The sequence below is a fragment of the Cnephaeus nilssonii genome (genome assembly GCF_951640355.1).
Source record: "Cnephaeus nilssonii genome assembly, chromosome: 3".
NCBI classification, from domain to species: Eukaryota; Metazoa; Chordata; class Mammalia; order Chiroptera; family Vespertilionidae; genus Cnephaeus; species Cnephaeus nilssonii.
In genome coordinates, this window is record NC_137074.1 from 23,717,961 (window position 1) to 23,862,139 (window position 144,179).

The following is a 144,179-nucleotide window of genomic DNA, read 5'->3' on the forward strand; positions in this document are numbered from 1 at the left end:
ACCACAGGGCTAGGTAAATAAACATGAACATTTAGAGCCTAACAGAGTGGCCTTGGTAAACACTCCTGCTTTCAAGTGAAACTCATAGGAATAAGGATAAACGATATAGACCCAACCTCAAATCAATGTATTCCATGATTGGTTTAAGGTGTCCTACATTTAATCCTATGGCCTGCCAGAGTTAACATCATCAAGAAGCTCTACAACTCTTCATGTACAATATCTGGCATTTAATCAAAAATTACCAGGCATACACAGAGACAGGGACAAGAGAAAAAAATATACAATAGAAATAGACACACAGATGATCTAGATACTGGAATTATCAGACAGAATATAAAATAACTGTGATTAATATGTTCAAGAAATTAGATGACAACATGGATAATTTTATTAGAGAACTGAAATCCATGAATAAAATAAGCCAATTAGAAATTCTAAAACTGCAAAATACAATAACTGACATTAAAAATTCAATAAATTAATTTAACAATAGTTTTAGACACAGGTGATGAAAGCATTAGTGTCCTGGAAGATTGATTGCCAGAAAATATCCAGTTGAAAGCATGAAGATCAAAACAAAAAAATATAGAAAACACAGAAAATAGCATGAAAAACACATAGGACATTGTGAAAAGGTCTAACATATGTATAATCAGGGTTTCAGAAGAGTTCCAGAGGGAGATTGAGTTGGGAGCAATAGAAACAATATTTTAATGACTGAGAATTTTCCATAATCAATTTAAAGGGATTAAGTTACAGATTCAAGAAGTGCTGCAAACCTCAAGCACAATAAATGCAAAGAAAAACACATCTGGGAAGGTCATGTTCAAATTCCCAGGGGAAAAAGAAAATTTTATAAACAGACAGACTATCATCCCAAACAAATTATCTTCAAAAGAGCAACAATAAAAAAAAACAAAAATACAGCAACTTCTAAATAGAAACAATGGTAGTTGAAAGAAAGTAACATAAGCAAAAACATATGTTTTACTATTTGTACTGATTTCAGAGAGGGACAGAGATAGAAACATCAATAATGAGAGAGAATCATTGATCAGCTGCCTTCTGCACACCCCACACTGGGTATCAAGCCTGCAACCCGGGCATGCGCCCTGACCAGGAATCAAACCCTGACCTGTTGGTTCACAGGTCAATGTTCAACCACTGAGCCATGCCAGCCGGACAAGCAAAAACATCTTTTAAAAATTAATCCAAAATAAAGACATTTAAGGCAAACAAAAGGTAAAAGAATTTGGAGAAATTAAAAACCCTGGAAACTAAACATACATGAATAATGACTACATAAAATAATTAAAATGGCTATTTGGGGACTTAAAAAAGCTAATGCCAGCCAGCTTGCCTTTCGGGTCTCGTTTGAAAAACAATTTTCATTGTTTCTTAGGAAGCAAAAAAAGGATGATCTTGACCAGGAATATTGTTTCCTTCCACATTAGGGGTGACACAGCATCATAATACTAGCCCAACCCTTCTACTCACTAAAGAATAAGACTTGTGGTGGGCCTTTGAGGGGTTATTTAAAACCTTATTAGTGGCCCTGGTTGGGTGGCTCCTTTGGTTGGAATGTCATCCCACACACCAAAAGGTGGCAGGTTTGATTCCCAGTCAGGGCACATACCCAGGCTGTGGGCTCAATCCCCAATCGGGACCCGTGCAGGATAAAACCGCTGGATGTTTCTCTCTCACATTAGTCTCTCTCTCTCTCTCTCTCTCTCTCTCTCTCTCTCTCTCTCTCAAATCAATAAAATAACCTCATCAGTCACTGTTTAGAAATCAAATGCCACAAAAGGAAACTAGCAATCACCAAGGGCAATGCTACTGTGTTACAGGGCTCTGACTTGCCCTGTATACATTATCCCAACAAATCATCCCAACAGGGGAGGTGTTTTTCTCTCGGTCTGACAGGAATTCAGAAAAGTTAAGGAAATTGCCCAAGTTGCACAGTTAGAAATGGATGGAGGCTGGATTTTAACCTCGGACTGAAAAGCCCATGGCCTTTTCACTTCATCAGGGCATAGGCTAGAAAGGTTCCAGCCAGTGAAATAGTAATGTTAGTGCATGTGATAATTAAAAGGATGATCTAAATGTGCATAGCATACATGTAGAATAGTCTTCAAAAATAAAGCGAGGAGATAGGTGGATGAATTGGATGGATAAGTGGATGGATGGATGGATGGATGGATGGATGGATGGATGGATGGATGGAGTCAGACACAAAAGCCCCTGCCTCAACTCACAGATTCAGTGTTTGTACTGTAAACCCAGCAAGAATCCTGCAGTTTACAGGAAATTCTCTATTCAAAAACTGTCAGAATGGGCTCAGGAACTGTCTTAGCAGTTCATTGTCACCTGCCATTAGTCAATCTTTTAAAATGCAAATAAAACAAATCAAAACAAAGACAAATAAAACTCTGATATATTTGCATGTTAAATAATTTAAACAATACCGAGGGGGTATTCAATAAAAGCAGGTTTTCCTCCTATTTCAAAGATCCAATTTCACTCTCCATTGATCATTGATTTTCTAAGCTCTTATGAGTATAGATCTCTATCTATACTATACCTGTATCTACATGTATATATGTGTATGTATGTGTGTATACTTTTTCCTTGCACAAATGAAGTATATTATACACTAATCTGAACCTTCATTTCACATAATGAAGGTTGTTCCTATCACACATATAAATCTAACAAAGTTTTTAAAAAGCTGTCTAGTAATCCATTGAAAAGATCAATAATGTTATATTTAAATAATCCCCTGTTAATGGACATTTAGAGGGTTTCAAGTGTTTTGATGTTAAAAATAATACTTCTAATGAAAACCATCTTTATATATACGTGAAACTAGTTTATAGAATAAATTCCTAGAAGTGGAATTACTGAGAAAGTTTATGTGCATTTTTTATTAGGGCTGCATTTTTTATTTTGACAGCTATTGTAAAAATAGATGCCACTAGATTATATTCCCTCCAAACAGAATATGGCAACCTATTTCCACATACCCTCACACAATCTATAAATCATCAAACTTTTTAGTTTTACAAATTATAAGTTAAAAATCATGTCTAGTAGTAATTTGCATTTCTTTAATTTTGAGTGCAGCTGACTATTTTTCATATAAGTAATTTGTATTTCTCTTTCTTTGAACTGTCTGCTCATATCCTTTGTCCATTTTTGCATTGTATTGTTGGCCTTTTTGCTTGGTGATGTACGTATTTACATACTAAGGATATTAACCCTTGGTCTGCCATGTGCTTTTGCAAGTGTGTTTTTTCTAGGTTAATATTTGTCTTTAAATGTTATCTATGGTATCTTTTCTTTGCAGAAATGTTTAATTTTTATATAGCCAAATTCATCAATCTTGTATTTATATTATCTAGGTATCAGGTGATTTTATCATTCATGAGGCTGAATGTCCAGGAGCTGTATCATATCCGGAGAGTTTGTTAAACTGACTCAAGATGCAGAAAAGTTTGCAAAATTAATAAAATCTTTATACTGGAGCATCAATAAGCAATAATGGCACCTTTCCTGGAATTTTTTTCTTGAAACCCATTGTTAGTATTTTTGAGATTCTTCAGGACAGTATTGATAACATATGGATGTTGCCTATAGAAACTGTGTTGTGACTATTTAGGACTCACCTTCCCCCTCATTGGGAAGTTGCCACTTAACATTGTGAAGAGTGCAAAGAGGCAGTTGTAGAAGAAGCTGGTGTGTGTGTGTGTGTGTGTGTGTGTGTGTGTGTGTGTGTGTGTGTATCTAAAATAGTAACTACTTCTCTCATTGTATAGTGATTATCTCACAGTGATGACATGCCACCAATTTACAAAATTCATTTTTTTATTTTTTAAAAATATTTTTATTGATTTCTGAGAGGAAGGGAGAGGGAGAGGGAGAGAGAGAAACATCAATGATGAGAGAGAATCATGGATCGGCTGCATCCTGCACGCCCCACACTGGGGATCGAGCCCACAACCCGGGCATGTGCCCAGACCAGGAATCAAACCAAGATCTCCTGGATCACAGGTCACCCACTGAACCATGTTGGCCAGGCCACTTTACAAAATTCTTACCTGTTCATTATATAATCTGATTCACAAGACAAAGCTAGACCACCAGGGATTGCCATCGCCATTTTGCAGATATGGAAATTAGGAAACACAGTGGTTTGTTCATGCTCACACAGCTACCAAGTAGCAGAAAGGGGCTAGGACCTAGGTCTTTTGATCATAGATTCAAAGTTACTCTACCATAGTCTTTCTGGTTCAGCTCACTATTTTCCTCCCTGCTGCTGAAACATTTCACCACCAAAGAACCAGCCTCATGGAACCAGCCTCATCAGCATGTCATGCTTGGGGCTGCTATGCAATAAGGAACATAAAGCTCTGCTTCTTACCCTGATTGGTCACCTTTCAGGATTAGAGCTGTACTGGACCCAGACTGTCAGAAAGCATCAAAGCACTGGCTGATTTATGCTCAAATTCAATGACACCTATGGAACAGAACTGCAGGCAAGCTGACAGCAGAGTCCTTGCTATGTTACCTTATAAGGGACTCTAGGGATGACAGTACCTACCTACAGATTCACATTTACAGTTTCAACTGATCATAAGCATCTTTGGGATCACACTCACTTCTTCCAAAGATGGGTTACCACTCTAAACTATGGCACTAAACATACAGCCCAAAGTCTTCTGTTCAGGGCCTATGACTATGATCTGTCTATATATCAAGAATAACAATAAAGGCAGGCATCCTGAGCTACTTATTGGCCTCATATTGGCCAGTATTTCTCAATCCAGCACTATTGATAATTCAGGTGTTGGGCAAGGCTTTCCTATGCACTGTAGGATGTTTAGCAGCCTTTAGCTTCATTCCTCTACCCACTAAATGCTGATAGCAACCTCCCCCATTATGACAGCCAAAAAATGTCTCCATACATTGGGGAGCAAGATTGCCTCCAGTCAAGAACCCCTGATATAGGGCCTTAATATATTGAGCCAAATTCTCAAAAAGACCTTTGATTCCCAGTGTTGAAACTATTATGTGAAATCCCATATTACATTACATAATCTGATTCACAAGATAAAGCTAGACTACCAGGTTGGCCCATTACTCAAAGTTAATGGGAAAGAAATAACTTTCTGAATGTACAAAATTACAACTGAAGTTTGCAAACAACTATGTCAAGTTAACTGCTAACAAAGGGTCTTGTTTCATATCTCTAAAGACTTCAGATAAAGAAAATTAAGTTGATCATATTCTTCAATCAATGGCATCAGCAGTCCCTTCTCTTATACGTGTGTCTGCAGGTATTCATGTATTTCTTTTCTTTATCCCCATTTCTCATTCTTGGCCTCCTCCCTCCTCATTGGGATCTATCCTAATATACTGAACATGTATCTTTCTGTTTGTAAGTGTCCTTGTGTGATGTGTATCATTTTGAATATATTCCTCTTATTTAAATAAATAGAGGTCCACACTCACTTATTCACGTTTCTGAAACCTACAGAGTTCTGGACACCAAACATCTTTTCTTAAACTCAGCAGTAAAATCTAACTCAAGGGACAGGAGATTATTTTGTATTCCTTATCCATCTAGTATAACCATCCCTACATGTTGCTGCAGAAACACTGTGTTTAAACATGAGATGCTGCTTCTTCGCTTTCTAAAATCCAAAAATTTTTAAATTCCAAACCAAATCTGACTCCAAGGGGCTTATTATATACAGATCTTATTCTGTTTTTACCTTATATCTGTATCCAGTATTATGTTTTTAAGATCTATCCATGTTGCTGCATGTACATCCGGTCATTACTATAACTGCTGCAGAATATTCCATGAAGTGGATCCCTCACATTTTACCTACCCACTGCCCCAGTGGTGGGCAACTACATGGCCTCCAGCTCCCCACCACTGCAAACAGGGACTTCATGAGCATCCTCACACATGTCTCTTTAGGAGCCTGGATAAGAATCTCTTTGGGAAACATTCCCAGGGTAGAACACTGGGTCCTCAGGTGTGCACATACTTAATCTGACCAAGCTATATCAGAATGCCTTCCAACACAGCTGCATCAGTCTACTTGCTGCATTATAGAAAGGACCCTGGAATCCTGTATTTCCACTGACACTTGTCAGTATCCATGCACCTGTTTTTGCCAGTCTCATAGTTATAAAGTGATATCTTATTCTTGTTTTCATTTGCATTTTTTCTGATTATAATATATCTGAGCATCTCGTGATGCTGGTTGGCCTTTGGGGTTTCCTCTCTGTAAATCCTGCCCATAGGCTTTGCCCATTTTCACTGGGATTTCTGTCTTTTTCTTTCTTGTTTACAGGCATTTCTGTGTACTTCCCTATTAAGTTTAGGCATTGCAAAATATCTTCTCCTAATATGCCAGCTGACTGCTAACTTTGTCCATGGTTAACAGGAAATCATACTACAGAAATTCTTAATTTTTATGTAATCAAATTTATCAGTATTTTTGCCTTATGGCTTGGGGCTTTGATGTTTTTTTTAAAAATCTTTCCCATCCTTGAGTGACAACATAGTCTCCTACATTTCCTTCTACTACTGTAGTAATTTTATTTTTCATATTTTTTCTTTAATCCACTTCCAAATGGCTTCACCTCTGTATTTTGTTTTAGGCTGGAATCTAGTTTATTTTTCACCACACATGGAGCACTTTCTACTAATAATCCATGCTTCCCTCATTAATCTGTACCTCATACTAAATAAATACCCAGACATACGAGTCCATTCTAGTTTCTCTATTTTTGTTTCAATAGTTCATTTGGCTGAATATTCCATAGTAGAACTAATAGTAGTTCTACTAGTGTTCTTTTGACAAACACTAATTTTATTACTATTGTTTTTAACTATGTTTTCATATTCCACATCTTTATGATTCCTTTACAAATTTAGTTTAGATTTTATCCATAGGCTTTTATTGTTATATATTTTAGAATAGGTTTTTATTTAGTTCCTCAGAAAGTTTATTTGTAATTTGTACTGGGATTCCATTGAGTATATAAGTTGACTAAAGGAGACTATATATTGAGTTCTTTATATATTAAGATCTTTCACCCAAGGACATGGAACGTATTTCCATTTCACTGAAGTCATTCTATGTCCTTGAGTAGACTTTTAGATTTTCCTCCAAAGACTATTCTATACTTACACTAACTCATGGTAATAATACAACCCAAAAATATGGGTATTTTATTATCACCATTTTCCAGATGAGGAAACTGAACCCAGAGTGATAAGTAACTTGCCCAAGAACACACAGTAACACCACAAGTAACAAAACCTGGATTCAAATAGTTTAGAATCCATACTCTTAACCTCTGTATTCCCTCTCTTCCTACACACAGTTACTTTATATACTTTGACTGCAACTGTGAGTAGTATCTTTTTCATTATTTATGTATTATCTGGTATATTATTGTTATTATACTAGAGGCCCGATGCACGAAATTCATGCAAGGGGCTCAGCCCCGCCCACCGCGACGGCCGCCTCTGCCTGGGCCCCCGCCCGCTGTGGCTTCATTCAGAAGGTTGTCCGGAAGGATGCCCAGAAGGACATCTGGTTTAATTAGCATATTACGCTTTTATTATTATAGATTTTCTAATTGGTTGTTGCTGATGTAGAGAACTTAGTTGATTTTTGTAAGTTGATATTTGTATCCAGTAAAGTTCTACTGTTGGCTCTATTGTTTCTGTTGCTTTTCTGTACATCAACTGTAAATAATAAAAATTTGGTTTTTTCCTCTCCAACTTGTAAACCTCTCATGTCTTTTTCTTTTGTTATAGCATTGGCCAAGACTTCCAGTACAATGTCAGACACTATGTAGTAGTGATCATGGCTCCAATAATGCCTCATGTAGAAAGTTTTTCATTTTATCTTGGCTACAGGATGTGCAGAGAACTGTTTCACAAAAGAACAGGTTAGAAACTGTGTCTGGTGGCCAAGACCACATTCTGAGCAGAGAGGCCTGTGCTTACATATGCCACAGAAATTACTTTTCCATCGGAGACGGCCTTCCAGGGGAGAAATAGCTCAATTGTGATAAACTTGACTTCTGACTTAAAGTGTATTTAACTGCATCCTAAACCCTATGGCAACAACACAGCTCTGCACCTGTCATTTGCTTTACACAATCTGCTAAACGTAATTGTTTCTGACAACCCATTGGTCTCTATCCCCATGGGGGAGTTCAGACAGTAGCATTGGGAGGAGGCTTAGTGATCAACTATTGCTCTCCTTTACACACATCTAAAAGTCCCTAAGGTGGAAGCCTCATTATCTTCAAGCAAATGTCTGGGGGGGGGGGGGGGGGCGGGGAGGTGGCAGAGAGAGAGACGGATGCCAACAACTGAGAGAGCTTGGATCAGACCAGGGGCTGATACAGCTTTCTCCTCATTGGCTTCATCAGCCCACCTTCAGAGAGGTTGGCCCAGCCAAGTGTTCATGGTAGCATCTCAGGGCTTACAGTGATCTCATCTACCCCGACGCCAATGGAGACCCAGAGGAGAGGAAGAAGAAACACCCCCTCTTCTCTCCTGTATTCCTACAGGCTTATCCCTATCATCCAAGCCCGGTGAATCTGCACAATGGTGGACACCGCCAGCTCCATAGAGAAGTCCTGGGACCTTGGTGCAGTATGAGCCTTCAGAAGCCTTGAGCGGGTGACCAAGCACACCCTTCCCTTTCATAGACACCCAGGGTGACTAATGCTTGGGTAGAAATGAGTGAACTGAAAAGTCCCACAGGAATCTCAAACCCAGCACATCCAAAATGGAACTTCTCACTGTCGCCTCCAATCTCACTCCCCTCTTCCAGTAACCCCTGTGCAGGACCTGGGACAACCTCCATTCAACTATTCGCAGTGCCTGTCTGGCCCTTACACCTGAGGAGTTACCCGGCCTTGGCCCCTCTCTGTCCACCCTTGTTCTCCATTCTAAATGGGGCCTTGGCCACACCCTCCCAACAGCTCCCTCCGCTCCACTCCTGACTCCTGGGATCCACCCTCCATGCTACTGCTGGAGAAATCTCTGCATCATGCACATCAGACCATACATCCTGCCTAACACTCTAGAACAGCTGTCGCCAACCTTTCGGACCTCAGGGACCACCGGTTGGCGACCGCTGCTCTAGAAGGCTCCCACCACCCTCAGCAGAATGCACACTCCTTTTCATGGCATCTACCAATCTCATGGCACAGCCTCATCATCTTGTCTAGTCTCCCACCCTGGCAGCAGGACCCCTGGACAGCCACTCCCCCTACCCTCCCTGACTGGGCTTCTAATGACTGTTCCCCTACCTAGAACCTGCACCCCATTCCACTGGAAGTGGTCTAAGGCCTATTCATCCTTCAACGCTCAGGTTGGGGGGATGGGGGGACCTCTGCTCTTGGGAGCCTTTGCTGCTGCTTCACCCCCATTGCTCCTGCTGAGGTGGCCTCTCTCTGGGCTTCTCCTCCCAGGAGCTGAGGATCCATCCCCGTGGTCGGCAAACTGCGGCTCTTTGGCCCCTTGAGTGTGGCTCTTCCACAAAATACCACGGCCTGGGCGAGTCTATTTTGAAGAAGTGGCGTTAGAAGAAGTTTAAGTTTAAAAAATTTGGCTCTCCAAAGAAATTTCAATCGTTGTCCTGTTGATATTTGGCTCTGCTGACTAATGAGTTTGCCGACCACTGATCCATCCCACTACATTGTCACGGTTCTCTCCTGGACTCTGTAAGAATCTGGACTCTTGAAGACAGTAGGTTATCACGTAGTCGGGTTTCATCCCTGTTCATGTGTAAGACAATACCCATGGGCAAGACACACTGGGTCAGATTCGGTATGGGAGTGCCCCGAAGGGATCTGTTCGCAGCTAGGTGTTCCGCTCCGGGCACAATGGCCGCTTGGCACACTGTAGACCATAAGAGTGGATAGATGGGTGGATGGACGGACGGAGGTTGGATGGACGAATGAGCCAACGAACGAATAAATAAACTGCCCAACCCCATCCTGAACCCGGCGGGTGGGCGCCATCAGGGCACATCCTCACTGTACCAGCTGGAAAGTGGGTAGCACTACTAGGCGCTCCGACCGGAGGGGGCGCTGCAGGGCGGAGGGGTGAGGGCTGGGTACTGGGATTTGGGGGCCGGGGCGTCGGAGACTAGGAACTGAGGGGGTGGCTGGGGGTCGGGCGTGCCGGGGGGGTGCGGGGGGGGCTCTATGCGGCGGCGATTCTGCGCGAATTTTCGCTTTCGCTTCGGGCCGGGACGGAGGCGGCGGGGCCGTCCCGAACGACTGCGGCCGGGGCCCGGGGGAGTTAATCCGAAAGCGCCGCCAGCCCCGCGGGCCCAGCTCCACGTGTCACCGAGAAGCTGAGGTAGAGACAGAGAGAGAGAGAAAGCAAGTGATCTGAGTTGGGGAAAGTCCTGCGCGCCTCCGGGCAATTATAAAAATGTGACCCCCTGGGTCGGCTTCCAGCCACCGCCCTCACCTGCTGCGCCCCGCGGTCCGCGCCCGCTGCTGTCAGTGCCCGCTCCGCGCCCCTCAGCATGCGCCCCCCGCGCAGTGAGTACCCGCGGCCCCGGAGGCTCGGGCTCGGGTGGGGAGGGGCGGCGCCCGGTAAGAGGAGGCAGAGACTCGGGACGGCTCCCGGGGAGGCTGCAGACGAGCAGCAGTTTCCAGTTAGAGGAGAAAGAAGGGAGGGGGCGGGAGACTTAATTGCTTGCTTTCCACGCGCTGAAAGGGACATGGGCTCTCTTGGTCTTGAAACAGCCCCTGGAGCTAAGTATTGTTATGCCCACTTCACAAGCGAGAAACTGGGACGCCAGGGGGGGGGGGGTCTTTCTTTTTCTTTTAATATATTTTTATTGATTTCAGAGAGGAAGAAAGAGGGAGAGATAGAAACATCAGTGATGAGACAGAATCATTGATTGATTCTGCCTCCTGCATGCCCCCTACTGGGGATCGAGCCTGCAACCCCGGGCATGTGCCCAACCAGGAATGGAACCCTGATCTCCTAGTTCATAGGTCAATGCTCAACCACTGAGCCACACAGGCCGGGCCGGTTTCTTGCTCAGGGTCCCTCAGCTACAGCTCTAAGAGGGCAGATCCCAGCCGACTGAGGCTTTGTCACCCCACTGTTTCCAAAACACTGGGTGGTGAGTCTGGGCCAGTCACTTCACCACCTGGCCTCAGTTTCCCACTAGTGACATGGAGACGTCTTCTGGTTGAGGTCTGAGTCGATACCCTTGTCTGAGCTCATTGCGGTTCCTTGCAGAAAGTTGGTGTCTCAGCTTAGCATAGAGCACTGCCTTCCAGGGAGTTGATGCATCGCTCAGGTGTCTCAGGGAGATTCCAGGGTGGAAGGAGGTTGGCGTCCCGCAGAGGTAGATGGGGGGAGACGACCAGAACAGGTGGAAGGGAGAGGCAGGCCAAATCAGGGAGACAACCTCAGCTGCCGCCCCGTTCCCTTCCAGGCCTCCTCCTGGTAGTCCCTCTGGTCCTCCTACATCACCTCAGCTTGGCCAGGAACCTCCCCACCACAGCCACAGCAGGCCCTGGAATGTTCCCGTGCCTGGGCCACGCCCAGAACCTGCTGAAGGCCGTCAGCAGCACGCTGCACAAGGTGAGCTCGTCCACGTCCTTGCTCCCCCTTGGCAGCCTCTCCGGGGAGGCGGCATCTCCAAACCCCGGGTCACCTGCAGGGAAATGGTGGGAGTTTGTCAGGGGCCTGTCAAGGGAGGAAGAGGGGCCTTTACAAATGGCCCGACTATTAGCTAAAGAGTCTCAGTGAAATTGTGTCTCCAGGGAAAGCAGGAGTGGTAATAAATTATAATGGCATTCCTTTGGGCTGTGTCTACACGGAGGAAAGTGGATATTTACAGTGTTCCCTGTAGCCTGCCAACAGAGATGGAATTAATTGTGCCGGGCCCACACTGTTCCTCTGACACACTTATCAATCCGGCAAACCGTTATTAGGTGCAGCCTCCATGCGCCGGGGGCCGCAGAGATGAATTAGACTTGCCCCTCACGCCGCTCGCCGGCTTCTCAGTCTGATGACTCGGTTGGTTGTCAGAGCAACGCGTCTCGGAGAAGCTGCGACGGGGCGCAGCACCCAGCCTTCGTTTTCTAGGGAGAGAATTATCTAATTTTATTTACAGCTTCATTCATTTTTTTTTTTTTTTTAGGTTTCGTATTTTAATGCAAACAAAAAAAAATTGTTTTTTTTTTCTTTTAAAAGTGCTCCAGGAGCTATTGCTTTTGCTGCGCCGGCCAAAGACGGATGTTTTCCAAGACATCCTTTTGCCTTCCTGCTCTCTAGTAAATCTGTCTTGAATATTTTCAGCCTGTTGTTTTCCGAGTATCTTAAAATAAGCTCAGTGCCACAAGGCCTTCTGAAAGAACTCTTTTCTCCCCTTATCTTTCATGATGCGCTGCCAACCGCTCCGTGCGGCTCAATCAATCTTAATTAAAAAGGCGGCTCACCGGAGGCGCACTGCCGAGATAAGTGCCGTGGTTCCTGGAGAACGGTTCAATATGGGTAAAACGTAGGCGCTCCAATTTAAATAGAAGCTTTATAGGACAAGGCTGGCTCCGTCCCAGGTGCCGCACTAAAGGTCAAGGGGCTGCAGAACTCGCTCTGATGTCTTTTTATATCATTCCTGTGTCAGATTTGCCAAGAACAGGTGGCCAGTGCCTGCCCTTCACAGGCCGTATCCAGCACACAGATTTCTAGAGTTTGGCCCATGTCTTGGATATTTCATTTCGATTTTTTTTTTAGTTTGGTGCTATTGAAAAAAAAAGTGGCCTTTTCGTAAAAGAAACCAAATTTCCAACTCCTCTTGGAAAGATCCCGAGAACTATAACCGTGGGCCCGCATTGCCAATCCTAACGTTTCACAACCGGCTCGGGCTAGTGGCTGCCCAGGTCTGCGTGAGCATCTCCAGGAATAGTGTATCCGTTTTTCTGTGGCTACCGGAACAAATCGCCACGAACGTAGTGGCTTTCACCAACACAAATGTATGATCTGACAGCCCTGGAGGTCAGAAATCCAAAAGGGGTCTCCCTGGGCTAACATCAAAGTGTCAGCCACGCTGTCACCCTTCCTGGAGACAGGGGAGATTATTTTTTCTTGCCTTTTCCAGTTTCTAGAGGCTGCTCACGTCCCTGGGCATGTGTCCCCCTTCTATCTTCAAAGCCAACAATGGCCAGTTGAGTCTTTCTCGTGCTCCATCATTCCGACCTTGACTTTTCTGCCTCCCTCTTCCACTTACCATTGGGCCACCAGATAATCCAAGATAACCTCTCTATCGTAAGGCCAGCTGATTAGCAACCTTAATTTCATCTGCAACCTTAATCCCCCTTTACCATGTAACAACATATTCTCAGGTTCCGGGGGTTGGGAAGTGGATTTATTGGGTGGTGAGTGTCAGCAGGGGTTGCGGGGGGGGGGGGGGGGGGGGGGAAGGGCATTATTCTGCCTAGCACAGATGGGGATTTTACTGTCTGTTCCCAAACATGTTCTGCACTCTCAAGCTTCGATTCATGGCTCATGTAGTTCCCTCTGCCTGAAATTCCCCCTCCTCTGCTGGCCAACATTCTAATCTTCCTATTGCAGATGTGCCATCTCTGTCGAAGTCTTTGCTTCCCTTTCCACCTCCTCCTCCGAGACTTCATATCCTTCTCAGCTCTTCTCTCCTGCTGACCGCTCTCCTAGTCATGTGGGCACCTGCCTGTCCCCTTGGATGAACTTGGAGTCCTGGGGACAGAACATAGGCCTCCTCTTTGCCATGTTCCTTAGTGCCTGGCACAGTGCCTGGCACACACCAGGCTTGTGGAGTGGAAAAATGATCTCGATCTTCAATCAAAAAGTATTCAACAATGCTTTCCAATGACGTGTGTGTGTGTGTGTGTGTATACCTGCACACCACAAATTAAATCTCAATTTGTCTTTAGGGTTGCATGTTCGTTATATCCATCAAGTTGTGACCTTAACAGTTCCCCAAGTTATAATTGGAAAAAAAAAAAAAAGATATTCATAAAACACAGGCGCTTTGGCAGAAGCAAAGAACGCCTTCACCAGGAGCAAGTGTCACAGCATGGCGGAGATTCTGATTAGCACGGCCCGCTGAAATGATTTATAGTGTTTACACAATGGAAAAGCATGTCATCCAGGGAAACACGTCCTAAAAGCAGAGGGAGAGAGAGTGTACATGACCTGTTTCCTTTTGTCTTCTGAAGACCCTGAATTTCTTACAGGTCAAAGGAATAATAGGTGTTTTGCTGTCACCCCAGGGTATGGGGAGCCAGGTACCGTATTCATATAATAAACTGGGTTTCTCCTTATGACTTTTACAGGCCAGACAAACATTAGAATTTTACTCCTGCACTTCTGAAGAGATTGATCATGAAGATATCACAAAAGACAAAACCAGCACCGTAGAAGCCTGCCTACCACTGGAATTAACCACGGTATGGACACCATTCCTTCCAAGCACATCATGCAATTAAAAGCTGTGTATCAAACTTCATCTTCTTACAAAAATGTGCATGTTTCTGGTCTCTACCATCATGAAACTTGAACAGATCCCACTTCAAAGTTAGATTTGAGAAAAATTGATAAAAACAGATATGGTTTTTCACAATGTGAATATATTTAACACCACTGAACTGGACACTTAAAAATAGTTAAGAGGGTACCTTTTGTTAGTTATTAAACACATATGTTTGAGAGGAAAAGTCAGAAAACTTTATATTAAGAATTAATATCTTTGATGTGTAATCTTTTTTCCTCTAGAATGAGAATTGCCTGGTTTCCAGGGAGATCGCTATCATAACTGTAAGTCAGAAAACTAAAGGTTTCAACCCATTTTATGAATTTATACCGTTGATTGATGTCTGATTATTTTTTCTTCTAGAATGGGAGTTGCCTGGCCTCCAGAAAGGCCTCTTTTATGACGGTGAGACACGGAACTTTTTCCTCAAATGCAATGGGGAGGAGGGGGGGGAGGAAAACACTTCTAGCTCATCTCAATGGTTTCTTCTCCAATTTGTCATATCACCCAGACCCTGTGCCTCAGTAGTATCTATGAGGACTTGAAGATGTACCAGGTGGAGTTCAAGGCCATGAACGCAAAGCTTCTGATGGATCCTACGAGGCAGATCATTCTGGATCAAAACATGTTGGCAGCTATTGATGAGCTGATGCAGGTAAGGCCCTCATCCAATCAGTGAGAGCACCTTGTTCATGCCTAGACAGCCAATCAGAGTCCCAGATGAAGAGGTATACAGTCAGCCCTTCCTGGGTTGGGAGAGGCCTGAAATGCCCCCTCCTAAAGCCCCTACAGAGTTATAGCCCTGAGGGTGTCCTTTAGAGCAGCGGTCACCAACTGGTGGCCCGCAGACCACTGGTGGTCCGTGAGGTCCGAAAGGTTGGCGACCGCTGCTCTAGAGAAAGAGCAGGCATGAGCAGGACACATTTAGAAAAGCAGCCACCCATTTGTGGTATGCACCGGGCTCTCTGCAAATGTTTTCACACTTTTTCTTAATGTCGTCCCCACAGCAACCATATGGGTTCTGTACAAAGGAGGAAACCGAAGCTTAGACAGCCACTTGTCAGACAGCTTCCAAATGGCAGAGCCAGGCCTTAAGCCCCCCTCAAAGGGATCGCACTACACTTCTTGCCCACCTCTAAAGGCTCCAGGGCGTGCATGTGAGGGCCCGCCTGCACATCTGCAAATTTAACCAGAGGAAACAAGCAGAGCTAGGGCCTGGGTCTGACCCGTCCTGAACCAAAGTGTGAATGAAATTATTATCTACAATTCTGTAGATGGTAAGATTCTCTGATGGCCTATCACCTGGGGAAAGCCACAGTGTTACTCAGAGACAAGAACTTGGTTTATAGTTTCTAAGTCATCATAGCACACAATTCTAATACAAAACATAGGAATCCTATATAATAAAAGGGTAATATGCAAATCGACCGAACGGCAGAACGACGGGTCGCTATGACACGCACCGACCACCAGGGGCAGCCGCTCAATGCAGGAGCTGTCCCCTGGTGGTCAGTGCACTCCCACAGGGCTCATGGCTGGCAAGCGCAGCAGCAGTGTTGGTAGCCTCTCCAGCCTCCGCAGCAGCGCTAAGGAGGCTTGGGCCCGCTCCCCATGGGGAGCAGGCCTAAGCCATCAGTCGGACATCCCCCAAGGGTACCTGGACTACGACAGGTCACAGGTGGGCTGAGGGATCCCACCCCCACCCCCCACCTCCCAAGTGCACAAATCTCATACATTGGGCCTCTAGTATTCACATAAGAAACAGCAAGCTGAGTGCTTTGGTGACCAAGCATGGGATAAAAATACAATGTCAGAAATCATTGTCTGAAAAGGAATCTTTCTTTCACCAAATTACTTGTTTGATAGGCACTGAACATCATGTAGCATCAAAGAATCTTACCATCTACAGAATTGTAGATAATAATTTCATTTTTAGGACAAAGAGGTGATTTGGGCACTGGAGTCATTTCTACCAGTAATCAGACAACTATGCCAAAGCCATTGGTACCTCTGTGCCTCAGTTTCCCCTTATGTAAAATGGGAGGACTTGACCCACCCTACCTTGCTTTTAGGCTTTTTGTGAGAATAAGTGGGATTACCAATCATTGTGCAAACATAAGGTCTTGCTTTGAGTATCAGATCAAAGGGCTAAACCTGGGAAGTCCATTGCCAGGTTTATTTATCTGACACAAATTAGTTTCTGCAGTAAACACGTTTGTTACTGATAGAGAATATTGATCAATAGCAATCCATCACCTCCCTATTCTAAAAAAGACTTCAGCCCTAGCTGGTTTGGCTCAGTGAATAGAGCGTTGGCCTGTGGGCTGAAGGGTCCCAGATTCGATTCCAGATAAAGGCACGTGCCCAGGTTGTGGGCTCAATCCCCAGTAGGGGGTATGCAGGAAACAGCCAATCAATGATTCTCTCTCATCGTTGCTGTTTCTATCTCTCTCTCCCTCATCCTTCCTCTCTGAAATCAAGAAAAATATATTTTTAAAAATACTGATGGTATTTGAAAGAGCTTTAAGGGTCTCTTCCAAGCTCAATGAAGATACATGTGCTTGGATCATGAGAATTTCTTCTTTCAGGTTCTGCCTGGCCATCTGGCTGGGAGAGTGGATTGGGTTTAGATGTAATGAGGGGATGGGCTGCAGGCTCTGAGACACGTGTTGGCTTCCCCCATGTTTATGGTGAATGCTTCAATTTTGGGATACCCTATATGCCATGCTTATTATCTGTCCTCCTAGGCCCTGGATCTCAATAATGCGGCTGAGCCACAAAACGCCCCCCTCGAAGAACTGGATCTTTACAAGACGAAAGTCAAGCTCTGCATCCTTCTCCACGCGTTCCGAATCCGCGCAGTGACTATCGACAGGATGATGAGCTATCTGAATTCTTCCTAAAAGGTTCAGGTCTCACCCAACCTTAAAGTCATTTGAACCAAAGCGATTTTTATAGCCTGTGTGGGAGGTGGTGGCTTGACCTGGTCCTACTTAAGCTAGTAATTTTCTTGTTGTTTACATTAGTCAACCACCCAAAAGTTGAACATGTAACGACTTTATTTAAATGGGTCCTTTCTTCATGTATATTCCACATTTACTAGGGATAAGTTGTTTTTAAAGTTTTCATGAGCAAATTGCTAAAGAGGGACGTTTTCTTCACTGTGTGTGGGTTGTTGTTTTTTTATAGAAAAGCAAGAATTTATAAGCTATTTCTATATCAAAGTGTTTGTCGAAACACTCAAGCATAATTTATTTTAAAATATTTATTTATATAATGGTGTGTTCATGAAGGCATGTGAGCTAAGTTATATTTATTTATGTCCTATTTATTAAAATATTTATTTTCAAATGGATTTGAGAAATATCTGATGTTCTAAAAATAAAATGATGGAATTAAAGTAATTCTCATATTTCTCTAATGTAATTGGAGTGCTTTCAGTGTTGAAATACACATGGTGGGGAAACTGGAAACACTGATGAAATCTGAACAGAATTACCCTGGAAAGACTGTGGCAATGTTCTTACCCATTTCCTAATGACTTTAATCGCCTACTTTAAGGGAGCCTGGTTAGGCTAGATACATTTTAATGCTGAGTCCTCGAGTGAGTCGCTTTATTTTTGTTCAACATCTGAATCTAAAACACAGGAGAATGTTTTTCCCTGCTAGCCACAGCCCTATAACATACTGTGCACTAGACAAATACATAATAATACCCTCCAACTGGGAAAAGCATCATTAAGAGGCCTTCTAGTTAAATTATTCTAATTTTCATGACCCTTTGGGCCCGCAGGGGGAAGTTGTTTCTAAATTACAATGAGAAAAATTCTCCATTTGCTTTAAATTATATAGAACTTCTGCCTGAACCACATGGATAATTGCCTTGCTTTGGCTTAAGAGAAGTGCTCTTAATGACCCAAATATTAAATTCCATCTTTTTAATTCTCTAAACCATGTGAATTTTAAAAGATGCACCTGATGGAATAACATCATTTTAGTTCTCTGATAATCATATTGTGCCCTTGGGAACAAACTATTTCAGAGTGCCCCCCCCTGCCGCCGCACCCCCTCCCACATCCTCATGTGACCCTCCCACCAGATCCCAGTTCAGATCCCTGTGAACAGTGAGGGAAATGGGTTTGGCCACCCCATGTCCTCATCCGTGTGGCAAATTACTCATTTTTCAGATTCTTACCCCATTTGATAGAAATCTTTGGTAAAGCTAGACCCCATCACCTACCTTCTTTTCTTTAGAGATTCCTCCATAATCTGGAATGACCCATGAGTGACTCACAGACAGGAGTTTCCCAAATTCTTAAGCCTGTTGACTTAATCCACCGTTTGGGATTATGTGGTTACTATCAGAAACCACGTGCCAGCACGCCACCCTGGTGAACTGGAACATGATCGTTTCCCGTGGCAGGTGTGTTAGAAACAAACCCCCAGACGATCATTTATCTCAGCGGCTGGTCCCCACACTGCCGGACAAGAGTGGGTCGGGGTGGGCAGGGCTCCCTAGTAACCCCTCAGTAGCCCCCAGGAGTGCCCCCGGCCAGAGCAGCGCCACTTCTGAATGCTTGGCCAGTGCAGGTTCCAGGTGAGATTTCCCTTCACAATCGGCCTCTACAGCCAAGGAAAAGTCCACACTCACTGAACTCCTCCAAGCTCCTCCCTGCCATTAGGTTTTCTCAGGGAACGAAACCATCCTTTAGCTTTTCCAACTCGCTCGACAATACGACACTGCTGTCACTGCGGAGAGCGTGCCCTGTCTATAGGCGAGGCTCAGGCCAGAGGTCACAGCGAGCAGCAAGGATGGGCTTCCACGGAAGGCCGATGGCTGGCCACCTGCAGGCTGTCCCACTCGGAAAGACAGATGGACACTGTGATGGACACCGTGGTTGGGACAGACTGGATCTCAGTCCCCGGAGGTCTCGGTGGAGAAGCAGGAAGAACGTTGGAACCTGAGCTCAGAATTCAACCCCGGGGCCTCTAGTTTAGTTCCAGCAGCTACAGGGCCGTTATCAGAAATGCTAAAACTGTATGGAAAAGAGCAAGGCCGGCAGCAACATCCAGGCTACCCGGCTGGGACCTGCACTTCGGCCAGCCGTGCCCTGCTTCACCCAAGGCCTTGGGACAGCTGCTGGAACCACCGCCTCGTGACAGGACGTTCAGACAAAGGCAACCACAGTGGCTTCCTTAGAAAACGGAGTGAAAATCTGCCTCCGCATGACAAAGCCGGGGAGGAAACTTTTGCCCTAAAGAAATTCAATGAAATAACATGGGTTCCAAATGTGCAGAACAATCCCATTAGAGAGCCGCACAGGTGAGGAACTAATACAGATCCACCGGGTTTAAAATAAAAGCACACCTTCCCATGGCCAGGGGTGGAGAGGAAGCTCTAAAGCATCCCTGGAGTGAGACCTGTGCAAACTCTGGGTGCACTAGGTCCCGGCACCGGGGGCGGGGGGGGGGGGGCGGCGGGAGAGGGGTATACTCACTCAGCCTCTCCCCAAGACCTGGACCCCTGGGCACAAAACCAGCCAACATCCAGTCACAGCAATAGCAACCGAGGAGCCCAATGCTATCAGACACCACGTGTAAGGAAGTAAGAACACTGGGGAGGCCCATGTGCGCTGTACAAATAAATGCAGGTTTATTTTTCTTCCCTTCATCCATAGTATGAAAATGGCTAGAAAACCAGCTGATATACAAAGCACCTCTGCAATTATGCTTTTCTTGGAAAAACAACTTATAAAAAAATAATACACATTTAAAAAATTCAAGTCCTTTAAGTAGTTTACACTTCTGAATGTTAAAACTCCACGTGTTTCCTAAAATATAGTACAATTTAAAAAAAAACAAAAAACAAAAAAAAACTCATTAAAGTGACACTGACTTGAATTCCACAGGATCCCGGACAGTTAAAAATACGTTATTCCCTATAAAGTAAATTTGTTCTTCACAGGCAAAACAATAGTTAAAGTGTGTCCCTCTGCTTAATTCATTGAGATTCATTTTACTCTCCAGCTAATGACGACAGAAGACTAAGGGCAATTTATAGTGTCTTCCAATAAGTTAACAAAACATATCCAAAATGCTAATCACCACAGGCATGATTCTGGAAGAGTGACAATATCTACACACACAGAACACGGACGAACACGTCACCAATTTTCAAGAGCCAATGTGACCCACTGTCCCCGAGGGCGCGTCTTCTGCAAGAAGAGAGATGCCGGTTTTCCCGTGGTCCTGCGGAGGCCGTTTCTGAGCGGCGCTCCCCACCCCAACCCCCAAAGTAAATGATCCCAGGGTAACAGTCAAGAAGGGTAGTGCTTGGCCCGGCGATTTCAGAAGGCTGATGAAACTTACAGCAACTCTGACAACGGATCCAGCTGAACTTGCCCGGTAAGGCGAGGAGATCACCTGTGAGCGAGCTTATCAACGCTCCGATGGGGGGAGAGGGTGGCATTCCGTTCTAATCGCTCCGGGACCAGGCGGCATGATTGGTTTAACGGGCCACTAACCCGAGAGGTTAGTAATGTGAGACGCAGAAATTAGATCCCACGTGGAAAGATCCATCGTACCCAGGGGCACGCGTGTCTGTGTGGAGGCTGAGAGAACGGGAACCTCTCTTCGTTATTAATGTCAACCCGATGAAAGCTAAACTAAATCGGTGCGAGTTGAAGCGCACCACCATGTAATTGCTAAAAATGTTCCAAACACTTGGTAAGAATGTCAGAGTCCACACTACTCCAAAAAAAGAATATTACCACATTTCTCACCTGCCTGAGTTGAGTTGTTTTAAGCACCCTTTGTCATGATATCTGTTTGGGTTGGGGAGCTGGTGGGATGGTGTGAGCAGGAGGTGTCAAAAAAAGAAAAAAGAAAAAAATCTTGATATTATAAAGGTGTTTTCTTCCTCAAGTTTTCCAAAATTTTACATTCTCTTTGCCCCTGGATAGTGTGAGCTACGGAGTGGCGGGCTGTGGAGAAGTTGCTTCCAGAGACTAGGGTCAAGGTCGCATTAAGCCGATACCCCATGACCAGGTGAAATGGTGCTTTGCAGATAAAAAGTTCCTGAGGCTTCCTTTTTCGGTTCATCTTCCAAATCTCGTGCTGCCTATAAGAAACCTGACAAAACAAAGAATTAAACAAATTTAGAGATTCATTAAGGGGAAAAATGGGGCAAGTGTTGAGATAAAATCACTTGTCTATTAAAAAAAAAAAGAAACCTGTGGGGAAAGAAAAAAAGGAATTCCTGGGAGCTGTTTGTTAGACAGACATGAGCAGAGCAAGGATGATGGTCTAGGAATGGAAATTCACCAGGCCAGGAGGCCCCGGCTGCCTAGCAACGGGCCAAACTGGGAAAACAAGAACCTCGCCCCCAGGGTAACCTGTCCTCCCCTCACATGTCGCTGGTCACACGGTGTGGGCCCTGGGTCTTTCATATCGCTGGTCATGTGATTTATACCCCCTGACCTTTACCTCCCTAGAGATAACATCTAGGCCTCAGTTGTATTTCAGCTCCAGGCCCAGAAAAGCAGCAAAACCAGACAAATGGCACCACGGCTGCACTAACTAAAGACCCCCTGCCCTGCACGGACCCACTGCCTGAAAAGGTGGAGACCGCCACCCTGAAAAGCTGCTGAATATTCTACGAAGACCCTCCCCTGAGGCCTCCCCTAAGATTTCCACCTGCAAGACAGAGATAGCTACGCTCAGGACAAAGGACCCAGTGCATGCTCTCCCTGCAAGGAGCAGGCCCATGCCATTCCTCCCCCTTCTCCTTCCCCCACATGTATGTGTCCCCCATCCTCTAAGGGACCCATGATATTTGCAACCAGGGGAGCAACGGGCAGTGGCAGCTCATCCTGGGCTCACCCCCTGAACCTGTCTCCAAGGCCCCCTCTCCTCTGACCTCCCAGAGAGCCAAGGCGGCCCAGCCCGGGCCCTCCTGCTGCTTCTCCGGGGCCCTTCCTCGTTCCCCTGTCCTAAGTATCTTCATGCTGCCCTCATCGATCCAATACCCCCGGGCTCGGTGCTGTGCAGCTCTTCCCCATCCTCTTTTCCGTACATAAATTCCACTTTCGGTAATCACCGTCCGAGATGGCGATTTAGCCTGCCCACCCATCACTGACTTGAACCTTTCATTGCTGCGTTTCCTGAGCTTAAGAGAATCCACTGCAATGTAAAGGCGATAAGATACTGAAATAGCCTGATAAAAATACAAAATTCAGCCAATTAACCAGGTGTTTTGGCTTCAGGAGGGCATAGAATATTGGTAAATTTGGGGGGGCGGGTGTTTGTTTTTAACGGACAGATTTTTTTCCCCTATTTAATGAGATTGGGCCAGTGTTTACCATCCCTGTACTGCCAAAAAATGTCACAAGCCCTTTTGTATTTCTAATGTATCAGCAAATCAGGTGTCAGTGAGGTCAGGAGCCGATAAAAACAAACAACACAAGATAACAACTTGTTACAAAGGGTTTGAGATGGATGTTATCACAGTCGTGTGGCCGCTGCTGTCCACAGCGCCTACATGCAAATGAGATCTCCGCACGTGGGCCTCAGTAATCCACAGAATTTCAACACAGCCAAGAATAAGAATGAAAACCTCGACAATGAAACTAGCCATTCTATTTGCGTGAGGCTTCTGCACCCCAAGGCTCCTGGGGGAGTTCAGAACCCTTGCCCACCACCCCTGAAAGCATCCTGAGGGGTCAGTGAGTGCTTAGAAACTTTCAGGGCGTGTATACACTTTACATCCTTTTTGGAATAAAAATTCAAATAGCATTTCAAATAAAAACCTCTCTCTGACTTACTGAGGTTTCTGAGAAGTAACCCTGTATTTGTTAACTATGGCAACAATATAGAATAACCAACGTTTTGAATTGGTTTGATCTTGGATATAACGAAATCAAAACCACAAAAAAGAAGAAGAAGAAGAAGAAGTGCTTAAAAACAAAGGAAGGAACCCTGTGGTTTTCTGGATTGAGACCGGGAACAACTCCCTTTGGCCTCGCCCACTCACCTTCCCCTCTTTGCCAACTGAGGTTCAATAGTGCCACCCAGTGGACTCCTGGAGCACTGCTTCAGCGCCCGGGAAGGCCCAGCAGGCTCAGTGCTACCAGTTGTCTCAAGTACCACAATGACATTCTTATCTATTCTTTACAGAGCCTTACTACCTGCCTGAAGCTTTCAATATATTTTTATTGATTTCAGAAAGGGAGGAAAGGAGGGAGGGGGGGGGGAGAGAGAGAGAGAGAGAGAGAGAGGCATCAATGATAAGAATCATTGATCGGCTGCCTCCTGCACGCCCCCCACTGGGGATCGAGCCCACAACCCCCACGTGGCCTGACCAGGAATCGAACTGTGACCTACTGGTTCATAGGTCGACACTCAACCACTGAGCCACACCGGCCAGCTGCCTATAGCCTTACATGCATGACCTTTTTTTGTCCTCACAATAGACCAGGACTTGGAAGTATTTGCATCCATCTGGCAGATGGGGACAAAGGGGCTTAAAGTTAGGTCACGAATTTGTACTCTCCAGTTTGAGGCCAGTATGGCAAAGCGTGCGCTGGAGGAGCTGGTGCGACTTCAGGGAGAGCATGTGCGGAGCTGAAACAGCAGAAGGCCGGCACTGAGCAGACCGAGGAGGAGGTGGCAAAACTGCTGAAAATGAAGGCACAGCCACAGCGGGGGCCTGAGGAAGGGAAACACAGGTTTGTGCTCAAAATCCCCCAAGGAGCAAGGGACTACAATCCCCGGCAGGTGGCAGTTCGGGAGAAGGTGTTGGATAAAATCATCAGGTGCTTCAAGCGCCAAGGTGCACAAATAATTGATACACCTGTGCTTAAACTAAGGCAAGACTGACTGCAAAGTATGGGGAAGACTCTAAAGCTTCTTCATGACCTGAAACACCAGGGTGGGGAGCGGCTGTCCCTTCGCTATGACCTCTCTGTTTCTTTTGCTCAATAACTGGCAATGAATAAACTGACCAACAATACGCGCTACCACATAGCAAAAGTACATCGGCGGGATAACCCAGCCACGACCCGGGCCAATACCGGGAATTCTACCAGTGTGACCTTGGCATTGCTGGGCTATTTGACCCCAGGGTCCCTGATGCAGAGTGCCTGAAGATCATGTGACAGATCCTGAATGCACTTCAGATAGGTGACTTCCTGGTCAAGGTGAACCATCGGGGCATCCTAGATGGGATGTCTGCGATCTGTGTGGTTCCTGGTAGCAAGTTCCGCACCGTCTGCTCGTCAGTGGACAAACTGGACAAGGTGTCCCGGGAGGGAGTAAAGACCGAGACGGTGGGAGAGAAGTGCGTCGCACCCGGGGTGGCTGACCGCACTGGGGACTATGTCATGGTCGAGCAGCACGGTCGGGTATCCCTGGTGGAACAGCTGCGCCAGGATCCTAAACTCTCTCAAAACAAGCAGGCCTTGGAGGGCCTGGGAGACCTGAAGCTGCTGTTTAAGTACTTGACCCTGTTTGGCACTGCTGACAAGATCTCCTTCAACCTGGGCCTTGCCCGAGGGCGGGACTCCTATACCGGGGTGGTCTATGAGGCGGTGCTGCTACAGACCGCAGCCCGGGCAGGGGACGAGCCCCTGGTGTGGGCAGTGTGGCTGCGGGAGGGCGCTCTGATGGGCTGGTGGGCCTGTCTGACCCCAAAGGGTGCAAGGTGCCATGTGTGGGGCTCAGCACTGGTGTGGAGCGGATCTTCTCCATCGTGAAGCAGAGGCCAGAGGTGTGGAAGGAGAAGGTATGGACCACAGAGACACAGGGGCTGTAGCATCCGCACGGAAGTTGCTGCAGGAGAGACTGAAGCTCGTCTCAGAGCTGTGGGGTGCCGGGGTCAAGAAAGCTGAGCTGCTTTACAAGAAAAACCCAAAGTCACGGAGCCAGCTGGGGTACTGTGAGGAGGCAGGCCTCCCATCATCCATGAGCAGGAGCTCGGGATGGGGTCATCAAGCTCCCTTCAGTGGCCAGCAGAGAAGAGGTGGGTGTCCGAAGAGAAGACCTTGTGAAGGAAATCAAAAAGAGAAAGGAGCCAGCCCCTTTGCACCTGCTGAGCGGAGCAAACTATCAGAGGAAAGTGGGCGGGCACTATTTAAGGCTAAGTCACAGTGATGGGCAACCTTTTGAGCTTGGTGTGTCAAACTTCGCCAAAAAACTGAGCATAACTCGGGTAGTGTGTCACTTTGAGGAAAAAACATTATTTCACGATATTTATAGTTTAAATAACATAAATGTATAATTGTTATATATAGTTGTATTTAATAAACCAAAAACTAAATATTTACTGCTGATACGCGTGTCAGAGGTTCGCCATCACTGGGCTAAGACAAAACTGCCTGCGTCCTTCAACCTCTTCGCACACTTCCAGCGGGAAACCTGAAGAGCAGTCAAAACCAAGCCTTTGTGATGATTTTATTGATAATCACGGGGAATTTTACGGTGCCATTGTCCACAGGAAGCCCAGGGGGCTCAGTCCAGCCTGGCTCCTAGGCTACAGGGACCGGCCTGAGATGGCCTCCTCTACAGGGTGCTACACCAGGAGGGACTGCTCCCCACAACCAGTCACCAAAGGTGCAATAAAATATCTCAACCTCTAAAAAAAAAAAGCCCTAGCCAGTTTGGCTCAGTAGACAGAGTGTCGACCTGCAGACTGAAGGGTCCCCAATTCGATTCCGGTCAAAGGCACATGCCCCAATTATGGGCTCGATCCCCAGTAGGGGGTGTGCAGGAGGCAGCCGATCAATGATTCTCTCTCATCACTGATGTTCCTATCTCTCTCTCCCTATCTCCCTTCCTCTCTGAAATCAATAAAAGTATATTTAAAAAAAATAAAAAATTTGCTTAGTCACAAAGCTAGCCAGCACCTGAGCTGGGATTTGAACCCCTTCCTCTGACTCCATGCAAAAATCATCATGACTTAGGCCAGTGGTCGGCAAACTCATTAGTCAACAGAGCCAAATATCAACAGTACAACGATTGAAATTTCTTTTGAGAGCCAAATTTTTTAAACTTAAACTATATAGGTAGGTACATTGTTATTAACTTAATTAGGTTACGTGGTATTTTGTGGAAGAGCCACACTCAAGGGGCCAAAGAGCCGCATGTGGCTCAACAGCCACGGTCTGCCGAGCACTGACTTAGGCTATGGCAGGCCACTAGCTCACTGCTGCATTTGCATAATAATCCGAGCCCAAACTTATAAATAAACAAGCATCACATTTTATGGTAGAAATCTACTATTCACAAAGACACAGCTTGACTCCAAGTCAATGACTTCAGACCATTTCCTGCTCACCTTCCAGCACATCCTGGACTTCAGCTGAGACGTTTTTCAAGCAGTTGTGTAAATTCTGGACTGTGGCGTTGCTCTTCTCCTTCTCCTGCCACTTCTTCAGCATCCAAAACTTACAAATCGTCACATTTTCATTCTTCTCCCGGATATCATCGATATCACTGATGTCCAACTCCAGGTTGACAATGGCAATTTTTATCCACTCCTTCCCCAACTTCCCAGCAAGGGTAATCAACTGATCGTCTGTTAACAGGCTCTTTGCTCCATCTAAAAGCAGATGGGGAATTCAGCAGTTCCTCTCAACACTTAGTCATTGGTAACTACTTACAATGAAAATATATTCTCCTCCTATTAGAAAAGAGACTAGCCCAAGCCGGTTTGGCTCAGTGGATAGAGAGTCAGCCTGTGGACCGAAGGGTCCCAGGTTCGATTCCAGTCAGGGGCACATACCTCTGCTGCAGGTCCCTCCCTGGCCCAGGCCCTGGTCAGAGTGCGTGCAGGAGGCAACCAATCAATGTGTTTCTCTCACATCGATATGTCTCCCTGTCTTTCCCTCTCTCTAAAAATCAATGGAAAAATATCCTCGGGTGAGGATTAAAAAAAGAGAGAGACTATATTTGTAGTAACTGTAACTGCTTTTAAAATATATTTAAATGCCAAAAAATCCTTGCTTTCCCAAGTATCTTAAGAACTAAAGGGAACTCTTGTATATAGTAACATTAAACTGGGGTATAATGTTCATAATAATTACAAATGTGACTTTCACAAAACAGCACAAATAAGGTTTGAATAAAAAAATTCAGATACCAAAAAGAATTTATGTGGCTCAAAAAGAAAAATATACAGCTTTGCCCTTGCCCACCTCTGTGTCTCCATCGAAGTCTCTATTGCGCCATCTCCTGGCACTAGGGGAACAGCACGTCCCGTAGGAAAGGCACGGATGGTATCTGTAATAGCTGTTATCTCCAAGAAGCAGTGTTATAATCTTGGAAGGGCATATATTTGCCAGTGCAAACCACCGACCCCATAAAAATATTAGCACTATCATTAAACTAGATGTTCGACGATCGCTTTGTACTATGATGCAGCCAAGCTCACAGGTTGCGGAGTTCCGGGTAAGGATCCTCATGACAAATACTGGAGGACGTGAGAAGGGAGTGAGGGGTAAGAAGAATAATTCCTGCCCCTCCTCCAGGGCTGCAACACCTCTGCTCCAAAGACAACAACTTATTAATGTGAATCTAACATTTGTGCTTGGACCCTTTCCCACTTCGGCTTCCTCTCTCTAACTTTCTAGACTGAAGAATGGGTTCTTAAGGAAGGCCTTCGCCCTCTGGTGGTTTCCTGATACATGGCCGACTGCTCCTAGCTCTCGAGACTCCTGTCGATGAAAACGACTGCACAGGGAACCTATTTAGATGGAAGTTTTCAAGACCATCCCAAAACTCATTGTATCACACGCTGAGCCTACATTTTAACAAGATCTCAAAGTAATTCTGTTCGGGCTGAGAGATGATCATACTTTTAAAAGCAACACAGTGATATACTGAGTCTGAAACTGCCAGGGTAGTGACTGGACATCTCAAATCATATTGAGGAAATACCTAAACAAACAAACGAGAAATCTTTATTAATTTATTTTAGATCCTACACTGTCAACTCCAAAACAGTTGAAAATCCTTAATCTTTCTGGGTGCATGTGATCGTTTTGATTCTATTTCTAGCTACTTGGTATTGGAGCTCATTTTATTTTATTTATTTACTAGAGGACCAGTGCACGATATTTGTGCACAGAGGGGGCGCGGTCCCCTCAGCCCAGCCTGCATGCTCTCCAATCCAGGACCCCTCGGGGGATGTCCGACTGCCAGTTTAGACCCGAGCCCGGGGATCTCTCAACAACCCGGGACTGCTGGCTCCCAACTGCTCACCTGCCTGCCTGCCTGCCTGATCGCCCCTAACTGCCCCACCTGCCAGCTTGATCACCCCTAACTGCCCCCCCCTGCCAGCCTGGTCACCCCCAACTGCCCCCCCTGCCGGCCTGGTCACCCCTAACTGCCTCCCCCCACCAGCCTGGTTGCCCCTTACTGCTCCCCCTGCTGGCCTGTTCATCCCTAACTGCCCCCTCCCCCCGCTGGCCTGGTTGCCCCAACTGCCCCCCTGCCAGCCTGGTCACCCCCAACTGCCCCCCCTGCCGGCCTGGTCACCCCTAACTGCCTCCCCCCACCAGCCTGGTTGTCCCTAACTGCCCCCCCCCGCCCCACTGGCCTGGTTGCCCCACCTGCCCCCCTCTGCTGGCCTTGTCGCCCCTCACTGCCTCCCCTGCCAGCTTGGTCACCCCAACTGCTCCAGCTGCAGGCCTGATCGCCCCACACAGCCAGCTGTTCAGTTGTTTGGTCCTCCCTCACTAACCCCCCTGCTGGTCTGATCGCCCCACGCAGCCTGAAATTCAGTCGCTTGATCGTTCCTCACTAACTCCCCTGCCGGCCTTGTTGCCCCATGCAGCCTGCTGTTCAGTCGTTATTGTTACTGTGATGGCATCCTGGACAATTTGCACATTCCTCTATTATTAGTATAGATTTATTAATATTTTTAAAATATATGTATTTTTTTATTGATTTCAGAGAAGAAGGGAGAGGGAGGGAGATAGAAACATCAATGATGATAATCACTGATCTGCTGCCTCCTGCACAACCCTTACTGGGAATCGAGCCTACAACCTGGGCAAGTGCCCAGACCAGGAATCGAACCCTGACCTCCTGGTTCATAGGTTGATGCTCAACCACTGAGCCACGCCACCTGGGCTCATTTTAAATAGCCAAATAATTGCATGAAACAGAAAAACTTGCCCAGCCAGCGTGGCTCAGTGGTTGAGTGTCGACCCATGAACCAAGAGGATACCAGTTTGATTCCCAGTCAGGGCACATGCCTGGGTTGCGGGCTCAATTCCCCATAGGGAGCGTGCAGTAGGAAGCCCACTGATGTTTGTCTCTCATCGATGTTTCTCTCTCTCTCTTTCCTTCTCCCTTCCTCTCTCTCTACAATCAATAAAAACATATTTTTTAAAGAAGAAAAACTTGTCCTATAAATCAATCAAATAAAAACTATGCCCCACTCAGTTACAAGATGAATAATTTCTGAGGATCTAATGTACAGCATGGTGACTATAGCTAATAATACCGTACAGTATTATATACTTAAAATTTGCTAAGAGAGTAAGTCTTAAATGTTCTCGCCACTAAGATAAAAAGTAACTATGAGGTGATGAATAGGTTAACTTGATTGATAAATATTTCATAATGTACATATATACCAAATCATCATGTTGTACCCTTTAGTATATACAATTTTATCTGTCAAATATTTCTCAATAGAACTGGAAAAAATTGTATCTCGATGTAGTTAGGTTTTAAAAATAATTCCAGAGCCTCACTTATTTTTGTGTTGACTTGATAAAAATAACAAACATCTCCATAGCAATATACATTAAAATCACACATGTCATCCTCACAGTCTCCTGCTCTAGAAAGTGTAAGATAGATACCTTATTTCATTTTACAGAGAGTTTGCCTGCTTTTATAGATTCATGCCTTCTTACAATAATAGTAAAAGGAAAGGTATTGGGGTAAGGGTTAATTTGGAGACTTATGTGAGGTTCCTAACTGCTTGAGATCTTGTCTCATATAATTTGAGTCTGGGCTTTTAAACTTAGATTTGTGAATTCTCGTTGGACTTGCATTTTGAACTACGAATTCCATCTTCTGGCTCCTTAGAGTATTGTTAAATGTTTTAAATCTCCATTGTGTTTTCACAACCTTTGAGCCTTGGTCTCTGCCATTTAGTTGAAAGACACTAAGTTGAGACCTGCCTCTAATGACTGAACTGGAGGTGCTTTACCCGGAAATAGCTAAAAACTGTGAAGCCAATGAACGCACAGCACACATGGACATTCACAATTCCATTCATTCAAGCAATGCTCACTGTCTCCTACACGAGGCTCCATGCTCAGTGCTACGGGAAATGTAAAGATGGACAGGTATGGCCCTACCCTCAAGGACTGCAAGGAACCCCCTACCTCACAGTTCTCCTGAGTGAAGGGGAGAAGAGGGGACTCAACTGGGAAAATAGGCCAGGGCAGGCCAAGGAGACCCTTATCCAGGCCCGAGGGCAAGGCGCTGGGACACAGGCGCCCACAACTGGGTGTGGCGCTAGGAACACCGATCCAAGAGCATGTGTGATGGATGAACATCGACGGGAGAGCCCAGGGAAATAACTGATGGCCACTGAGGACAGTGTTACAAACCTGAAGTGTCAACCTGCTTCATTCTTTTAGCATTGACCTCCTCTTCAGGTAGAGTGCTACTTATTTTACGTCGCCTTTTACCTTAAAAAAGAAAAAAGAATCAACAAGTTTGCTTTCCATCATGTTTATTACCTTCAATCTGGATTTTTTTTTTTTTTTAAAAAGAGTCATCATTGAGGTAGAAAACAATTGAAAATGGATTCCAAGATTGTTCAGATGATTAATAGAGTTACAGAGCACTTAACAGATCCATAATGCCACCACCTCGGCGCAGCAAAATACAAATCCTAGCGGATGGGAGGGACACAGAGTGGGCACAACTCGCTTACTGTCCAGTTACCAGCACTTACCACTTGTGCTGCTTTTTGAAACGTTCTGACTCTGATCATGTTGAACCCAGTCACCTGTTAAAGTACAGAAAGCATCACTTAGAAAAACTGGTATGAAATCAGAATTCAAGAAATCAACTTGTGAAAGTGTGTGAAGCTCTAGTCTAGGGTCTTGGCAACCTCTCTGAAGTTCACATATGAGTTTGGGGTTTCACTTGGTATGTGCACAAATGCACTGGGCTTGAATTTTTGAGATAAATAATGAGCAGGAGAGGATGTTAAAGGGGAGGGGGGGCGCTGTCAGAGGGCTTCCCAGCCCCAAGAATTTGAACGGGGGGACACAGGGGGAATGGGGCCCCCCAGCAGCGCTGTAATCGCAGAGAGCGGGAACTATCCGTTGAAGACCAAAGAGGCAGAGTCAGCCAATGAGACACGCAGTCAGCCAAAACGCAGAGCTACATCCAGGGCATGTCACAATACCCCTAAAATATCTGAGATCCAAACCTCAGAACGGTAAGAAAACAACACTCCACTGGCCAACTCCCCCCACTGTCTGAAGTCTCCACAGACGCGCTGAGCCACCCACTGACCCCCAGGACCTGGACGTGGGTGCCTGGGAACCAGGGCCGCACTTCTGTCCCAGGAGCGGCGCCTTTCCCTCCACCGGATCTTTAAATGTTATGCTGACGGGACAATTACTCTATTTGCTTTCCCACCCCCACCACCCACACACCAGCTTTCCTTTAAGATACAAAACACTTACATTCTCTCAGTTTCGCTTTCCACACAATCTCGTCGGAATCCATTTCGACCAACAGTAATTTAAACTCCATTGGTTGCTCCAAATAAACTTCAATGTAACTTTTCAGTTTTAAAAGGGAACCATCCACAAATTCAATTTCCTTTAAAAAAAAAAAAAAGTGATTTTTTTTTTTTTCATGGAAAAGTTGTATTCACTCATTGACGACAAAATGTCGCCAATGGGTGTCAAAAATAACAAATGATGATAATTGTTGGATAGGTTAATGCTTACTTGAATGCTCACCGACACCTTGGCCCCGGAAATCCCATTCCTGAATCAAACACCCTCTTATTCTCTGGCTTCTAGGCCCCCCTCACTCCAACTTCCTTTCCTGCTACATTTTCCTAAAGCTTAACTTTTCAGCCCTTTCCTGATTTCATGCTTCCTGTTCCCAAACTGGAACGCGTGCTCACCCACCAGCCGCCCTTTCGTCAGTGCGTCTGAACTTCCTCACCCTCTCTGGCTTAGATCATGCCACGCAATCTGGATGGAACAGATTCAACAACAGGTACAGACTATGCTGCGTGTTTTACCCACACTTCCTCACTGAACACCTTCCCCCACCAAGCCCTCTTTCTGCTATTTTACGGGTAACGAATCTCAGAGAAGCAAATTAACTTGTCCAACTTCACATGTAGGAAGTGGCAGAATTTAATGTGCGCCCACACCTTCTGACGCCAAAGTGTGCGCTCTTAACCGCTACACAGCCGCCTCCTGCCTTACACCTCCGCTGTTCCTCTCCAGGCTGCCTAGCGAGCCTGGAGGGAGAAATGCATTTTTTTTAAAAAGTACAACCCGTGCGTTGTTTTAGTGCATTTCACTGATATTACGCTCTTTACAAGCTGAAGGTTTGTAGCAACCCTACTGGCGCCATTTTCCCAAAGGCATTTATTTGCTCACTTCGTGTCTCTGTGTCACGTTTTGGAAATTCTCACAGTTCAGACTCCTTCATTATTATTATACTAGAGGCCCGATGCACGAAGATTCGTGCAAGAATAGGCCTTCCTTCCCCTGGCTGCCGGCACCGGCTTCCCTCCGGTACCCAGGACCCGGGCTGCTTTGCTCCAGCCGCCACCGCCACCCACCAGACCCGGGCTGAGATGGTCAATGCCACCTCATGGCGACCGGTCGTTTGGTCGTTTTGGTCGTGACGCCTCTTGGCCTTTTATTATTATGATTTGCGATGGTGATCTGTAATCATGATCTTTGATGTTAGTATTATAATTGCTTTGGGGCATCACGAATTTAATCGGTAAGTATGTATGTGTTCTGACTGCTCCAACAACTGGCTGTTTCCCTACTTTTCTCCCTCTCCTCGGGCCTCCCTATTCCCTGAGACACAACCATATTGAAAATAGGCCAATTAATAACCCGACTATGGCCTCTAAATGTTCAAATGAAAGGAAGAGTCATACATCTCTCACTTTAAATAAAAAACTTGAAATCTTAGTGAGGAAGGCATGTTGAAAGCCAACCCAGGCCAAAAACAAGGTCTCTTACACCAAACAGTTAGTCAAGTTGTGACTGCAAAGGAAAAGTTCTTCATGGAAATTAAAAATGCTATTCCAGTGAACACACGAATGGTTAAGAACGTGAAACAGCCTTGTTGCTGATATGGAAAACGTTCTCATGTTCTGGATAGAAGACCAAACCAGCCACAACGTTTTCTTAAGCCAAAGCCTAATCCAGAGCAAGACCCTAACTCTATTCTATTCTATGAAGGCCGAGAGAGGTGAGGAAGCTGCAGAGGTTTAAGGAAAGAAGCCATTTCCATAACATAAAAGTGCAAGGTGAAGCAGCAAGTGCTGATCTAGAAGCTGCAGCAAGTTATCCAGAAAAATCTAGATACGATAATTAATGAAGGTGGCCGCACCAAACAACAGGTTTCAATGTAGACAAAACAGCCTTCCACTGGAAGAAGATGCCATCAGGACTTTCATGGCGAGAGAGGAGAAGTCAATGCCTGACTTCAAATCTTCAAAGGACAGGCTGACTCCTTTGTTGGAGGCTAATGCTGCTGGTGACATGAAAGTGAAGCCTATGCTCATTTACCATTCTGAAGATCCCGGGGCGCTTAAGGATTATGCTAAACCTACCCTGCCTGTGCTCTGGAACAACAAAGCCTGGAAGGCAGCACAGCTGACTACAACATGGCTTACTGAATATTTTAGTCCACTGTTGAGACTTATTGCTCAGAAAAAAAAAGATTCCTTTAAAAATATTGCCACTCAAGTATGGAATCTCAGAGGGAAGGTGGGGGAGGATGGGTGGGTGGGAGGTAATCAACCAGGGACCTTGAATGCATATATGCATACCCATGGACGCAGACAGTGGGGTGCTAAAGGCCTGGGGCGGACAGGGGGGATACAGGGGCGGGCTGGAGTCAATGGGGGAAATAGAGGTCATATGTAATACTTTCAACAACAAAAGTATTGAAACAACAAAAGATGGAAATGCATAATGAGATTAATGTTCCCATGCCTACTAACACAACACCCATTCTGCAGCCCATGGATCAAGAAGTAATTTCTACTTTCAAGTCTTATTATGTAAAAAATGCATTTCCTGCCCTAGCCAGGGTTTGGCTCAGCAGGTAAGAGCTTTGGACTGCAGACCGAAGGGTCCCGGGTTTGATTCTGGTCAAAGGCACATACCTCGGTTGCAGGCTCCTCCCTGGCCAAGCCCTGGTCAGGGCACATTTGGGAGGTAACCAATCGATGTGTCTCTCTCACAATGATGTTTCTCTCTGTCTTTCCCTCTCTCTTCCAATCTCCCTAAAAATCAATGGAAAAATATCCTCAGGTGAGGATTAACAACAACAACAAAAATATATATATGTATATATATGTGTGTGTGTGTGTGTGTGTATGTATATGTATATACTATGTAATAAAAAGGTAATATGCAAATTGACCATCATTCCAACACACAAGATGGCCACCCCCATGTGGACACAAGATGGCCGCCACAAGATGGCCTGCAGGGGAGGGCAGTTGTGGGCAATCAGGCCAGCAGGGGAGGGCAGTTGGGAGGGACCAGGCCTGCAGGGGAGAACAGGGGCAATCGGGCTGGCAGGGGAGCAGTTAGGTGTCGATCAGGCTAGCAGGGGAGTGGTTAGGGGGTGATCAGGCTGGCAGGCAGAAGCGGTTAGGGGCAATTAGGCAGACAGGCAGGCGAGCAGTTGGGAGCCAGTAGTACTGAATTGTGAGATGGATGTCCGACTGCCCATTTAGGGATCACCACCAGGATCGGGGCTAAACAGGCAGTCGAACATACCTCGAGGGGTCCCAGATTGGAGAGGGTGCAGGCTGGGCTGTGGGACACCCCACCCCCATGCACGAATTTCGTGCACTGGGCCTCTAATCCTATATAATAAAAGCCTAATATGCAAATCGACCGAACAGCAGAATGACTGATGGAACGACTGGTCGTTATGACATGCACGGACCACCAGGGGGCAGATGCTCAACACAGGAGCTGCCCCCAGCCCACAGGCCTCAGGCTAACCAAGGTGGGTGCCAGCCGGAGCCCCCCTATCACTCCGCCAGCCACCCCACAGATCGGCCCTAATTACTGGCCAGGCCTAGGACCCTGCCCTTGCATGAATTTCATGCACCGGGCCTCTAGTATGTGTGTGTACACACACACACACACACACACACACATTTCCTAAGGATATAGCTGCCATAGATAGTGATTTCCTCTGATGGATCCGGGGGAAATAAATTGAAAACCTCCCAGAAAGAATTCATCATTCTAGATACCATTTAACAACATTCATGATTCCTGGGAAGAGGTCAAAATATCAGCATTCACGGAGTTTGGAAGAAGTTGATTCCAACCCTCAGGGATGACTTTGAGGGTTCAAGACTTCAGGGGAGGAAGTAACTGTAGGTACGGTGGAAATAGCAATAGAAGTGGAATTAAATGACAAGCCAGAAGATGTGACTGAATTGCTGCAATCTCATGAGAACACTTTAACAAATGACAAGTTGGATGAACAAAGAAAATGGTTCCTTGAGATGGAATCCATTTCTGGTGAAGATGCTGTGCAGAGTGTTGAAATGACAACAAAGGATTTGGAATATTACATAAACTTACATTATAAAGCAGTGCTAGGGTTTGAGAGGATTGACTCCAATTTTGAAAGAAGTTCTACTGTGGGTGAAATGCTATTAAACGGCATTGCATGCTACAGAGAAATCTTTCATGAAAAGAAGAATCAATCTATGTGGCAAACTTCATTATTGTCTTAGTTTAAAAAACTTAGCCCTAGCTGGTTTGGCTCAGTAGATAGAGCGTTGGCCTGCAGACTGAAGGATCCCAGGTTCAATTCCAGTCAAGGGCATATGCCTGGGTTGTGGGCTCAATCCCTAGTAGTGGACGTGCAGGAGGCAGCCGATGGATGATTCTATCATTGATGTTTCTATCTCTCCCTCCCTCTCCCTTCCTCTCTGAAATCAATAAAAATATATATTAAAAAAAAATTAAGACAACAGGCACCCCAACTTTCAGCAACCTCCACCCTGACCATTCAGCAGCCATCAACACTGAGGCAAGACCCTCCACCAGCAAAAACATTTTGACTTGCTGATGGTTAGCATTTTTTAAGCAAGAAAGTATTTTTTAATTAAGTCTGTACATTATTTATTTATTTATTTTTATTGATTTCAGATAGGAAGGGAGAGGAAAAGAGAGATAGAAACATCAATGATGAGAGAATCATTGATCGGCTGCCTCCTGCACGCCCCACACTGAGGAAGAGCCTGCAACCCAGGCATGTGCCCTTGACCGGGAATCAAACCATGACCTCTTGGTTCATAACTCAATGCTCAACCACTGAGCCACGCCAGCCGGACTGTACATTGGTTTTTTTAGACATAATACTATTGCACAGTTAATACTGACTATAATATAGTATAAACATAACTTTCATATGTACTGGGAAACCAAAACACTTGTGACTCACTTTATTGCGAGCTTCACCTTATTGTGGTGAATCTAAAACACAACCCGCAGCATCTCGTTGCCTTTGTATCACCAAATCACCCCGGGCCTTGCCATCATAAACCAACGGCTTTGACCGGCCCCTCTCCCCTTCCATTCCAAATCACTAGCTTTATCCTCACAATCCTCAAAGGGTCTCCAGGGCCCATAAAGCGAAGATAACGCCCTCCCTTGGCCCCACTCTCCCCAAAGCCCTGTGTGTTCCCCTCCCTGCAACGACCCCCATGCCAAGCCCTGCTGCACATCCATCCCCTCACTTAGGCACTGCTGTTCCCTCCCCCAGTGATTCCCTCACCCTCCAAACCCAAACCAAATGTCACCACGTGGGAACCTTCCTGAAAGCCCTCTGCACTTTGCACCCATCTCAATGGTAATACCGCATTATGTGAAAATTACCTCTTTACAGAAATGCAGCATTTCTCCCTCTACGCTGGTGTCTTTGGAGGGAAAAGCTCATGACTGACTGGCTTTTTTCATTCTTAGCTCTTATCCCAGGCCTACTTGGAATAGTCACTCTTCACAAATGTCAGTTAAAGAAATCATGAATGGTATAAAACGCATAAGAACACCTTCAGATTTACCCAGAGTTTTACAAATTTCAGAGTGCCCCCCAAACCACTTATACGACCCTCTGAGCAATCCTGGGAGATTATCCCCGTTTTTAAATGCCGGAAATTTGGTTAAGAGAGCACACGCAGCTCCTGACAGAACTAGACTATTTAAAGTCCCCAGCCCTAGCTGGTTTGGCTCAGTGGATAGAGCATCAGCCTGGAGACTGAAGGGTCCCAGGTTCGATTCTGGTCAAGGGCACATGCCTGGGTTGCGGGCTCAGTCCCCAGTAGGGGGCGTGCAGGAGGCAGCCGATCAATGATTCTCTGTCATCATTGATGTTTCTATCTCTCTCTCCCTCTCCCTTCCTCTCTAAAATCAATCAAAAAAAAAAAAATAATAAGTCCCCAGCCACCATCATCTTTGTAAGAAAAGCCTTGTGGGACCATGGCGGTCTCTTTCTGGGCAGACCCACGCACTCACTATGCGTTATCCCCTCTCTGCGTGGCTCTTAACCTTGGCGGCACATCACAGTCACCGTGGGAGCTTTCACAAGCCCGAAGCCCAGGCCATTCCCAGAGCAGTAAGTCACGACCTCTGGAGGCCACAGACTTCTTTCAAGCTCCTCAGGAATTCCATCATGCAGCGAAGGCCAAGAATCACTGTCCTCAGCAAACCCTCCAGATCGAATTGCACCTTCCGGACAAGGCTGCAGTCTGCGTCTTGTCATTGACTGGAGGTACCGTCTGCTAGGGCTTGATCAGAATCCGTGATATGACCGTGGCATTAGGAGCCAAGGGCAGAGGGGGCTCGGGGCCAGGCTTCCTGCTGCCCAGGTGTGCGATTTGATCACATGCCTGCTCTGCACATTAGTTTCCACAGCTGCACTGTCGTAAGGCTCAAAGGACATGGGTGCAAAGAGAGCCTTGGAAATAAAATAAGATGGTCTGTGTTCCAAAGTTACAGAAAACTGACAACCTGATTGCTCCAAAGAGCACGAGGCCCCTGATAATACAACAGAATAATGCAACATCGATCATTACAATTAGCTCTCTCTTGCTTCCTATTTTAATATAATAAGATCAAAACATGTTTTCGACCTTTCGTATACTATAAAAGAAACAGAGAGAGGTGTTCAAAAGGAATTTCTACACAGACGGCTAGGCTAGATAAGCTATGGCACACATTCAGAGCACATAATGAAAATACGTTTTAAAGAATAACTCAGTCATTTACGAGAAACTGAAATCACTTACAAATGCCATGGTGTGTACAGCGAATAGTTTAAATCAAAATGGCAATATGTTCCCATAACTATTTTTCAAATGCCTTCCAGTAAGAAAAGCCCAAACTCCCTTGTTAGCAATTCCTTTCCATTAACCTTAAATGCTCTGTAACTTAAAATAAAACTTGAGTTTTTCATTCCTTTGATGCTAACACTGAAGAATTTAATGAAACATGCAAGAAAATTTAAAACCCTTTAAAAGGGAAAGTGATCGGCTAATCTATCTTTGCAATGGTTGCAGACTAATCCTTAAATTCAAAGCATCTTTGGGCCCTAGCCGGTTTAGCTCAGTGGGTAGAGCATCGGCCTATGGACCAAAGGGTCCTGGGTTCGACTCCGGTCAAGGGCACATACAGGATCCTCCCCGGCCCGGGCCCTGGTCAGGCCTCATGCAGGAGGCAACCAATCGATGTGTTCCTCTCACATTAATATTTCTCCCTGTCTTACCCTCTCTCTAAAAATTTTTCAATGGAAAAATATCCTCAGGTGAGGATTTAAAAAAAAAAAAAAGCATCTTTGTAATAAGCTACAAGATTAGCAAGACAACTGTTTTCGTGTAAGTAGGAAACAAAAAACGAGAACAAAATGGATTCCTTTTCACCATTTTAATGGATTCAAAATACCATAGCTAAGAAATATCCATCCCTCCCTGTTATTACACTCCAGGTTGGTGTATAAAATATGTACCTCAGGGGTGATGTCGGCTTCCGGTTCGCTGACCAGTCTGTACTTCTTCCCATTCTGCAGTAACTTCAGGCACACAGGAGGCTTGTCGATTTTCATGAATTTCTTAGAGGAGTGCTTGACAGCCTTGGCAATATCCTAAAGATGGAAATAGGTTTTGGTTGTGAAATGCACCAGCAACAACTCTAAGAGCTGTAAGAGACCTAGCCGTGCAGGGCCAGGCTGCAGGTTCTTCATTTCCTCCTCCCAAGTGCCGGCCCGAGTGACTTCCTCGGTGCTCCCAGAAGAAATGCTGAAGCTCAGGCTCCTTCAGTCTGCACCGTGGGCTCCTACGTCTCCAAACATCCTTCTGTAAAAGCCCGACAGCTAAAAGCAGCACAGGTAGCCTGCGGGGCACCAAAGACTTGCTTCTGGAGAACCTGACAAACTTAAGTTAGCACCAGCATATACATCTGTGCTCGTTAGATGCCCACCATGGGGATGGAAAGCAACTGTTTTAGGACTCGGTTCCAGTTTACTCAAAGTTGTTTCTACTCAGCACTTCGTTTCCAGCTGGTTGTCACAACTACCCCCCTGGAGGGGACACTAATTTTGTATGTATTGCTCAAATGGCCCCCAAGAGGTTAAAGCAACCTTTGGCCCAGGTTCCCTTGGTAAAGCAGCTGTGCAGCTGACATGAAATGTGGGTTTCCTGTAGGCAAAGGTCAAGGAAACCTTTTCCTACATAGGAAAAAAAATCCCACGAAGAAGAATGCAAACATAAAACATCTGCCAGAAAGGGCTTCCTGCCTGCGCTGTGCGTGCGCCCTATTGTCCGGTGGCTCCTCCTCTCCATTTGCTGACAGGACTGCTTCTCACCCAGCTTCCCAGCAAGCACGGAAAATGCCCTTTTAGTCAAATGAATTTACTTTTAAAAACACAAAGTTCTTGACTTTGGGTGGTGGGCACAGATCTTGTATCATAGAAATGTACACTTGAAACCTACATGATCCTATTAACCAATGTCACCCCAATAAATTTATTTTTTTTAAAAGCTGCCCAGCTCAGCTGGGTGTGGCTCAGCAATTAAATGTCAACCCAGGAACCAAGAGATCACTGGTTCGGTTCCCAATCAAGGCATATGGCCAGGTTGTGGGCTCAATCATTGATGATTCTCTCTCTTCATTAATGTTCTTCTCTCTCTCTCCCTCTCCCTTCCTCTCTAAAATCAATAAAAACTTCTTTTTAAAGTTGCCCAGAAATCAACCAACCCACCTTGGGTTTGCTGTAAAAACTAAACCTTTATTATTTTGAACAAAAAAATTTTTTTAAAAAATACAAAGCTCATTAAATAATAGTATTTATTCCAAAGCTATGCTAATTATACTTTAGATGGTATTGTTTTTATACCATTTTGAAAACTAGCTTTTCCCAATTGAACATGTTATCATTAATGAGATTACAAAAAGCAGGCTTACCTTCTTAGGAAGAAACTAAAAGCCTATATTACTTACTATAAAGTGTTTAAACTTTCATACATATTGCTAATTATAATCAGTATGATTAATTTTAAAGTCAAGGAAATACTACAACCTAAACCACTGGGAGTATATAGTTTGATATAAATTCTGTAATTCAAACTAGAACTCCTCAATTAGTATAGTACACTTCAGATCTAATGCCTAATTTTTTGTTTTGTTTTTTAATGCTTACATTACTTAGGTCAAACCCTGATCTAAGATCTGAAAGTATAATTTCAAGGCACTGTTTTATCTGTCTACTTCGTTTATTTGTTCTCCACTTACCTCTAAGCCATTACAAGTGCACTGAGAATGGCGAAAAGTATGAAAGGACATTCAATTACCACTATTCTAATCTATTTAGTTCAGAAAATGGGCTCAATATCACAGCCTTATTCTACATCCTGGAAAACTGAACTACGATGAATATACCCAAACTCCCTCCTCTTCCCTCACCGCAACAGGGGATTCATGAATATTTGCTGCCATAAAACACAGAATGTTGAGGCCACGAACCATAGGACAATTTTTTATCCAAAACATTGCTCTGCGTTTAATGAGTTAACCTGGGAGGCCCATCGTATCTGAGGAGCGTTAGGCCAACGAGAAATCTCAAGTCGCCCTATTCTGGACCCAAAGACCCCAGATGTCTCCCGCCTCGGCTGTCCATCAGGCAACCCTCTAAAGGCTAGGCCTGCTTGCCTAGGCCAACCCCGCCCCTGAAGAGCTACCTCCCCATCTGTTGTCTTAGTGATGCCCTTTACGTGTATAGACAACCATACTCCATGGATCCGAGGACTCGGGGCACACCCAGGCACTGACATCATAACCTCTGTAGGTAAGTGCCAAATTAGACCCAAAGGGGGGCACCTAACAGGGACAGGACCCACACCTACACGTGGTGTAATGTTTGAACACAAAGAACCGAACATTCATTATTCATGTTTATTGGCTTTACCTTGATGAAGGACTCGTTATTGGTTGCTATGTACACCCGGAAAGATAAGGATGGATTCTGGTCGATGACTTTGTACAGAATCACAGCCCCATGGTGGTATAATGTTTCTTCGCTTTGAATAACAGGTCCCACAGGAGAAAGAGAGCTCACGTGCCATTTGACGTGGGTCGCAGAATGATCCACAGTGCATTCTAACGAGGCCTCGGAATTTTTAACATGTAAGACTTTGAATGTCATATTGGCATCATGGCCTGTTAAAACATGAAGGTACATGAGTGGTCCAGGTGTTACAGGGGTTGCACACATACACGCCATCATTAACATTTTAGCAAACAAGTACTTACGACCCAAGCAGAGGGAATGTGGAAACTGGATGGAGGTAAGACAGGCTGGGTCACATTTGACATCAAACATGGGTCCCCCGACAGCCCAGGGCTTGACAACCAGGTCTGCGTATTTGCTCCAGGACAAAATGCAATACTTGATGTCAACTTTCCTGTTAACTTCAAAGATCAGGCCAGTTTCCGTGCACTCGTACACTCCCTCCGTGTCCACCTTCAGCCTGTGTTGGACAGACAAGAACACCTGCTGAGTCTCAATGTTCGGTTGGGAGAAGACTTCTTACAATTATTTACATTTTTAATTTCACTCAAAAGCATTAAGGAAACTGTGCATTTTAAAGAAGCATCATTATCAAAGAAAACAATCCAGGTAATTACATAAAATGTATGACATTAGTGATGCTATTTTATGTCTCCCCTAATTGGCGTTATGTTTATGCAGAAAATTGAATTACTGATAATACTACGTCTCCTGTATTCACAATTACTTACAAAAACTGTCCCCCGGAAAGGAGTCTGGGGGTCACTTGTTCATTGTGTTTCTGGAGAAAAATACATATGTAATAAATAAATAACATATAATTAAGTGTTTTCTTAAATAAAACAAAATAGAGAGTCATATTCTATAATTAAAAGATACTTACATTTTCAGCATTACAGTGTTGACAGTGAGGTTCAATTTTAATACATTCTAAATAACAGAGACAAAGTTTTACTTATAGGAATGTGATCGGCATTTTCAAATAATAATTTTTAAATAAATATGTGTAATATGCTCAATTATAAAATTCAAAGGTATATACGCCCCTCAGCAATAATGATATTTAAAATAATGTTTGGAAAACTGAAGTTCATACCTGAATTAAAATGATCTTTGGGTGAATCCTTGTCTCCCCATCCTTCAGCTGTAAAAGATGTCACACATCTATTGGCACAAGTCAATCACGGGGTAAATCTCCTACTAAACACACCCCTTCAGCTTCACAGCCAACAGGAACTTTCAACACATTTTAACTGTCCCTGTGTGTTGATTCAATGACACATGAAATGTTGTCATATTTGAGAATCCCACTGCAGGTCTCAGGCAGGGGTGGGGAACCGTTTTTTCTGCCAAGGGCCCTTTGGATATTTATAACATCATTCCTGGGTCATACAAAATTATCAGCTTAAAAATCAGCCTGCTCTATTGGGTCAAGCATTTGATTAACTCATCCCTAATGCCTTGGCAGGGCCAGACCAAATGATTTTGTGGGCCTTACGTGGCCCGCGGGCCAGACGTTCCCCGACCCTGGTAATGCATGGAAATAAGTTAGAACGTGACAAGTTTCAACGCACCCCATTTGAGCACATAACTCTTTATCTGACGTTTTTATGCAGCAGCCACTGCTCTCGGCATCCCTCAACCTTATCCCCGCATCCTCCTGACAGTTCTGCACGGAGACGGCGGGGTGAATCAGACAGAATAAGAGGGCAGCACGCTGCCTCGCTCTTACCCGGAGCGGAAGCGCCCTCGGCGGAAACCTCTCCCAGTTCCCCATCTGTGGAGACAAGAAGGGCTTAGGGCACAGGTGCTCTCGAACCATCTCCTCCTTCCCGCCCCCTCCCCCCACCAGCTTCTCAACCAGAGCACTCGGCCCCTCCTGAAGGCTGACCGGAGGCAGGAACTGAGCAGGAGGCCTTGTTCCCCAGAGAAGGCTTGGCTGGCACCAGCCCTCTAGGCTGTCAGCGTTAGGGAGGGACGCGCTTGGAAGGGAGAAAGGGGTTAACATCTGATTTCAGGCATAAACTGGAATCTGAGTTGAGGCAGTTTGTAAGGCTCTCTGACTTAGCACACAGACTCCTTCCACGTGGTTCCAGACTCGACAAGACCCAGGTGCCCACCTCTGGGCCCTGACTGCCCTCCAATCACCACCACCACCACCACCACCACCACCACAACCACCAACACCACCACCGCCACCACCACCACACCCCCCACCATTTCTCCACCCCAAAGCACACTCCTGACTCAGGGCCTTTGCACGTCCTATCTCCTCCCACAGATATTCTCGTTGCTCACTCTCTCACACCCTTGAGGTGTGTGCTCAGGGTCACCTTACCTGAGCACTGTCCTACTGGCCCCCCTGAAACAGGGCCTGCCTGATGCACTCACTCTACCCCCTTCATTTCCCTTCAGCATCCTCCCCACCCCCCCCCCCCACCCCCGACCTGGCACCTGCAGTTCAGTGTGTCTGCTGCCTGGCTCTCTCCCCACTAGAATGTAAGCTTCAGAACTGTTATCACTAGGGCCTGGTAAGTATTCAATGCCTATTTCCTGAGTGACCAGAATTCCGTAATACCAGAAATCCTATATAATAAAAGCCTAATATGCTAAGTGTCCAGTCGTCCATTCAACCAATTGAAGTGTAATATGCTGATGATATGCTAAGGCCGCTCAACTGCTCTGACCACCAGGGGGCAGACACTCCGACTGGTAGGTTAGCTTGCTGCTAGGGTCCAGCCAATCGGGACTGAGTGAGATGGGCCAGACATGCCCTGGAGCCCTCCTATGGTCCCTCCCTGGCTGGCCAACCTCCCGCGTCCCTCCCTGACCCCAATCGTGCACTGGTGGGGTTCCTCGGCCTGGCCTGCACCCTCTCGCAATCTGGGCTGAGGGAGCCCACCCCCACCCAAGTGCACAAATTTTGTGCACTGGGCCTCTAGTGTACCATGAAAGGGAACAGCACTGGATTTCCTATTATCTACACTGGCCACTGGTTACATGAGCTTGGGCTGTCTAGTTATGTTACTAAATCTCTCTGTGCCTCACTTTCCTCATCTGTTAAATAGGGATTAAAATAATACCACCCCACAAAGTTGGGAAAATTAATTATAATTAGGGGCTGTGCCTCGCACTCAGCAATTCCTCAATGCGTGTTACCTGATAACTATTATTTTGCTACGGTGAAGGGTAGGATTCATTAAAAAATTCAAGAATTCTGAAGTAGCCTGGCCAGTGTGGCTAAGTGGTTGAGCATCAACCCATGAACCCAGCAACTCAATCCCCAGTGGATGTGTGCAGGAGGCAGCCGGTCAATGTTTCCCTCTCATCGATGTTTCTATCTCTCTATCCTTCTCCCTTCCTCTCTCTCTAAAATCAATAAAAACATTTTTTTTCAAAGAATTCCAAAGTAGACAACAACCTCGTCCCTTGGGGTCAGATGCCTGGCTTTATATTTTAAATGTCTGAACGGCCTTTGGGAGGGTCGCCCTGGGGTGGCACAGCACTCAACACGGTGTAAGGCCCTGTGCCCTCACCAGTGCCCAGCGGTGCGGCCTTCCCGCAGGACAGAGCTCCATCCGGAGCTACACAAGCTGCCTCATCTCTGCGACTTTCAGAGCAGTCAGTGTCCAGGGACCAGGGTTGCAAGAGAGAACCAACTTCAAAAAACAGCACTAAAATGAATGGCAAAGGGAGACCGAGAGGATTCAAATCCTGGACTCAGAACACGATGGATGAAGAGGCTCTGAAATACTGACCCCAGTCCTGCACCACACAACCCGCCCGTCAGATTCCCTCAGCCACTGTCCCTTAAAGGATCATTAAATTCTAAATTATGTAATGGCATACGTCACATTGTATTTCATCCACATCCCATGCTTTTCTGTCTTGCTGTCTGCCTTGGGAGTAGAAAAAGGAAGAGTTTAGAAGATCCTAACCAGCAGGCAAACCCCGTCTGTGACTAGGTCTTCCCAGCCAAAGTGGAGGAATTGGTGCGATCCTCCCCAGCCCATGAGCCACAGCTTCTCTCCGATCTATACCCAAGGACGATCGCAGAGCTCAGGCCTGTGAGTAGGGATACATCCAATCACGAGGAAGATGGATGGGCCACAGTGCCAGCCAGCCCACGCAGGAGCAAGCATCCGGGGGTGGCCCACCTCCTCCTACTTGAGAATGGAAGTAAGTGGGAGGGTGTCTGCCCCCTCTCTCCCCCAGTGTGGAGAATAAGAGGCCTTTTCACAAAAAGAGTAACCCTCAGGGAAGGCAGGGCCCTTTGGATGAACCTGGGCTCTAAGGACAAGCACCCTCTGCCCACAGAAGACATGAGAGCACTTTCACTGCCAAAGACTTCGGTGCCTAATCCAGCAGGGCCAGGGCCAGCCGCCCCTGCCCGCACATGCCCTGCCTGACCGTGACCCCAGCCTGCCGCCCAATTCTGAGCCTGTCGTGAGCTCCGCTGTCTCCCAATGCCTTCCACCGGGGTTGCCGGCCGTGGCCCAGACCTCGCTTCTGGACCGTAAAGGTCCTGCCTCTGGACCCTGGGTCCCCATGGCCATTGACCCAGTTAGCGGCCGGAGACCACGAAGGTGTGATCCCTACACGCAGCTTTCTGCTTCAATTCCTGCCCGAAGCCAATCGGTGGAGGCTGGACTTTTGACTGCATTTTGAAGGATGAAACAATCCATTAATGCATAAAGAAGACTGGGAGGCGGAGGGCTGGATCACATTTTTCCCTTTTGCATATCAGAATGGACATCGACTCCACCAGCGTAACAGGGAGATAATTACAGGTTTTTATCAACACACAACATGACTGCAAAGAGCTTACAACTGCCTTCGGAGATTCCCATTGGGAAACTGCAGAGGGAATTAGATTAAGTGCAGAAGGCCTTCTGAGTGAACAGACTTCATTTATTTTAAGTGCTACTAAGAAGCCCTCCGACTGCCTCGTATAGTGTTTGTGTTCACGGGCAGATCAGATGCTCAGACCGGGGACAAAATCCTTTCGTATAATAAAATCAGTGAAAATACCAGCTTAGTCACTCACCAAACTCTAGACGCAAACCATACTTTATATTTAGAATCTATGTCCTTAAAAGTGGTTTCAGACTCAAGTTGCTCACAAAGAGCCAGAACAGCAAGCCAGGAACTGGAGACCACAAGTTCTGCCTCGTTTTCAGCAGCAGCGTGTTTACCCTGCGATCATCCCTGAGCAGTGACCAGCAGCAGGAAGGAAGCCGGCACCACTGTGGCCACGCTGCGTATCGGGCTCGGCCTCAATCTTCTCTCCTCGGGGAAGCCGTGAGAGCAGAGCCCCAATCTCTGCACCCCCAGTGCAGAGAACACGAGCTCCAATGTTCAAAATGCTTAGAAGGTGCTTAATGGCTAACTCAGTTTTGCACAGAAAAAGATCATGAACAAACTTTAAAAACCCCGAGGGCTAACTTTCTCTTTCTTCCTTTCAACAACAAAAGTAAAAATTCAGAGGAAGGATGTACTTACTTGTTTCTTCTGTTTTTGGCTCCTCATTATCTACAAAAAAAAAAAAAAAAAAAAGGCTAAGTCAGATTCAGATGCCAGCTCGAGAAAACCCAGGCTAATGGGAGAATAGGTAAAATGTTTGCCTTTCACCAATAGCAACCATTTCCTGTCTTTCTTCTTCAGCTCATCCTGTTTTGCTACTTCGCTTGCCAACTAGAATTATTTCCCATGTAAGTACTTTTTTGGTACTTGACAAAGCCATGCTAGAAATTAATATGTCCTGAAGCAATGAGAGGTGTGTGTATGGCTTTAAAAAAAAATAAAATAAAGGGTTGTGTGCTTCGCCTGAATTAAAGAAACAGATGCACATACGACTTACCAGAGTCACTGTCAGAACTGCTCTCGGAACTGCTGTCCTCTCCTAAATAAAAACACATGCCAAGAAGCACACAACAAATAAGCAGCAGGAACCACTGTAACTACGCTGTTGAAAAATAGGTCCCAACTCAACTGATTTCTCCTTTTAGTCACTTCTCTAGTCCACCACTAAGGGGGCTTAAGCTTCCTTGGAAATGGATACAATAAACTTGAACCGTTTAAGTATGAGCTCAGCTCACACGCTGGCTGCATTCATCGTCCATGGGTGTCACCCGAGTCCTACCCGGCCTTGACCTGCCCACTGCGCCCATCTCGCCCCTGCCCTTGCACACCTAGGAGGTTCCCAGGCACACGTTCCATGCGGACGGTGCAGAATTCTGGAGTGTAGATGCCATTTCACGGGAGCACAGGACAAATTTAGTCCACGTTGCTAACGACTACTGGAAAGAGTGGGCCCCAAGAATGCTCCCGTCACTTCCTCACCCCCCAGCTCAGCAGCTCCGCCCACTGCAATCAGGCTTCTGTTCCCACAGCTACTTTGGGATCCTTTCCCCGATGACCCACAGGCCTGCTCAACCCCAGGCCCAAGGCATCCGCAGGGAAAGACACCAACCACTTCCCCTTGCCCACATGACCTTCCCGTGGAGCCTGCCCTGGCTCTCCTCCAGCCTCTCTGAGTGCCCTCCACTTGCCTCTGGGCTTCTCTCCACCATCCACCCCCATCTCCTCTCCACCACCCACCCCCAACTACTAAAGCCCCAGGCCTCACTCCCCACTCGCAGCCTCCTTTCCAGCCATCTGACCTTCAGTCTCTGAAAGCAGCACTGTCTCTGGAACTAGGACAACTCTTCCCCACATTTGCCCTGTTACCCCAATTTATCACCTCCTCCGGGAAGCCTCCCAGGACTACCCTTGCCAAGTGTCCACCACCTGGCTGGACTCACTTGGCCAGTCTGAAAATGACCTAAATGCCTCATCAGATAAATTCCAGTCCCACTAAGTACAGCTTTATCACCAAACTTTAAAGTAATTGACTTCCCGAGAACAGGTAAGCATAAAACTTTAAAATTTACTCAACTCTTTCAAGTTGAAAGATGGAAGTCCCTACCTTTCACTCAGATTTGTTTGAAGTGAATCAGAAAAATAAACTGTAATTTACCTTGCTATGAATTAGTGATTGTATAAAAATTTCACTTGGGCATTTACCAATATTAATCAGATCCTTTACCTGATTTAGAGTCCTTTGAAGTATCTAGGTGGGGGCTAGGGCAACCTAAATTTTGAGAAAGAAAGAAATGTGTAAATACGACCATACAGTAAACCATTATGTTCTCTTTTTTTGTAAAAGCCACTTAGCCCATAACAGTAGACGCTCCCTCTACTACAAACTGGATTACCTCTTTAGACCCACAGCAACCTTGCATGTCAAACTAATGCAAATGATGTCATAGTCCCAGGAGAAAAAAAGAGAGAGACCACGAAACCTTAAGCCTTTTCCAGTAAAGACAGAACAGGAAGCCAACGAACTTGAGATTTACACTGGGTTGGTTGGTTCCTGGTAAACCCTGAGTTTTGTGCCAAAGCAACTGCATTTGTTTCTCTGATCAGCTCAGCAGCGCCCTAAAAACATCCCTGGCCACTGAGTAACTTGACACCGGAAAGAAAGAAACGGCACCTGGTTTTAGATTTTGTCACTGAAAGGCCGACGACGACGGTGTGCCTACACCCAAGAATCGACGTTCTTCCCCAGGCGAAGGACTGTCAACCGTTTAGTGAAAGGACACAGACGGGTTGAAGCTAAGGCTCAGGAGTTGGCAGGGTATGTTGAGACCAGACCGGGGAAGGCCTCGAATGCCACTGGGAAGAACGGGCGCCCCCGATGGTTCTACGGGGAATGCCACGGAGGCACAGACGACACACTGGTAAGAGCTTCAGACTGGCCCTGGCGGTCCCCGAGATGGTGGCTACTGGGGGGGCACTGATGTTCAGGATGGACCAGACTCCGGCGAGCCTCACACCAGGAGGCCACGGCAGAGATCCGGATATGAAGTGACGAGAGCCGAGGCCAGGGTGAGTGGGTACGGGAAAGGAGAAATGGCAGATGGTGGAGGAGGAGGCGGTGGCAGAAGTTACCTCCGATGTCAAATAAAGCCAGAACATGTCTGTGTAGGGAAGGACCGCTCCTCAGTTCTCATGCCCGTGCCTGTGTTTATGCCACGCCCAATTAGGCTGCCCCAGAGACTGGGACCTCTCATGCCCCCTGTACCCGGAACAGGCATCCACCCCGGGCTGGTGAACCACAGCGACTTAACTGCGGGTTAACTAACGCCCTCGGGCTTGGGCAGAGACTACTGTCGCCCTCAATTGTATAAACAAGGACTCAGTGCCTAACTGCGCCGTAGGCACTCGGCGGAAATGAGGAGAAAACCCATGCCCCAGAAAACAGCTTATGGGTTAATGCGGCGATGAGGGCAGGAGCAGCGGTGCGTTAAGACAAATCACTGCAAGAAATCACAACAATACTATACGAAACTAGGCCAGTGTTTTGTTGGTCCAAGAGAGAAACTGAGACCAATCACTGAAGATGAGGGATTCAGCACAAGTTCATGAGTCTGGGTGAGCTGACACAAGTCTTGGAGGAGAAATGTGAGGGGAGGGAGAGGCATCTCAGGCAGACAGAAACGGGCAAAAGCAAAGCTGGGGTGGGGTGAGGGGTGGGGGTGGCGAGTATGCAGGTGGGAGGTTCATGTCAGCACTGGGAAGGAGAGCCCCCAGGTCTGACCACAGTCTTGACAGATGCCTGGCATCCCCAGGCACTGCACACTCCAGCCAAACGCTACACAAACCTTTATTAGATTGTAATCATGACGCTTTTATTAGGCAGGTTATTGCTCTGCACTGAAAAAAATGAGCCACAAGATGGATACAGAACTTGCAAAAGTAAGACAGTGGCCCCAGGATGGACGAGGGCAGTGGTCGGCAAACTCATTAGTCAACAGAGCCAAATATCAACAGTACAACGATTGAAATTTCTTTTGAGAGCCAAATTTTTTAAACTTAAACTTCTTCTAACGCCACTTCTTCAAAATAGACTCGCCCAGGCCGTGGTATTTTGTGGAAGAGCCACATTCAAGGGGCCAAAGAGCCGCATATGGCTCGCGAGCCGCAGTTTGCCGACCACGGGACTAGGGAGTTTGAGTGACACAGACTAGCACCTCAAGTGGCCTCGGGACCCTCCTCCAGAATGGCTCTCAGCCATGCAGCGTGGGCCAAAGAGGCCAAGGCGAGAACTACAGCCTCGCACACACTTTATAGACTCAAAACAAGCAGCACACGTCCAGAGAGGATTCGATCCTCAGCAGTCCCACCAAACCCAGGAGCAGACCTACTTTATTCCTTTGATTCGAGAGTTCTGATTTGACCCAGCATCAGGGAGAGAATTGTGTTGCTGCTTCATTAAGTGTATAAAACTGATGATCACACTCAAGTATTAAAGATAACACCTAGTTTTTATGTACGGAAAATTTATAGCATTCAGGAGCTAATACTTCGTTATTGAATTTAAACTTGAATGGCAATTCTCCCCAGTTGCATCCAATACGTACGTTATTGAATTTAAACGTACGTTAAAAAGAACATTAGACCCAGAGTTGAAAAGGAGTGGAGTATAATAAGAGCATGTACGTCCTATCATCAACTTGTGAAAAGCTACAAAGGCCCAAACTCTTTACATTTCACCCTTTTAAGTATCTGTTGAAAAATAAAATTTTAAAGAAAAGTCATATCCTTTCATCCTAACCTAATGATTATCTTAATACATTTCCATAAGTCAGTGAATGCATGAACGTAACAAAGCAACTGCAGGCAGTAAGTAAAATTAATAAAGAAATCATTTTCTAAAACTACAAATGTTTCATACAGTTTCTTAATAACACTGACTAAGAGGTACCATACCTTTTTCTTCTGAAGAGACACTGCGATCATCACTAAAACAAGAAGAGAAAAATAGTTTTATAAACTGATACTAATTTTATACACAATAATTATGAAAACCTTCAAAATGACCACTGTATTGTGATTCTCCAGAAATGCTGCGGGCGAAAGAACTCTCTCCCTGCTCAGTCCTCTTCCTGCCCCTCTCAATCTCCACGGCCTGACTCCACACCGCACTGACACAGGCAGCTTATCCAGTGCGCCCTTGAACTCCCTGTCCTGGTACACCCCGGGAGCCAGCACTCCTTCCCGGGTCCACAGCACTGCCATGTCCATGCCCAGCCATCGGCCTTCCTTGGTCATGTCTCCCGTAACCCAATTCTAATTGCCCATCCTGCACTGGCCTCCAGCCCTCACCTGGCTCCTCTGAGAGCCTCTCCCGGGTACCCCTGCTCTCCCGGGTCCCCTCCTCTCCTGGATCCCCCTGCTCTCCCGGGTCCCCTCCTCTCCCGGGTACCCCTGCTCTCCCGGGTCCCCTCCTCTCCTGGATCCCCCTGCTCTCCAGGGTCCCCCTCCTCTCCTGGATCCCCCTGCTCTCCCGGGTCCCCTCCTCTCCTGGATCCCCCTGCTCTCCCGGGTCCCCTCCTCTCCTGGATCCCCCTGCTCTCCAGGGTCCCCCTCCTCTCCTGGATCCCCCTGCTCTCCAGGGTCCCCTCCTCTCCTGGATCCCCCTGCTCTCCAGGGTCCCCTCCTCTCCTGGATCCCCCTGCTCTCCAGGGTCCCCCTCCTCTCCTGGATCCCCCTGCTCTCCAGGGTCCCCTCCTCTCCTGGATCCCCCTGCTCTCCCGGGTCCCCTCCTCTCCTGGATCCCCCTGCTCTCCAGGGTCCGCTCCTCCCCCTGCTCTCCCGGGTCCCCTCCTCTCCTGGATCCCCCTGCTCTCCCGGGTCCCCTCCTCTCCTGGATCCCCCTGCTCTCCAGGGTCCGCTCCTCCCCCTGCTCTCCCGGGTCCCCTCCTCTCCTGGATCCCCCTGCTCTCCCGGGTCCCCTCCTCTCCTGGATCCCCCTGCTCTCCCGGGTCCCCTCCTCTCCTGGATCCCCCTGCTCTCCCGGGTCCCCTCCTCTCCTGGATCCCCCTGCTCTCCCGGGTCCCCTCCTCTCCTGGATCCCCCTGCTCTCCCGGGTCCCCCTCCTCTCCTGGATCCCCCTGCTCTCCAGGGTCCGCTCCTCCCCCTGCTCTCCAGGGTCCCCCTCCTCTCCTGGATCCCCCTGCTCTCCCGGGTCCCCTCCTCTCCTGGATCCCCCTGCTCTCCCGGGTCCCCTCCTCTCCTGGATCCCCCTGCTCTCCCGGGTCCCCTCCTCTCCTGGATCCCCCTGCTCTCCCTGTCCCCCTGCTCTCCTGGATCCCCCTGCTCTCCAGGGTCCCCCTCCTCTCCTGGTCCCCCTGCTCTCCTGGGTCCCCCTCCTCTCCTGGATTCCCCTGCTCTTCCGGGTCCCCTCCTCTCCTGGATCCCCCTGCTCTCCTGGGTCCCCCTCCTCTCCTGGTCCCCCTGCTCTTCCGGGTCTCCCTGCTCTCCTAGGTCCCCCTCCTCTCCTGGTCCCCCTGCTCTTCCGGGTCTCCCTGCTCTCCTGGGTCCCCCTTCTCTCCTGATCCCCCTGCTCTCCTGGGTCCCCTCCTCTCCTGGATCCCCCTGCTCTCCTGGGTACCCCCTCCTCTCCTGGTCCCCCTGCTCTCCTGGGTCCCCCTCCTCTCCCAGGTCTACTCACTATGTCTCTGGCCTCTTCCCTCAGCCTCAGCATGCCTGAGAAATGAAGGGCTCAGAGAGCACCCCTTTAACTAAGAGGTCCCTGCCCTGACCTGTATGCCATCCTCACCACTGCCTGAACCTCTGCCCTTCTCCAGCCACTTCACCAAAGAACTGGGTTTCCACGTTTCCACTCTCCATTCTCTCCCGTGTGAGCGAAACCGGAGCCACCAGCGACTCCTGCCCGGCAGACCCAGTGGGCTTGGTGACCTCATTCTCTTTAGACAAAGCGGGTAGCAGGCTCCTCCCATGGCTTCCAGACCCTCACCTGGTCTGCTCCCACCTCCCCTGTTTCAGGGGCCTTTCCTCTCTCATCTCCTGGCTCCATCGGCTCCAGCCTCCTAGGGACTGATGTGACCCAACATCACATTGTGCACCCTCCTCTTACCGCTCCTCACTGCCTCGGAGCTCACCTCCACGCCAAGGCTTCAGATCCCAAATCTTTACCTCCTTCTCCGGCCTCTTCTCTGTGCCTGGGACCTGGGGGTCACTGAGCCTCCTCATATCTGCCCCCTCCCACGTATACTCTTTCTGCCTCAGTTCAAGGCCTCTTTCTCCCTCCCTCTCTCATTGGCTCTCGCCTCGTTGGTTGAATATAAGTTCCTCCTAATTATCATGTCTGCCTGCAGTCTCTCCCTTGACTCATCCCTCACGTGACCCTTAGCATGTTATAATCCTGGCTTTGCTTATAACGTCTGTGGCTCCTCACCGCTTCCTAAGTTCATTGGCGTGGCACGAAGGACCTCCACATACCCCCTGTCTCCACCCTGCCTGCTCCCTCAGAGTGAAAGATCTTCAGTCCCAACAACACTCCGCATAGCCCACACTCTCACACAAAACACCATTCTCTGATGAAGCCCCGCTGGGCCACTGCCTGTGGCCTTGCAGGTCATGCACCCCAACTCTGGGTGCTCCATGGACATGTACTATGATGTTGGGGTACCCCCTGGAGTTGTGTGTGCATGCAAGTGACAGCCCTGCCTCCCCTTGATGCCCAAAGTCCTACTCGTGCTTTAAGAACAGCACTTCTCCAGGTGTGGTCTGAGGACCCTCAGCACCCTGTCCGATGCCCACTAAAAACAGTTTTTCTCATCCCCTGAAGAAAGATGAGGAAGAAAATAATGGTGTTATCTGCATTTATGAGTGTTGAAAATCTTCATTTTCTCATTTAATCAACCCAAAAAATCCTATGAAGGCTATTTTACAAATACAGATACTAAAGCCCAGAGAGGTTAATTAAGTTCCTCAAGGTCACACAGCTAATAAATCAGAAAAGGATGCCCTTGACCCTAGGCCATTATGACTTCAAAGACCACGTACTTGCCAGGTACCATGTCTTCCCTCACTCCCCACCACTTCACCTCAAAATCCCAACTGCTGCCACAGTTTAGCAAAAGTAAACTGAGGAAGAAGCGAAAAGGTGCAGGCCAAGTGCTTTTTCTTTCCCTTCTCTGCCCAAGTTAGTGGGAACCCACAGATTTCTGGAAGCCTCCTTGACTCAAGATTTTACACTGGGAAGCTTTCCTGGTATACATACAGTATTTCCCAAGTTCCATGATCTTAGGAAATACATGTATTCTCATTTTCAGACCTAAATCTTTTTTTTTTATCCTAAATTGCTCAAAAGATCAGAGAGTAGAGGTGAACCCGAAATTGGTTAAGGCCTCCAGAAACTAAAAAAGGCTAATATCTGGTTCTGATGAAATGCATAAAAGAGCAAGCCAACCGCTACATCTTTTTTATTCTGGATTCGAACCTTTTATAATGCAGTCACTATGCCTTTCAATGTTAAAATAATTATAAGAACATGGGTTGGAAGTGAGCCATTCTTATTTTACAAAATATTTCTGCCTAAGACCCACTCCTGTGTCCCCGATGACAAAAGCGCATTTTTCTCTTAACTGGCACTTTCATAATCCCCTTTCTGCAGCTGCTTATCTCTGTTTCCAGGCATGTACACATGTGCTCAGATATTAGACCTGCTGCTGAGACCCAGACACCTCTGTATAAAACCTTTATTCCCTCCGTGAAGGAGACGACAGTAAGTGGTGTCCAAGACAAGATTAGTGAGGCTGCGGGGCAGACGGCCAGCTTTCTGCACAAAACACCTACCAGTGAAGGGGGGTGGGAGACAGGCTTAGATCCGAGGAGGAGGAGCCCACCCACACGGCAGCCCCCCACCGCCTTGTAGAGCCAGGTGGAGGAAGCCAGACCCTACAGGGCCCTTGCCAGTCCATGGATGCTAGATCCCCACATTCTCTTCCTTTCTGCTTTTCCCGTGTGGTTTGTTATAAGGAAAACCATAGCAACCCTGGAGATAGAGCACCCATTCCAAATGCTCACCGTGTGATTTAGAGACTAGAGATCAGCAGGGAAGGGGCTTAGACATTTACTTAATAGCACTTAAAACTCCTTAATTTTGATCAGGACTCAATCGTTATGACTAGGTATAACTTCATGCCCATTAGCTTCCAGGCCCCACCTTATTACACCTTTCCCTTAGTAGAAGGTGGGGCGGGGGGAGGACTCTACACCTTGGAACAATAAAATCTCTGAGCTACAATAGGATTTAAAGAACAGGCTTAAGACTTCAAGGGGGTAATATAACCTGAGGGTGTTTATTGCATGTTTGTTGGAAAAAAATGTGGATTATATTAAAACTAGAGGCCCAGGGCACGAAATTTGCGCACGGGGGGTTGGGGGGAGGTCCTTCAGCCTGGCCTGTACCCTCTAGCAGTCCGGGAACCCTCGGGGGATGTCCAACAGTCAGACATCCTTAGCGCGGCTGCAGAGGTGGGAGAGGCACCGGCCACCGCCGCTGCGCTCGCCAGCTGTGAGCCCAGCTTCTGGCTGAGTGATGCTCCCCCTGTGGGAGCACACTGACCACCAAGGGGCAGCTCCTGCGTTGAGCATCTGCCCCCTGGTGGTCAGTGCGCATCATAGCAACCGGTCGTTCTGCCGTTCAGTCGATTTGCATATTAGCCTTTTATTATATAGGAGGATAGGTGCAAATGAATAAAACAACAAAATTGTGGCTGGAATTAAGTCATGGCTGCAGCGAAATGCGACCTAGAGCAAAACCAAATCCTCGAAGAGGCACAGTATGTTGGCGCTTCCAAAGCGCTTTCAACCCCAGGAGTGCACCAGCTCCTCCCAGTACCTGCCAGGAATGCAGCGGAAGCGCTGCCATCCCACCGGCAGCGAGGACACCCAAGCTCAGAGGTGTTACATCCGTTGGCCAAACCCACCCAGGCTGGTGAAGCTGGGAGCTGAACGAGAATTCAGGAACTCTCACCTCTTCGGGAGCCTTTCCCCCATCTCGGCCCCTGGCCTACCTTTGTGCAGCCTAGACAGGCTGGTATTAGGTGTCAGGAAGCATTCGCTCAAATCTGGCTCAATAACTAATGATTCTCCAGTTAAAGATGTTTAACAATGCTTTAAGTGAAAGTAAAACTGCAATATGATCATAGCTAATATTTACTTAACATTTACTGTGTCTAAAACTGTATCAATTAGCTCATCATAACCCACCTTTCAGTGCCTAACAGTGAACCACTATTATCCCCATTTTACAGATGAGAAAATAAAGCCCCAAAATTCTTGGGAAACATATCCAAGAACACTGGTCCATCTGAGTACAATGCCCTAGCTTTTACCAGTGTTTATACTAATAAAAGGGTAATATGCAAACTGGTCAGGATGCCCTCACAGTAATGACCGAACAGCAGGCTGCATGGGGTGACCAGGCCGGCAGGGGGGTTAGTGAGGGATGACCAAACGACTGAACAGCAGGCTGCATGGGGCGACCAGGCCAGCGGGGGGGCAGTGAGGGGCAACCAGGCCAGCAGGAGGGGCAGCTGGGGCATCCAGGCTGGCAAGGGGGGCAGTTAGGGGCGATCAGGCCAGCGGGGGGGGCCATGAGGGGCGACCAGGTCAGCAGGGGGGGCAGTTAGGGGCGATCAGGCAGGCAGGCAGGTGAGCAGTTAGGAGCCAGTAGTACTGGATTGTGAGAGGGATGTCTGACTGCCGGTTTAGGCCCGATCCCCAGAATCGGGCCTAAACTGGCAATCAGACATCCCCCAAGGGGTCCCAGATTGGAGAGGGTGCAGGCTGGCTGAGGGGGATCCCCCCCCAATGCACGAATTTCGTGCACCGGGCTTCTAGTGTTTTATAAAAACAAAACACTTCCCAGTCTCTCTTCCTAAGGCTCCTACTGCCTGTGAAGGTAATTCTCAACTATAATTACATTATAGTAGCTAGTATAAAGTTTTCGAGCATAATTAAATTCATAATGAGCCCAAATCCTCCTTTAACTAACGTTTCCCCAGAATTAAACCAAGCAGTGTTTTTCTTCTTTTAGCCCCTATACACCTTCTAGGAAATAAGCCATAAGAAGTAAACGGTTTAAAGAAAGTGGAAAAGAGTTTATATTAGTCACAAACTAAGAGTTAATCTGTATAATCCCCAAGTAGCTATACTTCCCAGAACATCATGTCAATGAAAGTAACAGTCTCTAAAATACAAATCTCTTTCATCAACTCAAATTAACAAATGCCTATTTACCTATGCTAGGCGGAGGAGGATATAAAAGTAACACATGACACATGAGCCTTGCCCCCAAGAGGCACACTAATGGAGGACAAATCAAAAAATAAAAGTATATGATATGGGAAAAGCAAGACAAAACCAAATGTAGTGAGCTGTAGTTCGATGAACTGGGGAGAACCGAGCTCTTATTAAGAACACAGGCACGTAACTAGCTACAAGGCCAGGGAAACTCGGACGCTAAGGCCATCTTGCATTTTCAGAGTGCAGCCATTCCCCAAGCAGGATCCTCCGAATGTTAGGAAAAAGTGAAACCAAAAGGAACCTACGAGATCTTCCAAGTCTAATGCATGATTTTACAGAGCGGGAGATGGGACTCCAGGAGAGATCAAGAGAATAAATACCCAAGATCACACAGCAAGTTAGAAGCAGAGACAATCTTACAACCTGTCTCTCCCGGGTGACGTCTCACTTCACTCCTTTAGCAAGCATGTTGGGCTGTGTGCTGGGCACCAGGGAGCAAAGCAACTGGGCCTGGGCCTGTGAGAAACCGTCAGAGAAACCATCAGCCTGATGGGGAAGACTCTCCTTCTATCTGAAACAGGAAGTGCTTTGAGAGAAGACAAGAGGGCTTGTCTAAGATTGAGGAATTGGGGAGGGCTGCAGGGGAAGTGACCTTGAAGCTGAGCCACAGAGAACCAGTGGGAATGGACAGGAGAGGAAGAACTGGTGGGGGTGGCGGGACAAGGGTGGGATTCTATCTGAGGCAGGAAGAAGTTGATCAAGAGCCAGGAACAGGAGGAAAGCAGGTGTGGTCAGGGGGAGAGGCAGGAGAGGAGGAGGGGCAGGTAGGTGGAGAAACGCTCACTGTGTGACCACACTGATGGGCAAGCACTGAGTGGGCTGGGCAGGCTCCGGGAATGGCTGAAACTTGAGAGCAGAGGAGGAAGTCCACAGTGCAGGGTCCCAGACCCGGCTGCCTTCCACGTCACTCCTGGGCACTGCCTGACCCTGTGCGGCCCCTGGCAATCTGCAGGGTCAGACAGTGCCCGGGTGGAGTCCAAAAGGCCCAAGCACTTCCCTCAAGAAAACCTCTCTCCCAGGCCGCATAAGCCAGGCTACCCAGCTCAAGAAGCTGCAGACTACCTGAAAACCCTGCTCAGGAGGCTGGTAACTTTTAGGCGTCCTTCAGGAAAACAGCCTTCCCTCAGAATCCATTTCCGAAGCCCACAGAGCCACCTCCACGCTGGCAAGGACAGGACTTCCTCAGGGCCAAGGCCGAGCCCTCTGGGCCTAGGCCCTGGGGTGGATCAGGCAGGTGGAGGGCAGGAGGGGCAGGTAGGAGAGATGTAGGCACCTTGAGCAGCCAGCTACTGACGCCCTTAGGGGACACTGCCCGGGGCCAGGCTGGGTTCCCCAGCATCGCCCAGTTTCTTTCCTAAACACCCCAAAGACCACTTCCAATCAACTCGCCCATGACCGAAGCCATCCCATGGCTTTTTTCCTTCTACGTCCGGGTCCCTGAATGAGAGCAGAGCTTTCGATGCTTCTGAAGGACGTAACTCTGACAAAGATGGGAACGCCACAGGGCTGGCGCTCCAGGCTGGCTCCTCCACCTGCCCCTCTTCCTCCCTCTTTTCAGTCACACCAGGAGCAACTGGTGGCTCTCTGGGTATGAAAAGGCCAAAGGATTCATTACATCATTATTTGTAAAAGGCAAAAGCTGGAAATAACTACCATGCTCATCAAGAACAGAAGAGATGGCCCTAGTCGGTTTGACTCAGTGGATAGAGCATGGGCCTGAGGACTGAAGAGTCCCGGGTTCGATTCCGATCAAGGGCACAAGTCCAGGTTGTGGTCTCGATCCCCAGTAGGGGGTGTGCAGGAGGCAGCCAATCAATGATTCTCTCTCATTACTGATGTTTCTATCTCTTTCTCCCTCTCCCTTCCTCTCTGAAATCAATCTATATATATAAAAGCCTAAGCAACCGTTAGACTGGTAGCTATGATGCACACTGACCACCAGGGGGCAGACTCTCAATGCACAGGCATGGAAACATGGAACAGACTGATGAATCTCAGATCTAATGGGGGAAAGGGGGAAAAAGGGGGAGGGGAAGGGAGAGGAGGGAGGGTGGGAAGAGATTAACCAAAAATCTTATATGCATACAAGAGGATTCGTGCACCGGTGGGGTCCCTTGACCTGGCCTGTGGGGATCGGGTCAAAACTGTGCACGGGGCTTCCGACATCCCCCAAGGGGTCCTGGATTGTGAGAGGGTGCAGGCCAAGTCAAGGGACCCCATCGGTGTGTGCACTTGGCCTCTAATAAAAATATATTTTTAAAAAATAGACTAGATGAATAAAATGTGGTCTAATCATAAAACAGAATAATGTTCTAAGCCATTAGAACAAAAGAACTACTACACACAACCATGAGTATCACTCTCACACACAGAACGTTGCACAAAATAAGCCAGACACAAAAGTATATACTGTGTGACTGATTCTATTTTGATAAAGTTTACCAGCAAGTAAACTCATCTCTGGTCCCTTCGGGGAGGCAGGATATGACAGTAAAAGGAGTATGAGGGGCGCTTCTAGGGTGCCATGTTCTATTTCTCCACCTGGGTGATTACATAAATGTGTTCACTTTGTGATAATTCATTAGGTTGTACACTTAAGATGTGTTTTCTGAATGACTGTACGTACACACACACACACACACACACACACACACAGGAAGGGTTTGCAGCATCTTGGGAAAGGAAAACTATTTAGGGCTTTAGCTTTGCTGGCCATGGTTCTGAACAGGGAGGGCCCTGGTTGGCAGTGGAGCAAGGTGAAAAGTCTGACTGCATTGGGAATGTGCCCTAAAGGCCACGGTGAGGGTGGGAGAAGAGGCGGGAATTAGGGGGTGGACATTTTAGGGCTTCTTCCCTTCTCCCTTCTGATAACTGTCAATGAATTCTCTGCATAATGTACTTCAAAGGGAAGGAAAACGGCTGGGAGTAGGCTGGCAGTGAGAGGACAAGGAGAGGAGGAATCGAAAGAAACCCTAAATGCCCAGGTAGGCAAGGAGAGCATGGGGTGGGGGATTCCCCCCACTCAGCCCAGTGGGAGGAGTCCCTTCTCTACGCCCCTCCCTGAGCCAATGTTTGCTGTACAACTGGATTAAAGGCTTTACTGCACCACTCTGCATGAGTGTGAGTGTGAGTGTGTGTGTGTGTGAGTGTGTGTGTGTGTGTGTGTGTGTGTGTACCTAAGGAATCCACATCCCCAGCATCCAACGTATTGTTTGGCATATAGTTTACACTGGGAAAAAAAAAAGGTGTTATTGGACAAATAAGTGACAGAATATGGGAGGCAGCTAGATACAAGGTAGAGACTCTATTTCTCAATACTTAAGAAATCTGTAATAACAACTTACATGGTTAAGCGCTCAGAGTGGTATATTGTGCAGCTACCAAAAATTACAAGCAACAGTAGCAAGCATCTGGAGGGTGCTTTTCAGTTTACTACGAACTGCACCTCACCTTTGTCTGACACAGAACTATATGGACTTTGTTGCCACACTGAGATATGAAAATGACACTTTAGCAACAACCTCCCCGAGGAGGCCAAACGATGAGATGGTGGACTAACAAGTTTGATGGAAAGGGGTGGGAAGGGTCCACATCTTAAGAGCAATTCTGAGCGGCTTGCAGCACTTGGTTAGCTGTTTGTGTAAATAACTGTGCTAATTTCACATACTGTATTTCAATTCACTTCCTCTGTTTTCTTTAGAGACGTTCTTTTTAACAGTAATTCACAAGTCTTGCTGTTGAGTGAAACCTCTCAGAAGTGTTTGATGTTCAAAGTGGACTCAGTTCATGTTCCAGTGTGGTTTTATTCATTCTCCTAACATCCAGGGGGGGGGAAAAGATAGCCTTGGCCAGTGTGACTGTTGGTTGGGCGTTGTCCCATGCACCAGGAGGTTGCCAGCTAGATTCCCGTCAAGAGCACATGTCCAGGAATGGGGGGGAGGGAAGGGGTGTAGGGGGCAGCCAATCATTGTTGCCCTCACATTGATGGTTCTCACTCTCCCTCTCCCTTCCTCTCTCTAAAAATCAATAAACTATTCTTTAAAAAACAAAAACCTTTTTTGTCCCCGTGGTCGGCAAACTGCGGCTCGAGAGCCACATGAGGCTCTTTGGCCCCTTGAGTGTGGCTCTTCCACAAAATACCACGGCCTGGGCAAGTCTATTTTGAAGAAGCGGCGTTAGAAGAAGTTTAAGTTTAAAAAATTTGGCTCTCAAAAGAAATTTCAATCGTTGTACTGTTGATATTTGGCTCTGTTGACTAATGAGTTTGCCGACCACTGGTCTAGGCTGTCTTTCTGACTGCAACAGTGTTATAAAGAAAGGAACACACACACACACACACACACACACACACACACACACACACGAAAGAATCCCCCTCCACCCTGAAAGAAGCTGGGCCAAATGCTTAATGAATTGTGGAGCCTTTAAACCTTGGCATTCTCTTCTTCCTCTAGTGGTTCCTATAGAAACTTTGTTTTGCAGTTTGTGACTGTCCCAAAGGTAAATTCTCTGCAGGCTCTGACTCTGAGCGTTTCTGCACTGCTTCGGGTGGACTTCCTGCAAGCACGCCAGCAGTGGGAGGATCACTGAAAGGAGATAGTTCACAAAACGCCCATCACGTGTCTTTTGATGCGACACGACTTGCAGGGGTAGAAGCCTGCTTTCCGCAGAGGGCAGTGGGTACCTCTGGGGGACAGGACAGCCCACAACAGTTAGAGCTTTCCCGCGTCAGTTCTTAGTAAGCATTCTCATTGTAAAAAGCTGCTTTGAAAGGTCTGTGGGACACTGGTGACGGAGGGAGGCACTTTTACAGCCATCGCAGAAAGTTCTGTGGGCAAGACTGTGTGTTAGTGCCACCTGGGGGTGAGGGGCTGACGGGAAGGGTGGGGACTCCACGCAGGGGCAACGAGGGGCGTTGAGGGAACTAATCCTGCCTTCCCCTCAAACTATTTAAAAATCGGTGGCCAGAAAAAGAAAGTGCACCCGCCTGGGGCCACAAGTCCTCCTCCTGGTACACAGGGCGCAGGGACTCGGGAGACCTGACGCCCGAGAGCTGGGGGCAGATGAGGACACAGAAGCTGCGCCCCGGGGCTGGGAGTCACCCAGGAGGCGGGAAGGGCGCGGGGCCAGCGCCGATTGCAAAGGGAGGCTCCGCTCGCCACCCGCCCTCCTCTGCCCGCCCCCACCACCCCCACCACCCCCACCGCCCCCTGCCCCCATCGCCCCCTGGCTGTGAACAAATCGCCATCACCTGCGGCCGCCGCCACCCCGCGCAGAGTAACAGGAGGGAAAAGCCGCGCGGCCGGGCAGCAGCGCCGCCTGTCGGCCCCGCCTCCGGGCCGGGCCAGCCGGGCCTCCCGACTGCGCGCCGCCGCCGCCTCCCGCGCGGGCACCTGCGCGCGACCCCGGAGCCAAGCGCCCTCCCCAGGTGCGAGCGCCGAGGCCTGGGGCCGCGGACTTGGGCTCGCCGTCGGGGTGGGGGCGCACCGCCTCCGCCCGCCCTGCGCCCCACGCGGGCAGGTGCCGCCGTCGAAGGGCTCTTTGTTTGTGCGGCCAAAACGGAGATGCCGGACGGCAGTGGCACCCTCGTCCCGCCCGGTGCAGGGCTGGGGCAGAGCCCAGGTCGGGGTGCTGCAGAAGCGGAAAGCCCCTCGGTGCGCGGCGATATCGGGCCCAGCCGTCCCCCGCCCCCACCCCGCGCTCAGCCCTTTTTTCCCCTTCCGACCGCCGCACCCCCTCCCCCCGCGCCCCCGCCCGGCGGCCGCGCTCACCTGCTCTCCGCGGCTCCCGCGCCGCAGCTCATGGTCGCCCCGCGGCTCGGAGGGCGCCCCACGCGCGCCCGCGGCTCGGCGCTCGGCTCGCTCCGCGGCGGCTGCAGGAGGGGCTCGCGTGCCGAGCGCTGCCCTGCGCACGCCGAGGCCGACGCTGCCGCGGGTGGGAGGGAGGGAGGAGGGCGAGTGAGGGCTGCCGGGGGAGGGGACTGGGCGGGAGGGGCGCCGGGCTTGCATCGGCAGCCGGGGCCCCAGCCGGAGGCGGCCCGGCTCCCGTAACGGAAACGCGAGCTCGCGGGTGGACCCGCGTGTGCACACCAGCGTGCACCGTCCCACGCCGCGGCCGCGGGAGCTCGGCTTGGTGACACTTGCGCCGAGGCTTCTGTAAAGGAGAAGGGCCAGTGCCCTTCTGGAGGGCACAGAGAGCTCAGGTCACCATCACTGGAGTTGGATACTCCTGTATCTGGGGGTTTTTACTGGGGACCACGAAGCACCACCCCCCAAGGGGTTCCCAGATTGGCCTTAGGATCGGTAAACGCCCTGAAATTCTATGCCAGATTTTGTATCTAAATAAGTGTGTAGGGCAGTGGTTCCCAACTTTTGGGGGGCCATGCCCCACCTAAAGCATCTCTAAAATCCTGATCCCACATATAATTCTTACTATTCAAAAAGTGAACTCCTATTCACGTGGAGGAGGCCTAAAAGGCCATTAACTTGGTCTAAACAAGCTTCCAAAGAACATGGCATCTATGAAAGAGAAAAAAGAACGAAAGGACAGTTGAAGTACTGAGGAAGAAATCACTAAGAAATTGTTAAAAAATAATAATATGAAGTGCTATGAAAAAAATAGCAAATAAAGTTTCAAAACATAATAGAGAACTGAAATGCATAAATATGTCACAATATATATTTCTATACTGTATGTGAGGCCCCCTAGAACCATAAGAAATGCAAAAAATTCACTGTTAATAACTAATTCTTGAATTGCCCCCCTTAAAAATCAAATTGCCCCCCTGTGGGGCATGTGCCCCACGTTGTGGTCTAGAGTGAGGGACCACAGCCTCCACTGGATTAAAGAGCTGCGTGACCCTCCACCCCCACCCCCACCCCAAACTAAGGATGGATGGGTAAAACCAGTGGTTCCCAAACTTCGCTACAAATTGAATCACTCGGGTAGTTGTTTTTTAATTGGGATGCCTGGAATGTTATCCCAAATCAATTTAATAGGCATCAACGCAAGCTTCAGTATTTTTTAAAATCCCAGGTGATTTCAATGTGCAGAAAAGTGCCAGAAACTCTGCTTACCCTGTTGGTGGCCTCACTGTACACTGTTGTGTTTTTACCTGCTATTTCGGCATGATGGTTTGCCTGCCTGTGGAGGTCCACCCTGCTGTCAGTGGAGAGCCAGGGTTCATGTTCACGTGGCTTGTGGGGAGCCAGGCTAGCATGTCCCTTACTCAAGGGAGCTTTGGCTTCCAGACGAGCCTGAGCTCTGCCCTTTCCTAGCCGTAGGAATTTGAGCAAGTAATTTAACTTTTCTCAACGTCAGCTTCCTTGCAAACAAAGTAAAAGTAAAAATAGTGGGACATCCTAGGAACTGGTATTTTTTTTTAATTGAGATATAATTGACATATAGCATAGTTCCTGGTGTACAATATAATGACTTAATATATCCATATATTGTGAAATGATCACCACAATGAGTCTAGTTAACATCCATCACCACACAATTACATTTTCTTTTCTTGTAATGAGAACTTTTAAGATCCCCTCTGTTAGCAACTTCAAACATACAATACAGTGTTATTAATTCTAGGGAATTGGTATATTTTTTCTTTTTTAAAAAAATATATTTTATTTATTTTTTACAGAGAAGAAGGGAGAGGGATAAAGAGTTAGAAACATCGATGAGAGCGAAACATCGATCAGCTGCCTCTTGCACACTCCCTACTGGGTATGTGCCCGCAACAAAGGTACATGCCCTTGACCAGAATCGAACCTGGGACCCTTCAGTCCGCAGGCCAAGGCTCTATCCACTGAGCCAAACCAGTTAGGGCTATTTTTTCTTTATTAAATATGTTTTTATTGATTTTAGAGAGAGGGGAAGGGGGAGGGAGAGAAAAAAAAATATTGATGAGAGAGAAACATCAACCAGCTGCCTTCTGCACGCTCCCTACTGGGGACTGAGCACACAACCTGGGCATGTGCCCTGACTGGGAATCGAACTGGCAACCTCTGGGTGCTGAGCCACGCTGGCTGGGCAAGAACTGGTATATTTTTTATAAGCTCCCCAGATGGCCCAAACCAGCAGCTGTTGCAGACCCTGGTTTAGGACCTACTGGCTCTGTCTCCCTTTCCCTCCCTCCAATTCGCTTCTCAACCAACCTTGTAACATGGTTCCCCACCCATTCCCTACTCTCCAGTGAGCTTGCAGCTGCTAGACTCAGGTGCCCTTGTATATGCCACTGACTCACTTGACCGTTTTCTCCTTCCTGAAATTGTCCTTTGGCTTCTAGGAGGCCCGTGTGTTATGACAAGCCACTGAGACCCACAAAGAATTGAGGTTCTTGATCCAACAGCCTGTAAGAGCTAAAACCTGCAAACAACCATGTAAGTGGGCTTGGAATTGGATCCTTCGGTCCCAGTTGGATCTTTTGATGACTGCAGCCTTGGCTGCAATCTCATAAAAGACCCTGAGCAACAAACACTCAGCTAAGCCACTTCCAGATTCCTGACACACAAACAATTTAAATAATAAATATTTGTTGTTTTAAGCTGCTAAATTTGGGGGTAATTTGTTATGCAGCAATAGATAACAAATACAAACAGGAAACAAGATTCCATAGTTAGTGCAATGGAACCACATCATTGGTACTTTTATGTAAATTCAACCACAGTTGTGCAAAAAAGAAAGGGAGGACACTATATAGTGTTGCTAATTCTGCCTGTTCTTCCAGTGAAATGAGATGATGAGATGAAAGAGGAGGATCTGGTTCCATTCGATGCTCTCCATCCAAGTCCTGGGCACCTCCCATAGAAGAGTAAGTCTTTTTTTTTTTTTTTAATAGAGAAAGTGAGCTTTTATTTGTCTATAGTTTACAGTGAGTGCTAGAAGATAAAAGCAAAGAATTATCTGAAAGAAAAAATCCTGAATGATAATCAAATCTATGAACTACAGATGGCGGCAAGAATCCACATTTTGCACCACTCTCTCTCATCCCCAAGGCAAGGTATGAGATAAAAAGTTTGGGGAATAAAGGTACTTAAGTTATGACAGTTCTCAGGGTCCCTTCAAAATAAATCTTCCCCTAGAAAATTGAAAATTTCTTAAATTTTAGCCTGCATCTCAATGAACGACTACATGGCGACCACCCCCTGAGCCAAGAAATAGAACACTAACACCTTCTCTCCTGGAAGAGTAAGTCTGGATGCTGGCTGTGCTGCTCCTATTTTTAAATATCCAACACAACACAAAGTGGGGAAAATGAGGCTAATCCACTGACTTGGGTTCTACATCTAAGGTAGTCAAAATGACCCTTGAAATCCCTCAACTCATGAGGACCTGAACCCAGGACTCCCCCAATCCCAGAACAGTACTTAGAGCCATGTAAGAGGGGGCCCAGCCCTGGGCCCCTGGCTTCAGAGACCTCCACCATGGCCCTTTGCCAACCACACCTCCCACAGGGCGAGGAGTCAGTGAGGCCCACGGTATGTGCCTTCCAGAGCCTGTGTCCACTGCCCCCCAACTTTTAGACCGAAGTCTGGAATGAGAGGCCCCAAATTTTCTGTCCAAATGGCCCTGAGACCATTTCCAGGGCCTGCATAGGCCTCTCCCCAGGTCCACCTTCCCAAGGGTGGAAACCACTGGAGTGCACACAGCAGGCCACGGTGAGACCAAGGGCAGCTGTGTAAAGGGAGGCAGCTTGTACACGGGAGCTGAGTGATCCGCATGTGTACACAAAGCCCCTTGCCAATCCAAGGCGACAGCTACTAGTAGATGCAGGAAGTGGCTGGGGCTCAGGTCACAGCCGGTGCCCTCGCTCAGGGGAAGCCAAGGGAGGGAGTAGCATTTCCAGTTTAAGTAATGAGTTTAAGTAACGAGAGGAAGGATGTGCCTCCAAAGGGGAAGGAAGCCGGGGAGAGCCTTCAGAAGAGGCACGGGGCTCAGCTGCTGGGTGGCCAAAAAGAATGACAGGCCTCTCTCACCTCCTCCTTCCCCTCTTCTCTGAAGATTTCATTCATGTGCTCCCATTCCAGATCGGTTGTTCTCTCCCCTGTACCGCCTGGAGCCTGCTTGACCACTGGATTGGGTCACTCACTCTCCATGCTGTTGTCACTTTGTTTTTTTAGTTCCATTTTATTTTTAATTTTATTTTTCTCATCACTATTTATCCCCTCTATGCCCTCTTCCACCTTCACCCCCCACTCCCACAGTCAACACACTGTTGTCCATATCCATGAGTCTTTCTCTCCTTTTTTTGTTAATCCTCACCCATGGATATTTTTCCATTGGTTTTAGGGGGAGGGAGGAAAGGAGAGAGAGAGAGAGAGAGAGAGAGAGAGAGAGAGAGAGAGAGAGAGAGAGAGAGAGAGAGAGAAACATTGATGTGAGAGAGACACATCTATTGGTTGCCTCCTGTAGGCACTCCCACACCTCGACCAGGGCCGGGGATCAAGCCTGCAACCTAGGTGCCTTCCCTTGACCAGGAATTGAACCCACGACCCTTTGGTGCATGGGCTGATGCTCTAACCGTTAGGCACACCAGCCAGGGCTCTCTCTTTTTTTACTGTTATTTTTAAATGATGGTTTCTATTTACACAGAGCTTTACCGTTTTCAAAGCATTCCCATGAATACTTAGGTTTTCATTTGAGCCACAGGACAACTCTGTGTGAAAGAAAAAGGAGTGTTTTCTCCATTTTACAGTTTGGGAAAGAGAGGCACAGAATGACTTGCTTGGGAGTGCTGAGACCACAAAAGTTCAAGCTCCTCATGCTGCAACCTTGTCACCACAGTCTAGTGAGTTCATGTATGTGAAAGTAAACGGAAAACCGTGATGTGTTATTACAATAAAAGGTCCTTATACTTGTCCCTCCAGAATCTGCAAGCCCCTTTCTCTCCTTGTGGTAGGATAAAACTATTACCAGGAAAAGTTAATAATTAATATCATCAGTGGCGAGGTGCATATTAATGAACTATACAGGAATGCCACAGAAATCCAGATAGAAGGAACTGGTCAAACTAAAATTATTTCCTTGTGTAGTCTCCTGCAGAAAGTAACTGAGAAAATCTTAACTGTTTCTTTTGAACTATTTTGAAGAACTAAAATGACAACCATTTCAATTATTTGTTATTTATCCTCATACTTTATAAGTCCTTCTACAAAGTCCTACTCTAGCTCCAGAGGGTTAAAGGGCAGCTAAAGGGCAAAGACAATGATAGGACCCAGAATTCAGGTCTTCTGTTCTCCAAAATCAATGTTTATTTTGGGTTTCTCAAATAATGAGTCTCTTCTAATTTTTTCTCTAGAAAGACACAATAGTTTTCTTTTATCTCTCCTTTAACAGTAGGTCACACCCCATGGTTCTTTTATCATCTGTTATGAATTCCACTAACTCTAGGTGTGTTTTTTTTATTATTGATGTTACATCAAGTGAAAGACTTTTCAACCGGGTTTAAAATTGGGTGAGATGTCAAGGTCAAATGTCTTTGGCAAAGCCTGCTCAGGGAAATAAGTTCTCAGCTAAAGCAGCAGAGAAAGGATTATTACTTTTTTTTTTAACTTTATAAAGTCCCTGCTCTGCAGGTATCTGATGATAAATATCACCATCCCATCTAAATAGAAATACCTTTATTTATATTCACTTATTTTCCTTTCTAATGGGTAAGGGGGTCCTTTTCTACTTTGTATTGGTAATAACAGCCATGGTGCCTACTATGGACTATTCTAAGTATTTAAAATATATTATTTCAAATCCTCTTTGATCCTATCAGCATATCAACAATATTACCAACATTATACAGTTGACTAATTACAATCATAATGATACCATTATAATAACCTGGTTATTATTTGTCAGAGAAGGAATAAGGGAAGACTAGATAACATAGGCATGCCATTTATGCAGCTTTGCTAATTTAACCTTCTCCAAGTCTGTTCCCTGCTGATCGATGGGGGAAGGGACTGGACAAAGGCCGTTTGGACCCATGCCCAGTAAGGTCTGAGTAATTGGGAAAGTGCTTACCTGTCAGTCACACCTGGAAGCGAGTCAGTGGCCGGAATAGGTGTGGACACTGCAAGAGCGAGGAAGCTGAATATTTTAACTCCTAGACAAAGGAGTGTGCTTTCTGGGCCCGTGGCTTTTGGCCCTCTGGCCCTCTTGGGACCCCCTGTTGCAGGGGAGCGCTCCCCTGCGCCCACGTGGCCCACAGCCATGTGGGCTCCACACGATGGACTAATGGACTTCAATTAACCTGATGCTGAACCAGACCCAGCTTAACGTGGAACGGAAGCTCTGGACACTGGCCCCCTTTGGGCTCCACTGGAACCCCAGCTGCACCCGCTTCAGGACTGGTTTAAGGGGCATGGGACTTCACAACCCAAGGAATGTAACTCCATGCAAATAAAGTCTTTTACTACATCTCATTCTCCCGTGGAGCTTCTGAAAATGCTTATTTCAGCTGTACCCCAAGAACCCCACTCCTACTTGTGTCTGGGAAATCTGGCCCATTCATTTCTTCAGTACCAATAATCATCATTCATCTTTACTGCTTTTTATGATGCAACTGGCAATAGTGCTAATCTCATGTACATTGTCTTTCTTGGTCCTCACACTCTTCTTATAAGGTCATTACTGTTATCTCTTCCCATTTTACATGTAAGGAAACATTGCGGAGGGGAGGGGCCGGGGGTAGAGGAAGGGGAGGGAGCCCATGGAAAGTAACCTCACAGGGTGATCTGATCATGCATTCCTAACTGGGCAGTTCACAGGTGGACAGGCACACTCCAGGCACATAACTTCTCTACTAAAAGGCTCTCTTTGCCGTAAGCAAGTCCTGCCCATTGCTTCTGTGCATCTAGGTTAGCACCTTTGAAATGCCCCTTTCACACCCCTCCTTCTAAAGCGAACCACCTTTGAGCGAGCACATAATCTTAACTACCATGTAATCCACCTTCATGTAATCTTCCTAGGTCCCTTCCTTAATTTCAAATGCATAAAAGAGGCTGCACAACTTATTCTCCAAAGCATCTGAGATCTTGCTCCCCAGTATCTGTCGTCAGTTTGGCTCAAATAAACTCGTACAAAAATTCTCTACAGGTTTGGACGTTTCTTACATTGACACGACGAGAGACAGAGATATGAAGAAATTTGCTGTGGTCATTGGGTTAATAAATTTTGGAGTCAACATCCATCCCGTGTAGGTTCATTGCCAAAGCCTTTTGGCTTCCCAAGAGCACATTACCTCTGAGTTCTGCTAAATCCTTCTAAATGTAGTTGCCTTTTTAAAAAATATATTTTTATTGATTTCAGAGAGGAAGAGAGGAGGAGAGAGAGATAGAAACATCAATGATGAGAGAGAGAATCAATGATTGGCTGCCTCCTGCACACCCCCTACTGGGGATCGAGCTGGCAACCCGGCCATGTGCCCTTGACCAGAATCGAACCTGGGACTCTTCAATCCACAGGCCAACGCTCTATTCACTGAGCCAAACTGGCTAGGGCTGCAGTTGCCTTTGAAAGGCCTTTGAAAGCCTAGCTTAGCATAGGCTCCAGATTCTGCCTTCAAAGCCCAATGGATGAGTTTGGCAATAACCATCAAGAGGGTTCCCCCATTTCTACCACCAAATCCACTTTCCAGTGGGGAAGGAAGAAAGAAAAAAAGTACATACCCCTTCCTTATGTGGTAGGCAGTTAGACAGACATGAACAGAGCAAGCACGATGGGCCAAGTACAGAAGTTCACCAGGGGGGAAAGTCCTGGGTGCCTACCAAAGAGCAATTGTAGGGCAGGACCTTGCCCCCAGGATGATCTTTCTTCCCCTAGTGCATCACTGGTAATGCAGTTTGGACCACCTGACCTTTCCTCCCTAGAGATAATATCTAAGCCTCAGTTGTCATTCAGCTCCAGGCCCAGATAAGCAGCAGAGCCAGACAAGCAACCTCACGGCTGACCTCAGGACCAGCTGTATTGGATAATGATCTTCTGCCCTGGCTCTGGCCAATCAATCAGTGGAGACCTAGACCCTGAAAAGCTGTTGACTATTCTATTGAGATTTTCCCCTGGGACCTTCCCTAAAATCTCCACCCTTAAAACCCTTAGGACAGAGGACCCAGTGTCCTCTCCCTCCCAGGGGCATGCCCAAGCCTCTCCCTTCTTCCTCCTCCTCCCTCTCCCTCCAGGCACATTACCATCACCTTCCTCACTCCCAAAGCTCCGAGGGCCCTTCCTTTGCCTCTATAACTTGTTTCCTCAGCCCTTTTCTTCTACAAAGTACTTCTTCCACCTCTGTGACTTTCCAAATAAAATGTTCTCTTATAGTTGGAGTCTTGCCTCTGAATTCTTTCCTAGCCAGAACTCAGGCACCGAAGTTGCTGAACGCAGATCCGGTCTCACACCACTGGTCTAACACCTGGTGCTGTTCCCGAGGCTCCCAACACATATAATTACTGAGCTTTCTCCTTTCTGTATTTCAAGGAATTCTGGGAGCTAAATCAGGTATTAAAATAAAAATACTTTAAGATTCTTGGACAACTGAGGTCTCACTTCCCAGATAGAAATGGTGACCCCACTCGAGTGTGTTAACCTATATTACCTAGATATCTCTAGACAATAACCTAGAACAGTAACAGCCTTGATTTTGCAAAATTTCAAGTTATCTCCAATTATTTCTAAGAATTCAACTAAATTCTTTAAAATAAACTTAACTAAAATAAATGTTTACATATGCAAGTATACACAATAGTCTGATATTATATTTTACGCAAGATTTATTGAGCTCAGACCATGTACCAGCACCCTGGTAGACACTGGGGGTACAGTGACAAGTGAAGATAGACATGGGCCCAGTCTTCAGGAGTGGACCGTCTCATAGAGGAGAGAGACTCTAATAGACTCTAGTTACGTGACTGCACAAGTCAATGTTGAAATTGTAACTTGGGTGTTATGAGAAAGAGTTACATGATGTGCCTGGCCAGTATGGCTCAGTGGTTGGGCATTGATCTATAAACCAGGAGGTCACGGTTCAATTCCCGGTCAGGGCACATGCGTGGGTTGCAAGCTCCATCCCCATTGTGGGGCGTGCAGGAGGCAGCCGATCAATGATTCTCTCTCATCGTTGATGTTTCTATCTCTCCCTTCCTCTCTGAAATGAATAAAAACATATATTTTTAGAAAAAAGAGTTACGTGGTGCCATGAAAATGTACAATGAGGGAAAATGGCTACCCAGGGAGAGGGGGAAGATTTTCCTGAGGAAAGTTATGCCCTTTGGCCCTCTGAAGCATGAGCGGGGATTGATGAAGAGCATAGAGGACATGTTCTAATGCAATCTGGAGTCAACCCAAATTTTCTGAGTGCATATATAACTGGGAAGCCCTCCTTCAGAAAAAGTATACCAACATATGTGACTTATGAGAATTTCATAAAACACATGACCATGCAAACACATTAAGGGCCCCATGCAAGTGAGGGATCCGAGGCTTCTGTGGCATCAGCTCGACCTCGGAATGGGGTAGACCCATTTTTTCATGGGATGGGATGGGCACAGCAAAGCATTTGAGCTTGGGATTAAGAGGCAGCCCTAGACTGGCCCCTTGCCCTGCTACGTCCTACTCTGTGAACAAAGTAGAGAGGTTACTTGCTCTACTCTGCTTTTCCTTGTTTGCTATATTTAGATCATGAAAACCTTTAAATAAAATAGTGTGTGTAAGCACCTGGAACGTGGTGTGATAACTGGTAGCATTGTTACTAAAGAATTTGCAAGGACCGCTTTTTCCTTTTATGGATGCTGAATGACTCCAAAGTGGGTGGGCTGTCCCTTTGGGTGATGGCTCAAGGATTCCCTCCATTCGCAGTGTGGCCTCTCCCATCACGAGGTGGCTGCTCTCACCAACCAAGGCCTCATGCACCTGGTGAAAGCTAAAACTGGGATGGATTTTAATGAGCAAGGGAAATTTCTAGGCCCTTCCAGAGGAGACAAGTACTCTAGTCCCCTCTCAGCGATGGGGCCCATTGAGAACTCTTTGGGCAGTCTCTCTAGCGACCTCAATTTTTAATTAAAAGGCCCAAAAGAGTTTGGGGCAGGTTTTCTGAAAGGTATAATCATGGGCAGAGAGATGCCTCCATCCTCCATCGGCAGGATGTACAACCCAAGGCAGAACCCAGCTAGGGTGACTGACCATCTCAAATGGCACGAAACTCTCCCAGTTTTAGCACTGAAAGTGCCATATCCCGGAAAATTTCTCAGTCCCAGGCAAAAATGGGAAGGTTTTCACCCAGCAGAGGGCAGCCTGTGAATCCTTACCACTGTGCCTCTCTTCTGGAGAAGGGGTGTGAGGCAGGCATTAACTACTGTCCACCTACATCCTGTCCCTGTATTTCCCAGCTCCTTTGAAGTTAGGCTTGCTATGCGACTTGCTTTGTCCAGTAAGACAGGAGTGGAAACAATGCTTGTGACTTCTGGGTAGGAGCATTTAAGAACCAGGATGTGATTCTCCATCGTTCCTTTCTCCTGCCCCAGCACGGGCAATGTGGAGCCAGTGGAGCTTTTGTCAGCCTGAGTCCCTGAGTAAGGACGACACGAAGCAGAGCCCCCCTATCAAGCCTCGAGGTCATGTAGTGTGAGTGTGTGGTAAACTTCATTCTCTCAAGCCCCTGAGATTTGGATGTCATTTGTTACTGCAGCATAACCACGTCCATCCTGACTGATACTGGAAGTGAAACTGAGCCCCTGCTTAGACTCTGTAGTAGGGATTTGGTTAAAGTGATTTTTCTGTGGACCTTTGTACATATCCCAGGACGGTGCCGGCAGGTGAGGAACCAGTGTCCACAACTATCTGCCAGGAGAAAGGCCCAGAAGATGTAGTGAGCGGAACTCCCTGGGCCTCAGGGTACTCTAGCAGATGCTGCTCTTGACTTCACAGACTCAGGTGCATAGGTGTCCAACCCCTTCAGAGGAAAGGAGGCTCTGCCAAGAGCATGTTAAACTAAAGATTAAAAAATTACCATGTACTCTGACAGCAACAGGGTTAAATTAGATTTTACATATATCTGCTTATGAAGGAATAATTTATATACCATTAAATGGGTAGTTTTAAGTGTACAATTCCATAATGTTTAGTAAATTTACCAAGTTGCGCATCTATCACATATTCATCCATCGGAACAATCCTATCACCCCCAAAGGATCTCTCCTGCCCAATCATAGTTAATTCTCATTCCCACCTCCAACCCCGGGCAACCACTAACCTACTTTCTGTCTCTACAGGTTTGCCTTTTCTGGACACTTTATATAAATGAACTCATGCAATATGTAGTCTTTTGTGTCGGCGTCTTTCACGTCAGGCCAACCACACCCGCCAGAGTGGACCCCCCATCCTGATCCGGGACCCCTTCAGGGCAGACCAGCTGGCCCCCACCCATGCACCAGGCCTCTATCTATACTAATAAAAGGGTAATATGCTAATTAGACCAGGAGACCTTCTGGATATCCTTCCGGACAAAGCCATGGTGGCAGGGCCGAGGCAGAGGTGGTTAGGGACAATCAGGCCAGCAGGGGAGGGCAGTTGAGGGCAAGCAGACTGGTGAGGGGGCAGTTGGGGGTGATCAGGCCAGCAGCAGGGGGGCGGGCAGTTGGGAGCAATCAGTCTGGCAGGGGCGGGCAGTTACAGGTGATCAGGTTGGCAGGCAGAGTGGTTAGGGGTGATCAGGCAGGCAGGCAGGTGAGCAGTTAGGAGCCAGCGGTCCTGGATTGCGAGAGGGATGTCCGACTGCCCCCAAGGGGTTCCAGATTGGAGAGGGTGCAGGCCAGCCTGAGGGACAACCCCCAACCCATGCATGAATTTCGTGCACCGGGCCACTAGTATTTATATATTGTCATATGTATATTTCTAAAGAGGCAGGGTACGGTGGAGAAATCATCGGCTTCAGATACTATGAAATGTCAGTTCAATTATTCCCCACGCCCTTTAAAAAGTAACAGTCTCTTTACCTGAGTACAGAGCCCCCCTAAAGTTCCCAGCATCTTTTTTCTCAAGGATTCCATTGAAAGGTGACTGTCCATTAGCCACAGGATCTCCCTGCCCAGCAACACGGAGGCGGGGCAAAGCACCAGAAACCTCCGATCACCTCCTCCTCCCCCACTCAACATTTCCTCAGCCCGACGGACAGAACAGCCGCAGGCATGCACCTGACCCCGTCCCGTTTTTTCCCCTCAGATCTGTCTTTCCAGAGGCGTTGATGAGCCCTGAACTAAACTGCCCCAAAACAGGCAGCAGGAGGAGGACAGGGAGGCAGGAGAAGAAAGGGGCAGGATAACTCATAATCCGAGAAAGAAGTCGCAAACCACGCTGCAGGTACAGCCCAAACAGCCTCAGAGGAAAACTCCTGGGTGCCGGGGTTTGTCCTTAAGATACAGACCCCTATACCTGCACATAAAGCTTTTCATTCCCTTACCGTAAACTTTATATACCCTGGCTGTTCCCATAGTGCATTCAATATTTCCTCTGCCAAAAGATAATAAAAATATTAATTAAGACGTCACAATATTGCAAAACGCATGTAGGCCCTGAGCTGTGGAAAAATACCAGGGGAGATGCTTCTGTAATGTCCCCTCCCTGTGGTTCCCAATCCTGGCTTCACATTAGCATCACCAAGGGAGCCTTGAAAATGCACAGTGCCCAGGCTACGCCCCAACTGTATGAGTTTCCTGTGACTGTTACACAAACACGGTGGCTTGAAACAACAGGCATTTATCCCCTCGCAGTTCTGGGGGCTGCAGGTTTGAAATCGAGGTGTCAGCAGAGCCTCACTTCCTCTGAAGGCTCGAGGCGAGATCGCTGTCTGTCTGCTCCGGCGGCTGGTGGCTGCAGATGTTTCTGGGCCTGGGGCTGTGTCGTTGCCATTCTCACCTCCACCTTCTAGCTCTCCCTCCTCTCCTCCGTGTGTCTCTCCTCTGGGTGTCTCTCCTAAAGGGACCGTTGTCATTCCATTTAGGGCCCACTGGGATAATCCAGGATGACCGCGTCTTCAGATCTTTAACTTAATTCCATCTGCAGAGACAAATAAGGTTACGTTCATAGGTTCTGGAAAGTGGGCATACTTTCCACTCAACTCACTACAAATGCTGGAGTGTATGCCCCCCAAAAGTCATATGCTGAAACTTAATCCCCATTGTGATGGTATTTGTTTTTCTTTAAATATGTATTTGTTTCCAGGTGTACAGTATAGTGGGTAGGCAGTTATATAATTTACAGTGATTCCCCCCTCATAATTCTAGTACCCACCTGGCACCACCCACAGTTATTACAATGTTATTGACTATATCCCTATGCTGTACTTTACATCCTTTTATAAAATATATTTTATTGATTTTTTTTTTTTTTACAGAGAGGAAGGGAGAGGGGGAGAGAGTTAGAAACATCAATGAGAGAGAAACATCGATCAGCTGCCTCCTGCACACCCCCTACTGGGGATGTGCCTGCAACCAAGGTACATGCCCTTGACCGGAATCAAACCTGGGACCCTTCAGTCCGCAGGCCGACGCTCTATCCACTGAGCCAAACTGGTCAGGGCATGTACTTTACAATCTTGTGACTATTTTATAACTACCCAATTGTACATCTTAATCCCTTCACCTTTACAACCCAGCTCCTCACCCACCTTCCGTCTGGCAACCCTCAGTGTGTCCTCTGTATCTATGAGTTTGTTTCTGTTTAGTTTGTTCATTTGTTTTGTTCCTCAGATTCCACATGTAAATGGGGCGGGGTCTCAGGGAGTCATAAGGGTGGAGCTAGTGGAGCTCACCAAGCTAATGCAGAAGCAGGTTTGGCCATGTAGGAGGAGGGCTCAACACAGGGACAATGGCAGCCGTGCCTCCACACCTTGCCCTGAAGCAACACAACTCAGTTTCTCCCTGTATGTCTCTGGCAACCCCCTGACCCTCTGTCCTGCCTCCAGAGCCCAACGTGAGTGCCTGGTGTGCGGACTCTCTGCGATGACACCTGGGTTGTAGCCGTCTTCCATCTCCCCAGACAGTCAGAATCACCACTGATTTTCACAGCCACATGTTGTGTGGGCTCCTCTTCCCAGCACTGGTGTTCCGAGCTGGGGAGCCCAGCATGGGGCTGAGACCCCTCGCTCCTCAGGAGGGACCTCGGCAGCTGAGAAATCCCTCTGGGTTCTCAGCCACCACACATGGGTGTGGGGCAGCCCATTTTGTGTCTTTGTCCCTCCTACCAGCCTCCACATGACATATATATATATATATATATATATATATATATATATATATAATTGATTTTTTACAGAGAGGAAGGGAGAGAGATAGAGAGTTAGAAACATCGATGAGAATCATCGATCAGCTGCCTCCTGCACGCCCCCTACTGGGGATGTGCCCGCAACCAACGTACGTGCCCTTGACCGGAATCGAACCTGGGACCTTTCAGTCCGCAGGCTGACGCTTTATCCACTGAGCCAAACCGGCTTCGGCTCCACATGACTTCTTTATATCCTTAGTTATAGGACGTCTGTTCAGCTAGTCATCAGATGGTTATCCAGGCTGATGGTTCTGTAATTTAGTAACTTCGATGTGGTCCTGAGAGGAGATGAGTACAGTGTCCACTTACTCTACCTTCTTGACCACAGCTCTCTCCAATGTGATGGTGTTTGTAGGTGGGGACTTGGGGAGGTGATAAGGTCATAGTGGTAGGGCCTTCATAAGTGAGATTAGTGCCTTTATAAAAGAGGCCTCAGCCCAGCCGGTGGTGCTCAGTGGTGAGCATCGACCTGTGAATCAGGAGATCAAGGTTCAATTCCGATCAGGGCACATGCCCAGGTTGCGGGCTCGATCCCCATCTCACACCTTCTGCCACATGAGGACACAGCAAGAAGGTGGCCATGTATAAAACACTGAATCTGCCCAAGCCGGTTTGGCTCAGTGGATAGAGCATCGGCCTGTGGACTGAAGGGTCTCAGGTTCGATTCCTGTCAGGGGCATATGCCTGGGTTGCAGGCTTGATCCCCAGCAGGGGAAGTGCAAGAGGCAACTGATCAATGATTCTCTGTCATCATTGATGTTTCAATCTCTCTTTCCCTCTCCCTTCCTCTCTGAAATAAATTAAAAAAAAAAACACTGAATCTGCTAACACTTTGACCTTGAACCTCCTATAAGCCACCCGGTCTATGGTGGTCTATTATAGCCGCCCAAACTGACTAAGACAGAAATCAACCAATTAAAGCAGGCTCTTTAAGGTAGAACCTGGACATTAATATTTTTAAAGCTCCCCAGGTGATCCAATGTACAGCCAAGTTTAAGAATCACTGAGCTATTTGAACTGCCACCCCTTATCCAGCAGAGGTCCTTGAGTGGAAACAGACAAAAGGCCCAAAGAGCAGCCAAGAGCATATTTTGACCCTGAACCCATATCTGAAGTTGAGCAAGATTGAGAGGGCTGCCCAGTCCCAAAGGGAGAAGAAGGAGGTTACGGTTGGAATAAAGTAAGAAATGCCCAAGGGGATGGGAGAAGCTCTAGTTTTTAAGGTTCAGGGTCTGTTCATAAGAGGGAGTGTTGCTAAAGGTTAAGGGCAAGGCCTTAAAGTCAAACAGGCCTGATTTCAAATAAAATGTTGGGCTTTGTCATTCTCTTGCTGCATGACCTTAGACAAGCTGTACAACCTCTCTGCACTTTACTTGTCTCACCTCTCAAAAGAAAGATGAGCCAGCAGCTGCACTGCCATCAGTTATTAGAGATAAAGGTTACCAATAAAAGTTTGACATGATAGACCCAACTTCCAAAGGATTGGCTTACTGGATAGATTTATAAATGCAAAATAATAAGAAATAAATCAAAATACAACCCCTGTCATTTTTACCTGTAATCACTAAAAAGTGATGGCTCATGGACATTAACAGTAGATTGCCAAGGCTTAAATAAAGTAGTACCACCTATAATATTATCAGTCCTTGATCTGGTTTCAACACAGCAAAAAATACAAGTGAGAGGATATTGGTACTCAGTGGTTGATCTTGCAAATGATTTTCTCTTGATCACAGTCTTAGAATAGAGCCAACCACAGCTTGCCTTCATTTGGGAAGGATCCCAATTTACATTTACTGCATTGTCACAGGGTTGTTTAAATTCACCAGCTTACTGCCATAATTTGGTTTGTACTACATTGATGATGTCATGATAATATCAGAAACGGAGAAACAAGCCAGGATGACTTACATGCAGTGGTAACACACATGACTAACAGAGGCTCAGACCTCACCCAAACATGACATTCTCAGGAGTAACCCCTGACATTCCATGGGAGAACAGAAAATAAACACTTGTTATTACTTCCACAAGAATTAAGTGAGCAGCACAGCATCTGCTGGGTTGTTTGAATTAAAGGACATGTATTCCACACCTGGAAGTATTGCTTGCTCCTACAGTATAACTACCTGAGAGAAAGATGTATTTAAACGGGAGTCTTAACAACAGCAAAACTATGGCTCGATCAATATTGGATTCTTATGATACATATTCAGATATGATTTTCTAAATATCTGCAACTCATACTTAACACGGACTGGAACTTATGGCAACATCCTTGTGAATGCTGCCCACTGTAATCTGAAGTGCAAAATTGCCAGAGGTAGCAGTATGGTACCTGTCACTTGAGACACAATTATTGGCTTGATATTCTGGGCATTAATTAAAACTGCCTCTATGACTGACAGACATAAAATAATCTGAAAACTGAACTATGCATACTATCTTGGATGATGTCGGAGAAACACTCCAATAAGGAAGCCTGTGCCCAGAAGCTCTGTGATAGAATGAAAATGGTTCGTTCAAGAATGTGCTACTAGTGATGAACAGCAAGAACCTACAACCAAGATTACTCTACCCAGCAAAGCTATCATTCAGAATTGAAGGTCAGACGAAGAGCTTCACAGACAAGAAAAAGCTAAAGGAGTTCATCACCACCAAACCAGGATTACATGAAATGCTGAAGGGTATTCTTTAAGAAGAGGAAGAAGAAAAAAAAGGTAAAGGTAAAAATTATGAACAACAAAAAGACATCAAATACATACCTACCAACAAGTGAATCTAAAAATCAAGTGAATAAAAAAATCTGAAGAACAGAATGGACTGGTGAATATAATAGAATCAGGGACATAGAAAGGGAGGCAACAGACAATTCTCAGGGGGAAGGGGGTCTGAGGGGTGCAGGAAGAGATTGGACAAAAATCTTACACCTATGGATGAAGACAGTGGCGGGGGGGGGGGGGTAAGGGTATGGGGTGGGGTGGGGAATCAGGTGGAGGGGGGGGAAAGAGGAACACCTGTAATAATCATCTGAACAATAAAGATTTATAAAAAAAAAAAAAAAAAGAATGTGCTACTGGAAGAATCAAGGAAGTTTTCATCATATTCATGAGCAGGTAGCCTCATGTCCTAGAGTCTCCATCTTGGACCTGCCAGATCCTTCTGACACATGAGTGGTGTCCTATGAACCGCTCTGACTGACCAATGGAAAGCTGCTTAGTTCGAGGATGGCAGCTCCAACGTGGATGGGCAGCATCCTGTTTGGAAGGCTGTGCACTGTGACCAACTGACGAAGGAAGTCTAACTGAAGAAGGTGAGAGCAAATCAGCTCAGTGGGCTGGACCATGAGTTTTCCTTGCAATGCTGGAGGAATTGAGCAACAGTCAGAGTCCCGAGGTCGGGGGAATTCCGACTCTTAGACGGTGGCCAGTAGCTTTGCCATATGGTCAGGCAGAAAGTCAATGGAAAATGGATTATTAAGAGGATATCCCTATGGGAAAAGGCCCTGTGGAAATCACTATGGGAATTTAAGGGGTAAATAGAACACGTCAATGCCCTTCAGAAGAACCTCTGTTCCATGCTGGAAGGTGATTGGAACCAGTGAGGGCATATTCAGAAACACTCACTTGAGGTGTTTGACTGGGTCCATGAAATGAGTGGATCTGGGGAAGCTGCATCAACACAGAAATGGGATGATCATTCCAGAACTGTTCTATCTGCTGGCAAAAAAAAAAAAAAAAAAAAGGTGAGACAGCAGATGGCTGTGCGGCAGACTGCCGGGGAGAAGACCCCCATATTGGCATGCAGACTGTATTGGGCCGCTGCCAGTAGCCCTAGGAGGCTATAAGTGGGTCTTGACAGAAATAGACACTTCCTTGGACTGGGCTTTCATACCCAGCGATAATGCAAATGCGCAAAACACTACGAAAGGACTTCAGAAGAAAATGCTTTACCTATTTGGACTGCTGAGTTACATTTCTTCAGGGTAAGAAACACACTTTGCAGCCCATAGTGTCCAAAAGTGGGCAAAGACATATCACACCAAATGAACATATCATGTTGCTTACCAACCTCAGCGTCGTGGTTTGATAGAGAGTTTGCAGGGGCCATTGAAACATTTACCATCTAAACTTGGGGGAGATACAGGCATGAAGAGCTACATGCATTCATGAGTGTGCGCTCATATTCAATGTAGAGGGGCCCACGGAGAGTGCCCCACTCACTAGATTCCTCTGCTTTTTTGGAGGAGAGGGGATATTAGAAAAGAGGGAGAGGGGGGATGCTAGTATTACTTTACAATTATTCCCCACGTCACCTCAGCTTTCTTTTTTCCTAATCGATGCAGTAGTTCTGGGACCAGGGCTGCAACTGTGAGTCCTGGAAGCAGGATGAAGCAGGGATGATCTCTAAGCAAGAAATTCTAACTGTGGCTTTAAATCTATGGGTTGCATGTGCCTTCACTTCACCTGGCAAAATCAGGTTGACAGAGAATGCAGCTGTCCTGCCCAGCAGTTGAGATAGCCCACTAGTTTGGTGCCTGTGTAAACCTACTCTAGAGGAATGGGGATGGACTGAGGAGGAGGCATTTATAGACTAATGATCGCTGCCAGCAATCTGGACCAGCACAGTAGCTGAACCTAACATTCCTCCAAAAGGTGGAAAAAGTTTGGGTAACAGTCAATGATCAGTGGAGAGAAGGAGAAATAGTCCCTGGGGTCAAGGAAGGAATAAATGAATTATGCAAAAGAAGAAATCCAATTACGAGTTGGCGCCTCTAGAGAGGCTCCAAGAAAGAGAAAGATACGGTCTCTTAGCAGGATTATATCAGACTAGGGGCCCAGTGCACGAATTCGTGCACCTTGAAAGGAACTGTGGGCTGGGAGGCTGTGGTGAGCACAGGGGTGGGTCTCGGCCCATCCTCTGTGACTCCGTCCGGCCCCTCCCGCTGCAGCCCTGCTCCCACCACCGCCGCTCCCACACGCTAATGGCGCTGGCCCTGCTCACACCCACTGATGGCGTGGAGTGATTGGGGCTGGCACCATCAGCGGGTGTGAGCAGCGGCTGCTGCCCTTATTGCCCCTCAGGAGCACGAGGCAGTGGAGAAGCCCTCAGGGGCTATTGGGGCCGGCAGCCGCCGCTCGCACCCACTAAAGGCGCCGAGTGATCGGGGCCGGTGCCAGGCACTGGCAGTAGGTGCGAGGGGCAGCTCCAGCGCCGGCAGCGGGTGCAAGCGGGGCCATTGCCAGCAGCAGGTGCAAGAGGTGGCTGCCAGCCCCGATCGCCCCTCAGGAGCATGGGAAGGTGGAGAAGCCCTCAGGGGCAATTGAGGCCAGCCGCCGCTGCTCGCACCCACTGATGGCGCCAAGTGATCGAGGCTAGCGCCAGATGCCAGCAGCAGGTGCCAGCAGCGGCTTTGGCGCCAGCAGCAGGTGTGAGCAGGGCCGGCACTGGCAGCAGGTGCGAGCACCTGGAGAGACTGTGGTGCATGGGATCAAAGAATTTTCAGTAACCACCAAAGGCTTTCCCCGATAACAGTGACCAGCGCCCCGCCTTGGTCTGGCACCCCCACTCATCTGCTCCACCATCCTGCCGCGGCCGATGCCCACCATGTTCTGCATGTGCCCCCTGGTGGTTAGCGCACATCATAGCGACCGGTCGGTCCGCTGTTCAGTAGATGTGCATATTAGGCTTTTATTATATAGGATGCTTGCAGGGGTAAAGTTATGCGTTTGCCAAGACCTCCTCTGCTTTTGGAATCTAACAAGGTCAAGTGGAAATCTGCAAACTTTAGTGGCATTGCTCTGGGAGACATTTTAGTCATGTGATGTAATAACGAACTAAGCCAATTTTTAATGACTGAGTGGAATATTCCAGGATCTTACATCTCTTATTTTTTGGGTTACATCTACTGCAAAGTATGTCATTAAATTGGGAATTTCTGGAAAATGCTTTCCACTGAGCTATTGGACCATGCAATGTACAGCTTCTGGCCACTGATTACTGTGTAGCAATAAACCTTGATGATCAAATGCTTATAAACGACTCCCGTTATAATGGAGCAGAGGCACGCCCGGTATGTCACAGTGTACTGTGCACACATACATACTCCCCTTGTTTTTGTGGGTGAAGAGCTATGAAACAGAATAGGGAAAGAGAATGAGTTCCTGATGGGAATAAGGAAGTGGGCATGATGTGGTGGATGTGAGTTCCCCTGGAGAATGGCCCCACCCGAGATGAAGAAGGCTATGGGAGGCCTGATGGCATACTCAGACTAAACTACATAAGGCGTGACTACCACTCATCTCACCCTAGAATGGGGGTTACAACAAAACATGTATCCTGACTACACCTAAGCCATTAGTACACAATCACAACTACATGCATAGTGGATTCAACAACTCTGACCCACAAAACAGAGTAGGGCCTTAGGGGAGATGGGTACCAGTGCAGGCATCATGGGACGAGCCGGATTTGCTTTTAATGAGGAGCAGCATTCAGAAGATGACAATAGTTTTCTTATTACTAGCAGGAAAGTTGCCTAAAGTCATCCAAGTCACTAATACTTAAAGACATTTTAATTGAATGCCCAAGGCAACTTCAGAATAAAAATCCGACTTTTCACTGGGCAAGTAGCCAAAAAAATGTACCCTGTAAATGTATAAAACCGGTATCCAATCAAACTCATCTATCGTTTTTAGATTCTGTGTCATGAACATTCTTATAAATTCTTAAACATATTTGGTTTTCTAAGGGTCACAGTTTTAGGTCAGGAACAACAACGTTCCACGTGGATCAGGCAAGACTCCGTTCATAAATCTTCAACTCCCACTCCGGAAATGTTCTTTCATGGGCCTAGGAGTCCAAATGGATCATCTTAAACTAGGTTTAGATGCCTGCTCCTATGCCTCTATTTCAGAACACCCCAACCAACCTTGCCCCCTCGCCCCTGAAGCTGCTGCTTAAACTACAAAGTTTTACTGATTGGGAGGAGGACAGAGAGCCAGAAAGGGTGCCAGACCATGAAGCAAAGGGTAAACAATGAAATATTCACGGTGCCAAAAAGAGCCCGAGGGAGTCCCAGAGGCTCCGTTACTCAGAAGCTTTGTGGTTTTACAGAGTTGCCCAGCCTTACGTCTAAGGCTAAAACCCAAAGCCAGTGCACAAACTCCAATTATGAGGGATGCTGGGTCTTATAAACAATAAAGAAAAAAATTAAATTTCGGGTTTCAAAATATTTATTGTCACTTTTATTGTTTAGGGCCTATATAGGCAGAGAAATTTAAAATAAATATTTAGATTTGAAAATAAGTGCTTAAAAACATTCAAACTCAGAGCATCATACTCTAAGGCAAAGCCTCCAATACGTTTTCATTGTTTATTTTTATTTTGTTGTTGTTGCTGTTTTTTATTTTCATTGTTTAGATGCTCATCAGCTTCTGAGGGGAAAAAAAAAGAGAAAATATATAGATTTAAACTTTTGGAAAATACACTTTGAAAGAATTTTAAAATATAGTTTTTGGAGATTTTAAGTAGCTGGGTTGAGAATACTAGAAAAACACTGTCACATTCAGCTTCTGGTGGAGAGATTTGAAAAGCATTTTTATTTCTTTAGGAAGTTCAAAGCCAAATAATTTAAGGCAAATGTTTAAGCATCTGGAAATCCCACCTCTCTCATTATTTTGGTCTAATCTCAGAGAGATGCAAACATACATTGGAGAATCACCTCCGCTTTTCCATTGTTTATGTATCCCTGCTTAAGCAAATAGAAAAACCCACGGGCGAAAATGAAAGTAGTTTGATTTATTGGGGTGGATGGAGGGCTTATGGGTAATTTTTTTCTTCTGATTTATGTTAATGTGGCTACTATTACCATGATTTCGTAACCACATTTCACAACTGTTCCCTGCACAACGCTTCTTCCTCCAGAGCCAAAAAGATCCAACGTTGTGCAAAAACAGTTGTGGAGCAAGTAGGTTCTTGCCTGGATTTGGGTGGATTTCCCCTTGAGACCAAAATGAGAGCCCAGGATTTTGAGGGATCTTAGAATGAAAATAAAGACTCTCTGCAAAACCCAAGTACCTGTTACTTATAAACAAGTAATAAATTAAAGGAGCAGATGAGCCATCGCATCTCAAATCTAGCTGCACATGGAATCGCCTAGGAAGTTTGTCTGATACAGCTGCTCAGATTCCTAGGCATGTGGTTCAGTAGCTCTGGGGAAGGAACCAAACATCTGTCTTTTTCAGATCTCCGTAGTTTATAATCAGGAATGAGAGCATCTGTCCTGTACAGAACAGACAAGTTCCTAAGGCAGGGTGGGGCAGTTCACTTTTTATTTTATATCCAAATGTATGTTTTGACTTTTTTTTTTTTTAGCGCGTAGATATATTATCATAATAAAACAGTTTCACTTACAATCCTAGATGCATATGACTGGCAATCATATACACATTGAAATGTGTCCTTGCCACCAATGTTTCCCTTCTCTGCTCCTTCCAGATGCCTTTTCAACCCTGTCCCTTTGACATCCAAATGCAATGTCTCTGGGGACACGGGTCCTCAAACCAAGCTGTGCGTCAGAATCACCCGAGAATATATAAGCGTTCCTGGCCCCTCCCTAGGGCGATTTCATTCACAACCTCCAGGTGGCATCAGGAATCTGCATTTTTAAAGCCCCCCCCAGGGCAAATTAAGCAACTCTCCATCAACCAAGGACACCATAGAGTCTGGGGATGTGAGACAGATCTGGCCACAGTTGGTCAAGGGGAGGAGGGAGCACGTTGGAGGCCAGCACAGACCAACTCCCCTACCTTGCACACATCGTTTACCCTTTCACAGACTCCCAAGTTATAAAATACAGTAAACTCAGACTATTTAAAAATGAATAATATATGTAGAAGCTATGGCATTAAAACTGAAGCAGAGCTGATGCTCCAGTTTCCAGCTCCCGCGGTGCCCACTGAAGGCCTGGCAGGTGCCCCTGAGGGTCAACTGCTCACTAACAGCCCAACAAACCTCCCAACAAACCCCCCGCTTTTTATTTCCAGCCCCTCTTCTGAGTGTGCCGGGACACATCACTCATTCGGGGCCTCGGGGGTTTTCTGGCAAATCAACAAGAACGTGTTTTTTAAAAAACTTTGAGGCTAGGCCTCTGAATGAACGGTTCTAGGAAAGTGGAAAACTTTGTTAAAAATAGTAGAATCAGTTCTAAAAATGACTGGGCTGGAGTAAGAGATGATGAGTCTCGAAGAAAAATAAATTAGGAAAAGTCCAGGATAGTTTTTCAAAATCCCAGAGAACCTGTGCACACTGGGTATGAAAGGTTTTTAAGTATTTAAAGAGCTGGTGAAACGGTTCCCAATCTTAATAAGCTATAAACACATCACAGGACAGTATCAAAGCTTAGAAGAATTTCTTTATGCCAATATTTTGAAGACATTGTTTTACTCACTCAGACATATGTACACCCATAGTGATACACTCAAACAAGATTCAGGAAACAATATGTATGAAGGTAACACTTCCAATGACATTTGCTTTTGCTTTTGAAATGAAGATTTCTCCCTCGTCTTTAAGCCATATGTCCTGGTGCCCAGTAACATCTTTTCCTTCACATCCACTCACTTGGTTTAATTTTTTAAAGTGCCTTTCTCCATGCGTTCCCAAATAAATTATTTAACCCTCTAAAAATGTTTTAAACATCAACCCAGCCAACACTGACGTAAGTGGACCCCGAGGAATTGACAACACAAAATGAAAGTTTTTTTCTTAAATGGAGCTACAGAAAGACAAGGGAAAATGGATAGGAGAATAACCTTAACTCTCCATTTCCAAGGAGGGGAAAGGAGTGTGAGACAAATTGAAGCATGATGGTATTTTCCTAGATTTCTCCTTTTCTACCCAGAAGCAAGCATTAGCACACCCAGCACCTATTACTACAAATGGGCAAACCGCTAACTTGCAAAAGTTAATTGTCACACAGACCAGAATTAGGGTACTTTGTCAAAAAAAGGAAATATTGCAACAGGCTGAAGTAAATTTTCACTGTGATTGGGTTAACATTTAGGATTTAATTAAAGAAACTTGAGCAAAAGGTATCTGCAGGCAAAAAATGTCACAAAGTTTTATTTTGTGTCAAATGACCAAAGATGCGCCTAACAAATGAACTGTGATTTTTCTCAGGTTCGCAAAGCAAGAAGGAACATTTTTGGACTCTGACTTTGACCCTAAAATAAATGCAGAAATGGGGACAGCTTTGGCCTAAAAGGGGCCTATGTACTGGGTGCATTTCCAACCTGGATTTAAAAAAAATTTCTCCCGGAGGATGAACGATGAGCTGTTTAAGCCTGTCTCGCTGCAGCTGGATTGCTAAGGGAGCAGACAGACAGAGAAAACAGAAGAAGTGAGCGTGGGCGAAGCAAGGAGCTGGGATCTGTTCCCACAAGAAATGTTTATATCTTCATTAAATCAGAGACTCCAGCCAAAGAAATGGCTCCAGGGACTAGCAATCAGGAATCTTTTTAATGCTTAATTTGTAATGAGCTACTCACGAAATAAAGTTGATACAGGAAAAGAGCCTACCTCATTTTCCTACCCACAGACCCCAGTCCCCTGGTTTCAGAGTGAGAAGGAACCCGGTCATTCAAGGACTCCAACGCCTCCATCTTATTATTTTGTCCCCCAGAAAACGGAGGCTCAGCTCGTTTTTTTCTAAACTTCCCATCTCCCCTCAAGGCCCCAGCCTGCCCCTTGCTCAGGACCCTCAGTTGCCCCTGGTTTTTAGGCCTCTGAGACACAATGATTTTGGTCAGTGAAATCCTTAGGTCAAATGAACTCCCCTTTAGACACAGGCGTGCATATGTCTAAAGCACAAAAACTCACCCAGGAAGGACAAAAGCAAGAACAGATTCCTCACCCAAATAGCAAAATGACAAGCAGTTACTTTTACGTAGCATGTCGAAACAATGGAGTTACTGTAAAAGCACTGGCTTGGAGATCCCTGCTACATAGAAATGTGAGAGTGAAATAAGACGGGCACGGCAAATAAAAAATTCTATTTACTCGCAGTGGAGAAGCAGTGGTAAGTTATATTGATAGTATGTACTCTTGATATGATGTGATAAAATTGGTTTTAGGTTTGATGGAGCAATTGAGTTGATACCCTTCCCCCAGGAACTGGCTTTTCAGGTCACTTCACTATGGACATTCCCTTTGCAGAAGACCACATTTCACTTGTGGTGACCACATTCCACTCTCTCCCCTCCAGGTATGCATAAAGAAGTCTCCGCCCAGAAAAATCCCGCCAAAAGTCATTTAAAAGCCGATGACTCCCCTCACTGGGGGCTGGAGCCATCCAGGCTCAGCCACCTGGTGTGCGGATGATTGAATAAATTAATAACCCCTCACCACTGATAATTGGATAAAATCGTAATCCCTCACCACTCTGGCCTTCTTTCCTCCTTCAGCGACCTAACAATTGGCACTTTACCTCTGTGGGTTCCCCCCCACCCACCCACCCACCCTGCAAGAAAATGCATAACTCAGTCTAATCATGACAAAAACATCAGACAAAGCCCAATGGAGCGACATCCTACAGAGTAACTGGCCAGTTCTCCTGGAAAGTGTCCAGGCCATCAGAAGCAAAGGAAATCTGAGAAACTGCCCCAGCAAAGGGAGCCGGAGGAGACATGATGACTGAATGAAACGTGGCATCCTGGATGGCATCCTGGATCAGAAAGAAGCCTCAGATAAACGCTGAGCAAATCTGAATAGAATATGGACTGTGATAATAGTGTATCACTATTGGTTCATTATTTGTAACAAATGTACCCTACCAAGGTAAGACATTCATTGTAGGAAAACCCAGGTGCAGAGTATCTAACTCTCTATACTAGTTTTTGTGGGTTTTCTGTAAATCTAAAACTGTTCTGAAGTAAAAAGTGTATTTTAACAGAATCCATGGAGATGGTACGTATACCACTGGTTTTGAAGTCAGAGAGATCAGCTTATAATCTAGTTTCTGCTTAACGACCTTGTCACCCTGGACAACTCTTGCCTTCATGTTCTTCATCTCTAAGTGGTGTAGAAACCGAAGGGGATCCAAGTATGTCATTCCATATATGCCACGTGGGCGTCAGGGTTGTTTTGATTATTTTAAGCTAAAGACAATGGAGAAATAGCAGGCACAGAAAGAGCCCCCTGTCCTCTCCCTGTATGCCTAAAGCAGAATATGGGTTTCCCTTCAGAAAGGCGACACAAATTTCCACGTGCAAAGGTGTTCCCCTCTCCCATACCAGGAAGAGAACTGGCTTGGTCACTGTGGAGGGCACCTGGAGTTGGAATTAGCGTAACAAATCTTACTAAGCAACCCTTATCCACTCTGCAGTTCCTAGCCAACGTCCTCCAATTTGCCTTCCCTGGGAGCCCCACCTCTCTTGTCCTTTGTCTAATCACTTCTCCACATTTTTTTGGCCCTTTGTTAAAATTGCATCTATGCCCCAAATCTAACCACTTCTTCAGGTTCTCACTCCTTTTCTGTGAAGCCCTCACGCACACAAAGATATTGATAATATATTGATAAACCTGCCTGCCTTTTCTCCTGATAAGAGCTCATCCGTTTAAATCACAGGACGCAGAGGGTAAAGAAACAGCCCCCCAGCAAAGTCCAGTGAGATCACACAAACCGTAAGTGGCATTGTAGCTGGGAGCATAGGAAGCTTCGAATGATTTCTTATTCGTAAGACTGCGGTAGGTACCTTCTTTAGAATTCAGTTTCCTCATCTGTCACCGAGAGGTAATTGATAGGTCCTCCCTCCCCCCAACTGGTGGGCGGAGTTATGACGTTACCAGCGTCTGCCGCGGAGACATCCCCGAGACATTGAACCACCAATCAGCGCGTGCCGAGTGCCCTGGGGCCCATCCCTGACGCACGTCCACTGTTATGAGCGGAATTGCACCCCCTGAAAATTCACATGTTTATTCCTAATCCTCAGTACCTCTGAATGTGACTGTATTGGAAGGGGAGGCCTTGAAAGAGATAATTAAGGTAAAATGAAGTCACTAGAATGGGCTCTGTTCCAACATGACTGGTGTCTATATAAGAAAAGAAGATCAGGACACAAACACAGAGGAAAAGACCACGTGAAACCCAGAGAGGAGAAGGTCATCTGCAAGTCAAGGAGGGATGCCTAGGAAGAAACCAACCGCGCTGATAACTTGATCTTGGACTTCTAGCTTACAGAACCATGAGAAAATACAGTTCTGTTGTTTAAAGTTTAAACTTTAAACCACCCAGTCTCTGGTACTTTGTTATGTATGGCAACCCTAGCAATACAACCTCAATCTAAAGAAATGCCTAGAGAACCTGGGACAAATTCTCCCTCCTATCCAATTCTCTTTTTCAACTCTCTTGAACTGTAATTACAACTCATATTTATACAACTTATTTGCATAAATATTTTGTATAAATTTATTTGTATAAATAAACATTTGTACAAATATACTCACTTGTGGAAATATATTCAAGCAGATCATCAAAATTCCTTGCTGAAATTAAGAAAATTCTCTAGTCTGGAGTTTACCAAACTTTAACAAGGTTTCTCTATGAAAACTGATTTTGTGGTTAAAAAACATATTTGGGACATAATGCATACTATATCTTCTCTTAGGAGTTCCCAGTGTACATTGACATAGTAAAGTTCTGAGAAGTCAATTAATAAAGAATGTATTTCAACATTATCTAATCCAGCATTTGCAGAAGTTATCTGGCATGGAATTCTTTCTTAGAGAGACGTTGCCCTGGTCCAATGCTTTCCACTTACCAATCGTCACTTAAACGTGTTATTTCATCAGAAGTCAGTTAATGTCACCCTTTTTATTTCCATGGTTCCTGTTTTTCAGGGTGACATTTCGTGGCTGTCTTCCCAGATTTGCAAACTTCTAGCCTTTTACTCACACACCATGGAAAGATAAAATTCTCCCAGGAAAGCAAGGCAAAAGGGAAAATGAAAACCACTTGAGTTAGTATCATTATCTCGTCACATCAGATACAAAAGTTTCAACGGGGACCTAGGGAAGACCAGAATACAGGAGAACACAAGAAGCTCCCGCTTGATGAAATGTACTTGTTAGAAGGTCATTTTTTTGAGGTTGAGGATCTGAGGATCTAGTCGCAGCTGACATTTTTAAGAGCCAGATAAATAAGATAACTAGTGGGGAAGCTATTTGTTACCTGTGTGATGTCTGAAGGGGTATTTCTAGAAATTAAAATGTATCCTATCTGTAGCCCTCTTTCATTTGACTTTTGTCTTGATGATAGAAGTTAACTCAGTGAGTTCAAAGCTGTAATTATTTATAATTGCTTTGTGTCTTGCTTCTTGGCCAACTGACACATAGAACAAGTATTCCTTTTTGGCCTGCTCTTCACCTTCATCTCTTTTAAGGTCCTGTTGCTTCTGCACCTTGGGAGACAGCAGCCTCTGAAAAAAACAGATGACCAGCTTGAGAGCGAATATAAAAATTCATTTTCTAAAATGAGTGCGCTAGGGTGTAACTTACCAACCTGCTAAATTGGAATTGCAAATGGGATTAGAGAAGCTGCCCAGAATTTTAGAGTTGAAAGAGAACATGATGACTATCCCACATCACACTCCCCCCTCCCATTTTTGTATTAATAGAAGAGACTTGGGACCAGACTATAAGGGAGGCTGAGGGGTACCCAGCAAGAGCAGGCACCGTCATGGAGAGCTGGCTTCCAACTCCGGCTAGGCAGCTTCCCATCTGGGTGACCCTGGGCATTCAGTCAACCCCTCTACAAACCTGTTTCTCCCCCATAAGAGCAATCATTGCTGCTGTGCCCTCCTTGTGGTTTCAAGGAGTTAAGTAAGATCAAGTGAATTTGTAATGGGGTGACGTCTACATAGGAGCCTGCAAACTGGTGGCCTGTCATTTTTTTATGTATTTTTTGTAAATCTTATTTTAGTTTTGATTTTTTTAACTTAATTGTACTTAACATTCTGGTTTCCATCAGGTTTTTAGAGACTTTGTATAAATAAATTTATTTGTAGACATATAAGCAAGCAAATAATCAGAATCCCTTGTGGAAATGAAGAAAACATTGGGTCCACATTCCCACAGCGGGAGCCAAGGATCCCCCTTTCGATGGGGCCCAAGCTGTCCAGGTATCCTGGTGCCCACCACTACCCTTGCGTTAATGAGACCTGCCTGGCACAGATGGGCCTTTGATTTCTTAATCTGTGTAAAGGAGTGAGTTGCAACATTGGGAGTCAGGATAGCTGCACTTGAACTTCTTCCTGGACCTGCTGCATCCTTTCTTTACCCTGAGGTTGGAGCTCTGATTTCTCTATAACTCGTAATCACTGACAGTGTTGACATTTCCCTGAGCCCTGTGCTTCTGGAAAACTGGGAGGATTAAACCTCCCAACCTTTCGCTTTCTGAAACTCTCCATCTTATCATGTCACTAGAAAGGGCTTCTGTAAAGAACCACCCGTCCCCATAGGAGTTAGATAAGACTTGCAGAGACCCCCTTTCTTACCTATGAAAGGGCCAGACACAGATCTTCCAAATTCTTGTTCTTTTAAAAAATTTTTTTTTTATTTTTCAATTACAGTTGATGTACAACGTTGTATTGGTTCCAGGTGTACAATGCTGTGATTAGACATTACATAAATTATGACGTGCTCACCCAGAATAAACTAGTACCCATCTGACACCATATGTAGTATTTACAATATTATTGCCTACATTCTCTAATGCTGTGCTTTACATCCCCATGACTATTCTGTAACTATCATTTTGTACTTCTTAATCTTATTCGTTGTCTCAAAAGTAATTAGCTGAATTGACCCTTCCCTCCCTGAAAAACCAGCTAACCTGACACAGAAATATATTTTTCTTGTTCAACTAACTGACGGGGACTCCCCCTGAGGTAGAAGCAATCCCAGCTGTAAGATCACCCTTGCCTACTGCTCCCTATAGAAGTCTAGGGTGCAAACACCCTGAGGAGACACTGATCTTGACATTGGGAGGCTCTTCCTGTTGCTGTGGTCTGAATAAAATCAATTTCCTTCCTTGTTCAGGGTTTTTCTGTTTGTTGCCTTTTTTTTTTTCTTTGACACCCTGAAAACTGCATAAAGTCTTTATACAAAGCATGAACCCTTCTAAGCCTGTCAGACATGCCCGAGTCACTGTGTTGCACAGAGATTAGCGGCTGAATGTTCTCCTAACGAGGGGCTTTTGGAGAATGAGAAGTCCCAAGAAGGCAGAAAGGGAGCGCAGGGCAAACCTGGAGGTATTTTGAAGAGAAGAATAAAAGCCGTGCCTTTGTGGTGGGAGGAAAGGTCTCTAAAAGTCATTTTCATTCACACAAGACAATTCTGCAAGCCAACACTCACCCTCTCTCCCTTTTACCTCATCCCTCCCACCTCCTGACACACCTTCAGTTTTTTTTTACTGTGGTGTGTCCTTCATGCCACCACCGTTATCTAATGAAAATCCAGCTCTGACCACTTCACCCACCCATTCAAAAGACGGTTGTTCTCCATTGCCTCTGGGGTCAAGACCAAAATCCTTGGCATGGTACAGAAGACACTTGACAACTTGATCCTATTCTGTTTTCCTGCAGCTTCCCCCCACCAATCCTCAAGTTTCAACCCACCCTGCCCAACACAAATGAAGCACCTGTCATTACAGCAAGGGTCCCAGAGGAGGCCTGGCCTCTATGTCCCCGCCCCCTCCCCCCCCCCCCCCCACACACACACACACATGGGAACTCTGACAGGCGTGGCCAACCTCCAGCAACCCTATTTACACAGGGACCAAATAGCCCTGAAAGAAACAAGGAAAATGGATGCTGGAGCTATTGTTATTCCCAGGAACGTTAGCATTAAAGCTACCTCGATGTGAATGGTGCCCAGGACTTGCTCAGCTACCAAGGGAACGAGGTGCTGGCCGGGGGAGGGGGGGGGGGGGGGCGGTTGCAGAAAAAGAATTGTGTTTCAGTGGACAACTAGGTATTGGCCAGAAGTCAGCCCTCAAGTTATTCTAACCTTTCATTGCCTTTGAGCTCTTTTACAACCGTTTCCGTGGCAAGTAATTGATAGTTAATGCAAAATGTTCTCGTGGACATGCAAATTTTGTCCAGTCTGACACAAGTCCAATTGATTTGCCTAGCCCCTGTGGAAAATCAGTTTGTTTCCATTTACATATTCATTTCAACATTTCTGGTCTATAAATATGTCTTTATGGAAGAACCAGGGATACCAGGTTTTGTAGGAAAGCAAATACCTTATTTTAAAAACGCTCTCTTGAGCTGCCCATTTAAATCATCCCTCACTCAAACAACGTCCCCCCCCCCCCCAGGTGGACTAGTCTCCATATCAGCTATTAATTAGATGTGTGGTCAGTCTCTCATGGGCTGTCAAAAACTGTAAATGTACCTGCCATTTCAGATGACATCCATGACTGTGAAGACTACAGTGAAATCAATTACAAAATGAAATGGCAAGTCTTCTAAAAGATGTAGGTTTGTGAAGCAATGAGTCTGACATGAAAGGACAGTTTGAATTATGCACAACGCCACGGCGGGCAGGAAGAAACAGTTAATAACAGAGAAAGAGAGAACTGAGCAGACTTGGCAGACATGGGAGGTGACTCATTCAACATCTCCCAACCTCTTCTTCCTGCCTCTCCTTCAGAGGCTGGAAACGCTGAAATCACCTGTCTCCCTGACTTCCCTGTAGCCAGCAAAAACCATGCTGCCCAAGTTCAAATCCGGCTTTGCCTCTTCCTGGTGTTAACATAAAAAGATTCAAACCTGTAAAGAATTTTTGTGAGTTTATTTGAGCCAAACTGTCGGCAATTGCCGGGAAGTAGAACCTCAACACATTGAGATAATGCTCCGGAGAATGGCAGATTACATCTATATTTATACATTGCAATCAAAGGAAGGGACGTAGGTGGGTTACATGAAATCCATAGGTGACAGGCTAGAGAGGCAGGAGAAAGCAAAGTGGGGAAACACCTGGTCTTGGATAAAAAGTAAAATGATAGACACATACTTAGGTGAGTGCCAGAACAATTAACATGGTAACAATGAAGGAATTTGTGGTATCTGCCCTGATGCCCACGCACATTAGGTTGTGCCCCAGGGGCTCCAGAAAAAGGGAAGTTGCAAGTTACCCAGACATTTCAAGGGTATGTTATTATAGATGCAAAAAGACAGATAGGCTCAGTTAAGGTAAAGGTTGACCTTGTCAGTGAAGATACCGGCCTAGATGTAACTACCCACCATAACTGCTTTTAGTTCAAGTTTAATTTCAGACCGTCCTTTGTGGTTACTTTAGGTCTCTGAGTTTGCAAGACCACCAGGCAGGCCTTCCCTGAGCTTGTCAGGTTAGCATGTGGCTCCTTTTCGTCCACACTGGCTATGGGAGCCTGAGCAAGTCAAATTCTCTTTCCTTCAGTTTGCGCATCTGTAAAATGTACCTGCCCCATGGGGTTGTTCTGAGGATTAAATGAGTTGATATATGTGAAACTGAGAAGGCTAAAAAGGGCTAATTTCAATGTAACCCTGATATTTGGGGGATAGTGATCTGAATCCATGCCAGCAAGCTCAGTGTACATTCTTGATAACCTATAATTAAGTCCCTATCTCCTTCCCAGATACTGGTCTTGCAGAACCTGTTACTGTGAACAGTGCACTGCCCCGGATGGAGGGTTATTAACGCTGGCGCCAGGCCAGCCCAGCAGATATGGCCTGGAGACCCCCAACACCTGGGGGCCTTCTTGCAAGGCCCACGAAAAGGACCGGAAGCAGGGACAAGGACCACAGGGAGATATAAGGGAGGGCCCCATGCATGTTCCCTCACTCAGATTTGGAAGGCTGTTCCCTGAGTCCGCCGGTGTATTAAACAGTGTCCCTCCTCTTCTTTGAAGCGTCCTTGGTTTTCTTTGGTCTTCTGCAACAAAACCCTGGCAAATAGCATGTGTTCGGTAAGTGATCAGAAGTCTAGTTGATCTAGAAGTAGGATCCCACGCACGCTCACCACTAGGGGTGGAGGTGAAGAGACATGAATAACAGTCCCACAGACTGTCCATTTTGGAGGAGGGGTGTCTCACTGAAGGAAATTCTGGATGCTGGGCTGGCCAAAACACTAGAGGTCACTTAGCTCTGCTAAGTCACCAGGGTCAGCTCAAGGCGATTACCATAGTCATCCACTCACCAGCGGTACAAGAAGGCATCTAACTCCTGGACGACTGAACTCCAGAGTCATACACCCACTGCACCCTTGGGAGGCTAGTCCAGAGCCATACAGGTCTGGAAAGCTCTGTTCTTCCTCTCCTGATATGCCTCTTACATTCTCTTATGCTTCGTTTTCTCAGCCCTGTTTTCACACAAAATTGTGACAAATACTCCTTTCTCCTCTGTAATGTTAATCTGTAACTATCTAGAATGCATGATCTTGCCAACACTCGGTTGGCTATGCATCGTCTTTAGCAGAACAATTTCACCTCACTTCAGCCGCATTCGTCAAGTTTCCGCTATTGGCATAGCTCATACTTGTCTTAATAATTCTTCTTGGTAAGCCCTTCAATGTCTTCCATCTTGCTAGCTATGTGTTTCCAATAGTCCCACAATTTTCCTGCCGCCGACCCTGGACTCTTCAGGGACCCAGCCCGGCTTTTGTTCACTGCTGGGCCGCCTGGCTGAATGCGGGTATCCCATGTCTTGGCTCCCCTCGCTCCCTTGGCTGCTGCGTTTTCTCTAGAGCATGGTGGTGAGTAATTGCCCCCAAGCTTCTGACAAAAGCAGTGCCAAGAACTAACAGGAGGCCCCTGAGCATAAAATTACAATTTCAAACTGAGGAGATGTTTTTTCTTATCATTTCCTGCTTTTCTCAATTCCTTCCATCCAGATCATCTATAACCATCCTCCCTAAAGATAAAAATAAAGTAAAATCAGGTTATGGAATCTCATAACTTGAAGCATACTCTTTGAAATACAGGTTGTAAAGCTTCCATTTTGTGCAAATTTTCTATTTGAAGAGAATAGGTATGCAACCCATCTGTGAAATTAGAATAGAGTATTATTTCACTAAAAGGCAGGCCAATTCATTGTAGACTTAGAGAAAGGACCATCAGGAGTAACCAGTGAAATATATGGAATATATGAAAATGGTGAAGCAGTGTTAGCAACACTGTAAAGTTGAGTCTCTAAAAGCAGCATGAATAGGAAAGGCACATTGGTGATTTGGAGAAGGGATTTCTCAGTTGTTCTTTTGTGTGGTCATTAATATTTGGACAATATTGTTCAAAGCATAATTTTTAATTTAAAATAATGTGGGAAAGCAAACACTTCACAAAAGAAGATACACCAAAGACCAAAGGCAAAGAAAAAAATGTTCAACATCATTAGTCATCAGGACCTGCAAATAACATCTATAATGAGATACAGCTATAACTGCTAGAATGGCTAAAATTAAATAATTCCACCCTGGCCAGTGTGGCTCTGTTGGTTAGGTGTCCTTCCATGCACCAAAAGGTTGCCAATTTGATTCCCAGTCAGGGCACATGCCCGAGTTGCAGGCTTGATCCCCAGTAGAGGGCATGCAGGAGGCAGCTAATCAATGTTCTGCTCTCACATCAATGTTTCTCTCTCTTTCCTGCTCCCTTCCTCTCTTTCTAAAAATCAAAAACCAGAAGAAAGAAAAAGACTAAGAATTCTAAGTGTTGACCAAAATGTAGAGCAACATTGTTGGTGGAGATGAAAAAAATATGCTACAGTTACTTTGGAAAACAGTCTGGTAATTTCTTAAGAAACATACTTTTACCATATGACTCAGTCATTCAACTTCTAGGCAGTTATCAAGAGAAATGAAAACAAAAGTCCACACAAAGACTTGCACAATTATTCTTAGAAGCTTTATTCATAATAGCCACAAATTGTAATCAACCCAAATACCCATCAGCAGAAGAATGGATATACAAAATATGGTATATCCATACAAGGGGTCAGCAAAACAGGGGTGAGCTTCTGATATATGTAACAAGGATGACTCTCACAATCACTGTGCCAAATGAAAGAAGCCAGACACAAAAGAGTATGTGGCGTATAATTCCACTTATAGAAAATTCTAAGCAATGCAAACTAATCTATAGTGACAGTAAAGCAGTGGTTACTGGACACAGGAATGGAGAGAGGCCCTTCCTGAGTTAGGGTGCTGTAGACTAGAACTCTGGCAAGAGTGGAGGCTCGCCAGCTGGGCAACCTTTTTCTTATTAACTCCTACCTCCCTCCGGGCGGTAAGTGTGGCTCACTCAATGTCCGGATACTGCTGAGCTTTCAGGCCTGGCATTCCCATGAGTAACTCCATGGGTGGTGACCGGCATCCCTGTACTTCACCTTGGAGGAATCAAGTTGACTGTGTCTTCCCACAGAGGGGGTATAACCCAGCATGTGGCGAGGGCCGCCTACAATGGTTCACAGCATTAGGAGACCAGGTGTAGAGTGTGCCCTCCGTGGGCCCTTCCTGAGTTAGGGTGCTGTAGACTAGAACTTGGGCGAGAGTGAGGCTCAGTGGTTTCCTGTTGGATTTGTCATTATGGGCATTAGATATACCTTTAGTAATTATAGTTGTAAGCGACTCAAGTCTTTAAATCTCACTGAAGAGATGATGTCCACATCTCTGACAAGACTAAGTTCCTCAGGGCCAGTGACCCTGGTTACTTCACCTTTGTACCCCCAATGCCAGGTATAACTCACTAAATGTACACTGACGATATGCTATGGCACATTGAAGAAACAGGACTTGAGGAATGTTGTCACACAGCAACTTAATTTTGCCTGTCTCTGTCTATATCAATTTACCTGGTGACATTAGTTATACCATCCTTTCTATAAAAAGTCAGGCAGGCCCAGCTGGCATGTCTCAGTGGATTTAGTGTCATCCCATGCACCAAGAGGTTGCTGGTTCGATTCCTGGTCAGGGCATATGCCTGGGTTGTAGACTCAATCCTCAGTAGGCAGGATGCAGGAGGCAGCCAATTGATGTTTCTCTATCATCAATTTTTCTATCTTCTCTCCCTCTCCCTCAAAAATAACAACAATAAAAACATTTTAAAAAAAAAAGGTCATATGACTCTTCTCTTAAGTCACAAACCCATTCTCAAATTCAGTAGTTAATATGTCTAAGCCAAGATAAAATGCTAAACTCTATGATGATTCTAAGTTGAACAGTTCTTCTTGAGTATGTGGCCGCCCAGGGCCAGCTGCAAGCAGGAAGACGCCGTGTGGGGAAGAGATTGTGCTGTATCTTCTCCCCTGTTTCTGTCTTGCTGATTTCTGCCTCCTCTGTTTTGCCTGCTGTGGCTTCTGATCTCTCCAGGGTCCGAGGGTCACAGGAAAGTTCTGAATTGACTGGTTCTGACATCTGCTGGTTCCAGGCCCTTTCTGGGTCTGGCAGGTGTTTGAAGTCATTGCAACCTCTTATGGGCATTATGGAGAGCTCTGCTCCCCACCACCCCCAAAAAGAAAATGCAGGTTATCCAACTTGCAACTATCTTACAACTCAATTCAACTCAATTCCTCTGGCCCCTGACCTAGGATGCCAGCCCCTAGAAACCCAGTCAGCTCTGTTTGCCCCTTGGTGATCTCTGGGGTAGGACTAAAGGTGATCCCACGCTGTGACCTACATTTGGTATACAGGAAACACCTGTTCTTAGCCTGACAACGTCTGTGAGTGACATCTGGTCCCAGCATAAAAACCCTCCCTTGCTCACCACCAAAGCTGTTTGTTGGCAGCCCACCCCTCAATGTTGAGGCTCGCTTGTCAGGCCAGAGTTGATCCCAGATCCAACTGTGAGACCCCATATAGCTCTCCTGAGGACCCTGGCATTGGGTTTGAGGTGGGAACAATCCTTGCCCCTTGGCTGGGGTCAGACTCTCATGGAATCACCAATACGTTTCTAAAAATTCACTTCCCCACCTCCCTCTGGTCTCTGTTCCCTTCAATCCTTTATATGCCCTTGAAGTGGATAAGGAGCTCAAGAGTCTGCAGGCACTCTTCCTATAAATGCATTGGAAACTTGAAATGTGCTATCTGTTCTATCTCTGGTGCCTCAGCAGTGACACAGAATCTAAAGGAACTGAAGCATAAATGCTATTAAGCTTACTGTAAGACTCATTTGCCTGCTCAGTGAGGTGAAAACTGGCTGAGGGGCTGTCATGACCGAATGCCCCCTTCCCCGCCCATGACTCACTGGTGTGCCCAGACAGCTTCAGGGGTGCTGCAGAAGGGGCCCCACAAACATGAGGTCAAGTGTTTTGTAGATGGAAGGTGAGAAGGGCTTCCTCCTAGGGGAGTCTATGGCCATGGCTCAGTGAGAAAAGCTGGACTGGAGTGATGGCCTCACCCTACAGCCTTCATGACCTGGTCCACAGAGAACTGGGGGTCTGCTGACAGAGTGTTTCTCAACAGCCATGTGGGAAGGAAAGTGAATACCTATATTGAATGGAAAAGTCCAAAATAAAGCCCCCCCACCCCAGGAGGTTGGGGGTTGGGCGAGCTGGGAGATAGCTGGGGCTGGCTTTAGGAACATTACGCTAGCGGTCAGCTTTCCCTCTACCTCTGGCAAGAGACAGAAATTGTTCTAGTGGAATTCTGGACTCACAGTCTGGGTGGCATGACAGGATAAATGACCAACAGGCATTTGAATGGTGATGGTGGTCTGGACAATGCGAGGTAGTGAATGCCTGACAGAACTTCATTTAGAGGATCATTCCATTGACAGTCAGGAGAAGCCAAGGGATTTAGGGACAGAATTGATCATTCTGCAGACCATCAGCCAGTGCAACTCATCACTGCTGACTCAGAACATGCTACCCCTTGGTATATTGACTACTGAAAGCTGAAGGAGTTTGAGAAAATGGTGAAAGCAAGAAGGAATACCACTCTGACATCCTCCCAACCAACCCTCCACCCCCACCACCATTTCCCCCTAAAATAGGCCACAAACCCTCACGTAAGAGGTACCCTCCCTACACCGGAGAAAAGGAGCATCCTAAACTTTAAAGACAAAGGGACACAGAGAAGAATCCTAACAAACAGATCTTGATAAATTTTCCCTCTTAACCTCATACTCCTTGACTATCATATTTCTCCATGACTATGCACTCTTCACAAAACCTAGCCTAAACACACTCAAGTTTAACTGTTTTGTTGGGTTTTTATTTCCTTATGAAGCTCCTTTGTCCCATTAAACCTATATTAAATTAATGTGTATGCTTTTCTCCTGTTAATTTGTCTTTGTTGGTTTCATCTTCAGACTCAGCCAGCAAACCCAAGAGGGTCAAGAAAAACTCCCCCCCCCCCTATATTGCCTAGGATTTTTTTCTCTCTAGCACCGCATGTAATGGTTCGGGATTCTGAAAAATCAAACCCAGGGCCAGACTTTTCCCAAGATCCTTGCCCCTCCTCCAGGCTCAGGGAGTGGGCGAGACCATTAAGAAGGAAACTAGGAGGTGTTCTTTATTTCTGGGACCCAGGACCTAAGGAGGCTATTGTTGGCTTCTTCCCATTTGAGCCATCCATCAGAGACCCCACCGCACACTCCCCATGGAATTATAATCTGCCATGATCCCTTGCCAAGAAGTCTCCAAAGAGTCCACCAAAAACTTCTGACTAGCTTTCAAAATATCTTTAATTTTCCAAGTAAAACTCCTACCCATCTACCCAATCTTCCCTTCCTCTTCTTCTAGATAAGAGGGAGGAAGGAAGGATACATCTGCCAGCACCTCTGAGCCCAAAGGGGGCTATTCTCTCTTCTCCCCATCTTAGCTTATGACATGATTCCCAAGATCTTATTTGTGAAGGCTGAGTTAAAAAGGAGCAAAGATGGGGCATGTGCTGAGGGTTGGGACTGGCCGGGGAGAGGTCAATGGGGGGAAGAGAAGACATATGTAATACTTCAATCAATAAAGAATAAAATTTTTAAAAGGGAGCAAATACTCCTGAGAAACTGGACTAAGAAGACCAGGAACTTTTGGAAATGAAGGTTCTGGCTAGGAAAAACCTGAAGACCCAGGAGTTCAAGACATGTCAGGTCGGGACAAATGGCCTGGGTGTCAGGGGCTGCAGAGGAGCCCTTTGGGTTTGGACAGAAGTTGCCGCTCAGCCTTCAGGTTAGGAGGCCCAGCTTCCCCCTAGATCAGGGCTAGAACAACGGGGGAAACAGTCCAGACTGATGTCTTATCCTGCCTACCCGAATTCCGCAACTCTACCAGTTGCTATATCTGATACCCAGAGATTCTTCACCCATGTATACTGATTTGGATGACTTACCAGGAGTAAATTAAAGTACAGGACTGGGACTACATGAGGTCCCAGCAAGCACTGTAGAGAAGAAACCCTTTAATTTGTTTGACTGGGAGAGGAAGGATCCAGGAGGACTTTGATGGGAAAGAGTTTTAGATAATTCTGTGTCCAAATCAGATATTTTTGTGACATTTTTAATATATATATATATATATATATATATATATATATATATATCCTATATAATAAAAGGCTAATATGCAAATCGACTGAACAGCAGAATGACCAGTCTGTGATGTGCAATGACCACCAGGGGGCAGACACTCAATACAGGAGCTGCCCCTTGGTGGTCAGTGAGCTCCCACAGGGGGAGCACCGCTCAGCCAGAAGAGGGGCTGACGGCTGGCGAGCGCAGCATCGGTTACTGGGGCCTCTCCGCCTCCATGGCAGCACTAAGGATGTCCTCTGAGGGCTCCCAGACTGCAAGAGGGCGCAGACTGGGCTGAGGGACCCGCCCAAGTGCACGAATTTTGTGCACTGTGCCTCTAGTATATATATATATATATATATATATATATATATATATATATATATATATATATATATATATAATTGATTTCAGAGAGTAAGGAAGAGGGAGAGATAGATAGAAACATCAATAATGATAGAGGATCATTGATCAGCTGTCTCCTGCAAGCCCTATCCTGGGGACCTAGCCCACAACCCGGGCATGTGCCCTGACCAGGATTCAAACCGTGACCTCCTGGTTCATAGGTCGACGCTCAACCACTGGGCTATGCCGGCTGGGCAGTCATGCTTTTTAAAGAAGACATACGCTTAACTTTCATGGGAGAATGGAGGAACCACATATATACTTTTTCTATAACATCAATCTTACATAGAAAGTAAAGATTAAATTAAAGAACATAAGGTGGAAAGTGATAGTATAATCCATAAGGGTTTGATATCAGACTAAAAGTCAAATTTACCAATGTTTAGACTAGGATTTTACCTGTTCAAATATAATCCCAATGAAAATCTTAACTTTTTAGCTCTTACGTTACAATGTTTTTTAATTTGCTATTTTTTTTTGCCAAAAAATCTGCAGATGTTTGAAATTTAACAATCACCACTTAGACTGTTTATTTCCTTAGCACATCCTAAGCCACTTGCTAGGAGGGAAAAAGGAAACCCTGAAATTAGACTTCCCTGTTATGAGGGTCTGTAATTCACAATAAGATAATTACAGGGACCTAACAACTAATTTATTTCATAATGTAAATATTTTAAAATTTAACTCATCATGTGAGTGTGTGTGTGTTTGTGTGTGTGTGTGCGCGCGCGCGCAGACCTACACATCTGTCACGAGATTTGGCATCCCTGGCTTTTCCATTGCAAATTTTGAGCACGTTGAGTGGTGTGTTCAGTATTCTCAGCAGGCCATTTCTGGTAGGAAATTGAGCTCCCTTCCATTCAAATGAAAAATGAATCCAATGTCCTTTAATGGGGTTTATATTCAATTAGTCAACAAATGGAAGGAAGAGTCTACCAGTGAACACAATCTTGATAATAGAATTAAGTTAATTTACCTCAACCTGATACTATTTTTTTCCTCCTAGAACACAGTATGTAGTATAAAAAATTCTAAAGTTTCCTTTAATCTTCTCTGTTCTTTCCAATTTTGTCTGTGCCTAAAATCACAGATACCCCTGTATGACTGTGTTACCAAATATGGTTCTTTCTTAAATTAGAAGAGACCTAAATTTAAGGACCTCATCATTTATCAGAGCCTCTAGACACAAGAGTATACCTCCCTGCTTCCGCACAGAGTTCTGTCATTGAAAGGCCAATTTCTCGTTCAAGGTGACCTGTGGCAGAATACTACTTTAGGACTAAAATGGGTATTCTTCTTCCAATAAATGAGGTGTCATGGTTTAAATGAACGTTGATAAAACATACAAGGTCAAATAAGTAATAAAATTTAGATAAGTCACCATTAACAAACTTTAAAAAACAAAACAACTTTATCCTACCTCTGCGCCGATGAGCCGTATGCCAGCGAAACAGGGACTTCTGTGGACAGTCCACGTCTACAAGTGACCTCTCGTTGAAGTTCCAGAAGTTGAAGCTTTACGATGAATTCAGGAAGGTCAGCTTTTGAAAATAACATCCAATACTAAGTAAAGACATTCCCACCAGATATGCTTGCATCTAAATATATTTGGAAAGGCATGTTTGTTCAAATGATCCTCCTTCCCAGGCTTCCCTTGTCAAATGCAATAGCCTTGCTCACATGGTTTTACAGAAAGAAAGGCAACATCAATAACAACTAAAATCACAGAGCTGCTTAGTCCCCTGGCAATGGGGATTTTTCTCTAAGTCTTCCTTCCAGAGCAGCGATGTTTAACTTTTTTCATCCCATGGCACACCTCAACTACTTAATAAAATTCTGCGGCACACCAAAAAGATTTTATTGCCCATTTGACAAAAAAAATAGGTATAATTTTGATTCATTCACACTGAATGGCTATTGTTGTGTTGGCTGTTGTCATTTTTTTTATATATATATAATCTAAGGGGAAAATAGACCAATGTCCCTGACTAAGTAGTCGTGTATTGCATGTTTTAAAAATTCTTGCAGCACACTGGTTGAAATCGCTGTTCCAGGGTAACACACCAACCAACCAACCAGCATTTGTTATTAGGTTTAAGAGTTTGAAGGAAGTGGGTTTGTCACTTACCTTAGGGTGTCATATTTCTTGGCAACCCAGCCTTCCTGGGTCAGACACTCAGTTTTCAAAAGGTCCTAGATCTGACTGAAAGTTGACTCACGGTCACAAGGAGCTAATGTACAAAGCCACATGTTCATTTATTAATTTCCGATGAGAAAAAGAACTGTATGATGGGCTGGCCTGAACAGCCCATTCTTCTCCAGAGACAGTTGGGGGTTTATCTGGCAGCATGGCCACAGAGCAAGGGGCGGAAGAGACATGAGCCAAAGGCTGGGTCCCAGGAGATTGGTGCGGCCCACTGAACCACCTCTACTGTACTTATTCCTGTCCCGCACACTGGCTGGGCAACCCCCTTTCCTGAATAGTGTTTGAGTAGACACCAGTAATGTTTCCTTCGGGGACTGCCCTTTTACTAATTTCCATGGCTGATCAACTCCTCTTAATGATGCTTTTTTCATTAGATAATATAGTACAACATTTGATCAAGTTATTAGCAGTTGGGCTACCCCGGAGCCACTCTATGTGTTTATGATGACTTTGCATATCTCTGCTCTAAGTCCTTCAGAGCTCAGAAGATTATTTATTTTCCCTTTTTCTGAGTGTGGTTGGGGAGGGGCACTCAGCTCATGGTTTCCTTCAGCTAAAACCTATTTGTAACACCAAGGGAAAGCGGAGTAAAATCCCTAGAGATTGTGCGGTGTGTTATCCTAGGGAGGGAGCCTTCAAGGTTAAATAGTCATTGACCTGGTGGAGAGGAGACAAAGTTGTGCCACTCCTGCCAGCTGTGTGGTAGTAGTGGTTATAGCAGGCTGGGGCCTGGGGTGGCGGTGGAGATATATATGAGCAAAGGTAAGGAGGTAGGCATGTTTACTTTGTCTGATGGTCTGTAGGGCTGGGGCCATGTCTGCTTTGCAAATGTATCTCCAGTACCTAGCAGTGTCTGGCACAGAGTAGTAGCTCAATAAATACAGTGGGAGGGCTGGCATGGCTCAGTGGTTGATCGTCTACCTCTGAACCAGGAGGCCACAGTTCCATTCCAGGTCAGGGCACATGGCTGGGTTGTGGGCTCAATCCCCCATAGAGGTTGTGCAGGAGGCAGCTGATCAATGATTCTCTCTCATCGTTGATGTTTCTATCTCTCTCTCCCTTCCTCTCTGAAGTCAATAAAAACATATTTAAAAATAAATAAATAAATACGGTGTAAGGGCAGAGATCAAAGACACCAAATTATTCAGAGTAAAGGATTTATCCTGAAGTAGAATTTCATGCTGGAGAGTTCCAAATCAATGGAAAGAATAATGGAGCTGTAATTAGGAGATCTGAGTTATATGACCCAATGTGTGACTTGGAGCAAGTCAGCATGTCTGAGCTTGGTTTCCTCATCTATAAAACAAAGATGGCAATACTCACTGTATCCACTTCCTAGGATTGCTGTGAAAAGTAAGTGCAGCCCTAACCAGTTTGGCTCAGTGGATAGAGCGTTGGCCTACAGACTGAAGGGTCCCAGGTTCGATTCCGGTCAAGAGCATATACCTTGGTTGCGGGCACATCCCCGGTAATGGGTGTGCAGGAGGCAGCTGATCGATGTTTCTCTCTCATTGATGTTTCTAACTCTCTATCCCTCTCCCTTCCTCGCTGTAAAAAATAAATAAAATATATATTTTTTTTAAAAAGTAAGTGCAGTTGTGAGTGGGATCAATGCTTTGGAAAGCACAGTGCTCACAGAAGGTGGTGGCACTGATGATAAATAACCTAGCTCCCGTGGTTGTCCAAGGAAAATCCACTGAGGAAGAGAGTTGTGAGCCTGTCTATTGAATTCCCCATCTGCCATGCAAGCTCACAGGTAATCCTGCTGGTGAGGATTCAGAGGGTTAGAGATGGAAGAGTGGTTCCTCCCCCAAGATTGGCAGACTCACCAAAACTAACAGAACAAGCAGAGCTGGGAGTTAAACGAAAGCTGGGTTTAATTTTTAAAGGAGATTAAAAATAGGACAACCAAAGTGAGACATTAAAAGCAGAAGCAGGGAGCCAGAAATCTGAGAGCCATAGAGAGGAGATGAAAGCAGTGTCCTAAATGTAGGCACATGCCCAGAGAAGGGGGACTGCCTGTGCTGCTTGTTTTGTTAACAGTTTTATTGAGATACTAGAGGCCCAGCGCATGGAATTCGTGCACTTGGGGGCTTCCCTCAGTCCAGCCTGCGCCCTCTCGCAGTCCTGGAGCCCTCAGGAGGATGAGTCATCAGTTGGACATCCTTAGTGCTGCCAAGGAGGCGGGAAGAGGCTTCTGGATGAGTGGTGCACTGACCACCAGGGGGCAGCTCCTGCATTGAGTATCTGCCCCCTGGTGGTCAGTGCGCATCATAGCGGCCAGTCATTCTGCCATTCGGTCGATTTGCATATTAGCCTTTTATTATATAGGATAATTGATATACCATACAATTCAACCATTTAAAGGGTACAATTCAATGGCTTTTAATATACTCACGCAGTTAGGCACTCATCACCACCATCAATTTTAGAATATTTCTTTAGCCTATGAAGATAACCCATGCCCCCCACCTCTCCTCTCCCCTCCTCAGTCCTAAGCTACTATTAACCTACTTTCTGTCTTTATAGATTTGCCCATTTTAAACATTTAATATAAATGGAGTCATACAATATGTGCTCCTTTGTGAATGGCTTCTTTCACTTAGCATGTTTCCAAGGTTCAACCAATACTGTAGCACGTATCAGTACTCCATTTCTTTTCATTGACAAGTAATATCCCATTTTATGGATATAGCACATTTTGGTTATCCACTCATCAGCTGATGGACAGAATTCTATACCCAGCTGAATTATTATTAAGACTGAGGGCACAATAAAAACTTTTTTTCAGAAATTGCAACATGCTGGTATTTTCAACTGTTAAGATATGCCTACAGCTTATGCCGAAGAAAAAGACTGAAATTCTAAATGATTGTTGGCCACCTTTGACTTGTTTCATAGCCACGTATGAAAAAAGCAGTCCGTGTTGTTCACTTTAAAATAGCAATGCCTCCGCTTCCTCTAAGAGGCCACCTTCCACAGAGCAAGTGCTCATTTGGGAGGTGCAAGGGAGATTGTATGTGTGTCATGCTGTTTTCATTGACCGCTGTGAGAAAATGAAATGTCCCGTGAACTCCACTTAAAAGGAAACTGTGACCTACGAGAAAGCCCAGGCAGTGTGAGACGCTTCCTTTCCCTTACACCCCATCGACAGGGCAAGTGATTCAAGTTGTTTCTCCAGTTGTGGGAGTTGCATGGAGCCCTCACCTTGTGACCAAAATACCTGAAGACCAGCCATGAAGCCAGGTCCTCCCGGGGACGGAAGGTCTGGAGCTTTCACTGCATAAAAGTCAGACTCATCCAGGCATCTGACCTCCAGCCCTTTCCTCTGTAACCACAGGAGCTCACAGCCCCAGACTCCTGGCTCTAGCTATGGTTGTGCAAGAGGGTTCTAGAGCTCAACATTGCAGGGTTGGAACCCTTCTGCGAGCCCCAACCAATGAGACACGTGGACGGGGTGAAAGGCGGCTCAGGAGGAGGACCACGGGCAGCGACACTGGCTCTGCCTCCCCCAGATGTGAAGGGAAGCTGGAAGCAAACAGGTCAACAGATGAAGACCTTCCTCGTGGAGCCCAGACTCACCTGCAGCGGAAAAGTATGGTCATACTTGGTCACTTCTGGCCTTCAGCCCGGGATCCCTTCTAGCTCTATATGACTTTCTCTTCCAAAGGGTGAAAAAAATAGGGCCTCTTCTCTCAATAGTATGCTTTCTGTAGTTCGCGGTTTTCTAAAGTTTGTAAGTAGCACATTCCGTGAAAATTCCAAGGACAAGAGAGCGAGGCAAAAAGTATAGAGAAGATCAGGAACTTTCCATTCAGCTCTAATCCCTGCGCCTGCTGTTTTCTCATTCTGCAAGTCTCTATTTCTTGTGTTTAAATAACTGGGTTTGTGCACCACGACTTCTCTCTTCTCTGTCATTTTTGTCCCAATTGTCTTCTGGCTCTAACTTAGTATCAGCCGTGTCACCAGTTTTCACAGCATTTCCAAATGTGGCGATTGTCTTACCTGTAAACCACCCTCCTGCCCACTGTGCCCCCATTCCTCTCTGCCTGCTCCTGTGTCTTGGGGACAATGTGCTTTAGACTCTCTGAGGATACAAATTAGAGATGAGTTAAGGCTTCCTAAAAGGCTTGAAGTAATACTTTTGAAGGAAGCATTTTTGCCCTGATTTCTCAGGTTACGTCCTTCTTTTGTCTTTGAAAAAAGAAAGAAAGAAAGAAAGAAAATCTTTTACTATGTCCAGTGTCTTTTCTTCATGCAGAGGGACTGTCCCTGTGTCCAGTATTGGGAGATAAGATAGATGCTAGCAGCAACCATGTGGATCCCTGATCACATCCCACAGGCCAAGTAAGGAAAAGGAGTTTAGATTTTCTGTAGTCCTGCTTTTCCAGGTTAGAGGTCTGGTTTCAAGTGGGATGTAGATGGGGGCTGATGGCTGGAGGCAGATTTTTGGCAGCCCTGTCCCATGTAGAAGTTCCTTTCCTGGGTTTGCTGTGCAGCCCAAGGTTCAAGGAGGCATCTTCTCCTTCCTCGGCCAGCACCACCTTCTTTAGGAACCTGCTTCATATTTGGAGATGCCATCTGCTCCTGCTCAGAGCTGGGAGTGATGCCACAGATAGACTCCGGCACGGGTGAGACTGAGATTTCACATCTTTCCTCAGGTCCTCCCTCCCCCTTCCAACCTCCAGCGTCTCCTCCTCCACAGTAAGAGGTTTTAGAGGGGCTTTGCCTGAGCTCCCTTCCACTCACTCCCTGTGGCAGACATGACATTATTTGCCTGCCCGTGTCTGAGCCCCATCCTCCTTGCCTGCAAAATCCTGATTTTGTTCCCCAGGGCGTTATGTGCAACCCAAGGTGGACCATAATTCACCTAAGCTGCTGGTTCTCCAGAAAGGTTGTTAACCACACCAAAGGGTGCTTTGGAAACTTGGGAGGGAGGGAGGCGGGACAGTGGCAAATGTCACAGTGATTGAGGGGCACCAGAAGGAGGGGGAGGGGTGCTAGATGCCCTGCCATGTGTGGGAGCATTTTATGGCACAAAGACCAGCCCTGCATATCCTCTCAGTGCCCACTGGAAATTCGTATAGGTGACAAAATGGTGTGTATCATCTACACCTAACCATCTAACTCCATTTTACATATAAACACGAAGTATTTATTTCATAGCTTTAACAAGCATTGAAATTTCCTAAATTGCATAAATTTAGGAAAGACTGTAATAAGATGCTTTGTTATGATTGTGCTGTGTTTTGAAACTTACCAAGAGCTGTTTACTATCCCAGAAAGTTACATCACTTCTGGGCACCACTTTTGTGTTTGAGTTGACAGTGCCACACCCCAGCACTGTCCCTGTCTCATGCAATTATGTAACTGAGGGGATTTGAGTCTCTGTTAACAGACTTAGAATCAAATATCTATACATATAAAAGGCTAAGCGGCCGGCCCACTGGCCAACTGGCCAGTAGGTATGACGCGCACTGACCACCAGGGAGCAGACGCTCAACACAGGAGCTGCCTATATGGAATATCTTCTGACCTTCCACTCAACTTTGCAGAGTGCTCTCTTGCACTCTGGGACCCCTCGGGGGATGTCGGACTACCGGTTTTGGCCCAATCCCCACAGGCCAGGCCGAGGGACCCCACTTGCCAGAGGCACCCGCTCACTTCACAGATGCCCTTCAAGCCCCGGCACCACCCCAGGGGTGGCCGGCCAGGGAGGGTCCGCAGGAGGTTGGCTCCAGGGCATGTCCAGACCATCTCGCCCAGTCCCGCCCCGCCAGCCACCTTCTAATTAATTTCCTTTCAATGCGCACGAATCCGTGCACCGGGCCTCTAGTTATTAAATAAGGAGAGATGCATGGAACAGAGGAATGAGTTAAATTCATTATTAAAAGTTGTTTTAAAAATAATTTCGTTTGTCATCCCAGATTTAAAAAAAAAATTCGTTTATCATAATGATAAGCAATCTATGTTGTAAGGATAATGACATGTATTTATTCAGGGGTTGCTTGTTGCTTTTCAACCTTATTTTTATTCTCTTGCCAAAATTGTACCAAACACCTTCTCTACAGCCTCTTTTATTATGATTTTTCCCCCCTAGAACATCTATTCCATTGCTTACTGAAGCCCAAGGCATCCAAGGTTTTTTATTATTTGTTGTTGCTTTTTTAGGTCCTCAGGGCTGAGCATCTATCTTGACACGTGTTAAGTCTTCAAGACAGGAGATGGGTTTTTTGTGGTACTTCCCCAGTTCTCTGTCATAACAGAAAGAATTCTTTTTGACACTGCACCTAGCAATACAGCTCAGCTCACTGGGAAGAATGTCATCGTCATTGTCTCCCCTTCACAGTCTGTAACTTGTTGGGACAATTAAGCTTTCCTCCCAAACGCAAGCACATCTGGCTTGTTACTAGTTAAACTTACAGTGGCTTTTATTGTAGTGTGCACGTGAACCTCTGCTCTTTCACATTCCTCTCCTGCCTATATGGAATATCTTCTGATCTTCCTTCTTTTTTTCATCTTAACTATTTCTTGTAGGTAGGTGCAACCTCTGACTATGACAGTATGTTGGCTAGTGAGGTCACCCTGAGGCAATTATGCATTGAAATGCCTAACGTTTTTTAATAAATTACTTTCCTCTTATTTCTTACTAGAGGCCCGGTGCACGAAATTCGTGCACAGGGGGCGGGGGAGTGTCCCTCAGCCCAGCCTGCACCCACTCCAATCTAGGACCCCTCGAGGGATGTCCGACTGCCCGTTTAGGCCCGATCCCACCGGGCAGTTGGACATCCCTCCCACAATCCAGGACTGCTGGCTCCCAACTGCTCGCCTGCCTGCCTTTCTGACTGCCCCTAACCACTTCTGCCTGCCAGCCTGATCACCCCCTAACCACTCCCCTGCCAGCCTGATTGATACCTAACTGCTCCCCTGCCAGCCTGTTTGCCCCTAACTGCCCTCCCCTGCAGGCCTGGTCACCCCTAACTACCCTCCCCTGCAGGCCTGGTTCCCCCCCCCCCCCAACTGCTCTCCCCTGCAGGCCTGGGTCCCTCCCAACTGCCCTCCCCTGCTGGCTATCTTGTGGTGGCCATCTTGTGTCCACATGGGGGCAGGATCTTTGATCACATGGGGGCAGCCATCTTGTATGTTGGCGTGATGGTCAATCTGCATATTACTCTTTTATTAGATAGGATAGAGGCCTGGTGCATGGGTGGGGGCCAGCTGGTTTGCCCTGAAGGATGTCCCGGATCAGGGTGGGGGTTCCCTTGGGGCATGGGGCAGCCTGGGTGAGGGGCCTATGGTGGTTTGCAGGCCAGCCACCACCCTGGCGACCCAAGCAGAGGTCCTGGTATCTGGGATTTATTTATCTTCTACAATTAAAACTTTGTAGCCTTAAGCAGAGGCCTGGGCGGCCAGGGTGTGTGGAAAGCTTGGCTTCCTCCATCGCCGGGGGCAAGCCTAGCCTCCTGCTCTTTCCAGCTCCGTGGCTGCCGCCATTTCTGTTTGGATTTATGTATCTTCTATCATTGAAACTTTGTAGCCTTGAGTGGAGGCCTAGGTCGGCAAGGGCAGGCGGAAAGCTTGGCTTCCTCCATTTCCGGGGAAACCCAAACCTCCCTCCTATTCTCTGTGGCCGTAGCCATCTTGGTTGGGTTCATTTGCATATTTGCTCCTGATTGGCTGGTGGGCGTGGCTGGTGGGCATGGCTGGTGGGTGTAGTGGAGTGATGGTTAATTTGCATATTGCTCTTTTATTAGATAGGATTTTTTAAGTTACAGTTAAGGCATTCTTCTGACAAGATGGATATAGGTGGGTTTTATGATCTATTCATTGCCTCCCAGGATAAAAGAGTATTACAAAATATTTGTTTCCTAAAAGGAGGCAGCAAAGTGTGTGTGTGTGTGGTGTGGTGGGTCGGGGGCAGGGGGTTGTTGTGATAGGATTGAGTCTAGGGCAACAGGAAAGTCCTATTCTCCACTGCCCCAGCCTCTAGGAGCTGGGGGAAGCAGGGGAGCACGACTCAGTTCTAGTCAATGAGGTCCAAGCAGACGCCTGCTGGGTAGAGGGCTGTGGGAAAGCCCTGTGTTCTCTTCGTAAAGGGGGACATAGTACCTGCCTCCTCTCGCTTTTTGTCACCTGGCATGCTTGATGCGTGGCTGGAACTGCCGCTTGTGACTATGGGGTGACAAGTCCAAGGAGGAAAGCATCATATGAGGGTGGCAGACTGGAGAGAGAAAGCACCTGAGTGCCCAGATGACATCATTGATCTGCTGAACCGATGCAAATAAGCCCCTACCTCTGGATATTCCTTATGTGGGGGAAATTTTTGTTTAAGCCATTATAAATTGGGTTTTCTGTTACCTGATGACTTCTTAGGAAAGCAGCCAGGAGCACTAGCCTGACCTGGAACCGGCATTGCTGAACCCGAGGTTCTGTAGAACATAACAGCATGTCGCATAGTTGTGTTGTTGGCTAACACCCGTAGCACAGATGAAACAAGAGCAAACCTATTAACTCTACTACTGTAACCACTTCAAGCTAATTATTTAAGTAAAGTGGTTTTGCCTTAATTATGGAACATTAGCCAATTCAATTACATTTGACTACCCATAACTTTTGTTCAAGGAGCACTTCATATACAGACACCTCTAATCAGAGCACAAAGCACTTAAACAAATACTTAATCGGGTTAAATGGAAGTGAAAACCATAATGCATGGCATTCTTCCTGCTAAGGGAAATTTTCAGCCATTATGTCTGTGTGCAAGACCAGGCTTTAGAAATAATGAGCAACGACTAGCATTCACTTAGAGCATTTGGGGGAGTGTGGGAAAAGCACCCAAACTATATTTGTTCACCTAAATCCAAAAAAGTTCCGGAAATCAACTTTTACCAAAGCATAAATCATATTATAACTGATTTATTCCTTAATCAACCAGCAGAAAATACAATTGGGACTTGAAGGGACAATAACTTGTAAGTTATTTTGTCCAGAAAATAGGTGATTTGCCATGATTTTATAGAAACGATTTCGTTGGCACTCAGTAACTGCTCTTTCATTCAGTGCCTGGTTCGCACCAGGCCATGTGCTGGTCATTGGCCCACAGCAATAGCAGGAGAGACACCACCCTTGCTGCCCTTAAATTGGCAGGCCGGGGCTGGGGCAGGTGATCCAAACAGAAGATGCAAAGGTTGGCACTGACCAGGTCTGACCAGGTCAAGGAGAGCCTTGGGGGACAGATAACATAGTGGGGTGGAGTTTGTTCCAAGGGCATAGAAAAAATCATTAAAAGTTTGGCCCAGCCCTAACCGGTTTGGCTCAGTGGATAGAGCATCGGCCTGCGGACTCAAGGGTTCCAGGTTCGATTCCGGTCAAGGGCATGTACCTTCGTTGCAAGCACATCCCCAGTAATGGGTGTGCAGAAGGCAGCTGATAGATGTTTCTCTCTCATTGATGTTTTTGACTCTCTATCCCTCTCCCTTCCTCTCTGTAAAAATCAATAAAATATATTTTAAAAATAAAAATAAAATAAAAGTTTGGCCCAACAGCCTCTGTATCACTTTGGGGTTGTAAAGCCACCTCTCTGGCCACAGAGTGGAGAAACAGCAAGAAGGCCAGTGACCAGGAGGCCAGGAGGCCAGTGACAGGAGCAGCGAGGAGGAGACAAGGAGAGGGCTGGGAGAGAGGTTTAGGAAGCAGACTTGAAAGGACTTGGTGAATTACTGGACGTTGGAGTTGGGTGATTGTGATTTAGTGGGTCTGAGTTGGTGCCCAGGATCCTCAATGTCACTGAGAAACATGAGCCAGCCAGGAGTTGCGGAAGAACATGGCATTTCCCCTACCTGCACTTCACGACTGAGGAACGAGACCTAAAGCCGAGGAATGACGCTCCCTAGGTCACTTTGCTGCAAACGTGGCTTCTCTCCTGGTTAGCTGGCACGTCACACTTATTTCTGTTTGAGTGCTCTGCCTTTCTTTCCCCTCCGGCAAACCCCGGGCACAGCAGAGGTGGCAGGTCTGTCAGACGGGGCACCAGGCTGAGCAGCCTTTGAAGGAAATGTCCCACGGCCTCTGTGCCAGAAGAAGAAGAGATTAACATTATTTGTTGAGGGTCTGCCCTTACATCTGCAGATTCTAGCCAAATGCTATATTTTATCTCATTTAATGCAGTATTATTATCCCCATTCTGATCAGACAAACCGAGATTCAGAGGTCACGTGATCCGTCTAAAGTCACATAGTTAGAAGTTCATGGATCTATCTGGTTCCGATTCAGGTCTCTCTGGTTCCAAAGGGCACGAACAGCCCAATGCCATTGCCTGGTGTCTCGGCTGAGCAGCAGCCACAGTGGGGCCTGGATAACGGGGATCCCCCCTGTTTTAGCGTCAGAAAGCTACAAGATGGGGTGCGGCTGAGCCCCGTGCAAGCAAAGTCCCATCTTACACCTACAGCTTGGGATCACTCCCTGTTGATGGGATTAACACATCTGCAGAAATTTAAGACTTTAGTCAATCCTTGGCCAGCGTGGTAGATCTGACCTTCCACCCACTTAAGGAAAGTGTGGAGGCCTTTTCCACCCTCGGATACAAATGAGATCCAGCTGCCTGTCACTTCAACCCCCAGGCCAGATGTTTTAAATGTTCAGTTTCCTGCCCAGAGTATCTTTTCATTAACCATTTTCTAACTGCAGGCTGCAGCCCATTAGGGTTCTGAAATCATTTCAGTGGATCACAACAGCCTTTTAAAATACTGGGATGGAATAGTCTAAAATAGAACAGCACAGAAAGTATTAGTAAAGGGTGCTCGTTTATGAAACGTACGTGTCAGTTGTGTTTGTATGTGGTGATAAAAAGTATATTTCTTACTCTGAGTTGTGGTTTAAAAAAAAAAAAAAAGGAAAGGCATTCATGGGAGGGTCTGTCATCCTTCCTTTATGGTCCTGGAGAGAGCAGCTCTCTCTGCCCATGGGAGAAAATTAACTTACAAACAAACGGAAGGGAGGGAGAAGTAGGAGGCGGAGCCTTCAAGCAGGCAGGAAAATAACAGCTCACGATGAAGGGAGATGCTCTTGTCAACAAGTCATCCAAGGCCAGTGTCCTCAGAGAGACCCTACCACGTGCAGTCAACTTTTGTTGTATCAACTTTACTGCTTTCCCGTGTCTCAAGATTGCTCCGGGAATCTGATCTGCTGGTACTCAGCAGCTCGGCTTTCTGGATGCTGCAGCATGAAACAAAGAAGTGTGTGCATTCCTTTTTTAACTTTTTTATTACGGGAAATTGTTCAACATACACCAAAGCTATCACAGTTTCGTGAAACCCGCATACTAGCACCCAGCTTCAACAATCATCAGGTTGTAGCTTTCATCTTTGCCTTACCCACTTCCCAGATAGTCTCTCTATCATTTCATCCATAAATAATTTCAATCTGTATCCAAGGAGGTGATTTTTTTAAAAAATGTATTTTACTGATTTTTTTTACACAGAGGAAGGGAGAGGGATAGAGAGTTAGAAACATCGATGAGAGAGAAACATCAATCAGCTGCCTCCTGCACACCCCCTACTGGGGATGTGCCCACAACCAAGGTACATGCCCTTGACTGGAATCGAACCCGGGACCCTTCAGTCCGCAGGCCAAGTCTCCATCCACTGAGCCAAACCAGTTAGGGCAAGGAGGTGATTTTTGAACATGCATGTGGAGAACTGCATTCCCTGAGACTTGCGGCTGTGGCCAAAACACAAAAACAGACAGCCAGGCCCCAGAAAAAGTAGGTCAGGAGGCTTATGTTCCCTCCTAACCATAGACCCCAAAAAGGAAACCTGATCACACATCCCAGAATCCTACAAGAAAAAGAAAGGGAACAGAATGGCTTTATGAAAAGTAGGACAGGATCGCCATGGCTGACTCCCAGGGACGGTCTGGTCCAACACTGTTATATCGCAGATACAGTAACCGAGGCCGGAGAGATAAAGTGACTTGGGATGAAGGGCCAGAGAACAGCTGTCCACGGGGCCTCAATGGTGCGTGAATGCATTTCTCATTCAAAGGTAGGAAGGGGGAGGTTATTGACAGGGTGGCCTGCCGGTCAGGACGCAGAATGAACTGCAACCACGGGCGGTCTTCTGAGTTGACATTCTATCTAGATCCTCATCTTCCCTGAGCCAAACCACTGTCCCTTAACTACCTGCAAATCAATTCCACTTTGAGAGGACGCTCAATATGTCCAAAACTTCCTCAGACAACTGATTCCTTCCTTTTCATTCCCAGGGCTCTGCCCTGCCTCAGTACCAAGTCCAGACTCCTCAGCCAGGCCTCCCATGGTCTCCCCACCACTCGTCTCCGCACAGCTTACCTTTCACCAGGGGTTTCTCTCTGTCCCTTGGATGCCCCAGGCTGGTTCCCGCTCCAGGCCCTGCAGGGACTGCTCCCTTAGGTAGAACACCTCCCTTCCTCCTCCTGCCCACACCTTATCTGTTTTTCTTGGCTTCCCTCAACTCCCTAAGCTGGGGGAAGCCTGGTGCTCTCTGCCTCCACATCTCCCCTTGTCTGGGTGCTTTATATTTGTTGCATTAAAATGGTCTTTTTTAACTATCTTACTTGGTTCGCCCAGTGATCTCATCTGGCCCGTACTCTCCGTGAGGTCAATAACCAAGTATTCTCACTTTGTGGAGCATCTCTCACGGTGAATTAAATAGGGGCAACTGGTCACTCAAGGCTCAGACACTCTGACATGGGCTTTGGAATCGGAGTTCGTGGGTGAGAACCCCAGCTCCACTGCTCAGTAACCAGGAGGCAAGTTCATTGACCTTCTTGAGTCTCCTTCTCCTCTTGTGACTTTGGGGCGGGGCTTGGGGCGGGGGGGGGGGGGGTGCGGGGGGGCGGTGCGGGAGGGGTGCGGGCCAGTTACCTAGCAGGGTAAATACTTTTGTGCTACATCCCTGAGGGGACAGAAGCACAGACTTAATTATCATCATTACTTTCTCCAAAGAAACTCTGGGATAAATTGTGCCACAGCTGAGCCCATGTATGTGTAAGTCAAACAATGTTCATATCGCAAGGGTGTGACAGGCATTATTAGCAGTCCTTAGTACCGTCAGCAAGAAGTGCAGCCTGCATGAGGGAGACCTTGTAACTATGAACTTGGAAAGTGTGACGCGAAGACCACAGCAGCGGACAAGCAGAGTTAAGATGGGAAGTGGCCCATCTCTTCTGCTAACTGAGAACTGCTTGGAAGGCTGGCAAACAGAGGGCACGTGCACATTTGGGGTGAACTAGCTTCCCCCGGCACAGTGCTGCAGGCAGTGGGGCGGTCAGCTCCCAATTTTCCTCTGACTGTGGTGATATTGTTTGTATCAGCCACCACCTGAAATGAAAATTCAAATTGTGCTGCTGGGCCAGTGAAATCCGCTGCCAGAGAGCTCAGCCTGCTGCCGCCCAGGGGCCAGGCTTTCTAGGATGGAGGTCACTCAGAGGGAGTGGGAAGGGAGAGCGGCAAGCTGTGCAAGGACCCAGGCCCTCCCTGCGTGTTCCCTCGGCGTCTGTAAATGTCCTCAGAGCTGCCTGTTTGCTCAGCTCTCCCCGTCCTCACCCCTCCCTCCCCTTCTCCCTTGTTTCTGTTTGTATGGACTTTGGACCTAACCACCTGTTAAAGCCAAACGGTGGAAGAAGAGGCTGGCTAGGTCCGCCAGGGACTCTCTGGACCCCGAGTCCTCAGCTCCCGCCACGAGACCTAGAGATCTCTGATGGTGGAGATCATTTTATTTCTGTGCACAAAGTGGGTGCTCACACATCTTTACGAGTAGAGCAGTAGGCACTCCTGTAGTGGGATTAGAAGAATTTGCATAGAGTTAACCACACCTTCATTCAAATGTTGGCTCTGCCTGTTTCCTGGTTCTCAGACCTTGGCAACGTTACTTAATACCCCTGAGTGCCAGTTCATGGTGCCAGTTCAGTGTCTACAATGCCTGCTGCTAAAATGTTTACGTTAACATCACCCCTAGTTGTCTGAGATGAAATAACACAATATGCATAAGGTACTGGCAGTGATTGTTATTAGACAGTTTCTTTAGGGCAAAACTCATATCGGACTTATCTCATATTCCTATTATTGTCTCACACATAGTAGGGGCTTCATAGACTTTAATTGGTTGAATTCATTCTTCCAACATTTATCTGTTGCGTGCCTCCTCTGTGCCAGGAGAGCTGGGGATGCTACTAGTAAGTGAGAGGCCCAGTCCCTGCCTTATGGAGTTACTATCTAATGCGGAGAGAATGGCAGTAAATAAGTGGCCCAATAAAATTACATGGAGTGGTAAGTGTGCTGAGGGGAAAAGCAGCGAATCAGAGCTAGAGAGAAGGGAGAGCACTATTTCAGACAGAGTGATCCTGGAAGGCCTCCCTGAGGAGGTGACCCAGAGCAGCCATCGAGACACGGTGTCACTGACAAACTGCTACAGTCTCGTCGCTGCTTGAGATCAACATTGTAGTAGTTTTTGATGCTTTAATCAGAGGGACGCTAACAGTTTTAGATTTTTAAGCAGCCCCTTCATTTAAAGGGCACCTATCCCTGTTCTTATCACTTCTCCCCTCTTAGCTCTAACTACTAAGCAAAGCCATCTCCCTTCTCCTGACTCTTTTTTTTTTCCCCCCCAGGCACTTCATTCAAATTTTATAGTCTTCCTTCTCTCTTCTGTTCCAAAACCACTTTGATCTTTTTGTCCTTTTCCTCTCTAAGTGTTCTGTGGCCCTTTTCTGCAGAACATGCACATTTTCAGCACAGCTCTCATCTCCGTGCCCTTTGAGACTATCACAGAACAGCTGAAAGTGCTGAGCGCATTAGGGAGGCAAGAGCTGCAGACAGGGGGAAGGTCAGAGAGAGCTGAGCCAACAGAACCGCCCGGGCAAGAGTCCCAAGGCAGGTGTAGTGGCTCATGGGCTAGTGTGGCTCTGAAAAGGGCTCAGAAACCAAGAGGCCATCGCCCGAACGCCAAGAGCTGTGTTAGTGTGTTAACCGTGAAGCTGCCGCCCTCTCTGGCCGGCCCGGGCTGGCCCTGTGGTGTGCATGGGCTCTGAGGTGACTGCGGAAGAGTACCCACTCAATGGGTTTATCAGCTTTGGTGGACTGTGACAACCCAAAGTAGGGCCCACAGACAAAGCTTGGGGGGCATTTGATGAAGCAGCATTTGCATCAGTTGTCTGCATGCCTTCATCGCAATCTTTGCCACAACCACTTGTACAAAGTCAAGGTCCAAAACAGGAAACTAGTAATGGGCAAGAAAAAACACACACAACTAAACAATGATATCAAGCAATGTTAGCCTAGGTTCTGTTGCCTCCCAAATACTCCAGACCTAAGGCTGTGTGTTTCATTAAACTATCCATGCTAAAATGAAGAGAAAAAAAATAAGGAAGAAAGGTGAGTATATTAATAAGTATTCGGTGTCAAAACTAGCCCTAGCTGGTTTGGCTCAGTGGATAGAGCGTTGGCCTGTGGACCGAAGGGTCCTGGGTTTGACTCAGGTCAAGGGCACATGCCCGGGTTGTGGGCTTGATCCCCAGTAGGGGGCGTGCACGAGGCATCCAATCAATGATTCTCTCTCATCATTGATGTTTCTCTCTCTACCTCCCTCCCCCTTCCTCTCTGAAATCAATACAAATATATATATTTTTAAAAACTGTAGTAGCATTTTTGTTTTGATTTTATCAGAACGATTGGAAGAGAATTGAAAAGGGGGAAATGTTCTCAATATGAATTTAATGTTGTGAAATACTATGTTCACATGACAAGTTAACATGGCAGGAACACTGGCAGTAAGTTTGGGCACCGCCCCTGCTCCATTGACACCTGCGCTGTGACTTCACCTGGGCCCGGCAGTGACAGGGCATTGGCCCCACCGAGTGTGCTTCCCAACCCAGGAAGCCTGCTGGGAGCCCCCCCCTGGAAGGGCCACAACACGTACAATTTATTGAGCTCTTGTTATGTGTCAAGGCCTTAGCACAGAGTGTCTGATTTTATGTCTCACATTAACCCTCCAAGCCATGTATTTTAGAAATGAAGAAGCCAAGAATGAAAGTTGTGGTGTGATTCAATCCCAGGATGGTTTTACTCCGAAGTCCTTGTCCTGTCTACTATGCTCCGCTGCCTCCCTAGTTGTCAGATATAAGTTCTCTGAGTTCTTCATAAAACAATGGATTTTGCTCAGAGGAAAGGTTTTGCTTCAGGTGTCTATTGCTGTGCCACATACTGCTAGAAAATGTAGTGGAATAACCTGGCCAATGTGGCTCCATGGTTGAGCGTTGACCCATGAACCAGGAGGTCACGGTTCGATTCCCAGTCAGGACGCATGCCCGGGTTGCAGGCTCGATCCCCAGTAGTGGGCATGCAAGAGGCAGTGGGTCAATGATTCTCATCAATGATATTTCTATCTTCCTCTCCCCTCCTTGCTCTGAAATCAATAAAAACATATTTTCTTAAAAAAAAATAAAGACAGCGAACATAGTGGAATAAACATTTTATTTTGAACACAATTCTGGGGTCCATGACAAGGCAGCAGGAACTGCTTGTTCTCTGCCTAGTGGAAACAGAATGCCCAAGATGGCGTTTTCATGTCCCCGAGGGTGAGTCTGAGAGCTGGGGAATGGATGGAGCAGCCCCACTGGGGGCATCTGGTGGTGCCTGGAGTCTCCTTGTTGGCTGGTTCCTTGGCTCTCTGCGAGGTCTCCTCTGCAGAGCAGGAGGACTTCTTAGATGGCAGCGGAGGCCCCACAAACCCTATTGTCAAGGGGGAAGTAGAAGCTGCTAGTCCGCTTAAAGGCTGGTATAGCATCACTTCAGCCAACTCTGTGGTTAAAGCAGTCACAGGACCAGCCCAGATTCAAGTGCAGGGTAAATAAACTCCACCTCTTGATGGGGAAGTAAAAATTTCTGGCTATCTTTCATCAGTCACAAGTTTGAAACCTCTGAGAGGCTAAATCTTACACAGAATTTGAATGTGCAAAGCTGATGAAGAGAGGGAGACATCTTGGTTTGAAGTGGGGACATGGGGTGAGGATGCAGAGCCTTACCCACCCCGCTGCTCTCTTGGTCTTTGCATGAAGCCGAGGCCTCTAGGGAAGACAATTTTTAAAGACATCAGAAGAATAAAACCCCAATTCCTTGCCATGGCCTGTAAGGCCCTCCGTGATCTGGCCTCTGCCTGCCTCTCTCATCTTGCCTAGACCCATTATCCCAGACCACCCCATGTCTGCTCTCTGAGCTCCACCCTCCTGGCCTTCTCTCTGTTCTTCAAACACAGTTCAACCACAGGGGCTTTGCATGAGAGGATCCCGCTGCCTGGCCTTCTCATCCCTCAGGTCTTCATATGATGGGCTCCATCCTGCTGTTTCCATCAGGGAGACCTTCCCCAGCTGAGGCAGCTTCTCCCCAAAACCCATCCACCTATCCTACTTCCCTTATAACTTAACACCTAGGGCAGTGATGGGCAACCTTTTGAGCTTGGTGTGTCAAACTTCGCCAAAAAACTGAGCATAACTCCGGTAGTGTGTCACTTTGAGGAAAAAACTAACTCCAAGACTCTAGTCGCAAATGTTTCATCCTCAGGAGCAGCAAATGTTTCATCCTCGGCATGCAGCCACGTGTCATCAGAAATGGCTACGCGTGTCAGTGCTGACACGCGTGTCATAGGTTCGCCATCACTGACCTAGGGTGTACCTTATTAAAAGGTTCCCCAAGGGCAGGGACCCCATCTGTCTTATTAACTGCTGTCATTCCTGGCACCCAGCACAGTGCTTGCCACTTCCTAGGCATTTGATAAATATTCATTGAACAATGGCATGATTAATTGAATGGAAGAATGAATTGCCACGGGATATTAACTTAGAAGTAATTACCCAAGTACACACTTCACTGTTAGCTCTTTGGTCCACAAATTGCTATGTAATAACAGGTATGCATCCCATGATCAGTGACCAGTAAAGTCACTTCTTTCAAAGTCTGTTGGTGACTGGCCACTGTGCATGTTGTTAGTGCAAACTGTGGAGTTGTGTCGCCTTCTTGTGTCCTAGTAATAGAGCCACGTGACAATGTTACTAAAATAATCAAAAGAGGAAACTGGCCTACAAGACAAAAAGTCCAGCAAAGAAATGAAAAGCGGAAACACGGGAAGGGAAAGGCATTTTGCCCTATCTTTTCTTCTTGATGTGTTCCCAGGGCATCCCGGAAGAGGATGGATCCTGTGGGATCGTGTAACTAATGGTTCCTACCCAGGAAACAATAATACTAACATGACGAATAAAGACAGCCTTGACAGGACTCAGTCCCCACCCTCCTCCAGCTCAGCTCTCTCAGGCTTCTTCAAGTGTTCTTCCAAATCAAGCAGTCCCAGCATGAGGCCAGGTCTATAGGCAGATCTGACTGATAGAATTCACACAGGTGTCTGCAGCACGGTGAGAATCCCCACCAGGAAGTGCTGCAGGGCATGGCCTTTGTGTAGCACTGTGCCCCAGGGCCTACATGTTCAGTGACGGACAAGAACAGGACTTCTCTGTCCTTCTCCCCCATGACGTCAAGCATCCCATCTGCGCCCCCGGTTATCTCAAGTTCACTGTGCCCAGTGGTGATATGTACGGTCAACTGTCCCTTGTGGTCACTCTTTTAGAGAACCCAGCTGGGTGAAGCCACGCCTTCAAGGGCCCCTGTTCACCTGAAGCTCAGAACTGTGAAATGAGACCTTTGTCCCAGGGGCCCCATTGAGGAAAAAAAAAAGTCTTCATTCCTAGACAGTGCCATCTCTGTGGACAGAGCCACCCTAGAAAGGGCATCTTCAGCTGCCAGCCAGAAGAATGCATGTGTTACCAAAGACCAACCCCAGTCCTATGGCTCTGAAGGCCTCTGTTTAGAATGTGATTCTCATAACAAGCAGCTTTTGTGCTGGTGCAGAGAGGACTGAGCCAGTTCGTTCTTCAAGGGTTCTGAAAAATTCTCTTGGGACTGCCACTTTAATATAAAGATTTCCTTGTTCCCACCCTAGGGAAGAGTTTTTTTTCTTATAGAATTCAAAAGCTATGATCAGTATTCAGGAATTCCAAAACAGAAGAAATAGTGCTGGCTTTCAAGGTATTCATGGCCGTAACCTTTGTGTCCCTGGTGTACCAGCTGTGGAGGAAAACCACAGACGGGTTCTAATCACAACGGAGAGTGACTTCCAGTCCCTACCCCGTCTGTTGCTGGAACTCTGACTCTTCCCGCTTCACCTGAGGGCTGCTGCCAGCCCCTGCTCCATCGCCCGTGGGTTCCAGGAGACACACACCATCCTCAGCAGCCACCAGCAGCACTCCCACACAGGAGAAAGCCAGGGGAATGGCTGGGCCCCCTGGTGTGGCAGGTCCTTCAGCAAATGCTGGCCTTTTGGTCTTGTTTATTCTCCTTTGTAATTCACCGGGATGGGGGACAGGTGGGTGTTTAGTTGGGAGACTCCTTATCTTTGTCTCTTGTTTCCATCTTCTTCAATCTAATGACCCCGGGGCCCGAGGCAACCATCATTTCTTTTTCTTCATCCCAATCCTGACCGTAAATTCCAAAGCCCATTTACCTGCTTATCCCAAGAAGTTCTCAGGTAACTAAGAATCCTGGTGGCCTGCTCTACAGTGCCCTAAAAGTACTCCAATGTATACTACCTTGACCTCTTTAACCTGAGTAACTAATCTAAATCCGGTCACACTGAAAACTAATTATTGCTCACATGGCAAAAGAAAGGTTTTATTTTCTCAGACACACTATCTATGGGTTGGAAATTTTTTCTAAGTAATAAACACTCTCTATTTCATGGACTAGTGGTACCTAACAGGCACTCTATGAAGGATCCACAGTTTTAGGACGTCTTAATTCCATTCAACCTCCAACCCCTCCCCACCAAACTCAGCAACTCTACCTGAATGCTTGAGAAAAGATCCTAAGGCCATCAATGTCGGGACATAGTGAGGATGAGTTAGAAAGTGTTTCCCCGCAAACACAGTAGGTCTTGGTGTAGTGTATGCTCCCCTGATCTTAGCCTAGGCCCTAGGCAGCTGTCTCTAAGACAGTGGTTCTAAAAATGTGAGCCAAGGACCTTTCGTCTTGGAGCATTAGTCTCCACAGTATGTACTTTAGGGGCATGAATTAATAATTAAGTTGTGATCAATGTACTTGTGATAGGCCTTCTTGGTGTTTCATCAGGAACACCACCACCCATCAGGAGAGCCTATTTGTATCCAGAAATAGGAGATTTGGGGGCGGAGGGAGAAAAGGGGGAAGAGCAGTCCATAGACTGGAACTGTTTAGAGCGAACTGTGACCCAGAATGCTACATTAAAAGCCCAGGCCTCCTTTAGAGAGCGTATTAGTCACTCCTGGATTAGGGCCCTAGATGATTCACCATGGGCGAACTATTTCCCCAGCCCAATTTAAACCTTGGAAATAGAAAGACCACCATTTGGAAAATACCACAATGTAATCATAGCAGTCTACTGAACATGTAGACCCTGGGGCATAGTGCTACACAAAGGCTACTCCAATCTTTGGAGTCATCAAAGAATACTAAAATCAGTGGACAGAAGTATGATAAAAACCAACATATTTACATATCCTACAAGGTACTTATTCATTACAAAGGAAAAACAATAACCTGAGCGTGGAAAATCTGCCAGAACTACCTTAGCCACGTGATTGATCAGTGCTAACATCATCAGTAGTGGTACATGCAAACACCACGTACACTCTGATACGATGCACTGAGAAGGATACTCTTGGCAAAAATGGAAAACCTGAGCATAAGCATGAGGAAATGTTACACAAACCTAATCTGGAGAACATTCTACAAAATAACTGGCCTGAGCCCTTCAAAAATGTCAAGGTCAAGCCGAGACCGGTTTGGCTCAGTGGATAGAGCGTTGGCCTGCGGACTGAAAGGTCCCAGGTTCAATTCCGGTCAAGGGCATGTACCTTGGTTGCGGGCACATCCCCAGTGGGAGGTGTGCAGGAGGCAGCTGATCGATGTTTCTAACTCTCTATCCCTCTCCCTTCCTCTCTGTAAAAAATCAATAAAATATATATATATTTTTTAAAATGTCAAGGTCAAGGAAAAATAAAAAGGATTGAGAAGCTATCCCAGAGTACAGGTTACTAAGGAGATATGGCAACCTAATATCATGTGCAATCCTGGGTTTGAATTCTGATTCCGAAATGGGGCATTAATGGAACAATTGATAAAATTTGAGGAAGGTCTATAGATTAATTATATCAATGTTCATTTCCTGGTTTTGATCACTGTACTGTGGTTACGTAAGGTGTTAACATTTGGAGAACCTGAAGAGTGTAGGGGAATTTTTTGTACTATTAACAATATTTTTTGAAAGTCTGAAAGTACGTCCAAATGAGAAAGCTTAAAAAAAATCTTTAGACACAAATGAAATCAGGGGAAAATAAACATAAGAGCAGATTTGATCAACAAATGAAGATTTGAAATAACAGAAATATCCATTCATTCAACAAACTGAGTGCCTCCTATATGCCAGGGGCTGTGCTTGGAGCTGGGATACAGTGTGGAGGGCAATGCCTGGCCTGTATGATGCGCAGTCTGCACTGGGAGGACCCAGACACATAAATAATAGGATGTTGTGATGACAGCTATACTAGAAACATGAATGAAGTGTTACGGGAACACAGACGGAAAAGGAGTAATAAAAAAGAAAGGTGTCATAAATGGGGGGAATGCAGCCTGAAGACATTACAAAAGGTTGGGAAAGAGAGACCCTGTGGGGGCCAGAAATGAGTGAATATTAGAATAATGGGGGGGGCACAGAGGGTAGAGTAGAGAAGAAAGAGATGCAGCAAGTTGGCGAGGGAATAGCAGAGGGATTTGGGAGAGGGTAGAGGAAGCAGATGAGGGGGTTTGTAGGTCGCTGTGGTTAGAGGTGGAGAGTGAAGTTGAAGAGGTCAGGGCTTACCCCTGGGAATAAGGATGTGAGTTGCTCAGAAAATGAGTCCCTTGGGAGCAGGCCTACAGTGAATGTAAGGGTGGGAGGTGGGATTTTCTTGGAAGGCAGAGGAGGGTCCTCTCAGCCAACTCAGATTTGGTCTGCTGTTGACTGGTAAGAGAGGCTGACACCGATTGCACGGACGTGCCTAAGGCAGGATCTGGGTCTCTCAGCTTCTGTGCTGGCCCTGAGGTTTGCTCCTCCTCCTGCTGTGCTGACCTGAGTCACTGCACTAACCCAGCCCCTGCAGCCCGCAGCATGGGGGCTTCCCAAAGAGCGGAGCTGCACGGCTGCTTTCCTGAACCCCAAAGAAAGCTCTGATGAAGTGCAGGCATCTCACCAGTTCAAGACTCAAAGGCCAACTTGGCCTTTGTGATTCAGTCTCAGTTCCAGGCAGAAGTTAATGAGAGCTCTCCCCAACCACTCATTTAGCAGCTATTCTTACATCTTTGACTGATTAAAAAACAGAATGGCCAATTAAGACTTAGTTCTTTCCTATTTAACACGGATGGTAGTTAGGAATACAATGTTGTGTTAGTTACATCCCAGGCCTACTGGCAGTGGGGGTGAGTTTGGTGAGTCTTAAAAAGAAAAAAGAAAAACATCAGATGCAGTGTCCTTCTTGGGACAAAGATGCAAGACTCAGAAGGCCGAGTCTGTGAAGTAACCGGGCCAGTTAAGAAGGGAAGCATGTCTAGCCTGCATGGAAGACAAATCTAAATTCCAAACTGAAAGGAAATGTTTGCCTAAACAAGTGTGTGAACCATTAGCCAGCGCTGTATGCCGAGGTGCCAGTTTGTTTGAGAATGTGTGTGAATGTGTAAGAGAGAGAAAAGTGGGGTGCTCCCTGCTGAAAAGATTGCTACAAATCACAGTAGCTACAAAATGAACTATTTCCTCAACATTTGGACAGCCTTTTATTTTTAATTCTTGAGTGTGGCCAGCAGATGGGGATAGTTCTTTGTTGGTAGATATAACAGCTATCACAAGTCACCTATTCCTGTAAATTTCTAGGATGAACCCAAAAGAGAAATCAATATAGTATCATTAGGCCTGTATATTCCTTAGCTAACATCAAAAGGATGCAAGATAAGTATTATCACTCCCCTACTGACGTAATAACCAGAGTTATCATTCTCCAAGATTTATTGGGTACGACGTGTAAAGCACGTTGATCCTTACAGCAGCCCTCTGAGTAGGTAAGATACTAGGTTAGTTGTCCAAGGTCACAGGGTAAGATACTAGGTTAGTTGTCCAAGGTCACAGAGCTGATACCTGGTGGAGTTGGGATCTCATCCCAGTCTATGTGGCTCCAGCATGCACTCTTCCCCAGTCTATTAAGTCCTGCTTCAGTGTAACTTGGGATTTGATGTCAAACAAATAGATGTGACTTGAGCCTTTGAAGGAAGAAATATAATAACAAAATACACATTAAGGATTCACAGCAGAAGAAGAATCACTTCAGAAGCAAACAAACAAAAAATGTCAGACAAATACTCCCCTATGCTCTCAAATAAATTTGAGAAGATACAAACCCTGGAAAATATAAAACTCAAAGAAGAAATTAGAGAGATCAAATAAGATCTAATAAAACTACAAAATTCGTTGGAAAGTGAATAATAGCAATTAGGACAATAAAAGAAAAATAAAGATATAAACATTACAAAAATGAAAGACATGTTACAAGAAGTAGAATAAACACTGCTGAAAAGAGTCAGACAAATATTTCAAGAGAACATTAATAATTTGAAGGAACACAAAGCAATAACCAAGAAATTATCTGAATTAAAGAAAAATAAGAATTCTACAGATATCTAGGCAGAAAAACCAAGTCACTCAAAAAAGAGGATAAAACAAGCTGGCCTCAGACTTCTCCACACTGTCCTGAAATACGCAATCTCAGAAGACAAAGGAAGGATGTTTACAGAATTGTGAGTGGAAATGTAATCTAATAATTTTAAACAGAATGCTTCTGTCATTCATATAGAAGAGGCAAAAAATAGACATTCTCAAATATGCAAGAACCCAAGATAATGCATCTTACAAAAAGAACTATTTGATGATGAAATCCAGCTGATGATGACTAAAGTTAAGTGTTCAGAAATGAAGAAGCCAAGTTATGAAGTGTCTGGTCATATTGAGAGCATGTGAATATGTTACTTTTTAAAAATATATATATATTTTTTATTTCAGAGAGGAAGAGAGAAGAAGAAAGAGATAGAAACATCAATGATGAGAGAGAATCATTGATTGGCTGCCTTCTGTACACACACACCCACCCCGGGCATGGAGCATGCAACCAAGGCATGTGCCCTGACCGGGAATAGAACAGTGACCTACTGGTTTATAGGTCAACGCTTAACCACTGAGCAATACCGCTGGCATGCGAAGTTACTTTTTATACCACCTTAGGAATAGACAGAACAGAGTGTATAAAAAAGATTCAAAAATGCAAGAAATTAATAAGTGATATAGCTAACATTGCTAAATCAGTGAGGAAATATGAATTATCTACGTCACATTGATACAGTTAGTTACACAGTTGGAAAAACAAACTGGTTCACCTCCGAAGTTCTTACACTAAGATAAATTATAAATAGATCTATTTAATTGAGTGTTAAAATATGTAAAATTCACTATAAAAATACTAGTATATGTATAGCTCTTTGATAGAGAAAAAATTTCTAAGCATGACCCCAAAAACCCAAAGCCATGAAAGATAGACACATTTGACTACACATAAGATTTACAGAGGTAATATTCTTAACATAACAAGAGCTCTTATAAATCAAAAGAAAAAAAAGGGGGGAATAATGGAAAAATGTCCAAAGTACATGAACAAACAGTTCATTTTTAAAAAGTAATACAAATATAAATAAACTAGAGGCCCGGTGCACAAAATTCATGCACAGATAGGGTTCCTAGGCCTGGTTGCCGATCAGGTCCGATCGGTAGTTCTGCTATTTGGTTGATTTGCATATTAGGCTTTTATTATATAGGATAAGATATTCCACCATATTCTAATCCAAAAATGAGGGCCCTGGCCAGGTAGCTCAGTTGGTTAGAGCATCAGCCCCAATATGCCAAGATTGCAGGTTCAATCCCTATCAGGGCATAAACAAGAACCAACAATGAATGCATAAATAAGTGGAACGATGGATTGATATTTCCTTTTCTCTCTTTCTCTCTAAAAATCAACAAATAAATAAATAAAAATGAGGGCTTCTGCTTTCAGTATGACCAAGGAAGCACAGAAGCTTTCTCTGGACAACTATAAACTTGGGGGAAAATAACGCAACATCACACACACACACACACACACACACACACACACACAAACACACACACACACTGATCTGAAGGCACTGAACAGTGAACAAAAGCTGATACATTCTGAAGGAAAGTTAAAACTTGGAAGAAGGAAATAACAAAAAGTCTCTGTTTTTATGGCATTTAGCCTGAGGCCAGGCTGAAGCCAGTGACTCACAGGGTGACTAAAACTCTGATAGAATAAAAACACAGTCTTTGTAGGTTGATGAACCAAAGGACAGAGTTAGGGCAACTACAGACACTGGAAAATGAGTGGGGAATCTAGAAAGAAGAGAATCTTAGAGAGGAGGCCCCAAGTTCTGAGAATAAATTATACCCAGTTCTCTGCACACATGGGGCAACTCAAACAGCCCACAATGAGCAGAGTACTGAACTGAGATCTGAGCTGCTAGCCAAAAGACAGAGTTTGCAGCTTGAAGTCAATCAAATTAATTGCCTCTAAAAACAAAAACATCCAAACTCTTAGAAGGATGTAATAAAATTTAGAATCTATACAACATATCCCAATGTACAAGATATAATCCAAGATTACTTGACATATGAAGAAGGAGACAAATGTGACCCAGTGTCAAGAGAAGACAATCAATGGAGACCAACCCCAGTATTATCCAAAGGTTGAATAGCAGACAAGAATTTTAAAGCAGTTATGTTAACTACTAGAGGCCCAGTGCACAACATTCATGCACAGGGGAGGAGGGTCTCTCAGCCCAGTCTGCGCCCTTTAGTAGTCTGGGAACCCTCAGGGGATGTCCGATTGACAGCTGCATTAGGACATCCTGTGCTGCTGTAGAGGCCGGAGAGACTCCCGCCACCGCTGCTGGGCTCGCCAGCCATCAGCCCGGCTTGTGGTGAGCAGCACTCCTCCTGTGGGAGCGCACTGACCACTAGGGGGCAGCTCCTGCATTGAGCGTCTGCCCGCTGGTGATCAGTGCGTGTCATAGCAACCGGTCGTTCCGACGTTCAGTCGATTTGCATATTAACCTTTTATTATATAGGATGCTCGACAAAATAAAGGAATGTATGTTCCCAATAAAGGGGAAAATAAGCAATCCCAACAGATTGCTTAAAAAAGAACTGATGGAAATTCTAGAACCCCAAGCAATATATTAAAAACTAGAGGCCCGGTGCACGAAATTCATGCACAGGGGGTGTGTCCCTCAGCCCAGCCTGCACTCTCTCCAATATGAGACCCCTCAAGGGATGTCCAACTGCCCGTTTAGGCCCGATCGGGCAGTCGGACATCCCTCTCACAATCCAAGACTGCTGGCTCCCAACTGCTCGCCTGCCTGCCTTCCTGATTGCCCCTAACCACTCCCAACTGCCCTAACTTCCAGCCTGATCACCCCCTAACCACTCCCCTTCCAGCCTGATTGATTCCTAACTGCTCCCCTGCCAGCCTGTTTGCCCCTAACTGCCCTCCCCTGCAGGCCTGGTCACCCCTAACTGCCCTCCCTTGCAGGCCTGGTCCCCCCCAATTGCTCTCCCCTACAGACCTGGGTCCTCCCACCCAACTGCCCTTCCCTGCAGGCCCAGTCGCACCCAACTTCCCTCCTCTGCCAGCCTAGTCACCCCTAAATGCCCTCCCCTGCAGGCTTGATCGCCCCCAACTGCCCTCCCCTGCTGGCCTGATCACCCACAACTGCCCTCCCTTGCAAGCCTGGTCCCTCCCAACTGCCCTCCCCTGCTTGCCATCTTGTGGTGGCCATCTTGTGTCCACATGGGGGCAGTCATCTTTGACCACATGGGGGCAGCCATCTTGTGTTGGAGTGATGGTCAATTTGCATATTATTCTTTTATTAGATAGGATAGAGACCTGGTGCATGGTGGGGCTTGGCTGGTTTGCCCTGAAGGGTGTCCCGAATCAGGGTGGGGGTTCCCTTCGGGCATGAGGGTTCCCTTGGGGCATGGGGCAGCCTGGGTGAGGGGCCTGTGGTGGTTTGCAGGCTGACTACGCCCCCTGGCGACCCAAGCGGAGGCCCTGGTATCTGAGATTTATTTATCTTCTATAATTGGAACTTTGTAGCCTTGAGCAGAGCCAAGCCTCCTGCTTGCTCTGTGGCCGCAGCCATTTTTGTTGGGATTTATTTATCTTCTATAATTGAAACTTTGTAGCCTTAAGCAGAGGCCAAGACAGGCCAGAGCTGTGGAAACTTGGCTTCCTCCATCTCCGGGGGCAACTCAAGCCTCCTGCTCTCTCCAGCTCTGTGGCTGCCGCCATTTTTGTTGGGATTTATTTATCTTCTATAATTGAAACTTTGTAGCCTTAAGCAGAGGCCAAGGCAGGCCAGGGCAGGCAGAAAGCTTGGCTTCCTCCATTGCCAGGGAAACCCAAGCCTCCTGCTCTCTCTGTGGCCGCAGCCATCTTGGTTGGGTCAATTTTCATACTCACTCCTGATTGGCTGGTGGGCGTGGCTTGTGGGTGTAGTGGATGTATGGTCAATTTGCATATCACTCTTCTATTAGATAGGATTGACTTACAGAAATAAAATTTTGAATTTAAATTAAAAATTCATAGCAGAATGATGATGAGAATGAAAAGTCAAAAACTTGGATATAAATCAATAGAAATTATCCAACATGAAGAACAGAAAAAAAAATTGCAAAAAATTAACAGAATCTTAGGGAACTGTAGGACAATATCAAAAAATCAAACCAACATACCTTGGGAGTCTGAGAAAAAATGAAATAATGGGGCAGAAAAAATATTTTAAACTATAATGGATAAAATTTTTTCAAATTTGGTTGAGAAACATAAATTAACAGATTAAAAAATTTCAGTGAAACTCATACAAGATAAACATAAAGAAACTCTACCTAGGCACATTATAGTGATATTGCTGGAAATCAAAGATAAAATCATCAAAAGAAAAGTAGCTTTTTACAGGAGAACAATCATTCTAGTTTCTAATTATTTGAATCATAAATTATGAGGGCCAGAAGGAAGTGGAACATTATTTAAAAAACAAATATTTTTCAAGAATGAAGACAAAATATAGTTTCAGGTATAAAACAAAACAAAGCAAAAGGCAATTTGTGACTAGCTACACCACTCCAAAAAACACTAACTAAAATAATTTCTTTGGACTAAAGGAAAATAGTACCAGATGGGAATTAGGATTTCCAGGAAAAATAAAGAGCATTGGAAATAGTAAATATGTGGGTAAATATAAAAATATTTTTTCTCTTAGATCCTTAGTTCTTTTAAAATACACAATAATGCCCAGCCGGCGTGGCTCAGTGGCTGAGCGTCAACCACAAGGTTACAGTTCATTTCCCTGTCAAGGCACATGCCTGGGTTGTAGGCTCGATCCCCAGTAGGGGGCGTGCTGGAGGCAGTCAATCAATGATTCTCTCTCATCATTGATGTTTCTATCTCTCCCTCTCCCTTCCACTCTGAAATCAATAAATATATTTTTTAAAAATGCACAATAATACTTGAAGCAAAAATTACAAGGTTTATTATAATAAGGGTTTATAAGTATAGATAAAGTATGATATATACCAGTATATCATCTAGAACAAAATCATGGAGGGGAGTAAATAGACCTCCATGATTGCAAAATTTTTACATTCTACACAAAGTGATACCGTATGAACTCAAAAGGCTGAGCAAAGTTAAGCATCTGTAATCTCTAGAGTAATCACTAAAAGGAAGGATGCAAAGAGCTATAGCTAATAAGCCTGACAAAGGTTTTTTGCAGACTTTGGCAAATTAATCCATCCTTTTGAAAGAGCAGATAGCCAAAAAGAACAGGACAAATTTCAAGAGCAGGTCATTGATAAAGAAGGAAATCCAAAAGGCCAAGAAATAGCTGATGTTTTAAAACTCAGGAAAATTAAAATAGAGCAATGCAATACCATTTCCTACAACAGACAGGCAAAACAAAAGTTTGACAATACCATGTCTTTCAAAGATGGCAGTGGGGGGCAGCGGGGGGGGGGGACGGGGCGGGAGATGGGAATGCTTTAATTGCAGGTGGGAGTATAAATTATTACAAATGCTTTGAAAGGCAAAGTGGTGGTTCTTAGTAAAGTTGAATATTTAAAGCAATTATGGTAAAATGTTAACATGTATTTAATCCCAATAGTGTGCACATAGTTAAATATGATGTCTATTCTGTACTTTCAACTAAAACTAGAAATAAAACAATTTATGCTTTAGGATGTTCATTGAAGCAATGTTTATAAGCAGAAAAACCTGGAAATCTCCCAGGTGCCCAACAATAGTTCAATAGACTGTATAATAAAATAATATGCAGCAGAATATATATATATATATATATATATATATATATATATATATATATATATATATAAATTGAGTGGCCAGATTATTATGATCTCTGAACGCATAATAATCTGGCCACTCAGTGTGTGTGTGTGTGTGTGTGTGTGTGTGTGTGTATTAGAGGCCCGGTGCATGAAATTCATGGAAGGGGGGGGGGTGTCCCTCAGCCCAGCCTGCACCCTCTCCAATCTGGGACCCCTCGAGGGATGTCTGACTGCCTACCGGGATGGGGCCTAAACGGGCAGTTGAACATCCCTCTCACAGTCCAGAACTGCTGGCTCCCAACTGCTCGCCTGCCTGCCTGCCTGATCACCCCCTAACCACTCCCCTGCCAACCTGATCAATCCTAACTGCTCCTCTGCCAACCCAATTGGCCCTAACTGCCCTCCCCTGCTGGCCTGGTCACCCCCAACTGCCATCCCCTGCAGGCCTGGTTGCCCCCAACTACCCTCCCCTGTTGGCCTGATCACCCAAAACTGCCCTCCCTTGCAGGCCTGGTCCCTCCCAACTGCCCTCCCCTGCTGGCCTGATCGCCCACAACTGCCCTCCCCTGCTGGCCATCTTGTGGTGGCCATCTTGTGTCCACATGGGGGCAGCCATCTTGTGTGTTGGAGTGATGGTCAATTTGCATATTATCTGTTTATTATATAGGATTATATAGGATGAAAGTATAGCAAATATATTGCTCAGGGATAAAAACCAAACTGTAAAGCAATAATGCTCCCATCAATTTTTTTAAACTACATACTGTATATGCTTGTGCACAAATAGAAAATAGCTAAAAGAATGCCCAAGAAACTGTTGTAACAGGTACTACAGGGAATAGGGCCGGGAGGGCGAGGTAGATTATTATTTTTTTATTTATGCTCTTCTAAATTATTTGAATTTTTTTTATTTTATTATTATTTTTTTTTTACCATGAGCATGTATTACTTTGATATTTTTTTTTGGGGGGGGGGGAAACACTGACAACTTTTTTAAAGTTATACTTGTTCATAATAGCAGGCTACTAGTTGTTTTGCTGAATCATTCCAGCTGCAGAATTTTTAAAAATTATTTTCTTCAAGTTTCAACTGTAGACGGAATTTAGATTCTACCATTCCTGGTATCACTACGCCTTTCATCCCTGTTTATGTTGCTCCCCACAAGAACCCGGGACTCCAGGTTGCTTCCCTTTTCTGCACTCTGAATCTCACACAGCTGCATGGCCCTGCCCCACCACCCCAAACTCCTGAAGCTTTTTCCTGGGTCCTCAGGAAACTCACCATCATCAGCAAAACCCCCCTCTATCCCTAGCCTCTTCTCTAGAAGGACACTGAGGACAGGGCTCCCCTGAGGCCCTCTCTAGTGGCAGCCACTCCCCCTCTCACAGGCCTCACGCACTGGACCTGTCTCCTTCCTCACTATCTGCATCTTCAAATCTCAGTGCAATCATCTACCAGCTCTAGGACATTGAAGGTTATAGCTCCGGGCTCACTGCCACTCTCCAACCCTTCTCCTGCCTTAATTCCCAGTGGTTTTAACATCCCCACAGATGATCGGCCCAAAGCCCTGGCCTCTCAGTTCCTTTCATCTCCTCCCGTGATCCTGCCCTCCACCCTGACTCGGCTACTCACACCCAGAGTCATATTCCAGCCATGTCATTCTAGGCCTTTACCGTATACAGATGTCCATTACCCTCCCTAATCAACTCTCTGCCCACCCCCACCCACATCCCCACACACCCACCACCACCATTTTTCCATCTCTCTTTTACTGGCTCCTCAACTGGACTGATAATCCATCTCATCTCTCCTATTACCTTTCAATTGGCCTGAGCCCCCTGTTCCCCACTTCTTACCCAGTTTAAATGCCATGGTCAACCTCAACGCAATGTTGTCTCCTCTGCCTGGGCCACACGGCTGAGTGAGACTGGAGAAATCACACAAGACGCGAGGGAGGTTAAGCGGGTGAGTCTTCTGATACCTGCAGGAAGAACACCCCAGAAACTCGGAACAGCATGCGCAAAGGCCCCGAGGCACGAGCGTGCACAGAGACAATAATCAACGGAAGCCCAACAGCTGAGCAGAACAAGTACAAGGAAATATAGTCAAAGATGCTCCCACAGAAGTGAGTCACTAAGTAGGTCATTTGGGGTTTTCTAGGCCACGGCAAAGACCGCCTTTTCTCTGAGTGAGATGGGGAGCCATTGGAAGGTTTTGGACCTATGTCTACAGTGGTTACTCTGGCTGTGGTACTGAGAACAGACTCCAGGGAGCAATGACAGGACATAGGAGACCATCTGGGAGGCTACTGTCATCATCCAGGCAAGAGACGTAATCATCCCGGCGGCGTGGGTCAGTCTGGCAGCTGTGCGGACACGGAAGGACAGTCTGATTCTGGATATATTTCAAAGGTAAACAGGATATGGAAGTGGGGTGTGAGTGAATGAGAGAGATTGCTTCATGTTGCTGTTCCTTTTAGTTTGGTTGGCTTTTTTTTTGCACGTACACCTGAAGGATGGAAAGGCCATCACCTGAGATAGGGAAAGCCTGTGGGGGGGTGGAACAGGGTGGTTTGGGGAGAGAATCTCAGGTAAACCTTCAATCCAGTGAACCCATTCTTGACCTAGTTTAACTCGTACTCCAACCCGGCACTCTCCACGCCTTTCCCTGCTGTATGTTTTATAGGATGGATGAAGAAGCGTCTGCCTGCCTGACCCTTGCCTGGGGAGGACAGGGCACCTGGATTAGCTGCCTCTCTGAGGAGGCATTCAGTGGAGAGTGAGTGTCCCGAGAGGAAATGGAGGTGATGCTACCGGGAGAGGGGATGGGAGCTGAGTGGGAAAATGAAAACAGATGGCCATTACACAAGCAACAAACGGAAAAGTCATTCCCTTTCCACTTACTTCTTTTTAAAATCAGTTACAGCTGCAGGAACGATAAATATTTCCCCTTTCCTATCAGGGATTTAAACCTGAGCCTCATAAGATGAGGTTCTTGTATGCCAAGACCACATCCTTTTCCTGCTTTCACCGAAACAGGTGACCTTCGCTAATTGGCATCTTCCGGAACAGCAGGATCCCGGCCTGAGAGGTGTGATCTGGAGAGAGGCCAATCAATGTGGTCTGGCCATAATTTCATTTTGACTTTAAGAATTCCAGTGGACCAAATGAATACCTTGCTCCATTAAGAACACTCTCAGGTAATGCATCTGTTCATTCTTTTAGACATTCATCTCTCCAGAGACTTTAGACAATGCTTTTTCACAATTAATATCCATGTAAGTACCTGTCTTTTGCAAACTGAGGCAATAAGTCGTTCAGTCCTCCTGAGGCCAAACCCCAACTCACCTTTTTTGACTGCGTGTGCCTACCCTTCAACACACCCACAGTCAAAGGGGAAAGGGCCCAAAAGATGAGTAATATCCTGGGACCTTAAGCCAATCTATGCCTATCCTTGGTCATCTTGCACAGCACACCTGGTTGACTCAGAGCATAGAGATGTTCCATAATCCCTGGCAGAGGCTGGGACTGGGGCAAAAGCCACAGTTTGGGGACTTCACAGCCGGAGGTAAATACTGAGGCAGAGGCCTCGGCATGTGTCAGCATGATGCCCTGGAAGACCCAGTGGGGTCAGCTGTTGCTCTGCATGCACCGTCTCAGGACCTGTCCATCATCTGCGTAGGGGCTTGTCCAGAGCAGACAATCAGCAACAGACAAGACCCCATTAGTCTTTGAGCATTTTCTTACTTTCTGACACAACCGAATTTTCCACGCTTACCTTGTATTTTCTCTGCTCCTGACATGGAGTCAGCCATTTTTCTAAGGAACCCTGTTTTCTTTTAGTGGGGAATGGTATTCAGAAATCAAAATCTTGGCTCTCGGTGTGCTGATTTGCACAGCTATGTGTCCTTGTTTCTAGGCCTTTTCAGTATACGTACTAGGAAACACACACACACACACACACACACACACACACACACACACATTCACATACACAGGTTTATTCAATACCTCCAGTTCAAACCCAACAGCACAGGGCTCTCCCCAGCCTTCCGCAATTCCATGTTTGTATTTTTCTCTTTATCCATAGTGAAAATTCTCGCTCACAAAAACAGTATATTCATTAATTTTATCTACCCCATAATATACACAAAATTGTTCCAGAATTACAACATCAATACCACTACTAACCACAAACCTACTCCAAAATTTCTTTGCCCTTCTTTTTGTTCTTAGAATATACCCCACTAAGAATACGCAGTCACAGTTACTTACTTAATCTTTTCCTTCCCAAGTTATTAGTGTGATATACAGTTAGATCCATTTGTTTCTCCTTTTATTTAACCTTAGGGTTTGTTTATTATACCCTTAAGTTTATTTTTAAATATGTAAAACATTTCGGGAGTTCAAAAATTAAAACTATAGTCCAGCTGGTATGGCTCAGTGGTCGATCGTCGACCTATGAACCTGGAGGTCACGGTTTGATTCTTGGTCAGGAAACATGACCGGTTTGTGGGCTCGATCCCCAGTGTGGGGCGTGCAGGAGACGGTCAATCTATGATTCTCTCTCATCATTGATGTTTCTATCTGTCTATTAAAACTATAGAAAGAATCTTATTCCCATCCCTTTTTCCCACTCTCCAATTGCTCCTATACCCTGATGGAATAATTTTTTTAAAATGACTGGATAATCCATTTGTTTTTTAAGAAAGACCTGCATATATTTTTAATGTATATATGAAATAACTCCATATATATTTATAAGACCTTCCTCATACTAGACATTGTGCTCTAGGACCAAAGAAAATATAAAGGTGAATGAGATATAAACTATGAGAAGGCAAGGAATTGTGATGAAAAGACTGTGATAAAATTAAAACTTTTGTGATAAAAATAAAAACTTCCTGTAAAAAAATACATGGGCTTGTAAACATTTAGAGAAGTCTCTCAAGAAGGAGGAAGTACTCAACTTTGTCCAATGTGGCTGAGGGGTCCAGGAAGATGAGGGCGAAGAACTGAAAGGTCCTGCGGACTGAAAGGTCCTGGTTTAGATTCCGGTCAAGGGCACATGCCCGGGTTGGGGGAGAGAGAGAAAGGATACCACTCCAGCCAGGGGAAACAAGGTGGACAAAACCAGGGAGCCATAAATTTGCACTATCACTTCATAAAACGTTTATTCACTCTCTAGCCAACATCATACACAAGGGTTTTCTTTTAAGTGTGTGGGGCTAAAGTCTATTGCTAGCACTCTTAATTAACAAATACTGGAGGATGACCACGGTTTCTGTTCCTATTTCTGAATATGTCATTAGTTGGCCCTGGAGAATTTAGTGTGGAATCCTCTTCTTTTTTTTTTTCTTTCTCCTCTTCTTCTTCCTCTTCCTCCTCCTCCTCCTTTTTTTTTGTTGTTAATCCTTACTCGAGGATATTTTTCCCCATTGATTTGTAGAGAGAGTAGGGAGGAAGGGAGGGAGGAAGGAGGAATGGGGGGAGAGACAGAGACAGAGACAGAGACAGACGAGAGACATCAATTGGTTGCCTACAGCATGGCTGGGGATCAAACCTGCAACCCAGATATGTGCCCTGACTAGGAGTCAAACACTAGACCCTCTGGTGTGCAGGCTGACGCTGTAACCACTGGGACACATCAGCCATAGCTGGAATCCTCTTCTTGATGCTCCCATACAGAAGCCCTAGATTTCTCGACCACACTACACACAGGGAATGTTCTCATCTACCAGAGAGAATGTCTTTTCCATTGACTGGTGGAGAGAAACTAGCAGATTATTTAAATTTTTCAATCTCAATTTCCTCATCTGTAAAGTAGGGATGGTAATACCTAGGGTGTAGAGTTTTGTGAATATTAAAGTAGACAATATCTGTGAAATGCTGACTCCATGTATGGAATGGAATATGTGCTCAGTAAATAGTTAGCTATTTTCTGTACTCATAATATTGATAGTTACCCTGTAATGAGTACTTATGATGTGCCTAATGGGTATTATTCACTGTTTTCCCACCTCATCTTGTTACAGAATTTACCAGGCGACCGAGAAATACACAGGGAGTACTTGAAGATCCAGGATAAACCCATTTATTTTCAGATGTACTAGTACAGTGACTCGGGGGGGGTCAGTTCTCCAAATCCTGAGTGAGTGAATATGGAGGAAGCTTTTCCTTTATACCCTTTGGTTTCTTTGTCCCCCAAATATGGATCAGGCTTCTGGACCTTTCACGGGCTTTGCGAAAAGCCCTGTGTGTTGGGATGGGGAATGTGAGACCACACCCAAAGGCCTGATAACCCCCTCCAGGGTTTGTGTATGGTTCATGGTGTATGGCCTCTGCAAAAAGGGAGTATTCTGGGAAACAGGTTCTGCAAGGCAGGACAGGTATCAATGGAGTTAATTATCGGCTAGCAGGAGTGTGCGTTAGAAGGCAGGTTACTGGCACAGATTCAGATTGCTAGCCCCCCTCCAACAATGTCTTATATTCCCCATCAATCTTATAAAGTAGGCATTATCATTATGTATTGTGCAAAGGAAACTCTTTTTTTTTTTTTTAACATAAGAGATACTACAACAGGCTTTCACCAATGAGAACACTAAGGTAGGCAAACGGCAGAGCTAGGATGTGAGATGAGGTAGACTGGCCACAGAGCCCCCTCTCTTCCGCTGTGCAGCACTGACTCCCTTATAGCAAGTGGACCACACCAGGTCCAGGACCAGAAACAAAATAATAGATGACTTCTGACTTCCTAAATTATACATCTGTTATCTCAGCTCCATTTCTCGCACTAACATGGAATCCAGGAAGTAAACCAGTGAAGTTAGGAATTATGTTCTCCACAACCATGGGAGCCAGCAAGAGGTGTGAACAATGACCCACACGTTTTATTGGCATGCTTTAGTCTGACCAAATTTCCTTCCTTCAGTTAATACTCTAATAACAAAATGCAACTTACTTTGCTTTATTTTGCAGTTTAATATCTACCATTATTCAAGAGTAGGGCAGCAATGTCTAGGAACTTATCCACCCAAAGCATTTGCACAGGCTTGCAAAAAATAAAAAAAATGAACAAAAAATATTTTTGTAGTACTGTTTATCACATTGAAATATTAGAAACCACCCAAATATCCTTCAGTAGGAGTCTAATTAAACTACAGTACACTCATTCAATACCATTACACTTTTAATAAGAATGAGATAGATATAAAGACAAGAAAAAATCTCATATGTGATTTAAGTGACAAAGCAAATGCAGAACTGTGTGTCAAATTTGATTCTACCTTTTAAACGGATGCAAATGTTAGTATATGCATAGAAAAAAAACTCTAGAGAAATAATCAATAGACCTATAATAGGAGTTTTGAGGAAGAAATAAAATAACAGATGACTTCTGACTTTCTAAATTACACATTTCCGGATTGTTTGAATTATTTACAGGCATCTCTTCACTTTCGC

General features: G+C 46.1%; 2 protein-coding genes and 1 pseudogene across 4 annotated transcripts; 2 read left to right on the forward strand and 1 right to left on the reverse strand.

Moving 5' to 3' along the window:
• The first annotated feature begins 10,394 nt into the window (after positions 1-10,394).
• IL12A (interleukin 12A) lies at positions 10,395-17,807 on the forward strand. Its single transcript, XM_079763765.1, has 7 exons — positions 10,395-10,602; positions 11,514-11,662; positions 14,395-14,508; positions 14,834-14,875; positions 14,955-14,996; positions 15,103-15,246; positions 17,339-17,807. The coding sequence occupies exons 1-7, from the start codon at positions 10,587-10,589 to the stop codon at positions 17,492-17,494; spliced, it is 663 nt and encodes a 220-aa protein (XP_079619891.1). The 5' UTR covers positions 10,395-10,586; the 3' UTR covers positions 17,495-17,807.
• Positions 17,808-20,222: 2,415 nt separating this feature from the next.
• LOC307095607 (caspase recruitment domain-containing protein 8-like) lies at positions 20,223-64,788 on the reverse strand. Of its 2 annotated transcripts, none has more exons than XM_079764959.1 (17): positions 64,430-64,788; positions 52,248-52,279; positions 49,522-49,566; positions 48,295-48,336; positions 47,937-47,966; positions 44,167-44,211; positions 43,531-43,578; positions 43,318-43,364; positions 43,166-43,215; positions 42,677-42,894; positions 42,333-42,583; positions 39,879-40,013; positions 32,312-32,450; positions 31,570-31,623; positions 31,220-31,300; positions 26,923-27,186; positions 20,223-21,722 (listed from the first exon to the last, which is right to left on the reverse strand). In XM_079764959.1, exons 1-17 carry the CDS (start codon positions 64,459-64,461, stop codon positions 21,712-21,714), a joined length of 1,524 nt encoding a protein of 507 aa, XP_079621085.1. In that variant the 5' UTR covers positions 64,462-64,788; the 3' UTR covers positions 20,223-21,711. The 2 variants fall into 2 exon arrangements, with proteins under 2 accessions (XP_079621085.1, XP_079621084.1); XM_079764958.1 differs by having other exon boundaries at positions 44,167-44,229.
• LOC307096888 (histidine--tRNA ligase, cytoplasmic-like) lies at positions 24,022-25,681 on the forward strand (annotated as a pseudogene). Its single transcript has one exon. The product of its transcript is annotated as a histidine--tRNA ligase, cytoplasmic-like (transcript).
• Positions 64,789-144,179: the final 79,391 nt, after the last annotated feature.

Bases quoted from the DNA above. Each gene is read 5' to 3' on its own strand.
- LOC307095607 (XM_079764958.1), bottom strand. From the start codon at position 64,461: ATGAGCTGCGGCGCGGGAGCCGCGGAGAGCAG. The intron at 43,579-44,166 runs GTAAGAGCGAGG...CATCTTTTACAG, and splicing joins CGAGGGCGCTTCCGCTCCGG to CTGAAGGATGGGGAGACAAG. The intron at 31,624-32,311 runs GTAAGTGTTTTG...GTACTTTAACAG, and splicing joins GAAAGCGAAACTGAGAGAAT to GTGACTGGGTTCAACATGAT.
- IL12A (XM_079763765.1), top strand. The intron at 14,997-15,102 runs GTGAGACACGGA...CATATCACCCAG, and splicing joins GAAAGGCCTCTTTTATGACG to ACCCTGTGCCTCAGTAGTAT. The intron at 15,247-17,338 runs GTAAGGCCCTCA...CTGTCCTCCTAG, and splicing joins CTATTGATGAGCTGATGCAG to GCCCTGGATCTCAATAATGC.